A 114376-nucleotide genomic window follows, 5' to 3' on the forward strand; every position below is an offset into this window, starting at 1 on the left:
TCGCCGGGAAATTGTAATGTCGCCAAATTGTGTTTCACCACGTTTCGCATTTAAAACTCGTTTAATTCTTTGCAATACGTCATTGCATTAATATTTTGGCATCTGGTAACTTATAGTACCAATGCATAATATGGGAGTTTACATAATGTTATGAAATACGATCACGTAAATATGACGTCTTGCACAAAACAAAATTATATTGATGTGTGATTGATGTGTTTTACGATATTAAATGAATGGAAAAGGTATCAGCATTTTTTATTGATAACCATCAATCCAATGTAAACAAAAAATACATTTATGATGCGTTAATAATAATTGTGACGAAGATTGTTGGGTTTTAATTTTGGAAGTAAAACCATTACTTGTTTATTTTATATCATCCCTAAATTATAATATAATGAATTAAAATTTGTTTTAGAAAAATCGTACTTATTTTAGATAGGTGTATCATGTTTTAATGAATTGTTGCGATTTTTTACCTATATATTGTGTTTATGAACTGTGGCTAGTCTTGAATATAGGAACCTGCAAGCTAAGGTAATAATTTCTAATATAAGTTATCAGTGGCGAAGTGAAAGAGGGCGTTGTAGGTGTGTAATACCATCCTTCAATCGACCATGATTATTTATTACACGCAGGTATATATTAATAAAATTGAGAAAAACGTAGCGTCTCACAATATAGCCGTTATTTAATATAAATTAATTTTCAAAGTATAAATATAAGTAAGTATTGACAACTATAGGTAGAATATAAAATAGTTATTTTGTACATTGAGATTGATATTTTCATGAAATTCCCCTAGGCCCTTGCTACAGACTTGCAATAATCGTCTCTCTAATAGACATACAATGTTTTTTTTTTCAATAGTACTATATGAAACGTGAAAAACGAATCAAAGTGAGGTATAAAACAATTTTAAACATATAATGATATATTTAACACAAGTAGTACATATTTATTTGTATGGGGTTAAGCTATATCTAATACAATCCAATTTACAAATAAAATACATTTTTCAAAAAATTAAAATATTAGAATAAAAGTATTTTTGATATGATATTTTTTTATGTATTTATTGATAATTTGTTTGTTTTAAAAAAACACATGTATGAGTGATAAAAATAGGAACACGACGATTCTGTTGGGATTACACTCGCTGGAAGATCCTGTCACTAAAAAAAAAAAAAATAATATTGAATGTCAGATAATAATATAGTATGTACAATGTATACAGTGATGTTAAAAATAACTTGTAAGATGTTATGACATTTAAGTGGTATTGGATATTTTGTAAATTTAAACAGAAATTTATTAATTTACATAGTTAATAATTATTCAATGTGGAAGTCATGTCTTTTGTTTTTGACGACCATGTAGCATTACTGTATAGGAATATTTTTAAAGTAGAAGCTAAAATGTAATCCAGTGAGAGTAAGTACAAGAAAAAAACCTCATTTTTCAATATCAGCAATAGGTCATTTTGACACTTTAAAATTATTCCAAACCGATTTTCAAATGTAATAACAACTGTTAGTATACGTATTTTTTTTTCATATTCGATATCAATGTATAAATAAGGGTAGACAATTTATTACCGAGCAGGAGTGCTTCTCTTTTATCTTGTCTGGGTAGCACTTTCTCGTTGTCACCAGTCCACAATACAGGTGAAAGTACAGCCACACACCTGACCCTCACTGCCCCGTTCAATACGGTCTCCGCATCCAAAGGTAAATGCAACCCCAAAGTTGTCGTCATGAGCCCTCGAGGGTGTTTTTGCGCTGGGTACCTCTTCAAAGATTCTTCTCTCGCCTGTGAAACACACGAACGCACATATTATAGAAACTTACTGTTTTTAAAAAGTAAAAAAAAAAATATATATATATATATTTATAACACGACACATCCACAATACTCCACGTGAGTATACGTGCAAAAATCATTATTTTCAACTCCAAGTAAAATACATTTTATAAAAAGCTTTGTTTATCACATGAAAAAATATTTACCCCTAGAAAATATTGTATATTTTAATATTTGTTCTTCAAAATATCAAAAAAACTAATAGATTTTTATGTGAAGAAATATAGGCGATAATAATTAATGATTTGTATTTTTATTTTGAAATCATATACATGCTATACGCGTTTAATTTTATTGTGTCGTTGATAAAAAATTATAATTATAATTCTAATAATGTTAAATAATATTATCATTTTGTATGATCTAAATTTAATATTTATAGCTCACATCACGAAAAGTCGGTCGACAAAGTAAAATATCTAAATATAATTGTGAGTGGTATCTATAATTAATATGTTTATATGCACCAATATAATATAAATCAAAATTGAATATCAAAATGAAAAATGTAGAGTATACCAATTGTGCATGTACCTATCTTTATGTTGATATTAATAAACCTCTTAGGCCAATTGAAATTATATAATAACCCGCTTAATGTTATATTGGGGGTGTCGACGAAATGAAGACAGAGTTCAGACTTTTTAATTAAAGCTCATCGCATTTCGTTTTACATAATATATTTTAGGTACCAACATCAAAATCAAATACTTTTCCTATTAAACTATACATTATGAATAAAATTAATTTAAACCAAACTATTGTATAATTTAAACAACCATTTAACTACATTAGAGTTGGACACTTCAAAATAAATTGTACTCATTATCAATTTCACCCTTCATCGAGACTCATATAATACTCGTGTGCGATTCCCCCCCTCCTCCCTCCCCTTGGAGATAACAATATTTTTTTAACGTTTTCGTTAATATTTTAGATCTGAATAACTTTTGGGAGTAAAATTGTTTTGAACGTCATTATTTTTATTGAAAAAAAAAACCATTAGGAATCATATGCTTTAGAATAGTCTCGTCACAATTAGTGAGAAATAAAAATCGGAATAAAAACAAAAATTAAGGTTCAAATTCTTATGATAATGTCCCATGCTTCAAAAGTGAATATTTCACAGGCCACGATAACCATCATGCAAGAATAACGTGTTATACGTCAAAATTAAATTTTCTTCCACAATCATAATTTTGTCAGAAAGACAGATTCAAAATAGAAATTCAAAAAGTGAAGTTTGAAAAAAGTATTTTTCATTTTTTATTTAATGGTGTTTACTGGGTGTTATGAATAAATAATTTTAACCAACATTGATTGCTCATCAAATATTGACTCTTTGAAAATATGCTTCAAGCTATATATGGTGATATCAAGACATTTTTCAAGAACTTGGCTAAATCTGTACTATACCTACCGAAATTACCACGGCCATCTAAACAAAACTATAATTGATAAAATATTAGTTTTAACTGTACAGTAGATTTTCCAAATACCAAACCAGATCATTATAATATAGTCGTTTATTTTTTAATAACAACTCATTGTTCTTAGTTACGTTTATATCAGAGAATAAACTGCTTGGTGTTTCAAATTATATTTAAAAGATAAATCATTGATGACAAGTGATTTTTATTATAATATATAGGGTTCATGACTATGTATTTTATGGTAATATTTTTATTGATATTCTGATAAATGATAATATATGTAAAATGGATATATTATAATGAACGTCTTAAAAATCTTATTCAAACATCTGGGTCGTGGACTTGAAATAAATAAACAAATGCATTAAATAAAGAAACTGAATAATTTAACAGATTGTTGTTTGGAATTCAAAGTTTATAAATTGTTTGGTTCATTTCTAGTATTCTCCAATTATAGGAACAAAAAATAAACAGATTTTTAATAATGTTTGTATATAGGTATTTAATATTATTAATATAAACGATAAATAATTTATGAACAGTAATGTAATAATAACCCAAAAACATAACGCGAAAATGATAAGATATTTTAGTCTAATCGGAATATGAGCGGCGCCACGAACTCATAGTTTTCTAGAACCATGGTAAATCATCGTTAGGTTTTTAGCATAGATCCGATTTAGCGGGTAAACCTTCTAGTGGAAATCATAAGTTATTCTTAAAATATTATATTATATCAAAGTGATGAAAATTCAAATTCACTTCAACCCTTGCTCGACTGTATAATTACGGTTCGTACACCGGATTTTGGCACGGGGTACCCCCTTATATGACACAAAAACCACACCGTGACCGAAATGCGTGCATGAAACTTGCGTGTAATAATCCTTTTCACCGGCACATCATATTTTAAACGCCATTATGCAAAAGACAACCTCGTTAAGAATTTCTCGTGTTATTTATTTGTTTACATTTTTTACCGGTGGCTTAAAGCCGTTTTATGCAGTAATTTAGTAGGTGTAAAAAATATATAATGCTCTACTAAACGACAGAAATCAATGGTAAATAAATCGTTATACATGCGTCATAATAATAATTTTGATACGCACTTATTACGCAATATCGTTTTATTTTAATTGATTTTTGACGAACTTAAGTAGGTAGGTTGCATTCTTTACTCTGATTTATAATGTAAAATCATTGATGTATTTGCGGTTGTTTTTGATATTTTTTTCTGAATTTATCGGTTATTAGTTTATTACTTATTTCGTACTTGAATGAATTTTTTTTTGACCATTGATTCTTATTCATGATTGTCTTATATTGAGTATATACAAGGTCCAAACTACGATAAAACGATTTAATTATTTCACATTTCACATTTAATCGTGTAATATACAATCGTTTTACTATAATATATTTCATATTTATAGTTGACCCATGTTGGGTGTATGTGTGATTATACAGAATACCAAATAATAATATATGCATAAAAGGTGCAATGACATGTGTGTCTAGGTATTTTATTGTAAATTATAAAGAAAAAAAAATGTCAACAATACCTAGGTATCGTAACGAGAGGTTGTGGCATTATTTCGTTTCTTTATATCTATATACCTTGTATATGTACATTGTACAATTATATTTATGCATAATAATATATCGTTAAAATGTTGGGAAATCATCTATGCGTGACGGATACATTTTCAAACATGGTTGATTAATTATTATATTTGAATTTATGTTTTAATTACAAATGATACAATTTATTTATTTCTATATGAGCATATTATGAGGATTCTGTAACTGTACAAATAATGAATCCACATCAAAAAAGTTTTAAATAAAACGCCCTTTTGGATAATTAAGAATAACGAATATTTATTATATTGTCGATTGAATATAATAAGTAATATTATTTAAAAGTTTATAAAGCTTGATAACTTTAAAAAAAATACCTAACTCCATGCTTAATTTTTTACAGTTTTTTGATTGCATTTAAATCAATAGTCAATAACTTTTTCTAAGAAACGTTAACAAAATATCTACTCCATCAAAGAATTATTTTTATGCTTTTTGAGGGAGAAACTTCAGAAACTTATCATGAATTCTACGAAAAGTAAAGCTAAAATAGTTTAGCAAGAGAAAATACGTAAATTTAGCCTTAGTTTAGATTAACAACCAAGAAATCCAATTGGACAGTAAGGATACTGCTTCACCAATGATAATACAAATTGCAAATTCTACAAAACAAATTCCTAAGAATAGCACTCATGGCTTTAAGGTCCATCCGAAATAAATTACTACACAATGACATGGGATAGCTCTAGCTATCATCGTATATAGTTATAAAAACTAACTGTATCTTAATGAAAATCGAAGGATGTAGAGGTAATACATCATAAAATCGGTGAAAAACTTCATAACTTAATCTCACGACTTCATCCTAGAACACCCAACCGGAGTAACCGGACAACTAACTATGAAGATATATAAAATGTACAAAAATATCTAACCGTTTTTGTAAATTATATATGTATGTATATAATTAATTGTATAGCTAAATATATATATATATATATATATATATATATATATATTCACAAAAAATAATCTTACGTTTACTGAGATAGTATTACTACTCGTGGTATAGTGTCCTTCTAGAAAATCTAATGCATTTCAAGTTCTCTGTCAATATGAATGTGTGAGCTTTTGAAATATTTGTCAAGTCCAACAGACCGGAACTCATCCGTTTCCCATGTGTCTTAGACCCGAAAGGATTACACGAGTGGTATAAGGTGGTGAAATGGATTTTCATTCGACTCAAAAAGCTAATGCTTTGTCGCTTTATGAATGATAGAACTAAGGAACACACATTTAAACGCTATAGATATAGCATAGCATTATATCCCGTACCTAAATATTATGGTATATACTTCATATACATATACTTACTTAGGTTTCGAAAAATAAAACACATCTTTATTTTTTCTACTATTAGACCACGTTTATTGTTGTTCATAAAATTATGTTTAATTAAATATTACAGAATTGCGTTGCCAAATTTATTCCAGTCGGCTCTTCCGGAATACTTCGACACTGAACGTGGGTTATATTATAATTAAATTTAAAATCGCCTCCGTTATCTCGGTATAGAAATAGAGTTGATAGATATTCAAATTAATTTTCAACAATCAGTTACATATAATGTGTTTTAAGTTACCGACCGTCGTCGTAGGGTTATTTACGCGTTCGCTAAAACTGTTTGGCGTCAGCTCGAAAACGATCTATTTCAACTAAAAAACAATAGTTTTTAATTGTGTTTGCGTTCCACAAGTCACCATATATATTATACGAATCGAAATTTGTGGAAATTCGCGAGCTATGGTACATATTGCACTTGTGTGTTAATGTAGTCACTATTTGGACAGCAATTAATTATTAAACACCTGCAGCAAGTGTATATTATTAGTGGAATATCGGTAATGGAATTAAACACATCGAAGCGATAAGCTCTGGCGGAGAAAATACAGAGAAAGATAAACGATTCTGAATCGGCTAAATCGGCAGCACCACCTTTGTCGTTTTGTTGTGCGCGAATTTATCATTGGCGTAAATTCGATATACAGCCGAGGTTGTAAGTTTCATTAGCGTGTACGTTCGTCTTGCGTCTCTGACGGCAGTAAAACTACCTCGATGATAATATAAAGTCAGTACAAGAGAAAAGAAATATAAAGATTTTATTATTTTTCACGGCCGTAAATATATTAACTCGTACACTTTTTGAACGCTCGAGTTCAACCTGGCAGCTTCGTGTCGTAAAAAAATGTGTTTTTTCTCTTAAACGCTATAGACATATAACATAATATTTTAAAACGCATGAACGAATGACGTCGAATTAGATTTAAATAGCTAAGCCGCGTCCCGTTTCAATGCAGTTTGCTGTTTCAACTGAAATACACTCTTTACAGGTGCCTAAAATAGGATAAGCGAAATGCAGCAGCAGAAACAGCAGCTATTACACTTTATAATTATATATACAGCTGTTTTAGTTATTAATTTGAATGTTTCACCGTTGTTTGTAAGTTTCTCCGACTGTTTGGCAATAGTTTCAAAATTAAACGTAGACATAAGTGGAGTGTGCATTTACTACACATTTGTAAATACGATTTGTTAATATTAAACAAAGCTCTAGGCGATTGACTTAAAAAAAACTCATATATCAAATAGTATATGATGAAAAGCGTTTAATATTAGATACCTAGCCAAAACATACAGTAATTACTTAGATAATTCATTAATTTCATAAATAAAATATTATAAATGCAATTACAAGGCGCTTAATATTTTCAAGCTTGAAAAAATTATCTTCATAACATTGTACAAACTAAATTAAATATTTATTTACTGAGAACAACTTTTCAAATTTTATATTTATTAAGTCACAAAACTAAATGAAAGTTTTTACATTATACGAATAGTTATTATTATTATATAGGTACACATTTTTTAGGACCATAATCAAAGATTATGAATTAAACAAGAAAAAAAAACTTAAACAAGTTCAACATTTTGTTGTTTTTATGTGATATTTTAATGGTTAATTGAAATATAATTATCCGTTTCTTATAGTTATTATTATTATTTTTTACTCACGTCAAACATGGAATTTGTATCCACTACCTATAAATAGTGTACACATTTTAGTGGTTATTCGACCTATGTTTAATTTATCTAATTTACTGTCTAAAATATAGACTACGTTTGTGTGTAAAATGTAATTCGTTTGTTTTTCAATTTATACGATTTGAATTCGTTACGTATAGAATCTAATTGCAAGTAATCCATCACGTTTATATTCAAATTTTAGTAATTCATATTATTTCAATTATAATAGCGATAAAAAATAAAATACTACATGAATCATTTTTTTTTTTTTAAATTTAGTATTTTATTAATGTTTTATCTATAAAGCTTGGCTGTGTTTTGCAAATCCTCGTCGTCGTATATAAAAGGTTGAAAAGATAAAATAAATATTAATATATTTTATTAGATATCGAAAAACTAAGTTAAAATAAATCTATCATCTTATCTACATACAATGAAGCTTACATATATCTGATATTTATATAATACTCATATCCATGCAACTTGGGTTTTTGAAGTAATACAAATATGTCTTTTATCTATTCGTATATTATGTTGTACTGAATAAATATAAAATATAGAACACGTCATAAGGAAAACAATATGTGTTTATGTTTTTGCAAAATATGTTACGAAGCAACACATTTATATCAAATATATAATATTTATGTTGCATAAAAACCTAAACAAAAAATAAATCGACGTAAATTTAACTGACGACACGTCTAACTTATGTTTTTTTTAACGTATTGTAAATGTATAATATGTTTTAACACATTTGTATTCCATTTGCCATTATTATGTGGTCTATCATCGGTGTCAAAGAACCCTATAAAAGATAAGAATCATTTGATTTAAATTGTGCTCAGGTTCAGAATTATGCCGTGTGGCAGTATTGTGCTAAACAGTTCCCAACTGTTCCTATTTTTTTTCTGGTAAAAAAAAAAAATAAGACGCAGAGTTATATATTGTATAAAGTAGTCATAAAATTATTCATCGCAAAATAAAATCGTTTCATATTGGCAGCGTAATTATGAAGCTTGATAAGAATATAATTTAAATTGTATATTCATCTAAACTGTTGATCGGAAAATAGTATACCTGAACGGTGAAATGTTTAATGAAAATAGAATTGTTTTTACGGGAGTTTATAACTGTCGGTGAGATATGTAATTCCGTTACGGTGTACTTTGCTGGCAGACACACGCACACACACGCGTGCATAATGTATATTACATAATATTATAAATATAGATGGTATCTGTATACAATCGTGTACTTGCACTGTCTGGAACACGAGGAGGGACGGTAGACGTATAGTTTATGACTATATAACATAATACTATTATAACCAGTCTTTGGACAGACCATTTCATATCGGGAATATTATGACCGCATAAAGGGTCATACGGTGTCCAGAGACCTTTATAGAAACACGCATCTATTACGCTGCAGTTATCGAAACCGACAAAACTTGCCGGAAACCATTTATTTACGTTTTATTTTCTGTATTGTTATCATTATTTGAACACAAGTCACGATTCGAATGATTTAACTTTTTTGTTTAATTTTCATTTAAAATAATTGAAATACTCTTAAATTTTGATTCAAGATTCAGACTTAAGTTGTATTCTAGTTTGAATAAATCAAACATTTTACGTAGTGGATAACGTACTTTATCCAATATAATAGCAATATGTCATCGAACTATTGAAAAGTTTTTTATTTTTATGACTGTCTTTTGTCTTGAGTAAAAAAAAATCAATACGTGATCGAATTTTTTATCGTAATTTACTTACCGAAATGTTGTTTATGTACCAATGAAGACTGGATGCTGGGTAAGACTTGGCTGATGTACAGTTCAAATTTATTGTGTCACCAAACTGATAAATTGACTTATCTCCAGTGATGTATGGTCCGTCTTTAGGCAAGTCTGAAAAATGAAAATGAAATTTGGTTTTAGTTATAAGTTAAAATATATTAATCATTTAACGAGTTGTTTTAAATTATATGTTATCTAATTGCATTTTTCCATTTCTTATAAAAATTAATAAACTTAACTCATTCCTTGTTATACTATCAGTTGAGTTCAACTAACCGTTATATAACATCAAAAATTATTTCGTGACATAATATTCACAATTTAAGACTATCCGTAATGGAATTTTGACAGTGTTCTAAACTAATAAATCATTTTTATTCATTTATCTAATTTTACATTTTTATTTTCTATGTATAATGAGCTGGTTGCCTCTTAGCCATTCATTAAATTGATTTAACACATTGATTTTAAAACAATTCCAAACTATGAAATGAAAACTAAAACTAAAATTAAAAATCATTTTGAATTAATACCTAATTGGAACGTTTATAAAAATATTACTCTACAGTGCAGAATCTACACAGTTAAACACCTATATTGCCTATGCGGAACGCCGTCCAACAGTTAACATATTATTATAAATATTTTTTTTTCTTCTTTTAACTGCCTATTACATCTTTATTAAAACGACCACAAATTTTAATAAATACAATACCTTCCTAGTAATATTATCATATCATTTTATTAAGATAAAATATTTTGTCAAAATCTTGTTGTATAGTATTGCTTCGTTCACCTATAATACATAATTTATTGGCGTGTTTGAGTTTTACATTTCAATTAAATGGTAAATAGAGATTTAATTTTTAGAGGAGCCATTGAACCATTAAATGCCCATAAAAATTTAAAATCAGAAGAAATTATGAAACAATATACCGATTATTATCAGAAATAACATCTAATTTATACTTATATGATTGATGCTTGATATTTTAATTTTTAATATATCGTTATAATTTATATGTATATGAGAATTTAATTTTTAAATTATTTAAAAAAAAAAATACCACCAATTTAACCATACTGACTAGTAGACGTATTTTAAATTGTAAAATACCCCTATTGACTATTTATCGTAAACATTTTAAATAATATAGGTATTAATTATTAATTGCTCTCTTAATGTTTTATTACATGAAACACAAATGACTGAACAATATTGTTCATAGCTTTAGACATAATATGATTAAACGTGGAATGCTATACATATAATGGTATCTGAATATCCACCTACACAGCTTTATATTTTATTAAATTTTCAGGGTGAAACTGTATGTTATTAATACAATTGCATTTAATTTGTTCATATGAAAGCACATTTCAATATTATTGACTAAAGCGTAAAATAAATATAAATATTTTAGTATTTCATTTCGTGGCTTGTATTGTAATTATTATCATATGGAAATTATATTATATAACTTATTAATTATGAAATGTTTGTATTGTTAAGAGTAGTTTTAATGAAAAACTAACCATTTTTTTTTTTATTCATATTTTATTTTCAGTATATATTTGATATCATTACATTATTATAAACAAATACAATATAGAATATATATTATATACATAGTGATTACAATTAATTTAAAAAACATGCTTATAAAACCAAACTTAAATAAATAAATGGTTTTTTTTCGTACAAAGCATTTTATTGGTTTTTAACTATAACCATACAATTATATCAAATACATTTTGTTTAATAATATAATATACTGTGTTTAATTTAAATTTTATTTCAGATAAAATTATTTTGAGTTAAATACAAATATTATTTATAGAATTTACGTTAATAAACTCCCATTATTTCTACTTGTTTAATTATAATCAATAATAAAACATTTTTTTTTTTTTTTTTTAATTCTTACTTTCTATTTAAACTCATGACTTAAACATTAAAATTTAAAATTTATTATAACTTATTTTATATATATATAAAAAAGTAGTTATTTTAAATTTACTATCGCATATACATAAGATAAGTAGGTTCCAAGCCTTTTTAATTCAACAGTAAAAATATTAAACAAAGATTTTCTATGAAACAGAGAAAAATATGAAAAAATCTACATAACTTTTTGTAGGTATTTATAAAGAGATCATATTTATAAAAAAAATCAACATATTACAGTTTATGTCAATACTTAAACGGTAAAATAAAACGATTTCAGTTTTTATTATTATTCCTAATGCATTAATTACAGGCCACCAGTACATTATACACTATACAGTATACACACTCCCGCCAAACTTTTCCTTTCACTTCTATGTCCTTCAGTTTCCATTTCCATCGAGCGGTCGATATCTGATATATCATTCCTATCATTTCACGACTAGTTAGGAATTCCACTAGGTTGTTATTTTTTTTTTTTAGTTTGCAAATATAGAATATTTTGTATTGGACTTCCATCAGGCTATCGACAGTGGTCTAAGCATCCATTTTACCTTAAGGGGCGCATTATAATATATTTTGAACTTTTGCACAATATTTTTTGATGTTTCTAGACAAGTTCTACGTTTGTGTCTAAACACATTCCCAAAAAATAATTCAATGCCTTCTAGTACTACTATCTTATAACAGTTATAACCTATGAGCTATTTATATTTTGTAAACTTCAAAATATCAAGATAAATTGTATTATTTAGTCGTGTACCTACCTTGGCAATAAGTTATGATTTTTTTTTTAATAATGTTGTTTAACCCGTGTAACCAGTATTTTCGGTTTCTGAATAATTTAATTTATAAATCCATTTCACATGATACAATGGATCACTTTGGTGATAAGCAAATTTCATTCAAATTTAATATGACAAAAACGATCCAAATACTTATAGTACCTAGTTGATATAATAATAATATTTGATCGTGATTTTATTTTATTTGATAATGACCAATATGCGAAAATTATTTTTCATTACTGGATAATTCACATATATCATATATAATGTGTAATACTACGTCAAATGCTTTACAAAAGACACTTTTTACATTTTAATTAAAAATTAAACACCGATCAATTATTATTAGTAAAGTAACATATTTTATTAACTATATATTTTCAAAACATTGTTCTGGTATAACGACAAGAAAAACTAATCTACAAAACATACAGAACGTCCATTTTTTTGCTACTAAAACCTCATATGTTTAAACTGTCTATATACAAGTACCATGTACGAAACAATATATTTGATTAAAAAAAAAAATGTATTCCATAGATGCACAAAAGACAAAATACGTACACTTTAAATTTTATATGTGACACCGTATCGAGACGTGTGACTTTTCACTTAATATTCTAATTCATAATTTTTTCTCAAAATTATTAAACCTAAGACTTTTTTGAAAATATAGTTGTTTCAATATAAACAAAAATTTGAATTAGTTTTTTTTTTATTTTCAAGTTATTCAACTTTGTGTTCTTATAATAATTTTAGTCAACGAATCTGTAATAATAGGTTTGGAATAGGTGATGAATTCAGTAGTATATCTATATTTCATACTTCTGTAAAAATATTTTTTAAGGAGTATTGTGTTCAGTATATTCATTTTAATAGGCAACTCAGAAACTAGTCACTGGTAATTTTACATAGATAGGTCATAAAAATTTTCTAAAAACTTTGCTGCTTCGTAATTTACAGTAAAAAAAATACTGATTAGGTATCATTTGAAAAAAAAAATTTTGGACAGGACACACATTTTAATTTTATTGGTGTGAAACTTCTAAGTATTTGATAACACTTTGGTTTAGTTTTTATTAGAGCTCGAACATATTGGAAATTTAAATTTAAAAAAAACTATGTATTTAGTAAGTAAAAAATGTTTTACCACCATGCTCGGTGGTTCACCCTGCATGTATCATTATATTGTCAGCTGTGATACTTATATCGTACACGGCGGCGGATATACCGTTACTAAAACTACAGCTGTTGAACCGTTGTGTATGGTGTAAAAACAAATAACGAATCGTTTTCAATTTACTTTATTAGGTAAAACTCTATTGTTTTATTTACACGTTGTTTGTCTAAGAGGTTTCCCCGGTGAGAGAATTTTTATCTATTCCGTGTCTCGTGTGCCGAGGTATCACAAGAAGTGTTCACATAATCCTGTCGCAAACCCGTGACCTTCGTGGCAAAGCTCGGATGGGTAGCCAACACTGTGCCTAAACTCGGTCGTGGCTCTCAAAAGCCCCACATGGGTCCACTCAGACTTAGTATATATCCAATAATGGGTGACGAATGCGCAATGAGGTCGTATATTAATGTGAGACGGCTTGTTAAAAAAAAAACAGTTCCATAAACCAGTTCATAATATAATTATGGCAATCATTATAGTTAGATTCGGTTTTAACCACTGCTTTAGATTTTCATAAATATTTCTTGATTTTACATGTAACTAATACTTATTTCGAATTAACTGAATTAAAAACAAAATAATCACAATAAAAATAATTTTCTAGACAACTTATTAAGCTAATTTGAGAATTAATACTAATGTCATCTTATGTGTGAAATCTTAAAAAAAAATTAATTTATAACTAAAAAATGCCCACCTTTGCGTATAGATTCACTAATATTGTACAGATATTATTATAACGCAGATATTTATAACTTTATATTATGTTTTCTGGTCTTCGCCATTTTTAAAATTCTACAAAACTTCAAGAACCACTTATTAGTATTTGTGTGTATCTTATATTTATAATTGGTAAATTATTTGAGAGGATATTAATTAAAATTACGTCAAATTCATCCCATATACATATATATAGTTACAATAAAAAAATTAATTTTTCTTATCTTTTGTCCTCCTCCCCCCCCCCCCTTCACAGATAAATTACAATTCCAAGTTACGCCACCGAACGTAAGATGCTTCATGATTCCAATTAATTTGTAACTTAGTTGGACTTGTGCAATACTGCATTCAATTTTATTATCATTTTCTTGTTTGCGATATGAATTTAAAATCGAATTATCCGTTTCACGGTTACTGAGTTCGACGTCTAATTTTACTCATTTTTTTTCATGCAGTAAAAATAGAGTATCCAGTATTATAATGTTTGGTTGTTCGATAAAAAAAATAATGATTTAAAAATATGGTTATAGATATTTATTTGGCACGTCTGCAGTAGCAGTGTGGTGTAAAATAAATGCGTAATTTTCTATTGCTCTCGTTACAAGAAACAGATGTAACCGATTGTATATGTAGTACCTAAGTTTCATAAAAACATACAACCGACAAATTTCAATTGGTTTGATATAGTAATAATAATGATTTATCTTGAAAAAAATAATACGCTGCAAGTGGGTAGATTTTTTCATACGTTTTCCTGTGAAAAAAAAAAATAAGTAAGTTTCAAAATATTATTTAAACTCAAGTTATTTTATGAATAAAAACATATAATATTTTACAACAACTGCATTTGTTCGTCAAAATAATTTGTATAACTTTATTTTTATTCTATTTTTAATTTGAACTAAGCAAAAATAAAAAATGTAATGGTTTGTTCCTCTACATGTTTAAAATATTCATAAATAAATTTGATTTATTTTCTATACTTATACTTTTAGAAAAGTGTTCTGTTTGAATAAAACAAAATGATACACTACTAATTAAAACGCAAATAAAAAAAAATTAACGTTAGAAAAAAGGTATTCCTGTAATTATCTAGTTTGTTTACATTATATTATGCAAACATGTTTTTATTTAAAAACACCTGACTGTGTAAATTATATTTAAGCCGATTAATATATGGATGTTTTTCTGTAATTTTATGTGTACCTAAGTATAAAGTTAATATTTCAAAAATATGCTTGTTAGAAGAAAAATCAAAATTTATTACAAAACATTAGTACTTGTTAACCGACATTAAGACGAAACTTGTTCACATTATGTCTATATATCAAATATAATCACCATTAAAAGTTTCGTACTAAACACAAGTATTAATTAATATCGCGTTGAACTTTATCATCATTATTTCTATATATCTTTCACGAATGAATCTCATCAAAATGCTATTAAGCACGGAATGGAATATTTTACAGCTAATATATAATAATTATTAAGTTGGTGAAATTGCTTTAATATGGCAATAAAAATCTTGATATTACCCCATACCCCTCCTAAACGTTAATCGATTGATAAGGATTTAAATCTGCAATACTAATTGATTATGAGCTTTATCTAAATATTATCATTATTATATCGGACACATTGCAATTGCATTCGACCTGGCTCATAATAGGGAAAAACAAATAGACAGAAAAAATGCGTTCGCAAATGCATTAAGTCAAACGATATTGAAAAATATACTGATATACATGTGTGTGTATTTTGTCGGTATGAGTATGGGTTTGACTACAAAGGATAAAAGTGATAACACTAACTTTGAAAACCAGCTTCTATGAGCAGAATAATTTATTTATAGTATTAGGTTCTTCAGAAGAAATGACTGAATGCATGTATAGGTAGTATAGGTACCTACCGTAAAATGATACCGCTGTTGTTTTATATATACACAATATATATAATATGTAATATATATAAACACCAAAGTCAAAGCGAATACTATAAGCGGCATCAGCTATACAAACAGTCTTTATACGTAGGTACCAATAATCTATATACAATATACATTCTATTGTTTACAGACTGTTTAATTTTCAAAGCACATAACATTATTTAAGTTATTGGAACATTATTATAAGGCGTGGACACACTTTACTATATCATTTTATGTAATTATTATACACACGGGTATGCATTTTTTAATATTGGTATTACCGCACATATGGAATAATATTTAATAGGTTGATATCTACGACGATCTTAGTTGTGTAAAATAATTTGGTAGAAATGTTATTGCATTTGATGTTTTTTTTTTTTTTTTTAATTTTAATTTTTAAACATTTAGAGTTTGCTCACCGCTAAATAAAAGTTCTTCAAAATGGTTCTATCAAAGATTATATAATATATTTTATATATATTTCCATATAATCTGTGGTTTTATGGGAATATCAAACATTTTTCCATAGTTTATTGCCAAGTGTTAACTTTTTTCATTGAAGTTTTTCTCTTTTATATTTAATTACAAACAATTCGTCAGTTTTTGTCATACTACGATCGAATCGCAATTTAAACTATTTCCTATTTTCGTCACATTTAATAACTTTTCATCTAGTCGGTAATAATATCGTGGTAATGTGGTTTAATGTAAGTACAGACAAAATGTATGTAAAATGGAACGTACGAAAATTTATGTTTTAAAAGTTGTTGCCTGCAGACCTAACCTTTACCTGTTAAGTATAATAATAATATGCGTGTATAACTACGATCGTTGTGGGTCCGCGTTTAGCATATTTTTAAACAGAAACAGTATATTATTATTATGAACGCAGAGAGCTCAACGTGTCGTAATGTAACTAAGTCGTTAAGATAATTACAATACGTTACGATAACACTACTCGAATAAATACACGAAAAATAATCGTCATGTCCCGTCGTTGGTTACGGTTGTACGCGGCGGCGTGGCTGAATCGTTACGATAATAGTATTATATTATTATCATTCCGGCAGCGTTTGTTTTTTCGTGGGCAAAAATTACGCGGGCAACTCGAACAAATTGCAAAATTGAAATCCTCCCCGCCGTGATACCTTACAAAACGTACACTTTACTCCACACACTTACTACTCGCAACCATGGCATACATATACATGTACACATATGTATGTGCGCACTGTTGCTCATTTATTATCTACTGTTGGATATTACGTATCTATAGTAAGTAAATACAGTACGGTGCAATCGGCCGGGTACGATTATTTTGAATTATTAACGTTCTGATCACCGTTGCACGTGTTGTATATGGCATATCCTTTACGTGTGATTCCTAATCCGGTATAAAAGATGGCAACGCGCGCGAGAATAGTGAATAGAAAATGAAGGGAGAGCGAACGGGGATATTTATGTGAGTGAAAATAAAAAATATATTGACGGAATAAAGGCATATCTCTCCAAGGAAAGCGGTGCTTTTGAACGGGGTCATTTGTGTATCAAAAAAGAATCGTGACTTATTGATTTTCCAATAATAATATATAGGTAGGATCGGATAGGTACCTGTACGCGTATCCTTTTGACACCGGCAAACAATATTTCATCCGAAGCACACCAAAAATCTCTTGGCGATTATTATTATCATTTATTATCATTACCGTTGTTGTTATCATTATTAAAATATAATATACATGTTTATTTTATATGTATACCTGTATATTTGCTCAGACATCAAAAGATCCCTTCGACAGCTATATAATAAAATTATTATACAGTACAATGTACAATATCGTCATGCATGGCCTGGGCGACAATAATTATTGTGATATTGTGTTGTACAGTTAATCGCGTACAATATTTATTATTTCGTAGTAACGAACAATTAAAAGGAAACATTAAATGAAATATAAATCATACCATATATTTTAATGGCATTACCGATTGCTCATACCATGTAGGCAGGTACTTACCTACTGAGCTTAATCGGAAAAGCGCAAGACTCCATAAACTTGCGAGTTGTATAATATTATTTAGATCGTCAAAGAAGAATTAATAATATTCTACGACAGAAAAACAAAATCTTGTTATACTGTTTAAACGCTGATACCTACTTAAAATATAACGATGCTTTCTACGAAACTGCAGCGGACACACTTCATCCGAAATAATAATACCAATATATCATTCATATGGAAATAATAGGGTATTTAAATTGTATAATATAATAGTATAATATTGTATTATAACTGCAGAAATATAACACGTGTTTGTTTGATTGCGCGTCTCGCCTGATACATGCACGTTTATCTATTTGCTATTTCTGAATATTATTGTCACTCGACAACAGGTTTTCGGGGAACTATTATTCACGGGGATGAAATACGCTAGCATTTCTAAGAATATATTATATCGGACACAATCTTGAGTATTTACACGAACACACCCTTCTGTCAGGCATGTAGGACATATTGTTGATTTTAGTATAGGTACTCGCCCTCAACACGCGCCTATCCTATATTATATTAGTACCGACTTAAAAAGCACATAAAAACTTTAACAATACGTCTATTTTATAACTTGGCAGAAGTTCGTTATTTAACTTTTAAAATATGTACATATAATTCATCAAGTTTAAAAAAAAAAAAACTAAGAAACAATAGTTTATGATGACAAATTTTATTTTAAGTTTAATATTGCGGATCTCTATTATAAAGACACAATTATAGTGTCAAAAAACGTAATTAGTAAACAATTATCAACTGATAAGATAAAATTCCTGGTATTTAATATGGTAAAGTGCTTTCCAATAAGCAATAATAACATAGGTACTATATACATAACACAGCGTATGTGTTCCGATAAGCACAACGATTATTAAAGATTTAAAAGGGTTGGATAATACAGCTTGTATTTTATATTCTATTTTGGAATAGAAAATTTTTAATTTTTAATGGAAATCTTCTCGTTCTGTAAAAAGCATCTTATATTATGTACCTAATTCGTAATACGCATTATATATTTTATGGCAGAAAATAATGTTGCTAGAGCATATTGTCACTAAATCGTATTAATCCCAAAAACTGTTAAAATACGGTTTTTTATCGTTCACTAGCCCAAAAAAATTAAAATTCACGAAAACGTTAAAACTGTACCTTCTAAACTTTGATGGAATGTAATATTACCTGCATCACACGAACTTTTACTCACATTTTCTAGAAAATACTTTTTTTTCTTAATGCTAACTGTAATCAAGATGCATTATCACAATAATATTGTATTTTCAATATTTCTACCAATTTTATGAAATATTTGATATTCCTAATCCGATTATATTGGAAACACATTGTTCTATTTTTCTAAGATTATCTTAGAAAATTTTTATTCTACGTTTGGCTGTAAAGGTTCTTCTCTTATACTTCTAATCATAAGATTTACTTTTATATACCTCTATCTCATAATTAATAACCTAAATTAAATAAATATCCAATTTTTAATGGATTATGGCTTATAACACAGTGAGTTATTGTTTTGGACTATTTTCAACTGATAAAAAAAAAAAAAAAAAATTATGAAACGAAAAACTATTTTGAACCGATAAATTTAAAATCTGTAGCACTAAGCACCCTACAAGAGCTGTTGTTGACAATTCTCCTCTCGAGACTTGGACGAGGTGAAAATATTTTGCACATTACTTTTTTTCCCCCGTTGATGTGCTACCTATATGCACTTTACTATTTACAGATGGAAAAAAATAGTATTCACAGTAAATGTTTCGCGTTTTGATATGAATATTTGAGTTTCTACGTATTTACGCGGCCCCTAGAGTGGCTGTGACCCACCCATCAATTACACCATAAAACGGCCACTGGCACCATGGTATTATAACCTAATAATAGATTATTATAGTTTCACCAATGACAATTGTATACGTAGTCGTATACTCGTATAAAATAAAATTTCTGACGAGTGGTTAGAAACAAAACGAGTCGTCCTACATAATATTAAGGTATACTTATGTCCAACCACATTCATTTCGCAATCTATTTTAATATTATTATATTAACTAATCGTGTGCTATCCGACGTTAGATAAACGCGTTCAGTGTACTAGTGACACGGTTTTTGTTTTTTGGTGGGCGAAACAAAAAACCTTCCAACTAAATACATTTTCTTTGATTTTCAACGCGTGGTTTAAATCGACTAGTAAGTATGTTATGTAAATACATAGTGATTAAACTCTAACTCCGTTTCTTATAATATTTTTATAAGTATATATAAAACAATATTATACTATCTTGTAGGTATTATTTTTTAAGAGATAAATCGCAACGTCAGCAGTCAAATGAACATCGTTATGAAACGTGAACATTTGTGTGCATGGTAGTCATCGTTATATTCTTTCTGATGGCAGGCGAATTCATATATAACGCCACATTTTTCACTTGAAACAATACTAAACCAAACTGCTATACAATTCAGAACTATACATCATATCAGAGATAATTTAAATGAAAATTTTACTAGAAATAATATTAATGATAATAATAATAATACAATTTAAAATGTCCTCCTTTCTTACGAAACATTTAAGTTATCTGCCGAATGATTTAATTTAAAATACAATACCAAAATTCGTTAATTGAGTAAAATATTATGTAGCGTTGTTTGGATTTAAAAATACCTGTAGAATGTATCACTATTTTATTTAAGTGTCCTTTCATTAACATTAATTCATCGTAGCTAAGTGTATCTATTTTTCGTACATGTACCTCATAGAATAAGTACACACGCGTCTAAATAAATTCGCTTATTTGTTCATTAAGCGTGAACTAATTTTTTATTCAGATAAAACGGTCGACAACATAAAATACGTTAAATTATTTTATTCGGCAAACCTTTGCAGCTAAGTGTTTATTTATTTATTTTGAAACTCTACGGGGCGGGTGATGTATAATAATTTATTGTTACTGTGTAATTTCTACTAGCCATTAGGTAATACGTTCATAATACTCTATGTAACAAATTTAATGAAATCAGTAAGTATAAACCACGTGTAACGGTGCGTTGTCTTCGCTATAGTATAATGTCTAAAGGAACAGTATATCATAAACCTAGGTACCTATACCTTTCATTATGAGTTATGTCACGCTGTGGTCTGTTTTATATTACATGGTAACAATATACATTGAATTGACTGTTCGACCATTATTTGTCAAGATTATAATATCAAAAATAGCACACTATCCTGTAAGAGTATAAAATATGTAATATTATATATTATTATTTATTTAACGGTAATACTTAATAAAAACAAAACTGTATTGTGGTATCAGTTTTAGTTTGAAAAAAAAACAGTAGCAAAACATTTTTTTTACATATTTTAATCATTCAAAACTGCGTAGGTAATAAAGATTTTTATACTTCAACAATAATCCGTTTGTTATCCAAACTATTTAAAATATTTTGTGATTTACAACTAGTGGTCACAGCATTATACATGCAATTAATATTTTGTATACTATAGCTGACGCCCACATCACACACGAAACGTCAATCTTCATATTATTTAAAAACGATTAAAATGCAAATTTTTGAGCTACATCTAATTTCAAATAAAAGTCACCGTAATTAAATATTTAAAAATATGTTTTATTTTTTTTATTTTTAATAAAGTTGGACATTAACCATAAACTTATAAAGTTATAACCATGCAGTTTTATATTTTTGTGTACCAAAATAAGAGTGTTTGAAAACAGCCCTTAAGAATTTTTCATCTATTTTGAATTTATATTCAGACTTTCAAATGTAATGTAACGATAGGAAAGAAAATGTTCAAGAAATAGTAAACCAGTAGTTGTTAATTTATTTCGATCCTGTTTTTTTGTTTTTCATTTCAAATGCTTGTGAAATAAGCAGTGTCTAATACAAAAAAAAAGTATTAAACGCGACTAAATAAAAATAAAAACCTAAAACGACGGTCGAAACATAACATAACAAAACAACAGTATAGTCTTGGTTTCCAGTGTAAACTTTTTGCATAAAATATGTTGTAAAATTTAAAAACTGAGAAAAATATAGTTGTTGTATCTTGTATGTATATGTATACAAGTGAAAGTTGCCGTTTAAGTATTGAAACTTCAGTCCGTTTAATAGGTGCATTTTTAAGTGTTTCCTTCAAGAACAAAAATACTGAGCATATAATATTTTTCTCTTGTCTTTCATTCGTATATATTATTATTTTTTTATTCACTCTTTTGCCCTAATGATCCGACATCAGTCTTTGTCAAACATATTAAGTGCCTACTATTCATAACTGAGACATTTTTATTTGAATCCTCCCTCCCACTCACCTAACGAAAAAAGGTCTTCTTCTGCTCATTTTCTTATTATTATACCACGATGATTATTCATAATCTTATTATTATTTACTGCAAAGGTGAAAGCAATTAATATCTGTCAGCGGCTGATGTCTTCAAGCGCAAACGTCTTTAAATACGTAGGTAATATTATATACATTCATTTCGTGAGCATTTGAGAGAAAAAAATCCAACCCGCACTGTATATAAAACAATCAAATTTATCAACAAAAAACACCTATACACATACAGGTGGTAGTGTCTGATGTTATTGTTGATAATGCTGATGTTATTATTATTATTATTATCATCATCATCATCCATCTGCATAATCTAACGTATAAAATATTTTTTTTATTTAATTTCCGTTCTACTTAAAAGAAGAGTAACTATTGTATTTATACGCATCTCGAGCCACCCGGATTTTATGCGCATGTGCAACACTGTGCAATAAATATATATATATATGGTAAATTATAAAGCATAGGTAAAGGTATAAAACACCATCGCTGTGACAAACATTTCAAAAACGTGGGTTTGTATATAGTGGGTACCTCTGGATATGTCTACGAAGAAAACTCGCGAACCTGTCGTACACAAAACGTAAGCGTAACACTCTGTCAGGACACGACCGACAGGATGTGTCAATCACACGCACAGTTATTTATGATTTTATGAACAACTTTGTATTATAATATACAATAATAATAATAATAATAATAACAAAAATAATATTATAAAATATGATATGCCCGGTCGCGGTGGTTATGCGCGCTGTGCATTATTTAGTTATTCGCATTACTGGTGTCAAGAACACGCCCCAGCAGGTTTAGGTAACTACAAATATTATTATTATTATCATCAATAAATCGAAGTACAAAAAATTGGACGTCTTGACCCGTCATTAAATATCATAGCCCGCGAATTACGTACGCGCCACCCTGATGAATGGGCGGTGAAGCGATATGGTCGGACGGGTGCAATGGTTGGAGGAGTGCTGGGTGCCACAAAGTGGTTGTGACATATTTTTTCCATTTTTCGTCAACCATCATAAATTATTTCGACGGAATGTCGTTATTCCTTTTATTCGTATTAATTCGTAATGATTGAAATATGGTTTTATATTTATCTATACCTACTTTGTAGGTATTATAACGGAAGGCTTGCACGTATAAATTATTATTATATTGATATAATGTTATTATAGGCACATCCTAATAATTATGTGTAAACGACATCATAATGTTGTGCAAGTACCTATACTATTCGTAACATACAATCGTAATATTATAATATTTTACAAGAGGTACCACGATCTGTAAGTTAAAGTACAATATGTATAGATACTCGAAACGTATATATCATAAAATTTGGAATGGTTTTTTTTTTTTTTTGTGTTTACCAAATAACGTTATTTGATGTTTTTTAAACGCACTTATTGTCGATTGATAAATTGTTTTGTTTATTGTAATTGTATGTCTATATGAAAATTCACCAAACATAAACACCACCAATGTTTCATTTAATAACGAACTCAATTCTGATTTGAAATTTTTTAAACATTTAGATTTTTCTTATTATAAATTTATAAATACAATAAATTACATCCATATTTTATATTTTGTAAACAGTTTTTAAGGACTGTTTTACAAAGCATCTATTTATGTATTGATAACTCAAAAATTACTCGTACAAATTTTGACTTAAATATTTTTAAAATAATCTACTTCACAACTACATAAATAAAAAAGGTCAGTATTTATTCGTTAAAAAGAACTTATAACTAAGCAGTCTTTAAACGTTATAAAAAATCTAGATATTGGCAAATGTGGTACTTAGAAATTCCTAACATCTTGATTTGGATAATTTAATTTCTAAAAAAAAAAGTGTGTATTTTTGGTAATAATCACTGTATACAATATAATAAATTGTAGAACCGTAGAAGGTGGATAAATAATAAAACGTTACTATATAATATAAGGTATAAATAATATTATATGATATTCGTTAATGTTTACTTTGCGTGTGTCAGAAATCATATAATGTTATGTTTATATGCGTAGTGATAAAGTAAATATACCTATATATATTTAAACATAATAGTCGAAAATAACATTTTAGAACCCTTCATGTAAGTGAAATACTTCATAATTAATAGATATTTATCTGCTAAACCGATTGAATTATGTAAGTATATAAAATATTTTCAATGAAAAATACTAAAAACAATGCTCTAACGAACGGAATTACTGTTTTTAAATTTAATAACAAGATTTAGAATAAAAATTGTTGGTATATTAAAATTGGAAGATTTATATATTAATTATATTTTTTTATAATATGTATTTTTTTTTTTTTTTTGTAAAACCTAACTTAACATGCATATTCAAACATTGCATTTAATTGTATAGAGTATTCTACAACCACCTCCAACAAAAGAAAAAAATCACGAATGTAAGATGTCTCGGACCCTATTTAATATTGATGATTATGTCGATTTGATTAAACTAATTAATTTATAGTTAAAAGTCTATATATTCACTATATACGGGCGTGAGAGATGTAAAACGGTCATAACATCGTAAGTAACGTTAACTCAGAGGTAATCAGGCTAATTTACTTCCATAACATGGTCAATTTATAAAGCATGTGCATTTGCGAATTTTTGAATTTTTTCTCACACCAATACGTTATTTTTTCATACTAGTCTACTAGACGTAAAACATAATATAGGTACTTGGGATAGATATGGGTCAGTTCCGGCCAGTTCCCGAATGATGAAGACCAAACAGACGATTGGTGCCGACGATTATCCCTGGATTCAGCAGGCAATGAAAGCCCTATAATATCTAAAATGATTGGGTATGTACTATGGGTAATCTACAACAAGAGGGAGCTCTGTCGTTCTTGGAGACGTGACCTAAGCAAGCGCGTAGGGTGGTAGCTCTAAAAAGAGTTATTCTCACGGCCTCCCGTCACCTAGATTTATGTTGAGTTCCGGGGTCTCTGATATCCTTGTTCATGGATTCGAATTATCGATCGTCCGATTGTTGGACAGTAACGACCATGAGCAAACACAAAGCACACTTTCTCGACTCGATCGACAAGTTATATCATATATAGCGACAATATCATAAATTATGATATTACGATGCGTAATAGTATTTACACAACGCCTATAAAATAGCTTGCACAAATATATTTTATATTTTACATTCATTTGGTAACCAGAAAACTTTAACACACATTTGTTACTTTATGATAATGGAGAAATTAAAATATTAACGAGACGTGTACAAAGAGTTAGTAAGTAATAATACAATAAATTGCAGGGTCGGATTGACCCACCGAGTTACCGAGTAAAATTCGGTGGGCTGTGAACATTTTGGGCCTTTTAAGTGGTGAGGATGCTGACTGAAAATGTATTAAGAGTTTAATTTTGACAAAATGGAGTCTATAAGTATCGAACTTGCACAGACCATATAGTGTAATGGTTGTAGGTTGTTAATGTTAAGTTTGTAAGTGAGCCTTTAATGTACAATAAACTTGATGGGCCAAATTTGTCCAATCCGGCCCTGCTGCTTGTGCGTTTTATTTTTTATTTTTTTTTTAAATAAAATAAAAATGATCATTTTTATCTTTATTACTTATACGTTAATGTTTTTTTTCACTGCGTAAAATTACGCCGCAATCGACAAGAAGAAAATAAATATTGTTTTATTATTATTTCGTAGTATAAATTTAGCTAGTACCTACGTTTTTTTATTTATTTTTATTTCTTGGACCACACAAAAGTTCACATTAATTTTTAAGTTATAAGTAGCAGGAGACCTCTGCGAGCGGACTACAGCACGGATACGGAATAATAACTACTACACGCATTGTAAATAACTTACGGCAGTGACCCACCCTATACATTATTATTATATACTTAAGAGGTACTTCGCATTAAAATAAAAAAATGACAATAAAAACGTAATAATAGTACAAGCCCAAAACGCTTATATGTGCAGCCCACCTGCCTTAAAATATATGGTCAGACTGTTCGTATGATAAGTATATAAATTACTATGATAGACATAAATAAAAAATAAAAATTATTGAAAATCACCATGTTAAAAATAGGTAGGTTGCAAAAGTCGAATAATGTTGATTTGTTTAATACGTATTACGTAGTTATGCCAAAAAGTTTTTCAAAAATACAAAAATTGAATTACGGAATTAATGTAACCGTTGTAAATTGATCGCCTCGGCGTATACCTGTAACCACTCGGTCAGCCTTTATTAAATAGTTAAATTAAATAAACTGCGTAATTTGTCTCGTCCTACAAGAGAAAAACCATTAAAATACGCGAGTGAGTTTAATACGGCTCTTAATATTAATACGACTGTCGCAGTGGCAATAGCGCATACTATGTTGCCCGCACGCTCCGATAAAAATTACGAGTTTTAATGTACAGAGAAAAATGCTTTCTAGTTTTTCGATATCTTCCGTGTTATTTGTTTAAGTATATACACACGCATTGTATACTTACACATCGTTTTATACGTATACGTATAAATTCTTGTACCTACGTCTAACATAATGCACATCCAATCGATATTATACCAGTGAATATAGTGTACAATATAAAAAAAAACATGTCGTCCGCGAGATGGTGTATGAGAAACGAGAAAAAAAAAATAATAATTTTAATAAACAAAATGCAATATAATCCAACGATATTACCTACGAATGTTCGATACTTTTCTCGTCGATATTGTGAAAATGAAAAACTGACGATTCGACTGCCAGTTTGGAACGATTCCAGCTAGAGTGCAATCGGGAATACTATAGCGGCGGAGGCGTTCTCTCAGAACGATTTTACGCATAAATTTAAAACGCAAGTTAAATAAAAAATAAAAAAAGAATGCATACCTATCTATAAACTCGAGGTGGGGGGGGGGGGGGAAATCGTGGTTCACGATTAGGATCTACGTAGACAGTATGCTGTTGGTATATAAAGTGTTGGTTTTGGAATATTCTTGGATTGATATCAAAGGATAAGTTATACCTGTTGTAGTACTCTATAGCGTTTAACATGTATCTAAACTAGTGTGGTGGCTTAATCATGGTTCTGCACGACTGATAGAGAGATTGAAAACTGCCAAACACTATGCTGAATATTAACAGGTATGCATTAGGTATGCATTTATGATAATATAGTGTTGAATTTTGTAATTTATTAAAAAGATAAGAAACGATAATAATTACTTTACGCACATTATCTAGCATGTACTTTGGTAATTTATGTTTAGATTTTTCGCCTAGTATTTCGGTATAATATTTATTTGTAGGAATGAAGATATTTTATGATAATATTTTGACTAGATACTTATAACGTATTGAACGAACGGTTGTCGGTTACAATAATATCACTAGGTACTAAAATTCATTGTATAAGTTCCTATTACGGTTTTCCTAATTTTCGTCTGAAGGGGAATGCGATTCAGTTTAAATTTTGTAGAAATAAACAAGACGTGGGTTCATCAATTATTACTGTTAAATTACTCTACAAAGTTTATATAAACGTCAGTCAGACAATCTGACTGAATCTTTAGGTAATAAATAAAACAATTCCCGTACCTTAACTTTGATAACTATTTATTGTGACAATATTATTGTGTTTATGTTTGTATTTAAGTGTACGGTAAGTATATGGTAATGATATGACATTAAAAAAAGGTATTATTAAACAAAAGTATAGGTTGAAACTTGAGTGATACGAAGAGATACAACTGTCATCAACATTATGAATATTCAGCAATAAATTAAATAAACTCGAAAAAGAATCATATTCGCACTGCAGTGAAAGAGTTATCGGAGAGAATATGAATTAAAATCAAATATTTTATTTGAATTTATGGACTACCGAAATATATGCATACAAGTACGTTTATTAAATTACAAAATATGGACACTGGACACGCCTTGCATGGAAATAAATGAATATGATGAACGAATAGACACCGATGTTACACTTTTCATATATCATATGATGCGTGTCCAAGTAGCCAAGAAGATACTTAGGACAAACCTTTTAAGTTTTTAATATTTCATTGCTGTAAAATAACATGAATCGCGGATCCATAATACGATATTATCAACATAACGATATTATTATTATAGCTATATTTTTTGTATAAACAACAATCGTAATAATATAAAATCACGAGCAATACAACAACATGTTGCATAGTGGCGCAGTTTCCGTATAATAATTTCAAGGGAATAACGGACGTAATCGCCGAGGCATTCTTTGCCCGAAAACTTTTGCTCGGAAGTTTAATGGACCGGAACATCAAAAGTTATCGGTTGAATTCTATTTTCTGACCGACCGATATTATTACCACTGATGCAAGTTCTATAAGCCCGTCGTCTGAAACGTACCGTCAACATTTCCTATGCACGCCGCAATTTTTTTTTCTGCTCGACGAAATAGGCACCTAAGTTAAAACAGCGGACGAACTGAGTTCTTGCATCCAACCAGGTCGGGTGAACGACAATGCCCAAGATCGGTGGAGTCCCGCGAAGAAACCATGTCGTGGTCTCCTGAGTAACGAGGTATAAAATAATAATAATATTACGGTATTGTGGACAAAATGATTTATCAAACGGTTCTATTCTGCTATTTATTAAAATATATTATCGAAAAACAAAAATGTGAAACAATCGTCATAATATCATAGAATATGGACCGAATGATGGCGTCCAGTTTACTGGAGCCTGCGATGGTAAGATTTATTTTTTATTAATTGGTTAGACGTTTTTTTTTAATTTAAAACCGCAAAATATGTTAATTATTCAGTTTGATAAAATTATTATAATCAATTAAGTACCTATCAGAGTATATACATTTTACTCGTGTTGAAAGATCTCAAAAACACGTACCTATTTAAAATATCGATAAATGTTTAATTTATAAATTAAAATAAAAACTTCTCGCCCGTTGATTCAAAATAGCAGTGTTTGATATTATTACAGTTATACTATACCAATAATCAATATTAACGATAAGAAAAAAAGTTCATAAAGTGCGATCACAATTATTAAATATTAAATACTATTATTCTGGAAAAATATTAAATTGTACAATTTAGTTTAAGTACCTATGTAAAACAAGTCAATGATAATGCCGATAATGGTCCCGAAATCGAAGATTTTTTTTCTTAATAAAAAAATAAAAAAATACTAAATCAAGACTTATTTCAATGTATGTCCCGACAGGATCGTTTCGGCGGATCAACGCACTATGATGATGAAGAGCCTCGATAATGGCTGTAAAAAAATAAAATTTTCTCATCACACTTAATTAGGTACTCAAGGTTAACTAAAATTTGTGAATTCCCTGCTACATTGTGAGTTACTCTCACGCCGAGTTCATTAGAACGCGTAGGACGGCATTTCGTTTTATGGAAATTATTGACGATTGGCAATATTATACATTCACCCCTATCGACATTATTTGTCAAATTGTGGCGAGATCGCGATCAGTCGAGTATTGATTGCAATCTCGTTATCGTATAAATAAGTTATGCGAAGGTCGTAGTTATAAAGCACGGAAGTCACGTGACTTAATTCAATTCGGGGATTTACAGTGAACGGTGTGGGGACAGAAACATTATAGGTATTATTATTATTATTATTACCTATACAATAATATTATATGTATAAGTATATGTAGTATTATAATATTATTTACCATGTTGGATTGTATGTTCCTGCAATAACGTACAGTTTTTCCCAAATAAATATATATGTATATAATATGTTCGTACGCATGTCGTTAACACAAAATAAATATCAATAACTCTGAACGTCTTACGTACAATAATTTATACTGTACGATATTTCGGTGTACAAAACGTTGCAAAACTACAAATTACTTATATGATATAGATAATAACAACGATAAGCAATAACTGATACTGACAGTATAATGTATAAAATATATAGTGTATTATTATTATTATATACAAGAGTTATTGGTCAAATTGATTTCAAATAAAAAAAACTGTTGGTGGTTCAATACGCAGGTATTGAGTGTGGTTTTTTTTCTTTCTTTTTATAAAATTTTCCTGGCAGAGTCATCTAAACTTAGGTTTAATGTGCAACATTTTTAGTTATTTATAAGTATGGTAATATAATACCTTATATAGAATATTATTACTTGACAACTGTCGACGAAATCCGTTTGTTACGACTGTTCAGCTTTTCGGATTTTGAAGTTGCTAATGGTAATATTACGATAATAAAGAGATAACACACTTTTGATTCGTATTATTATAATCATCATGTACTATTTATTAATTTGGTACTGAAATTAGTATAATGTTAGCAATATATTATGTAAGTAATGTATTACATTAAAGCCGCGAGAATTAATTTTTGAAAGATTGTTTTGTTTTGATTTAATTAAAAATTATTTAATAATTTAATATTATAAAATACATTTTAGTGAAAAATTCTTTAAATTGCAGTGATTTTTATTTCATGTATAATATTATATTAGATTTGTTTAATATTTCGTCACCTTGGATCCACAATCAAGATCAATCTAAAAAAAAAATATATAATCTGTGATTTATATATCAATTGATATGTGCTTACAAAACGCGTATGACCGTCCAATTAATTTTCAAATTAGAAATAGACACATTCGCTGTGGAAAATCGAAATTTCATCATGATGATGTGTTTAAAATTATTTATCGTGATGGCGTCCAATTTCAGATACCGTGGCATATAAACAGTGAAAATATTAAACTATCAAGACCATTCTAATTTTTGGTAGAAATAACTTTTTAGAATGACGCAGCTAATTTATATTTTAGAGATGATAATTGTGGTACAAAAAAATAAGGACACAAACTTTCAAAACTCATGGTAACAAAACAGTTTTTGTCTTCTCCAAAGTTCGTGAAAACTGAAAATTTCTATGATCGTTCTTAGACAACAATTTCTGAAAGTTATAACTGGATGATAGCATTAAGCCCGGAACCGAAACCAAAGCATTCAATCAATTTTTATTATAACATAAATAAGATCTAATATTCATTATTAATTAGTCTATAATCTTAATGTTTAAGAATTCAAAATGATTATATTGAAGTTTACAACTGTAGAAATTTAGAGTACCTAGGTCAGGTCACTGTACGAGTGGACCCTTTAAGCAGACATTTTTTTGAAATATTAGTTTTTTTGATGAGACAATGTGAATTAAACATTTTTTACTTATTAACCTCCGCCCTTAAACATACTATTTTTTTCTATTCGCGTGCAATACCGAGTTCATAAATATTGAATTTAATTGTGTAGTACATTTAACGAAAAGTTTTCTATACCTATATAATTGCAATAATATAGGTAAACTAAGTAGTCATGATAATGAACGATAACGAAAATTACAAAAATCGTGTTTAAAACTTTTTAATAAAAGTGTCTATCTTATATTTTATAAATCATGCGATAAATATTATTTATATTTATGCCCATGTTTTTTTTTATACATTTATACATTATATATTATTTATGTGTGCATATATTTTTTATGTTGTCAAGAACACAAGTTTATGTCATGTAAATATGTAATACCTATGTAAACATTTATAGAAATATTATATACTTTTTAACACTGATTGTAAAATACTATCGAACAATAATAATTTATTTCCAAGTTATGGCAAAATTCGAGATCGAGCAAACTCAGGGGCGCCAAGTACATTGGCCCGGGGGTGCAGCCCCCCCATGAGCTCGACAAGGTGGAGCTCAGCCCCCATGGTTCTCAAATTGTAAAATGCCCTCAAAATACTAATTTTATTAATTGAGAAAAATAAAAGTTTTTTCGATTTCGATAACAGATAAAATGTGTAGATTTTGGTTATTACTGGGCTTCAAAAAATAATAAATTATATATAGCCACGTGCATTGTATGTTCATTGTTCAGCACACACATTGAACTTAGTTGTGCAAGGTGCCATGAAGACAGGAGAAAAATTTCGTGATTTTTTAGTTTTAATAAAGTCTGTTATAATATTTGTTAGAAATTCACCTAAAAGACAATCAATTTTTAATGATCTCCAGATTGAAAACAATTTACCCGTCAAAATTGCTTAGACGATTTTGCCCAACTCGATGGTGTATGAGAATAGTTTCGCCAAAATTGTTCTATGGTTGCGCCAAAATGGTTATCATTATGATATCAAAATTTGTTAAAGTGCAGTGCGGTATAACATTGTGGTATAACACTATAACGGAAAAGAATACCATTTTTAGACTTCTCTTTTTCGGGGTCAATAACCGCGACAGTTTGACTTTGAATGTGATAGGTTACACCACCTCTATATTACTCTATGGGATCCGCATACGTGTTTTAATAATATATTACATAATATATGATAGGTAATCGTAATATACGTAACAATGGTATCATTATGTCGTTATGGGTTTTTTACAGCGTCATTGACGAATAACGATGACAAGTGATAGTTATTAAAATATATTTTCAAAACAGTTTCACATACTATTTCGAACGCTCCTAACCGATGGATGTTTGTCGCAGTGGCGTATTTAAGGTTTTTCCGCCTATAGGAACTTTCAAATTCGCCACCTCTCCCCCTCCATCTTTCCTAAAATTATTTATAAAACATATTTAAATATACAATTTATCATATTAATAAAGATACATTATTTATGAATATTAAATTTCAAACATTAGAAAAATAACGATAAGCGGGTATTTCCCTCCAATGTTGCCGCTCTAGACCCGGGCTATAGGACCTGTGCCTAAATACGCCTCTGTGTTTGTGGACCATATTTTATAACAATTACCAATCGCTGACGGGTGTACGAGTAGTATGTTCGTAATGTTTTCGGTTTTGGACATTTCAATTAATAAATGTTATAATCCGATTAAACTATTCAGGGACACAGTTTAACACAATATAAAATATTAACAATATAATGATAATAATACTATGTATCTCTATAATTTCCAAAGTAATCCGTGCCATTATTCGTGGGCGCGTATTGTGCGCAGTTATGAAATGTATGACGGTTTTCAGAAACGACCACGTGACTAAAATCGTTCAGTTTAGCATATCGTCCGAATAACTATAATAATAATAATAAATGCAACCACTGTCAACCCTGGTCGTAACGATGCGCACAACGGCACAACTAAAATGATTTTAGTGAACGTAAATCGTTGGCGAGATGTATCGTTTATATTATTTTTACGGCTCAAGATGTACCATTTAGTACAAATAACAATTCACAATTATTAGAATTGTCAAAAAATAATTTAAAAATAAAACATTTATACAAAATGTATATTTAAGGTACCAAATATCTTTATTTATTCGCATCTCAGATATAGTATTAACTAATAATTATTGTATACATGCGCCAGTTGCGGTACACTCCTATCAATCAAACACGTTGTATCCAAATACCTTTTCTATAAAACAGTCAAACAAGGAAGTTGGGGTCATTGATATGGGGCAGTGGCGTAGCCAGGATTTTTCAATGGGGGGGGGGGTTTACGGTTTAGGTATATATAAAACAAATTATTTCAAATTGTATTGTACTTCAAATTTCAATTAAAGCATTTATTTATTAATGTCAAACAAAATTTTAATCACATTACAATATTTACATCAACCGTATTCTTCTTGTTTTAGTCGCTAATTTATTTAGGACATCATCAGGGTCTATTATTATATCATTATGTATATTCATCATTGCTAAACCATTCAACCTATTTTCACATGTGGTGTTTCGTAAATATGTTTTCAATCTTTTTAATGTGGAAAAAGATAATAACCATAAATAATATCTTTAATCGTGGTCATAACCACAGTGTTTTTGAAAACTCGTGCAGATAATATTGAAAATATAATATTATTATTATTATCAAATATCAATCAGGTTTCTGTCGTTTCTGGACGAGTTCTCTGAATATTCAGAAACGTTTTATGTCATATATTTTCATAGATAGTAGGTACTAGAATTAATGAAATATATAATAATTTATTAGATGTTGAAAGTCAATGGGGGGGGTTTAAACACCCAAAACCCCCCCCTGGCTACGCCACTGATATGGGGTATCAAATATCATGTCGGAAGCTCTCCATCCAGATACCATAAATCACATGACGACCTTTTTAATTAAAACCAATCTTATAAATAGTTTATAATCTGTTCTTGTTTATATAATATGCAAATACTGTATCCTTAAAAATTGTTAACATTAAACTCCTTGTATACCAATGGACATAGACGCCATGGCTTATTTATTCAAATTAAAAAAAAAAATTACAAGTGTAATTTACATTTTTTTTTTTTATTACATTAGGCGTAATAACACAATGCTTATGTTTTCAAATATTTTTACTATATAATTATTTTAAAAATAAATATTTTGTTGAGTCTTCCGTGAGGTGTCGTTTTACTTCTAATTTAGAATAATAATAATAATAATGCAGTGAACATTTTTATAAATGTTTACAAAAATGTATAATGTTTATGTATAATTAAAAATATATATAATCTTTTTCGTGTAAATTTTTTCTGCTCTTTGCAATGATACGTACCATGTATTGTGTCCATTTATGAGAGGTAATTCTTAATTTTGATACCAGTTTTTAGTTTCCACGTTCACTATTATTAGGAGTGTCCACTATTAGAATGTTATAACTCTTATTATGTACATATATTTTTGCCGAAGAACTTAAAAGTGTCCACAATTGGGAAGGGTTCACTATTGAAAGGTGTCCATCTACAGAGGTTTCTATGTTGATAATTATTATTTTTGAACATGAACATTGAGAAAACTATTGAAATACACTCGTTTAAAATAATGTATTTTTACTTGACGGTTTAATGCGCGTGATTTTATGGTACTTTTTATTTTTATTTTTATTTTTATATTTACCCATATCAATTTTTTAAGCCCAGCTGATGTTTTATCTCACATTATATTGGTTTTATTTTTTTATTTTTCCTTTTCAGAACTCATACGTTTCTTATTGTGACAGGCGAATAACTCCAACCATAGCACCGTATAGTTGTATAGAAGGAGTCCAACGAATTGTATATACGTTTTAAGCCAGCAATTATTAATTCAACGATTTCGGGGTTTCGGAATTCCATACGATATAATATGTTATACATAATATATTATTTTATACGTCAACACGCGCGACTCTTGCCTCGTAATGGGTTTCCTTCAAATATTGCGTTTAGAAGTCCTATACTGCAACTCGAAACTTTATATAAAATATAGTATCGTATACGGTTTTGTTGATAAGTGCAGTTGTAGGTATATTATGTTTATTATTTTTGTTATTTTTACTATTATTAATATATATATATATATATATATATATTATCGAATTAAGTCAAAGACGTTTGCTCTTGAAAACTTTAAACAAATATTTATTAAAATATACAAACTTTGTGGCAGGTATAGGTCTGTACAGGAAGTACGTGGTGAATGCTTTATTGTTGTGTGTCGCTAAAAACTTTTCTAATAGATTTTCTAATATTATTATATACGTTTGGTACTGTATCTACACGACGATAATAATAATAATGTAATAATAATGGTATCCTGTGTTTTGTTTGTCGTCAGTGTAGCACGAAGGACCCACGATTAACAGACCTATATATATGTGTAATATGTATGTACCTACATAATATAACGATTTAATGACTAAGTCAATATAGTACGTATACTACACGGTCAGAGTACCTCTGCTTATTTTAGCAATACATAAATATTTGATAACTATACAGACTTACTGTATTATGTTACAATATAACATTTTTACAGAGCTTTGCGTATTAGGTAGGGCTTTTACTTTGTTTCATTGATATGCTACTTTTTTCAGCTTATTAAATATTGATTGCTTTATTCTATAAGTTTAATGGTATACCTTTAAAGGAATGAAAAATAAAAACATTTATCGTATGTTTGGTACCAGTTAATATTAAACACTTTTTTAAAGGAATGTTCAGTTAGTAAATACGTTGATTTAAGATTTTAATCTCTCGGTAGTGTCGTGAATTTACGACCTGAAACAATACTTGTACAGTATATAATATACTTCAAATCTGGTACTTAATTAAAAAATACTACGTGTTTGTTGTAAATTGATTGTATACCTTATTTAGCACGTACCTATATAGGTACCCATGAGAAGTGTAAAAGATCATTGTTACGTTGATGTTTTTTAGGTAATTGCTGAAAAAATGAAAATATTATGAAAAATACCTATAGGTACCCAAAAATACAATGTGCTAAATACCTAAACCACAATCAGACAATCAGTTCAAATTTTATCATTTTTTTTTTTTTTTTGTTTCTCAAGCGTATATTCTTGGTATTTGCTTTCATAATAGGATTATAATTTAAACTCTACGATTTTAGAGTTTTAACCTATAGACTTTTTAAAGTTGTCTAATCCTATTGTGGCTATATTAGCAATAAGGACTGGGTTTACGATATATTACATAATATTTTCTGTTTTCTAGTATAGTTGCAGACTTTATTGTGATATTCGTTTTGTTTGGCTTTCATGATGATGAGCAACGCCGTCTGAATAGGTTCGAGTTGATGTCGATCGATATAAACGGAGAATCGTAAAGTGGCGCGTAGTCGGCCAATCAAATGTATTATATTTTTGTGTGTTGCACTTGAAATATTGTCCGAGTCGGAGAACCTAATTTATCACACCCGTCACGGAATTCTTTAGCTTTTCCCGAAACGTCGAACGGAAAATTCATCTACGGCCGCAAATGCCCTCCTTTTCCCATCTCGCCCAGGACGATACGCATACAATGTATATCATATATATAATATGTATATTGTATGTGCGTGTGCGTGCTTTGTGTACACACCACCGATAGAAATGCGTTTCAGAGGTTACTTTTCCGCGGCGATCATGACAATTAATCATAAAAAATAAAAATGAGGAAAAATGTCTGCTTCATAAGGTTGAGAGGGGTTTTTCGTACGAAAAAATACGTTGGGCAGCGCTGAAGAAGGTATAATATAATAATGTTGTTTAATCACACATCAAAGACTCATTTAGCCGATGACCAATTCATATGAGGTATACAAAACAAACTATAATATAGGTACAGGTAATAATTTATCCAAAATAGTATAAAAATATGATATTTCATCGGCATATTATGAATAAAATACAAAATAATAAAATTGGCAAGATAAATGTATAAAATAATATGTTTTTATTTAATGTACTTTTTCAAGTGCATTTTTTCCTTTTAAAATATAAAACGTATTTCACGGTATTCAGTATTGTTTTTCAACAGTCGAAAGATATTTAAAATACAATTTATTCGGTTAAAAATATTTTTAGATTATTTATTAAAATAATTACCACTATATTATTACAATGGTTCTTTTACGAGGTTCTGAGCTCGCTAAAATCAAAAAATATTTAACACAAATGAGAAACTTTAAAAATAATGTACCTTTAGAATAAAAATATGTATCTTGATAAATATTTTTCCTTTAAAATAAATACACTCAATACAAACAGGAGTTACATAATGTTCCATGAAATATCATTTGAAGATAAAAGACATTTTTATCAGTAACTAAAATAAAAGGAATAATTATAAAATTAGAGGATTCTATTATGTAAAATGGCCTTTATTATTGAAATGCATTAGTATAAAATGTTTTAATATTTATGTATTAAAATATTCTTTTAATATTTTGAACTGAACATAAATAACAAGCCATATTTAGTACTTAAAGAGTAAAAACTTGATAGGTTGTTAATTGTATGTGATTTCCATAAATTAGTTGGTTGATGATAAAATCGCAAAAAAATTATCTTAAGGAAATTAAACCAAATAATATCTATACGTATATTTATCAGGGGAGTATTTTATAAGAACTTCACAAACCACTTAAATTAATTTATTTAATTTTTGGTAAAAAAATTATTAAATTACATTCACCATTATCATTGGATTAATAATAAGAGGTAAGAGAGCTTTCCGAAATACATTATCTGAAATCATAATAAAAACGTTATAATTGTATATTGACTCTAATTAATATTTTAAATTAAATGATACATTTTAAGTTTAATTATTTAATACTTATGAAATTCGGTGCATTTTAATTTCACCGCAGTAACGAGTTGTTATAAGTTTTAAATACAAAAGAAGGCAGGGACTGCAGACCACAGAGTGTTAGTCATTCGTCTCGCTCTACTCACTTCTACTCGTTGTATTGTTTTTTTTTTAATCCGAATGTTATGCAATTGTTGTGTTGTAAAAACGACTCTGAATTGAATGTGGTTTAGGTTTATGTAATTTATAGGAAGTTTTTAAAATGGTAAGTACTCATAAAAAGAAATTTATTAAATATAATAAAGAATAATAAATGAGTTCTCTAGTATTAAAATGTCAAGTATCAGTATTTCCCATCTACTATGATATTTACAAATTTTCAATGTTTTAAAAATTGTGTGTAGTGTGTACGAGGCCCAAAATACGGTCTGCAACATCGGTCACATTTTTTAAAAATTGTATCACGTCTATAATAAATAAAATAAGTAAAACCGAAATCGATAAACATCTTAACTCTATGCAGAATTATTAAAAAGTTATAAAATAATACAAAAAGTTTTAGTCGAACCTTTGGGGGGGTCTCTGTGTATACAAATCTGTTAAGGTGGTGGAGTTTTTTTCATCAGTTTTTCAAATTTCGCAGTAAAACTATTGGAAAATTACAATAATTATCTCTCATCTATAAAATGTAAGACCGTTATACAATCTGTACTGATTCCTCTACTCCAGCTCCCCCAACCCAAAAAAAAAAAAATTTAAACGTGTATAGATACATCGAGTATATTATTATGAAAATGTTGGACCATTCATTTTATGATCCCTCCACCTCAACAAAACAGTATTTAAGCGTATTACTAATGGTATGTAGAAAAAAAAAACTTTAAATAATTAAACCATAAAATGGCATAGAATTAGATATAGAATTATAATAACTTTGACATACTTTCATTTAAATACTATATTATTAAATATATTATTCTGTAATTTTTTTTATTTTTTTGCAAAAAATATATCAATAACCCTCAAAAGTTCAAATATTATTTTCTGTTTTGAATAAATTAATAATATTATATTATATTATAATATAATAATTAATAATAAATGTAAAATAATCAATTTTCTTTTTAAACTAAAATGTACAATAACACTATATAAACGAAAAAATTGAATCCAGCTCTAATAAATTAGTGATTTGTAATTTGTTTTAAATTTGTGATTATCTACAATTTATTGGAAGATGTATAAGTTTTATTTAATTACATCTTCACTAAGAATCACATACCTAATCAAAAAATCGTTTATATATTTTAAGGCTCTCGAATCCTGTTTAATATCAACATATTATTATGATGTGTATGAACCAAATATTAAGCAACTGCTCATCATTGGCTAAACATTAATAATCCTTGGGCTCGATAATTTCCTCTGTTGGATAGATAAATTTACAAGAATATTAAATTACCGTTAGAAATATAGGTGTTATATTTTAAGTTCAATGTAATTGTGTATTATTTATTGTAAAATAATTCACTGTTCCAGTGTAAATGAATGTTTTGCCTATGTAACACTATAAACGGCATAACATTTAATACATAAAACGAAATGTGCTTCTGTAGTTCTGCTGTTAGATCTTAAATCTGCATCTTCAGTAAACATATAGAAAGTCAACAGAATACAAATTTGTTTGCCAACTGAATTTTAATTTCAAAGTACACGGCGCCCAATATTGTCTCAAATCAGGTCCAGTGTCATGTGGAGAACAATCAACAATAAAAAAAGTGTGATAAACTTCACACTCAGATTTGAAAATTCAGGGAGTATATAAAAGTCTAGTGCAAATATTTTGAGTTTTCTACTTATAAGATATATTTAGCTATTAACATATATTTAATAATAAACACGAACTAAAAAAAAAAGGAACCAACGTTAATGTGTGGATTAAACATTGTGAGTCTCTAAGGTTGTTAAAAAGTTGTAAAATAATGAAAAAAGTTTTGTTTGAATCTGAGTAATCGTTGACGTGTTAATGTTAAGGTGACAACACGTTTTAGTAGTTTTTATAATTTACATAATGGAAAGATGCTGAAAAACTCCAAAAATCGTTTCTACAAATTGTCAATAGAGTATAATTTCCAATAGACATAAAAGCTAATTATAAATATGAATTTTTATATAATTGTTGAGCTATAATAGTAAAACTAAAAGCTAATAAAAAAAAAAATAAAAAAAAATGAATATGGTTTTCAAGTATCTATATTACTATCCGAATAATGCAAGTACCTATTATGTCAGATACCGTCCACGTTATTTATGTAAGTTCTGATTAAGAAACTAGTATATTAAGAACAAATATCTGCAGAATACAAAATAATAAACCTTTACTAGGTACCGATATAATACAATAATATAGTCATATAAAATTGCCAATTATAGCAGGTAACCAATCGTCTTCGGTTCAGTGGTTATGGAAAATGATCAATAACGATAACTGCAGAATATGTCAGAACTTTTGTCTTTTGATAAACTCAAAATGTACAATCGAGAAAAGTCACAGAACGTTTGAAAAGTATTTTAAATAGATGTTGGATGAATATAAAACAAAATCCACGAGTTTATATTTGAAACTGTGGTACACCAAATATTCTTTATGTGATTGCTGTATTTGACGTACGGGTATATTATGTTTTGAGTAATTTTTCGAAAACTGTTTTGAAATACATGAAAATCTACACATGCCTATCATTTTTAAAATGTATTTATTGATTGCATATGCATATGCATATAATCTCCATTTCTTTTTAAATATTTCAATGTATTTTATAATTATTGTATTTATAATTTTACTATATACAATTCTTGTTGTGTTATTAAAATATATATTTAATGATGTAAGTATTATAGGTAGTTTATGAAGTATCTTTTGAAGTCAAAGTTAAACAAATATTGTAAAGTGTTATAGTCACGTATATTATATTATGTATAACTGTGTTGTGAATATATATAGCCATATAGGTACAAAGAACGAAACTCTTTCATAATATGTAATATGTATATGCACTTAGAGCGGACTATATTATTATGAAATTGTGTCAGTTAAATGTGATTACCATTCAGTTTTAAATATTCACAGTTAATCAAGTATTGTTTTGAATTTAAACGTCACATAAATAATTATTCATAGTAATAGAATTCGCATTTTATTGACTTTACCCCTACATGCATTATTATAGGGTTAAACTTGATTGAGGGTTGAAAATATTTTTCCTAGGTAAGGGAAAATATGGTGAAAAAAAAATGAACGGACAACAAACAAAAAAGGATGACCCAAATTCGTATACTAACTCTGTTGTGATATTGAAATCTCAGCGGTGTCACTAACGTCAAGGGGTTTCGTCCGAGAGAGGTACTTTCGCATTTTGAATAAAAAGACCAGAAAAATAAAGATAAACATCGCTAGACCATCGTGTATTCTCATCAATAGTTCATACACACACACGATCGCGTGCGTGCACACATGCACCCAACGAATAATAGAATACGACGTTTTTCTCTTATACTTTGTGATGATACATACGCGATGTGCTATAATGTGACAGCTAAAGTTCAATAGCTTTTACTTATACCAGCGTGCACGCGTAAAAACAAATCCTTGTTTTTATATTTTAAAATTTCAATTTTATCGATTCTGTGTATGACACTATAAAGGTATATTTTTCCTTTTAAGCTACGTAAAAAAAAAATATTTCCCTTCAACTAAACATTATAACGTGATTTTAATTCCTTAATTCATGTTATTGATCATTTTAGAGACGGTGTTGTATATTTAATTGATATACCTATTTTATATTGTATTTTATTTTGAACCCGCATTAGGATGTACTTTAGGTTTGCATGATTAATGTTTATTAGATACTGTAACTATAATAAATAATGCTATCGTAAAAAGAAAATTATTTTGGTATTTGTTCTAGTGGATATGACTTATTTTTTGAATTTGTATTATTTTTCCAAATACATTTGCCACATTGACGCATTAGTCACATAAGTAATAAGAAATTTGATTCATTTGAAATTAATCATAAAAACGTTTCGCAATATTTGTAATCATTTGTACAGAAAAAAAAATTTTTCAATGTTTTTCAAGCAACGGTATTCATCAAATTTTTGATATACATTAAGTCTGTTATTTGTATGAAGGTTTTCAGAATTTGTACAAAATTCAAATTTATGCCAAATTATATGTCCTGATGAGGGACTAGGGACACACGATATGTATCTAGTCCTCATATTTATATAGTTATACTGTTTAATGTGTTATTTAATTTTATGTATTTAACTTCATTGCTTAAAATTGTATACGATCGTTTATAAAATGTATCCTTTGAGCTTTCCACAATTTAAAATAGTTTTTTTATGTATATATATATTTTATCATAACTTAAATATTTTCTATCTGTTTACAAAATAAAAACAATAAGTAATAAGAATAACAAGATAAGTGTATATAAAAATATGAATCACATGAAGAGGAGAATATTCATCAACAGAATATCAAAAAACTTATATATTTTTTCTCATTATTTTAGAAAGTATCTAGATCAATTTATTTTTATTCAACGAGAATTTCACGGTAATTTATGGGAGGGAAAATGTTTTTAATAAATTTTTATATTCAATTATTAATTAAAATGAACAATTAAATTAATATATTTTAATCTAAGAATTATATTTTTATTTTATTTAAATTCAAAAATATTTTGTTCCATGTAGAAATTAAAAATAATATGTACCTGTCCATTGCTCAATGAATTATGTAATAAGCAATATTTATTATATTCATATTTTTATTATGCAATCGTAAGAGTATATAATTTGTCTTCTTTCAATAGATTGATGTTTCTGCAAGAGTTTAAGTTTTAAATTCTATGCTACTATTTTATATTTTACTTTGTTAAATTCTTCTAGTTTCAATGAATATTTTTTTGTATACAGCTACAATATATGAACCAAAATCTTCTTTTTAGGAAGTTTGGAGATGCCTGTGAAAGTCTAAAAAACCATCGTAATTTAAATCGATAAAAATGACGAATTAAATATTTACATAAAATATATTATTAATCACAAATATTGTCACGGGCAGGTAGTGATGGCAAAGTCGGAAGATGTCAAAAGCCTATTAAGTTATGATAATAGTATGGTTAAGCTATGATTATAGTTTCGTGATTACACTATGATAGGAAATATATATATTTATATTTATATATAATACAAAATGAAGAGGGAGAATACTAATAGAATAGACTTGAACAAAACAAGACGTTTTTATTATAAAAAAAAGTCCTACTTTCTACAACTTGTCCACTATGTCCCTTAATCATGCCTGACTACTCGCAGAAGAAAATTGATAAAAATGTATTGCAAGAATTAATTTAAATTTAATTTTGTAGTTTCATATCATTGATATTTACTATGGATAGGTCCGCTCACAATCAAAAATAATATCATATTATTTAATTCCATAAAATGGTGGATAAACTTTTTTTAACTCATCTGCAAATTTGTTTCCAGCCACCAATCATAAAAACGTCGTTGCCTTTTGTTCGATGTTTACTTCGTTATTAGATCATTCATTTAAATTCGTTTATTAAACCATATATAATATAATAATATAGTGACTGCGGTAATGACGTTACTGCGGATGATGTCACTCGATTAGATTAAATTTCATAAATCACTATATACTTACATATAACTTCCATTCGGCCACCATCTTGTGCGGAAGCAAACGACGGTGCTTCTGCAGAAACTTCGCACCGGTAATTAGCTGTGGTTTTCAACGTTATGTCTCTCAACGTTAACTGTCGACTGTTGGAATGCATGTGCTGCACAAACAAACACGATAAATATGTTATAAAAACATCGGTTTAATGATCGCACGACTGCGTCGAAAGGGATGAGTTTGTTGGGGGCTGTGGTGGTGGTGGTGGTTGCGATGGTGAAGATGAGGAGGAGTGGAGAAATAGTTACAGAACATACTTACGTCGACTTTAATCCCGTCCACCACGTACGACGTCTTCTGAGGGTCTGACTTGGGCACGTACCGGTAGAACTCTTCGTTTTCGCGGTACCACTTGACGGCGTACAGCAGGGCTCCTTCCAGCTCGAAGTCGCATCGGAGCACGGCCGTCTCGCCACGGACCTTGTACCGAGGTACCACCGCTTTCACCGTGAGTCCATCACCTGTTTGGAAAAGAGTTCGACAGCATTATGATATTATACTCAGTCGAGAGAGAGAGATAAATCAGTCGGTCGTCGGGTCAATGCTACGCATCTCCCATCGCCAACTTCCCGGGTTTGGTGTGATCATAACATGGTTCTCAATGCGCCAATTGCAGCATTCAAGGCGAGAAAAAATTAATATCGTTCACTTTTGAAACAGAATGTAAGTGAGATTCGACTTGTGAGTTCGTCCTAACGTCTAGTTAATTTTATATTCCGCACGTAGCTGATGACAATAATATTGACATTAAAACACGCGGGTTTTTTCGTTGTTGATATGTTTTATTCTGTAGGTAGTCTTAAAGCAGCCCAAAAATTTACCACATAGATTTTACACTCTTTTTTACACGATAACAACGAAATACCAAAATTAATATATATATATATATACAAAGACTCTATAGAAAATAAATGATAGTGTCAAGTATGCCCATGAAAAATATTCGAACAATAATATTATTAGATGTTTGTGTACCAACGACAAGCACGATAACCGTCTCTTTAGGATTACCATTTTCGTTGTTCTAATATTTCTCTGATAATACATTTTTCATGTGCATAAATAATTAAAAACGTTATCATGGCAACAAATAAATGCCCAAATTACTGATCCCGTTCGAGTTTTATTTATAATTTTATTACGCCAAGGAATATAATAGCTGCAAGGCCATAACTATGGGGGGGGGAGGGGGTCCGGTTTAGTAAAAGTGTTTAATATCTACATTTAAAAAAATTAGGACCCCCTCCCAAAATTTTTTTCTTGTTACGGTCTTGAATACCTGCTGCTGTTATGCCTTTTTCTGAATTAATAACAGGACACATAATGTCGTTATATGCTGAAAACAGTTTTTGTTAATTTGTTACATGAGCTACGTACTCTTTTTCAGGCGACCAAACATGCCTACCTATAATATATGCTGAATTTATAAATATAATAATAAGGTTAGGTTCAGTCCACATCCACACCTTGATTTGAGTAATCAAGTTCAATCTCCTTTCTTCTCCCCCCCCCACCATGAAAACATTTATAGACATGATCCTTATAATAATAGTAATAATGTTGATTATTATGTATTTTGAATAATATTTTAATTAGCTATTATCACACGCTCATAATAGTTATACGACTTTTAAACAACTGCACAATTGTATTTATTACAAAACAATCGGTTTTCGTTTTGAGCCCGAAAACTTGTCATTCCTCGGAATCACGAATTTTAGTTTATATTTCTACGTCATAAAAAAAAAACTAGAACAAGATAATACAATTTATTGCAAAGCTCATTATCCTTCGAATACTTATTGATGTAGCATAGGTGTACATTGATAGACAAACAACTCGTATTTCAACAACGACTAATGGGTTATGGATAAATATTTTTTTTTTAAACCACTCTTATTGTTTACACGAAAATTAATTTAATTTTCTTTTTTTTTTTTTTATAAACGATTTTTACAAATAAATTCACATTAAGATTATTTTGTGTTGAGTAACTAAGTATGTGGTACTCAGACATGAATGAGTTGTTTAATGTGCGCCAACAATAATTAGTGGCACTTAACTTGATTTGTTTTTTTGCAAGTATTCAATTGTATCAGAGGTAGAATTTAACACTTAAAAACACACGAAATATACTTAAGATGATAAATAATCATCATGACGTATTATTTGATGTTATATAAAAATTGAATTCGATACATTTTTCATTTAAGATTTTATAAAAATGTCAAATCTTATTCAGAATAAACAATGCACTTTTTTGAATAACTATGAATTATGATATTTAATTATAGTCATGAAAAACTAAACTAAAGTAATAATTGTGTTTTATTTTTAAATCTTAAGGGCAATGTTCTTTTCTAGCTGCTATTTTTCGATAGAATTATTTCCGTCGTATTATAACCCCGTAAATTAATTTTAAAAAATAAAAAATATTTCAAAAGTTATCGAAATTCAAACTTCATTAAATTTAATTTTAAAAGCAATTATAAACTTGTCGACAAGTTTCAGTGACTTATCGCATTTCCCTCTTTGCCATATTAATATATTATGGTTCATATAGCATAGAGAGTAGAGTAGAGACTATAGAGGTATTGCATTGCACTTTAACTGAAACTTTACGTAAAGAACTGTGAGAAATTATCAGGTACGTCAGCGCTCGAAGACTTCTTACTCTGAAGAACTTACGTCGTGGTATTTATAGTAATATTAAATTTTAGCTATGATAACTAATAAATTATTCTAACTTTTCCAATGTCTTTTAAGTGCCACCTAAAACCATTCTAAAACCTTGACAGTGTAATTAATTAGTTACAAATATTTGCGAACGATCGTAAACGTTAAAAGTTTTTATAATTATAAACTATAACAGTTCTCTTGAATCGCGGGATTTTGTATATTTTTAACTATACGAACTTACTTAACAACTGAATGATTTAGATAAAATATTTTGAAGGCTGCTTGAGCGATTTAAATGTCTCATGTGCACGGAACATTAAAAAGCGATTTCATTAATATATTTTTTGAACGTTTATCACCCGAGTCGCCGTTAGTAAGATGGTGTACGTGATTTGCATGACATGCATTTTCTTACAATATATTGAGCCAACACGAGAAATTGATTATTTAAAAATCACATAATTGCGTCTCGGAATTTTATTACATAAAACTGTATATAATTGTGCGACAGGAGTCGTGTTCCAGCAAATTACTGATTTTCGAACAATGTCTTTAGGTAATATTAATATGATCTTGGGGCATGGCAGAAACCTACGGGTGCCACAATAGAAATTCTGCCAAATAGGCGTCCGAACTAGGCTTTCGTGCCTACTCCCGGACATAGCGCCATACGAAAACAAAAATTATGATCTTTATACCTAACGGATGAGTATAAAACAGGGTTAATATTTCTGTGCTCGGGATTATCTGTTAGTGAACACATCAAACATCTACCCACACCTACTATATGTTCGTTCGGACGCATATAACATAATAATAATAATATTATAACGGTAGGTACCAATAATAGTAACGATACGGCGTGAATATTTACAGATATCTATAGCTGTCCTCCGCTGGCAACAGTCTGGTTGTTTCGGTATTTCTGCGTGGCCATTTCAATGAAATATAAAACAATAAAATCGGTACCTTATATTATTATATGCGCATTATAATATTATATAATACCATGCAATGCATCGTCCGTGGTCCAAGGGGTTAATAATGGACATTTTGTGTATTTTGTCACAGTAATATTATAATATTATGACCTAACCCAACGAAACGCTATTCTCGCATTACATTTGTGTATAAATACATAATAATATTATATTAGTGCGTGGGTGTGCGTGAAAGGGAATTCATCGGGTTTTGGGATAATCGACTGTTAATATGGTGCGGTCGTCGCCGACCAATATTAATAATATCGCAGCCAAACACATCATGCTATAATAATATAAGCTTCTACATTTGCCTATACTGCCGGCGCGTATTATTAGACACATAATAGTATATAAATAATATCATTATCATCATCATCATACTTATACAAACAACGCGAGAAAATAATATAATATAATTATTATCGTGGTATGTCGTGTATGAGCCATATGTTATAATATGTTGTAAGGGCATATTATAATATATTTCTATTAAATGGTAAATAGAATACTATAAGCGCGTGCATTAGAATAAAAATCATGATAATATTTTCACGATGATAATCCGAGTGTTAAACTGCACTTACCGCGGCGGTCACGAAATATATTAGAGCATAATACGTCTGATGACGGTGACCTATGCATAATTATAAAAATAATATATTATGCGTATCGTCGTTAAGCCTCCTCCGTCGACGGCTATAGTGTTAAATATTATAATAATTATAATAATAATAGCTATACGACCCTAAAATGGTACACATTTTTACAAACTCTGAGTGTATAATATTAAACTCTATTGCCGCTGCTGCGTTATTATTACGACAGTATAAAATAACTTTGTACAATAATTATTATTGTCGAGTTTAATAACCTCATTTCATAAAGCATCACTTATGAACTACGCGTAGCACGTCATACCACAGAACCGTTTTATGGACTAGGTATCTTAAGAGTGGCTAATCTAATGATTATTATAACTTAATGGACAGGATATTTTTATGTTAAAAAACTTTTAAGTCACCATCGCCTGACGTTAGAATCGAAGTACAAACTGTTGATGATTTTCGTGGATTAATAAACAATAATATAACATTTATTGTATTATTGTAGCGTGATGATGCTATCGACGTTTTACCACTGCTGCACTTATTACCGTCTCGTCTTACCATTAGTCGACATTTAAACATTAAACAACATTTAAAAATAAATATTGAGAGCTGACACGAAATCAATAAGGTTCTCTGCAGAAACGTTGAGTATTTTATAGTATTAATATTCAAGATCTCACGTCAAGTTTTGTAGCCACCTAATGTGTTTACGAACCTGCAGACAGACAGTAAATTTAAATTGGATTTCTCGGACCAAAGTGGGTGTGAAACGTGCATGGGCATTCATAAATAAATTAAATCGATTACAATATAAATAAATCCTCGTCGACATCACGAAAGACCTAAAAGTTTTTATTCATATACCATTGACAAAAAAAAAAACAGAGTTTGTAATACAATTTTTTTTTTAAATCATCTAAATGTTATTAATCCATATCCGTTCTAAGTTACAGTAAACGAATCTAAAACTATACGTGTCGTTTTAATTTTTCAAAAAACGTTTATTCACGTTGAACTTATTAACACGATTCCTTTGCAAGATTATGGAATAATTATTGACTTTTATTTTGGTAATATTGCTATTTTTTTGCATACACTTTTTCCATATTTTATTTCACTAAAATATATTATCATATTCTTAAAATCCATTTTGATTATAATTTATGTATCCTTAATGTAATAAGTAATGACAATATAATTATTTATGTAAATTATGGGCTCTTATTTCTACATATACATAACATAATTCATACCAAAAATTATTAAAAATATTCTAACTACTTCTGATATTTTGCTTTTATTCATTCCTATAATATAATAGTGCTATGCCCTAAAATGTTATGCTGTAATTTAATGATATTTTTAATCGGTATTCCATATATAATTGTAATGTATGTGTGAAAAAAATCATAGCACAATATAAGTATATAAGTGCATCTTTTTTTTTATCTGAATCGGAAATATTTGTTTTTGTTGCATTACAGTTACTAGCCACATTATTTACTGTCATTATTATTATTTATTTAAATTTAATTTCAAAACATATAATAACAACATATATAGGGCATAGGTATATAATATAATTATTTTGCAGTAAAAAAAAAAATATAATGTATTTTTATTAGAATCATTTTTCATCACCAAGCCGAAAATATAGAAAATCGGATTACAGACTATGTGTGACGTCGTTTATTTACTTATACCAATATGTCGTTTCGAATGAGGAATATAGGCACCATACGCGTTTTAAAATCAGATGAAATTTTACAGTCTTGACTTTTAACTTACATAAATATAAGTTGAAAAATTCAATATTTTTTATCGCTGTCACAATTATTACATATATACAGAGTGTCCCGCGAGGATTTACCCATTGCGATATCTTACGAAATAATAGAGATATCAAAATTCTGGTTTTATAATAAGATTTAGAGGGTTAAAAACTACAATAATTTCATTTTTTAATTTATTTTAATGTTTTTGTAAAAAAAATTAAAAAATATAATTTTTTATTTAATTATTTCCAAAAAAATTAAAGTAGCCATTTTGTAGAGTTTATTTTTCTAAAAATATTATCGTTTCAAAATTTTATTTTCATTAACTTCCTGATTTTTAATATTTTTTCTAGTTTTGAAGAAATAAAATATGATTATAAATTTATAACTATTAGGAACACGGGAAGTATTTGGCTGGGAATGCGCGTGGCGCGGCGGGTCACATGTTTGATAACATTACGGTATTAAATAATTCTCAATTTTTCTCGAAACTAAAAAAAATATTAAAAATCAGGAAATTATTGAAGATAAAATTTCGAAACGTCAATATTTTCAGAAAATAAACTTTACAAAATGGCTATCTTTAGTTTTTTTTTAAAATAATTATATAAAAAAATAAATTTTTTAACTTTTTTACCAAAACATTAAAGTAAATTAAAATATCAAATAACTGTACCTAGTTCTTATCGCTGTGAGTCTTATTAAAAAACCAGAATTTCGATATCAACATTATTTCGAGAGATATCGCAATGGGTAAATCCTCACGGGACACCCTGTATATATATAATATATATTACACACTGAATCACATTATTTTCCGAAAAAACTCAATAATTGACGTTTTTAAAGCTTTAATATTTGAAATGTTTTGAACCGTGTTCCTTTTTCTCATAAAAGTAAAAATTAATATTTTGTCTGTTCATATCATCATTAACGAATAAGGTTTTTATTATTATTATTATTGTTATTAGCACCTTTCAAAATATTAAACTGCCAATGTAGCATAAAGATTTTAATAATACAACGAGGTTGCTATTAAGCCAGTGGCATTTCTAGCGTATGAGCAAGGTGGACAGCTGTCCATACCAACATTTCTGGCGCCTCTTATTCATTTAAAAATGTAATTTTTTATACAAAAATAATATTTTTTTATAATCTGCTACATTCTAATGATAATTTACAATTATATTACCATTTTTAAATTGGTGACGAATATGTAGTTACTAATTAATAATTATCTAAGTCGTGGTAATTTCGCTTCTAGACCTTATAATACCTATTTTAGTACCTGTGATTCTAGAGTTGTTGTTCCAGAATTAACACCACAATTAAAGATATTATTCTGAATTACTTTTTTTTTTTAATTTATCAAACTAAATAAACAAATAAAATTATGCTTAAATAGTTTAAAACTAAAGATTACAGTATTTTTTAGATTAAAAACCTTTATAATAGGTACATACTATAATTAATATTATAAACATTTTAAGTTATACCTATCATAAATTATAATCTACCTTCTGTTTATATTATAAAATATTTTTTGAAGCTGTATGCATAAATATTTTAATAATAAAGTTTTGTAATTTTATATATTTATAATCACTGCTATACAATGCAATTAATGATAAGATTAATTTAATTTAAGACGTTGGAGTGTAATAATATTATTTTATTACAAGTTTAAAGTGCCATTGAAAAGAATAAAAAAAATTCTTATTCGTTTCATAATTTAAAATAAAAAACTAAAATGATACGGAGACTAAGAGTTGAAACTCATCTCACATTTCCCCCTTCACTACAGTTTAGTGGTGTGTAGTACTTGTAATATTACTTTTCGTCGTATTCGAAAATCGATTCTGAACAATAAAGCTCGATAATCGCAATGCTCGCTGATGTCTTTCAGAAAAATTTCGACAATAGTCGTCTATATTTTTGACTCATACTTAATAGAAAAACCACCAGGAAAATATCGAAACCTCCTTATAGTATCAACTCATAAGCTCGATTTCCTCTCAAAACTTTTGAAGCTTATTGACAGTGCAGCATCTACAATAAACCTTCTATGAAAATAATATCATATTGTTATTGTCAAATCAATACGATTCCCTGCGAGCTTCGCTGATGACAAAAACTGGTTTAATATACTGACATTTGCCGTTTGACAGAAAATTTTGTTTTAAAAACTAAAAAGTAATCAAATGTTTTCCATATAATATTATACTATGCGCGTTGTTTGTTATTATTTGTCTTATAATAATAATTATTATTACTATATAGTACCTACACAAGTAAAGTTTTACGGGCACGCAAAAGAATTATTATGTTATTGGCAATAATATATATTGTATAATATTATTATGCGAGTGGATTATAATAATATAACATAAAGTAGCTAAAACTCAGAAATGTGTGATAATTTGTAGAATTTAAAGGATACCAAACGAAAGAAGGTATTGTGTTTAATACAAAATATTATACAGTTGATGGCAATAAACACGCACACACACTCCACACTCCGCGGCCGAGGCCGATTAGATGCCACTTTGTGTGTACAATTTCCAGGACTAAGCCAAATCCTACGCTATTTTATGTTTGGTTAAACCCACATGTGTTGTTCACACTTTAATTTATCGCCGTTGTAAAAATGGCATATAATGATATTAAAAACATCGTAAGAACAGAAAAAAAGAAGCATAACAATTGAAGAACGGGGATTCTCTGTGCACTTAATATGAAAAATGGCATTATAATTCATAATATTTGACATTTTTTGCCCTAGAAAATATGCCAATTTGTATGAAGATTTAATGCATTACAAGGATGTGACTTTTTATTGGTCAATTTGAAAACATGATATACAGTTAAACTACGATTTAATTTCGTGACGTTATTGCGGGCTGCTGTAAATTGTTTTTTGTTGACGAAGAACTAGTATAACATTTTAACGCAAATTAAAATTTCGTTTATTTATATATTTTTAATTTTTCCTTCATTAATTTTTTGTGATACAATAAGGTTTAATTATAAATCAATGATTATCATTGATTAATATATGGTAGATTTAAAATTTAAAAAAAAAAAAACAGAATATATCTCATAAATGTAAATATTTTTGGTTTTTACTTTTTGCGTTTGAATGTCTAAACGCACAACAGTCAAATCTTAAGTTATTTTGTTCTCGATAGCCTCATAAATTAATTTCATTTTTAGAAAACATAATTGTCATTGTAATAAGATATGCATATTAGTGCAAACTCTAAAATAGTAAATCCAAAATTGACAGTATGGTGAAATATACGGAATTCGGCGATAATAAAATATTAAATTTAATTGATTTAATAAATTATGGATACTGCGTAGTACCTATTACATGACAATAAACTAAACACCTAATAGGTACCTAATATCTTGTTATGATGAGTATATAAGAAATAAAAGATTCAAAATGCATCCTTCAATTTATGCCCTACGGCTATAATATGATGATATAGAACATTTTATTAGCTTCTTACATGTTCCGTCTAGAAAAGGTCGGTGTGATTGAAATTTTTTTGGAAATTCCATGCATTCACTGTGTCATGCCCACATTTATCTGCACGTGCATAAACACAATTTCTATTGTCGCGGTCGAATTTCACCGTTATTTTGACGGCGCACCTGCGTGAGGATAAACAAGTCTCGAGTACACGTAGGGACATGTATATAGGTAAAGGTATATGCGTATTGTCCAGTCTCTCCCATATCATACTCTGGCTGCCCACGAACAATAGCAAAATCGATTCGATCATAAATCACCATCGGTGATGTTACCAGGAAAGGGTAGTGCGGTGAAAGGTAGGTGCCCAAGTATTGGTCGAGCGGCGTTTCGAAAAAAAAATTTTGGTTTTTCTTTCGTCTGAGGTGAGGTTTGAGAACATAATTTACTTTGAATATTTGTATATAATAACTTAATTATAATTATTATTTCATTATATTCTGAAATGTATATTTCCGAAAATAATACGTTTCTACCCATATACAACAGAGAAATCCAATATCTGCACTGATATGAGTTCATATCAACTCCTCTCAGTTTATGCAAAACAACAAATTATTTCTGATCATATTTATATTTGGTAAACATACTTCAACGAACGATTCTATAAAACAAAGAGTACCTAACCTAATATTAATATATATATATATATAAAAAAAAATGTAATTTTATGTGATCAAAGTAATGTATACAAAAAAATTGCATTTATAAATTAGATATCAAAAAACCATACACAAACAAAATAACCATTCAAAACAAAATTAATTAACACGTCAACTACAATGACAAAATATATAAAACTATAACTTTTACCTATTTGCAAAGACTATCGCAAATTAAAATTTTTTCATTTTCATTTTTTTTATATAAATAAATTTATTTACAATCTATAATATAATAAAATAATAAGTAAATTCGAGATTTTTTTTACAAGGTTTGAAGGCTTGAGTGAAGGGTGCGTCCATTGACACTACTTCAAACTGTTTTTTATTTTTTTATTTGGTGAAGTAAATCACGAGGCCAATTTCGTTTTAGTCGACGGGGAGGGTTATGAAATTTTTTATAGTGTGTTGAAGCGATGGTGTGAAGAGTTGGAATGTTCAGGTCTTTATGGATTGTATAATTACTAACATACCAAGGTGCATTTGTCAGAAGACAGAGACTAATCGACTGAAAGGATTGGAGAAGATTTGGGTTTGAGTTTTTGGTTGAGCCCCAGATTTCTATTCCGTATGTCAATGCAGGACGAATTAATTGTTTGTACTCGTACAAGAGTTTTGTTACTAAGTAATATTTTAGAACGGAGAAGCTGGCGAAGTTTATATAGTTTTAGTTTCATTGATATTCTTTTGGTTTTGATATGAGTGGCCCATATTAATCTTTGGTCTAGATGAATACCTAGATATTTTACTGAACTTTCTCTAGGGATAGTTTCGTTATTGAGAGTAACCGAGGGGCTATTATTTGGTCGAAGCGTAAATGTGATATGTGATGATTTGTTTTCATTTATTTTTAATCTCCATAGATTAAACCTAACCTAACCAATTTTGTAAGTCATTTAGATGGGATTGAAGGTTCCCCGTTTCCGTATTTATATCAACAAATTATAATTAACATTGCTAAGGTTAGACAAATAAAGATTCATAGATATTAATGAATAAGTAATAAAAAATGAAAACATTTTTGAGAGTCAACGATAACATCTCATCGTTGCCTCGGGGCAAATATGTGCTTCGTTATAAAAGTAAAATCTAAAAGAACTAGGTGTGAAGGAAACAAAAGTAAACATTTTTTTTTCATTTTTACCGAACCAAATAACTCTTCAAGTTTTGGCCGCGCCAAACCAAGCAGAGATGCGGAAGAACGAACATTAGTTTTTTTTTTTAAATATTAAGTAAATTCAAAAACTGTACGGAAATTCGTTATGTGTGTCATTATTGTATAGGTACCTATAGACCCTAAAAGATTCGTTTGTTCCGATGCATTCGTATATTGAGAAAGATTGAAACAAGTGGCACGAAACACTGAATATTATTTTATTTAATGAGATATATTATTACTAACATGAGCCCATCGAACACTGCGCGCGCACGTACAACACAATGTTTTCTAAAGAACGTCAGTGTTTATATTTATATACTCGATAAAACTCATAAATTTTCAATAAGTTTTTAATGAAAAAAAGGTCAAATATACGCTCTTACAGCAGTCTTACAGTACCTAAATACGACACTATCGTGCGCGCCCTATCATGGATAATTTGATCGCAGAGTTCTAGCATTTGCATACCAAAAAAACAAATACAAATTGTTTAAAGAATTTCAAACATTTTTGTTAATAAATTCGAACTTCGGGATCTAGCGTAGAACAGTTAATATTATTACTGACATTTATACACTTTCAATTGTCGGGTAGGTATAATTACTTTATACACCGATTACCAGAAAATTGTACAATAGTAATTTAAAAATCACACTGTTTTATCAATCATTATGATGCATGTCATTGTTAGTAACATTAACTATAATATTATGGTGAGTAAAAACATTTTTCAATTTTTATTTTTCATGAAAACTAAATGTACGTACATGGAATGCAGCGCGTATAATCAACTTAGTTGAACGAAAAAGAAGAAAACAGTAAACTACGTTTTATATTATACACCATATTATTTTTATTTTAAACATCATAACGTACGTATCTCATCGTAATTTCCAATTGATTTAAATTAATTTTTTACCTCGATCGCTTTGTGCGGACCGGCTACGTACAATAATAGCTCGTGATGACCGGTGACCAAAATACTTCGCTTGCGATACACCGCTACCCACCGATCGACCAGTGTGTTAGATGTGTAATGTGTATATATGTGTTTTAATACTCAGCAGGAATTGGACAGGTTCGCCGAGCAAAACCTGTGAGTACTAGTGTGAAAGTAGTGTGTGTGTGTATATGTTTAAAACTAATTACAGATATATGTAACTTAAAAATAGTAACAAGAAATTTGGTAATTAAGTTGCTGTGTTGTATACGAATTGAATAATACACAATATAAATATATAAAAAATCACAGTAACACACAATTTGAGCACTATAAATAATAGCTAAATGGCCCTCCTGGCCCAACAGATTAGTATAATAATTAATAATAATATGATATAGATAATATAAAGCAGCTGTTGCAGCTGTATACATATAATAATGAATATTGTGTTTAAACTCACAAGTGCACGGCTGGCCAGCTGCTACCTGGACACATACATATGCTATGATAACAAAGTCCGCAATAAACTACACACTTACAAGATAATATATTGATAATAGTTCATAATACGTTACAAAATAGGCAATGATTAAAATGTTTTACAAAATACTAGTAAAAAATGGACGATTAGAACCCTTTACGTTTAATAATACATTGTGTGATTAGTACACACGGCATAAAATATAATAATATGATTTTTACAACGATTTTCTAAGTGTCGATTAGCACACTAGAAAATATTTATAAATATACATATATATATATATGTTTAGAAGAAAAACAATTACTAACGATAAACGGCGATTGATCCGAAGAAAATATATAAAAAAAAAAATAGCTATTGGCGCTTTGCGCCCGTGAACGTAGTAAAATAATATTATATTACGCGTCGACAGTGACAGCGAACTTAGCGAACTGCTCTCATAATCTGCATGTTATAAAATAATTCACAATCACACAATCAATACAAAAATATACAATAAAGAAATAACGAAGATTTTGCGTGCCTACTTGTGTGTGTGTATGTGTCGGTCGGCGGTGATGTATACTGTATACAACGCATAGTAGCTATACTATATTTATTTTTAATAAATTATAATGTCACACGCCTTGTGCATACAAAACCACGTAGACGAAGATCAGTAAATAGACACGTTGTTTAGCATGGCAATATTTACCACACCCATGTAATTTCCTTGCCGAACGTTAAACCTTATTGTAAAAATTAATTTTAATATTGGCACGTTCGAAAGTACATTTTAAAATTCAATTTCTCCGACGACCTAAAATATAGAGTTTCGAGTGTTATTTTTAAAATTAAGACCAGATAACCGAAGGTCCCGAAATGTTGTTTAGTCCATTCATGACCTATAAATAATTATAATAAGCTGAACATCGGGGGTGGTTTCCGACCGCCTTTAATTTGGAGAGATCTGCGTTATTATTAATACTTTACCTCCTCGAAATGTATTCGAAATATTATTACGTATAAGGTTTGAATAATAATAATAATAATAATAATAGTATAAATTAATTTTTAAAATAAATGTGGAAAAAGATTTATGTAGTATATAACTCGTATACATGTGCACGAACATAAAATCGTTTACTTATTATTATTATTATGGCTGGTATATAAATTAATATGATATTCATTGAAAAATATATGCGTCTTGCGATTCTAATATAATAATAACAAATTGTATTATTCGCGTTAAAATAACTTTGGTACTATAGGCCTTTATCGAACCGTCGTAATATCAAAAACGCATATCGATAATGCGTACAGAATATAATGTTGTGGTAGGTAGGTATACCGTCGCGGAGTAAATAGTCGACTTATAATAACAGAGATCTAGCCGAGCGTTGTTCTACAGCACGTACAGTGATATTCATATTATCGTTATGTATATATATTATTATTATTATAACCTCGTTTATTGATTGCCGTTTGATTAATATTTAACGAAAAATCATAATAGCAATAAAATATATGTAAGGCACCCACCCATTATGTTTTATACGTATACCACGTTATACCATCGGAGCTGCAACCTGGTCGGGGCATTACTTTACGGCGTGATAACACGCTCGTCGTAGTTTTAAACATCTACTGAATAACAAAATAAATAAATAAATACCTCCCACGCCTCTATAGCGTACCTCAGTAGCACACACACACACAAATTGTATACATTTATTTATAGCCATGCATATTATTATATAACATTATAATAATATAATACATAATATTATTTTAATATACATAGTAGAATCGCGTATGGGTAACGTGCTGTAGTATTTGTGTAGCTATATTATGTATATATATATATACCTTTAGCAGCTGGTATAAGTGTTCTGTACATTTCGCGTCTAATAGGTAGGGTATAGGTAGGTATATGTCGTGTCTATACATGTATATATGTGTGCCAGCCGACAGTAATCGTTTCAAGTCACATCACGTCTTGTGCAATAATAAAATATATAATAATATACAATATATTATTATTGTTATTATATATTATGCAGTTTTCAATTTGCCATCCTCGTGTGTTTATCGCGAAAGGTTTCCGACCCGCGTGGGTGTATATCGAGGAGGCGCCAACGGTGTGTCCTTAGGTACCTACTACACAATAATATACGTGTACAACATTGTACAATACGTTATATACATAATACAATATAATACAAATGCATACACGCCGCCGGCCTGACGCATTCAATGCACTTTAACTGCAGCAGCAGCATCCGCAGCACTAGATGATTATATAATGATGCGGCTTCGATCGAAAAGCGTACGACCCACTTTTAAGGCTCACGTTTTTTAAGAGCCCCTCGCCACACCCCCTTTGAATCGTCGTCGATCCATTTTACCGTATGGTTGGTGGAATATTTGACCACCTAACGTGCGGTTAATGTATTCACGGTATATCCACCAGTTATCACCGATGTCAAACCTGAGGACTCATATACTATATTTTAAGGTTGTGTGGTCGTCAAATATAACGATGGCGTGTGAAACGCGTCAAAAACGCGTAAATTTCGTGTGATATTGCAGTGAATCAATTATAAATGAAAATGCTGTCTTACAACTGTATATTTTTCTAAGTAACACAATTTGGGACCAATAGAGATTCTTTGAAACGTTGCATGAGATTTTTCGATTGGAAATCTAATTTAAATCATACGTAGGTGTATCGCGTTCGTGTATGTATATTGTACTCGGATATACTTTGTTATTCAACAAGCATCAAGAATTTATTTATAATCCCATTTTTAGAATTTTTAGATTTAAATGTAATGAATAGTTACCATATTTTCAAATTATAATTCAATCGAATTTTACACGTGCCTATAAAACCCATTTATTATAATCCTTATTAATACATCATAAAGCTAAGAAATTACTCGTTCCAGTTTTAATTTCTGTTTAATCTACTAAATAATTTACAATAAAAAAAGGTCAAAATTATCATTTGATAAACAGAATTAGTTTGAACCTACACAGATCACTATTTGAATATTATGATAAATCTCAATAAATCGAAAATACTATATTTTTAAATATTTAAAAATTCCATAAATCCTTTTTTCGGAAAACTTGCGTTATTTAAGTAGGAATTTGGGATAAGCATTTTCATTGAATCGTTTTGTATATTGAAGATTCCATTGTTTGACATTTATTTATGATGGTACGCTATATACGATACTGTGATTGAAAATAACATTGTTCAGATCGAAATATATCTTGTATTAGAAAAATATTCTCCACCCCCCTGGCCATTACACAATCCTTAAAGGTCCACTTTGTCAGATGACCAATACTGTTCATCAGAGAGATGGGGGGTTTTTTTTTTAACAACCCAACAGCTTTCATAAATATTTGTCGGGCCGGTGCAGATCTGCAGAATGTCATGTACCAAAAACTTTGGGGATCATGTGTCACGCAAGAAACGAATACATCTAGAAATCTCAGCCGGTTATCTATAACACGAAATTCCGATCGGCCCGTTTACATATTATGATATTTATGACATTGCATAACTTCCGTATTACTTTACAGTGACATCGCATTACAATATCGATATAATAATATGATATACACATTGTCTGCGACGGGATGACGAAACCGTTTCGCGTGTATATGTGCAGTTACATCGAAAATCATGTTATTATTATGCATGTACGAAACGGATCAAAGTCGTATCGCGACGCTTCGATTTATTGCCAATATACCATATATGTTATATAATAATAATATATAAATTTATATTTGTATATTGTACGTGCACTCGTCAATCACAAACGTTTCGATTGCGTTAGACACAGTGTGTGATACTATTATTATTATTATTATTAATAATAATAATAATAATACCAATAATAATACCAATAATAAGAAAAGTAGAAATAATAATAATAACAATACAATCAAACACATTCTAACTGAATGCAAAAAGCACGAATTACAGCGATTAGAGTAAAATTTATCTCAACATAGAGTTGAAAATCCAAACACCGCGGAACTATTAATTTTCTCAAATTCCCCATGGATACAGAACTTTATAGTAAAATTTAGAAATTTATCCATATATATGTATCATAAATGTATATAGTGTATTCACGATTCACCTATAAAGTATTTCTATTAATTTTATATGTATTATTTTTATACCTCTATAGTCAAGTGTTTCATATAAGTGCAACAATTTATTTTATTATGTAATAATTATGTTAAATTTCTTGTAGCCAACGGCTCTAGTCGCCGAGGCAGTTATTATCAATAAAATAATAATAATGATAATAGTAATTGTCAGGCACACGTACATCAGCAGTATATAATATAAATTATAATAACAGATAAATGCGAGAATCATAATTGAGAATATTTTATTATAGTGAATAATGATATTTGTGTAGTCATAGGTACCCGCAACAGTCGAAACACATAATAAAGCACGAACACGCGTAGATATGGTTATAATAGTATGCTTGTAGCTGTAGTTGGTCCAAATGCGGGATCTCTATATATATATATATATATTATTTATTATTATTAATTTTTTAATAACGTTTTAATGAAACTGTATTATGTAATAATAATAATAATATGACCGGACCAAGCGAGTAGTGACGGTCAAATGATCGTTTTGTTGTAAATATATAATTTAGTTTTACATTTACATACCTATGCATATCAAAGTGACGTGACTGAATCACATATTACGCACGACCATTATGAGTTATATGTCCATTACGTAATAATTTGCACGTAGGTAACTTAAATAAATTAATATCTAACTTGAGACAATTTGAAACATATCGTTTCATAATAACTAATCCGTTACTGACCGCATTAAAACTCTCATATAAACATCTAACGAATAGCGAAGAAAATAAATCATTTACGGTTTGTTAGAATGTTGAAAACTTAAAACGAAAATTATAAAAGCTTTCGATATGATATTATGATCTGTAAAGAGCAGAAAAATTAAAATACAACTTTATACCATAGCATTTGAGCATACTTTCAATTGTTGTATGCTTATTACTCGTACGTGAATGTGAGTCTTAAATGAGTTAGGTCGTTGAGTTTTTTGTTTACCAACAAAATATTTTCATTTCAGCATTACTAAATAATACCTACTTACCAGCTACTTAAAAAAAAAAATATACGTAGTTGTTTGTTTGTTTGTAACTTTGACGCACATAAAATGATAGTCACTTCAAATAATTGAACCTTCAATGGCAATTATTGTAACCGTATAATACCTATACCCGAAATCGCATTCGACTTGTATAATCGCCCAGATATTATTATAAACCGTGAAATTATGTTCTCGTACAATCATATTGTATTACTATTTACTTGCAAACAGTTCGCAATAATATTTCTCAGCAGTGAAAACGACGAATTCCACGCACGTGCATAATACACGTAAAGTCTAATATTGTAATATTACGTTTTTCGAAACTCCGTGTAAAGCACATTATTTTATTGTTATTATTTCACGAAGAGAAAAGTAAAACAAAAGTGAAAAGTAATATCGATATGGCGATGTCGCTTATATACCTCTACCTATATTATATGCGCACATATAATACGACCTATCGGAGAATCGATACAAGTACGACGTGAAATTTATTTAAAATGTGATATCTGGATTTTATTATTTCATTTGTTTTTTTTTCATTGTGTACCCATCGGAAAGTCTTAGTTTTTTTTTTAAGGAACGTTTGAAAATATACTTATAGAAATCTACCTAATCGATATAATATCACGTAATTACATGATCGGAGTTAAGTACTAGCACACATTCATGTGTATGATAACAATAAGTATAACATTATGCATAATATTATTGTATCGTGCCTAAATTATATCGTTATTATTTAAGTGATGTTTTAATTATTTGTAAATTATAATGCTTTTTCGTTCTACACGATATTTTAACAGCACAGGTGCACTTAATATGGACTGTAAAAATATTTGATCATATAGTATTAATAATACAAAAATCAACGCATTAACATAATTGGAACCCTAAGTGCAATGTACACAATTAAATGCACGCTATTAAACTTATTACATTTTTAATTATTGCAGACGCTTAACGCGTGATGATTTAATATTTTTAATAAAAAATACTACTTGAAAACCATCCGAAATAAAAATAACATAGAATTATGAAGTGATTCGTTAAACACTTGTACACACATTGTATAGGTAAATTAATTCTTATTTTTTTTAAGATTTATGTAACTCAATAAGTATTAGGTGACTGAATTGTTTTTTAAAAAGTAAAACAATGATTGTAGTCAAAAGTTTTGGAATTTCATCCTAAAATATTCCAAAAAAAAAAAAAAAAATTTGATTGCATTAAATACTTTTCGAAATATAGTAAAATAAACCCAATGAACCATAAAACAATTTTGCACGAAATTCATAAGTTCCGTGAGTATAGTATATAGATTTACCTATAAAAAAAACATTCTCTGATAAAATATAAAACATCAACTTTCAACTTTGCTGTTCAGTGTGATGTATATTGTAATAGGTGGGGAATTTCAGCTCAACAAACCCATTTTCCCGCAAAAGTCCTTTATTTTTCCTGTCGAGAATCAAACAACCCTGAGTTTTTTGTCAATAATATCGTCATTGATAAAAAAAAAAAAAAAAAAAAACATACTGAAAATAATATGTCCGACGTGCTTTCATTATTCAATTGTAACTATATTAATTTCTTTGTGAAATATGGATTATATCATTATATGTATATAATATATTATTATCATATTATTTAAACTGACAATTTAATTGTACACAAATCACATGTTACAATACAACTGCTGCCTCAATGAAAAATTCAATTATTAGATAATAAATGAATAAATAATACAGTTAATTTCGACACGAGTATTGCGTTGGTATATATTATAGTATATACGCTTATAGAGTTATAAACTGTTTCGAACGAACTTCAAATAATTTGTCACACGATGTAGACGCAACACCTTGCATATCAAATTAAAGTCACCCGAAAATTATATCGATAGTAATAATGATATTATAATCTTTCAGAGTATCGAGATCGTTATGGGGCGCAAATAAGTAGGTCGAATGTAAGTTCCTGCACGAGACCTAGCAGCAGGTAAACAAAATACATATGTTAGTTCCTACACGATAGAATAAGGTATATATTATGTAAGTTCCCACACTATGTATATTATAAGTCATTGATCTAATATCAGTTATACCATATTATAATACTTTCATACATTTTAACTCTTTATTCTACATAATATATAATTCTTTATAATATTTAATAATTTACCTAATAAATATTATCAATTTAATAATTTTAAAAACAATAATTGTAATATAATAATAATTTACAATTGTAAAAAAAAATATAAGTAATGCATTCTTTATAATATTTAATAATTTTAATAGAATAATAATTTCGGTATTTCAAAGTCTAAAATAATTTTTTTAGGTATTACTCCAGATATTTTTATTTTTTTCAATAATGTGAAATATGTTTCCTTCCTTATCTGGTAATGAACAAAACGTTAATGGAATATATATTCCATTTTTAATTCCATGAATTGTGTATAATTGCGTGTAATATTTATCACAATAGTTAAAAGTACCATCCATATATACAAAACCTAATTGTTTTTAAAAATGCCATGTTTGTGTTACATGAAAAAATAATTATTTCATTTAGGGCATCATTGTCGCTAAGAAAAAACTCACCTCTATTCGTTTTTATGTCTAGTAAACTTAATGATTCGTGAACTTCTTTTCTGCAGGATGTTGGTAGTTTGGGCTAACAATGCATTCTTGCGTTATGAATATTTCTTGCTATTAATTTTAAATTTGGGAAAAATCAAATCTTCATCGTTAGTGTATTTAGATATTTCTTTTCTTATTATTTTTTATGGTCTTTCAATTATGGAATCTAAACCTTTTCTTTTGCAAGTTTAAAAAGTCATACACACCAGACTCCTCGATTATTTGAATATCACAGACGCTATTCCAAAATTCCAGTTTGGTTTCAAATCCAACCACTCTACCGTTCAACAACTTCTAAGGATCACGGAACACATCAACTCTGCGTTTGAAATGCACTGTTACACTGGCGCAATATTTATTGACATTTCAAAGGCGTTTGACAAAGTGTGGCATGAAGGCCTCCTTTATAAACTACGTAACATTAATACTCCAACATATCTTTTTAATATAATTCGCTCATTCCTCTCAAATAGACAATATTCAGTCAGAATTAACGACAGTGCCTCTAACCTTAAGTCTATCTCTGCTGGTGTACCCCAAGGTTCCAAACTTGGTCCTATTTTATTCAACCTTTACGTTTCCGACATCCCTCAATCACCACGTACACAAATTGCTCTCTTCGCTGATGATACAACCATCTTCACGGAATCACGCAACATCGAAACAATATCCATAAATCTGCAAGATCACTTAATTACCCTCTCACACTGGTGTCAAAACTGGAGGATCAAAATCAACGCCTCGAAGAGCATAGGAGTTATTTTTAGTCTACGTCGCTATATTACTCCCCCACAACTAAAATTTGACAGTGAAAATATACCCTGGCAACCGACGGTTAAATATCTCGGTGTAACTCTTGACAAACGACTAACGTGGCGGCCCCATATTTCATCCAAAGTCCAGCAAGCTTACCAGCGCATCTCAATGCTTTATCCCATCTTGAACAAAAATTCAACTATAAAAAAAAATGCTCTCTCCTAATTTATAAACAAATTATACGCCCAATTCTTACCTACGCTTGCCCGGTATGAGGTAATTGTGCATCCTCGCACATCAAAAAAATGCAAATTGTCCAAAACAAAGTCCTCAGAATAATTGCAAATGCTCCATGGTTTGTCAGAAATGCAAATCTCCACAAAGAATTTCAAATCCAAGATATCCAAACTCATATTAATACATTAGCAAAAAATGTCCACTACTCTCTTCCAAACTCATCAGGTGCAATTCACTATAACCTTCTCACTCACCCAACTCATCGTCGATTAAAACGAGGTCGTCCTCACGACCTCCTACACTAAGCCACCTCTCAACATCCAAATCTTCACCCCACACATGTGTTTCTTCCAGATCACTCTTCGACTTCAGTTACTTAAAGTTACACTATTGTAAATATATAAATTTCAGAATATTATTGTAATCTTAAAATTACCAATTGTTAATTATCCTTAGTACTTTAAAAATATTTTATTATTTTAATTATCATGTTATAATGTTAAAACTATTATGTAAACTGTAAAATATCCATAGATTTAGATAGCCTTTAGAAATATTCAATTACAAAATCTGCTAACAATTTACAAGAAAAGAAGGTACTGTTAATTTGGAAAAAGAAGTGCGTATCACCCACACCTTTTAAATGGCATATTAAGTTAACAATCTTAATATTTAGAAATCCGTGCTTCAAGTAAGTATACTTAAAAATTTTGAAAATCAAAATTTAAATTGATGTATTACAGTATGGATTCCAAACGATTAAAATAAGATGAGCGTTTTCGATATACACCAGGTTTTTAAATTTCGTATGAGACAAACGTGACGGAGATAAATTCGGTTCTAACCTGCGAAATTTCTACCATGTTTTCGGCACAGATGACATTTTGGGAGACCCTGTGTACACCGTACGCATATACCGGGAGCCCCACACCAGAGGCGTATATCATATATAGGTAGTAATTGTATATAAAATCTCGTCGCAGCAGGCCTCTCTTTCAATTTTCTCGCAAGTCGGCGGATACACAAAGTCAACATCCATTTCTCAACACATTATGCCGCGACGGTGAAAAACCGCACCAGTTATACTATATACAGTGATAATAATATGGCGGCTGCGAGTGTATATTATTATTATTAAATCTAAATAGTAACTTTTAATGGGATTCTCACGGGTTGCGGGCTTTCAACCCGAGGACGACGACGACGACACCGTCCAAATCGAGTTACTACTCTCCACCCCACCGCCATCGCGGTCGGTGGCGCAACAAAGTCGCGTAAGCACATCATATATATATTTTATTTATACATTTATAGTATATATGTAGGTACGTTTATGCATCGCGAATATAACAAACAATAGACCGAATCGACTGGTAATACGCCACGTGGGCACCTGTACCTATATTATTATTATTATTATTATCAACATCATCATCATCCACCATCATCAATAGGTAGACACTAGACGCTTAAAAAAATCCAAAATCCACGTTATGATGATGGATGGCACTTGAAGATTACACCGCGCACAGGAAGCGAAAAAACGTCATTTCTTACTGTTTTATCTTTCACTCGTCGATTTATGTGTCATGGAAAATGTAACCGACCAAGAGTGATATTATGAGCGATAGAGAGGAATATTTTTTTATTCCCGCACAACCTTTTAATGGCTTCGATTTCAGAAATAAGACATCGCTCGTTTTACGGAGTAAAAAAATACAAAAAAGACACATAATAACCCACTCCGGATTGCCCGTGGGCACAGTGCACGGTGGTCAAACACACAAAACATTAATACAGCGTAGAGTCAGGTCGAAGGTTAAAATCGTCCGAAAAAAATGTATATATAAAAATAAAAACTTTTTGACGGAGGTGCTGCATCAAAGGCGTAAAGTTTTAATGGAGTTTTGTCTTGGGATGTTATTCGCGGACGGAGGGAAAAAAATGACTATCGGGAAAAAAATCGGGACACCGGAAGATCTGGTGTACTGCCGGATATCCGTTTTCGTCGTGTATATATAGGCGTGATCGCCTGAACGGCTTTCATTTGGACTTCCATAATAAACTGTGAACCGACAGAAAGGTTGCGCTTTTGTTCATTTGCGACAACAATACAACCTCCGAAACCGTTGTAGAACATCTGTTTGGTTCCAAAAGTGTTTATCTTTAATTTAAGATAATGAAATATATATGCGTTTTGTCACCGGCCATTGGTATTTATTATGATATTATAATTATTACAAAAAACCGTATTACGACGTATACTCCGGTATATTCTTTTAAAAATGAAACAGATAACGTGGTTAAACAAACACAATTCTTTTTGCTTCCGATAAAAGATGCGCGTACATGTTTTGCTTGCTAAACTTTGATTTTCTTAAATTACTTATTTAATTCCCGATGTACGTGAAGTGAAAATCAAATCGAGTTTTCCATTGATTTTCACTAATTGTATACCGGGCAACATGACATCGTTTCAATATCGAATCATCATGGCGGCGCGTCGAATCACAAGGAATTCGTGTCGTTTCCATTATGTTGATTGCGTAAATAAATACACAATGACGGATTCGTGTGTATTTGCTCCGTCCCAAATTCGTGAACTTTTGATGTTGATATTTAATTATTCATGCAACTATTGTATAATTCGTGTTCGATAACAGCAATTTTTTTATATCTTTGTTGGCTGCATTTTATTATTTTCGAATCCTCGAATCGAAATAAAAATAAAAATAAAAAACTATGTATTAAGTACATACCATCTATATATTATTTATGTACCTACATCGATAACTCTGACTAAAATACAACATTATGACGCATAAGCCGTGTATATTTTTATTTTTAGTATACCTAGTATGTATTACATATCATTAGAACACACAGTCAGACAATATATATAATTTTTTTTTTTTTTATGAACCAGCATAATGTATAGGTAGGTACAGGTTTTATTTTACAATAACAAAATCAAATTGAAAAATATTTTGATAAAACACAATAATCTACCGTTACGAAACGTATACCTATAGTAATCTAATAAAACGTGTGATACCGTATATAATATAATGTATTCTTTATACGCAATTTATTACCATAGGTATATAATATGTCTTATTCGCAAAAACAGTGAACGCACCGCTTTGCCGAGTGCAGTTCGTATATTTCGTTTCCACTGACGGAAATCGTATGCGTAAAACACACATATAATATCTCATGGTATAATAGTAATAGTAATAATAATAATAATATATTTGTCATAATGTACTGCACACATACCATTATATTATTTTTTACGACACGGGCGTATCGTATTGTATATTATATACGACATTGGTTCTTCTTCGGTATTGCATCGTATTATATAGGCGATTGCGATAAAATAAAATAAACAAAATAAAAAAAAAACCGGGTGAGATCAGATAGATATTTCCGGACGCGCCACCGTTGCAACAGTGCGTCCGTGCGTTATTGCACCGGCGGACAATTTTTTTTTTTTTATATCATCGCCGAACCGTCTCCATACCGGGCCAGCACTATACGATATAATAATACACATATAGTCGTCTGTACCTATACGTTGACTATAATATCATATTATTACATTATTGTCGAGTCGAAAAAAATAAAATCCTCTAGCCGTCTCACGTACATGAAGTTGGCCCCCCCACTTTCTGCAATTTTTTTCAAACAAATTGTAAACAATTGTAAATTAATTGTAAATAATTGTAAATTCAATCCCCGAATTTGTAAATCGTCTGGGGCCTCGGGAAATAAAAAAACAAGTTGGGGGGGCCAAGTTCACGCAGCCCCCCCAGGTGGTCCGATTGACTCCGAACAAATTGTAAACAATTGTAAATTAATTGTAAATAATTGTAAATTCAATCCCCGAATTTGTAAATCGTCTGGGGCCTCGGGAAATAAAAAACAAGTTGGGGGGGTCAAGTTCACGCAGCCCCCCCAGGTGGTCCGATCGACTCCGAACAAATTGTAAACAATTGTAAATTAATTGTAAATAATTGTAAATTCAATCCCCGAATTTGTAAATCGTCTGGGGCCTCGGGAAATAAAAAACAAGTTGGGGGGGCCAAGTTCACGCAGCCCCCCCAGGTGGTCCGATCGACTCCGAACAAATTGTAAACAATTGTAAATTAATTGTAAATAATTGTAAATTCAATCCCCGAATTTGTAAATCGTCTGGGGCCTCGGGAAATAAAAAACAAGTTGGGGGGGCCAAGTTCACGCAGCCCCCCCAGGTGGTCCGATCGACTCCGAACAAATTGTAAACAATTGTAAATTAATTGTAAATAATTGTAAATTCAATCCCCGAATTTGTAAATCGTCTGGGGCCTCGGGAAATAAAAAACAAGTTGGGAAGGGGCCAAAATCACAAAGCCCCCCCGGGTGGTCCGATCGACTCCGAAAAAATTTTAAAAATTATGATAATGCTGAGTTATCGAACCCTTATTGAATAATTTAAAAAAATAACTTTTTTTTTAATCCCCCAACTAATACAATTTTGATGCATCGGTATGCTGATCATTTAAATAATTTATCTTTTAGTTGTTTATTTTAAAATTATTTAATTGTGCCACACTCTTCCATTGACTATAAGCGATAAGTTATTTTTTACTATTACATATGTAATATGTACGTATTATTATGTGATATTTATTAGGACTTGGACGGTTGGACGGTCTTCATACTTTTTAATTGGGTTACTCGTGAGTAGTCACTTTCCTACTTATAGTTGTGAATTGTGATTTTTCTTTTTTATATAATAGGTAGATACTTAGATACTCTGAAAATAATAATAATTTCCTAATTAATTATACACATTTATTGTTAATAGTTTTTACTAGATTTCCACAAGCTACTGCTTTGTAAGAATTATTGTTTCCGTGTAAAAGTATTGTATTCAAAATACATAAGACTATAATACCTACCATACATGTCATATTCTCCAAGCTAATAAATTACCTCAATATACACACATTTGTAAAAAACAAAATCACATATCCTAACCACCCCACTTGGTTTTGGCAAATCAAAATCAATACCGAACTTCTACAACATAGCAAACATGCCACAAATCCTAACATCACCTCAAAATTGTATGAAATTATACAAGACCAGTACCCTCACTTCACCAAAGTTTATACTTATGCATCAAAATCCACCCATGGTGTTGGCTTTGCAATCTCAGAAAAAAATATCACACTCCTTCACAAACTTCCACCTGAAACCAGTATATTCTGAGCTGAAACTCAAGCCATTTATGAAGCAACCATGAAGTTGGCCCCCCACATTGAGCTATCGACTCCGGATAAATTGTAAACAATTGTAAATCCATTGTAAATAATTGTAAATTCATTCCCCGAATTAGTAAATCAACAGAAAACATGGAAATCGAATAACAAAACAAGGGCTAAAAAAACAAAACAAATAAAACAAGGTAGTAAAATAAATATTATTTTTTTTTACAGGTAAAATGCTTAAAACCTGACGATCGAAAAAATTAAATAAAAAGTAAATTTTTGGTAAAACTAAAAAATTAAAACAAATTAAAACAAATTACAATATGGAAAAGATTTATGCTTTTGTATAAACAATCAAATGTGGTGTTACATTTTTTTTACTGGGAACCTTGAAAGTTTGAACTTTTTCTGCCATATCATTATGTGTTTCCCAATGAGAATCATCACGCCGTATGTGACATATGTAGTGACCGTTACCGTATGCTACAACTCCATGAAATATGAATCTATAAAAATGAATTAAAACTATCATAAGCAAATGTTATCTAATAATTTTAATACAGTTGTATATTTAAAAGTTTACCGGTCATCGTTAATTTTTAATGTTGTCGGAAAATCAGCCATCGTGAAATTACATAGATCGTCTACTTGGTCAGCCTCTATGAATAAATGATCTTGCAAATTCCTTTTTTTTGTAGCTTGTCCATTACATGAAGGTTTTCTACATGGATAGTTTTTTATTTCGATGTAACGTTCAATTGATTTTTTTAAATTCCTTATATCAATGAGATCTTGTTGTTGTAATATTATTGTACGAAGTTTTTGGTTTTTAATAGATTTACAGTCTTCATTAGTACATGTAAAATTTTCATAAACTGAAGGAAAATCTTTTAATAGTTCTGATACTATAAATGTAACGTTGCACTCGGTGTTAATTAATTTAATACCAGATACACCACAATTCGCTTCAAATATAGTCTGAAGAATTTTTAAACGATCTTTATATAGTAATTTTGAAGGTCCATAAATAGCCAAGGTCTTACAAAAATTTAAAAATTGATGCTTATTATCTTCAATGAATGTTTTATATTTAGGATTGTCTAAATATGCTTTGGAAATTATAACAGCAACAGAGTCAAAAGCACAAGTATTATTAACGAGGTACCTTTGTTTCTTATCAATTATAACTGATGAGTTATTACCATTTTTTAATACACAATTCAAGTTTGATCTTGTACATCGTTTGTTCAATAATTTTTCTATTTCCTTATTTGCCTGCATGTATTTTGTTGGTCTTGCTCTTTTTGATTTGTTAGTACTGTCAATAAAAATAGACGCTTTACCTAATCCTCTCCAGTTTTCAGTAGCATTAAGTGAACCTAAAGATGTGTTTAGTTCGTTATCGTCATTGGATACATCTAAAATCTCAGGTATTGATGTTAAGGATAAATTATGTTTTGAATTTAAGGAGAAATTTAGTTCACTATCGTCGTTGGACACATTTAAAATATCTGGTGTTGATGATGAGGGCAAGTGATGATATGAATTTAAAGAGACATTTAGTTCATTAACTTCGTCAGATACATGTAAAATATCTGGTATTGATGATGAGCGAAGAATGGGTGATAACAATGATTTTCCGGATACTTCATCATCTGGCTTATTAATATTATCATTTAAGATGATCCTAGAAGTTTCAGGTGATTGACATTTAGATACATCACTGATATCATCAAATATATTAAACTCTGATCTCGTCAAATCTGAATCTTTTTTGTTAATGGCATAATTTCTCAACTGTGAACTACGAAAAATCTTAGTATTGCTATCAATGCTATTTAAGTGATGAACAACAAATCTATCCGCAGTCATGGGTTTTCGTTCATGACGAAGAATTGTGCATTTCAATTCCTTGAAATCTCCTTCAACTGATGCAGAAGTAGCAGTATCGTAAGGTGATTGAAAATGTGATTTCATAATTGATGTCCACAACGGGAAATCTTTGCATAGTCGCATTATATCCTTTGTAAGTTCTGGAAGATAGTATGCGGATATTCGATTTCCTGTTTGTTTTGAACTTACTTTAGCTTCACTCAAAATATCTTCCAGAAAACTTTCAATCATATTTATATCTTGTTCTTCTTCTAATTCTTCATTTTTTTCATTTGAGTCTTCAGTTTCATCTGGCCAACTTAACTGTTGGCTTATACTTTCCATTAAACCTTTCATACGACCAATGAGAAATTCTCTTCCTATTTCTGAAGAGGTTTTAATTGAATTGTTATTATCTACCCATCCATCGGTTTCACTTAATACTACTGTTAACAAATGAGTTAAAATTGTTCGAAATTCATCAAGACTTACAGATTCCATAAGTATTCTGAAGCATCTGACATAAAATTCTTTTAAATGTTTTCTACTTTGCCCAGATAAACATTTAATTCTACAAAAATTTTAATAATATGTGCGACATCGATTCTTATAAAACAAGGTGGTAGATCTGTGGTATGATTGTATAAAAATATAAAGCATTTTTCTACATATCCCCGCAGACTTGATCCATCACAAAATGCACGGGTTAATGCTCCAAGTAATGCTCTTGAAAAATCACAAATAATTTCATTAGGGCATTTAACTGCCGATTTCATCCACTGACTAAGCCAACGAAATATGCTGAGAGTATCGTGACTTTCTGATATCATTTGCGTTATGGGAATTTGTCCATATGAAGTGGTGATAACAGCTTCGTATAAAAAAATATTATTAGATATAATATTAAGACTAGACTTCTTTAACTTTTTAACCAAACCTCCAGTTGCGTCAATAGATAAACGACAATAATTTTTGCATACATCTTTATAAATGATCAATTGATGATTTGACCAATAGTATACAAAAAAAGGATCAATACCTATATTATGTATGGATCCCGCATGATTGGAGTTGTATTTTAATTCCATCAACGATTGTATTGGACACTTTTTAGTAACTCCCAATGTTGCATCTTTAAACTGTTGTTTGGTTTTACTCAACACGTTAAGACTGTATAGATTTGGTGGTGAAATACGTCCAAATTCCAAATCGGCCACGTTTTTTCTTCTCCAATTCGATCCTACATTAGTCGAAAGCTCTTCACCCACCATTTTTCGTTTGTAACCTTTCAATTGCCTTTTGGTAATATGGCTTGTTTCACTACCTCTTGTATCTTCAGTTAAAATACTAATGATAAGAGATTCTCCATCTTCTGGTTTTGAATCCGCCCATCCATCAAGTTGTGAGCCACAATCTTTGCAAAGTGCCTCAAAAACAATATATTTTTCACTTTTAGAACTATCCCGAGAAACTTTTACACGTTTATATACAAAATTGCATGGAAGCTTATGTGTTTTTAAAAATAAATCATTAATAAAATCTGTCCACTTATGAGGCTTAAGTACATCGTAGTATCTATACCCTCGATTTTTATCTTTGTACGATTGTGTTATAGGGCTTATCGATGAATAAACATCAAAAGGGATAGTAATTTTAAATAACTTTTTGAATTCATTTTATGTCTATCCTCATAAAACATGATGTACAACGAATTTGATGGAAGTTTGAAATTTAAATCTTCGGATATTGCTTTCCACACATTACTGGTAATTGGGCTAATTAAACCACGTTCATTAATAATTTCATGTTTTCTTTTTTCTAAAACCTCAAAAATCTGGTTCTCATCTACACGAGGTTTTCGTCCCCTTTTAACTCTACCCTAAAATATTTTTAAAAAATGAGTAGTTTTGACTTAATTGAAACCTAAGCAATTAAATTAGTTTCAGTTATTACATTGTGTAAGTGGATTAAGACCCGAGTGCTAGAATATACATAACATAATTTCGTAAAGATTTAGACTTTAAATTGTTTGTTTATAACCATTTTTTCTATTTAATAATGGTTTTAAACGTATTACATCTAAAATTGTTTGCGTGATTACATTTTTAATCAATTTTTAGTCATTTTTATTTATATTACTTTTTTTAGATTTTGAGCGGAACAATGAATGTATTGGTTTTACTATGATGTATGTTTTTTTTTTATTTTTATTTTTTTTTTTTGTGTTTGTCATCACGTTTTAGGACAGTAAAAATGCTTGGATTTTCTTAAATAGTACTTACCTTTTCTGATAGAAAAGTGAATCTATATGGTACTTTGGGGGTCAAAAGTATAAAAATAAAAAATCTTATAGTTCAGGTATAGTAACACTAATTTTAAATCGTTTAGGTGATTTATTTATTATTATAACTATGATTTGAATATTAAATTTTAGTTGTTGAAATATTATTTTAATCAATTATTATAGAAATTTAAATTATTTATTTTTTATTAGTTTAATAATTATGTTTGCTTCTTTAACTAAAAGAGCTCAGATTCCTTTTTCTTCTTGATTGCCTTTAGCAATAGCAGCTCCTACACCTGTTTCTTCTTTAGTTCATTCTTTAACTTTAGTAACTGCTGGTATTTATTTAATAATTCGTTTCAATGAAATTTTTTTTAAATTTTCTTTTTTTAATTATTTATCAATAATTTCTTGTTTAACTATATTTATAGCTGGATTAAATGCAATTTTTGAATTTGATTTTAAAAAAAAAATATTGCTTTTTCTACTTTAAGTCAGATAGGATTTATATTTATAATTTTATGTTTAGGTAAGATTGATATATGTTTTTTTTTTTTATTAATACATGCTTTACTTAGGCCTATAATATTTTTGAGAGCTGGAATTTTAATTTTAAATATAAATAATAATCAAGATATTCGTAAAATGGGTTGATTAATTGATTATTTACCTATTTGTGGTTTAATTTTTATATTTACTATTATATCTTTATGTGGTTTTCCATTTTTTGTAGTTTTTATTCTAAAGATTTGGTTTTTGAATAATAGATTTAATTTTTTTTTTTAACTGTTTTTATTCTATTCGTGTTATTTATTATTTGATAATAATACATTTTTCTATATTTAATTTGTTAATAATTATTAAATTTGACAGAAATATTTTAATTTTAATTTTTTAGTATATTGTTAGTTAGTTTTATTATATTATTTTTGGTTCTTTTTTTATGTGATTAATATTCTATAAATTTGATTTAATTTTATTAGAGTTTAAATTTAAGATTTTGAGAATATTAATTTTATTATTATTGAATATAATTTAAATAATAGTTTAATTTTTTTTTTAAATAAATAATTTGTTTTTAGTCAAAATATTTTTTTTAATAGTTATAAGGGTAAAATTTATTTTTTTTTAAATTATTTTTTTATTTGTTTGTTTTTTAGTTAATTTTTTTTTGAAAATAAATTTCTAAAAATAAATTTTTATTATAAGTTTTTTTAATAAAGTTTTTAACTTAGATTAGAGTTCTACTCTAATTGTTTGATTCTGAACGGAGTGAAGAATGTATTGATTTTATAATGATGTGTGTTTTTTTCTTTTTTTTTTTTTACTTTTGTGTCTGTGTACAGCATAACTAGTCGAAATAATGCTTCGATTTCAAACTTCGGGGGTGGTTTCCGATGGCAAAGTGAATATCCTTGGTGCATTATACAGGTCAAAAGTAAACATTTTCCAACAGTTTTCATACAAATCGAGAAAAACAAAAAAAAAGTGACGGAAAAACGGGAGTTTTTACGCAAAACCAGTTTTCGACCAAATCGATTTTTTTATATGGTTGTAACTCAAAAACTAATCACTGTATATACTTAAAATTTTCACCAAATGTTTATATTAGTGTTATATATATACAGTTAAATTTTCAAAATATTTTGACTTTGTTTGAGCTATTTATAGACCACTGAAATTTTCGACTTTTCTGAAAATTTTTTTTTGAAATGTCGATAAAAAAATTTTGGATAGCCAAAAATACTTGAAAATTTAATACAAGGTTCCTTATGAGCTGTTTGAGTTGTTCTTATTGTAGTTAAAAAAAATCCAAAATCGTTAGTCACAATTTTTTTTTATACACGTTAGTAGTTAAAATTTTTACGAAATATGTCAAAATCGCCATAATTTGCAAGTAATTTTGAAGTTGAAAAATCATAAAATTTTTTGTGTTTATATCTAAGGATAAAAAATTCAACACTAAGTTTTCCACAAGTTTTCCTTTAAGTAGCTATACAGAAAACTCGAAGCGTCATTATAGGAAAAATGTTATGAGTGTTTGAATTCTAAATTTTCACGAAATAGCGTAACGATAACGATTTGTCTTTTAATAAGTCAAATGAATTTAAATATTTGTTTTAATTCAAAAAGTATAATTTGTAGATACTTGAAAATTTCACCAGTTATTTAGATTGGCATTTTCTTTACATGATTTAATTTTCAAAATATTTCACTTATTTTAATGCTATTTATAGGCATTTGAAATATTCGTTTATGCTTATTAAATGTAATATAATTGTATGTCGTAGTACCTAGGCTGACAAATCATCTCCGTTCAGAATCGTATTTCGTATACAATGAAACCTATCATTGCATTCAAATTTAACACTTCTATAATAAATAATAGTGATCCATACGGCACCTAATGAACAGCAGATCGGTACCCACTTACCCGCTTTTTGTTTTTTTGTTTTTTAAATATCTTAAGGTTTAAATTAAATTGATGAAGATATTATGATATCATTTAAAAGGTATTAACTTGTTCTATTAAATAGAAATAGTTTTATCTGAAAATTACAAATAGTTTTTTTTAAATTTATAGTTAAATGAAAAATGTTACTTTTGTCTCCGGTCTCCCCTACTTGTATAATGTTATTATTGGGTACTTGAAATTTCTTAACTTTTGAGTATATTATTATATACAAATATAATGATATGCAAATTATATTAATTCAACCAACCGGCTGACGTATTAATAAAAATATTATCAATAAAGAATAAAATATCCTTGACTGACAAATATTCTATCTATTCGCTCAGAATCGTTTTTCTTATACAATGATGTTATATTATTGAATTCAAATGTAATTCCATCCATTAAAGTCTCCACTTGTAGCCTACTATACAGCAGAGCGACATCCACTTACCTGCTTTTTTTTTTAGTTGTTTATAATAATATTATAGTAGTTTTATATTGTAAGAGATTTTTTCAGATGTAATAATTAACACTGTATATTATGATATAACGTGTTACATTGAATAATGGGTTCACTCTGTGCATAATTTTAAACGATTTTTATTTTTTATATTGATTTATAATAACTTGTTATGAATAAAGAGCATTTATAATAAATGTCTAAAATATCTAAATACAAACGTGTGTTATTGTATGACGACTTTTTTTTAATCGAAAACAGACCGCGTTTCTAGCTCGAATTGTAAATAACTTAATTGACATAAAAGAAATCTATAAAATTATATTTTTAGATGAACCAATGTACTTAAAATTTAAAAAAAATCGAAGAAATATGTGCATTAATATATCATACACCGATTTTAGAAAATACGTAAATAACCATCGTCCACGTGTACAAAAACGGAGGGAAACCGAACGTCTGTAATATCATAAGAAAAATGACTCGTGTGACGAGTCACTCGTCTCCTACGTTGTTGCAGCCATATAACATTATTGAATATTCAATTATAATAGTACGAACTTGTGGTAAGAGTCTTTCGTCTCTATTGATTTTTTAAAATTTATTTCCCGTTTGGCTATGGTCCTCAATTGCCTCATTATATAAAAATATCAAGGGCCGGGTAGCTGGCTGTGTCAAACCGACATTGATTCATATCATTGTATACGAAAAACGATTCTGAGCGGAGTCTATATCGAGTATATTAATTCATAAAATGTTTTTACTTTTTTAATATTGCTATTAAAATAATTTACTTTACTAATAGTATTACGGTATCTAGATTGTTATAATTTCTGCTGAGAACATGCATTTATAATGATATTTGATTGAATGATATATTGTTATTAGTATTTGACTATTCGTCATATCACCTTACCATAAAACAGTGTGAATCTGTTCATAGTATACGTAATTAAATAATTAAGATACATAATAGTATGAACTAGTTTATCATAAGTATATTTGATTATAAGTAACTACTGATATAATGAAAAAAATATAATTATTTTAAATTCATTTAAAATAACTTACCTTGTCAGCCATACTTATATAATATAGTTAGTATAAGTACTTCACAGGATACAAATATACAATTAATACAAACGTATGCACAAATGCTTGGTCTAACCAGTATACCTATATGTACACACAGTTCGGTTACTGCAAGATAAATGAAGTGATTATTTTAAAAACGAAACTTACAGTTGTCAGTTGAACAATCAATACAAAATATTATATTGTGTCCAAATATACAATATTTGTTTTTGATAAACACTGACATTCACACAGTGTCAATCCAGATTTAAAATTAAAATACGTATAGAGTTTACTCCAATATAAACTACGTATTTCCCTGTGAAACCCATATACTCCGCGGACCATAGAAACATGACCAGTCGCGCGACCAAAATAACTTTTTCTTCCGCACCGCTCGCAAAGAAACCAATTCGACTTTTGTATACAAGTCACTACAACTGTAAACAGTCTAACCCACGATAGCGCACGTACTTCTCAAACAATCCAACTAATTTACTAATTTCATCTCGCTGTATAACAATACCTAAACCGTTTTACATTGGATATTTGAATCTTTATTACTATTACCAATTTATCATTAATACTAAATACTAGTATTTATAATCAATGATTTAATTTACTTTAATTTGTATTTTCATTGATTTTTAACTGGAAAAAAATCATTTTTTTTTAAAAAAAATTACTCTGTTTCGCAAAATTGTAAGAGCACAAAAAACGTACGATGTAATTTAATAATATCAGTGAAGAGGTAAACATTAAAAACATGTAAATTCAGCAAACGTGTATTTTTTATTGTTTTCATTGAAATAACATATGTTATTATAATCTTATGTATTTTGAATACAATACTTTTACACGAAAACAATAATTCTTACAAAGCAGTAGCTTGTGGAAATCTAGTAAAAACTATTAACAATAAATGTGTATAATTAATTAGGAAATTATTATTATTTTCAGAGTATCTAAGTATCTACCTATTATATAAAAAAGAAAAATCACAATTCACAACTATAAGTAGGAAAGTGACTACTCACGAGTAACCCAATTAAAAAGTATGAAGACCGTCCAACCGTCCAAGTCCTAATAAATATCACATAATAATACGTACATATTACATATATAATAGTAAAAAATAACTTATCGCTTATAGTCAATGGAAGAGTGTGGCACAATTAAATAATTTTAAAATAAACAACTAAAAGATAAATTATTTAAATGATCAGCATACCGATGCATCAAAATTGTATTAGTTGGGGGATTAAAAAAAAAGTTATTTTTTTAAATTATTCAATAAGGGTTCGATAACTCAGCATTATCATAATTTTTAAAATTTTTTCGGAGTCGATCGGACCACCCGGGGGGGCTTTGTGATTTTGGCCCCTTCCCAACTTGTTTTTTATTTCCCGAGGCCCCAGACGATTTACAAATTCGGGGATTGAATTTACAATTATTTACAATTAATTTACAATTGTTTACAATTTGTTCGGAGTCGATCGGACCACCTGGGGGGGCTGCGTGAACTTGGCCCCCCCAACTTGTTTTTTATTTCCCGAGGCCCCAGACGATTTACAAATTCGGGGATTGAATTTACAATTATTTACAATTAATTTACAATTGTTTACAATTTGTTCGGAGTCGATCGGACCACCTGGGGGGGCTGCGTGAACTTGGCCCCCCCAACTTGTTTTTTATTTCCCGAGGCCCCAGACGATTTACAAATTCGGGGATTGAATTTACAATTATTTACAATTAATTTACAATTGTTTACAATTTGTTCGGAGTCGATCGGACCACCTGGGGGGGCTGCGTGAACTTGACCCCCCCCCCCCCAACTTGTTTTTTATTTCCCGAGGCCCCAGACGATTTACAAATTCGGGGATTGAATTTACAATTATTTACAATTAATTTACAATTGTTTACAATTTGTTCGGAGTCAATCGGACCACCTGGGGGGGCTGCGTGAACTTGGCCCCCCCAACTTGTTTTTTTATTTCCCGAGGCCCCAGACGATTTACAAATTCGGGGATTGAATTTACAATTATTTACAATTAATTTACAATTGTTTACAATTTGTTTGAAAAAAATTGCAGAAAGTGGGGGGGCCAACTTCATGTACGTAGCCGTCTCTATTTAGGTATCTGTGTAATATAAGATATAGGATATAGGTATATCATATTATATTATATATAGCCGGAAACGCACTAAATTGTATCGAAGAACAAGCTGGTGATTCGACGACTTCCTGTCCCGTTTTCACCTATTCGTTTACGCCCATGACTTTATATATATATATATATATATGTATAAGTATAATAATAATATGATATTGTATGATGGGTATACTTATATAGGAGAAATCATTTATTGCCAGTTCCCGTCGGTCGTCCTGCAATCGCCGCTCCGATAGCTACATATATACGACGGACACGTTATGTCTCATGTCATAAAAATATATACCATGCACATAATAAGACGAGCTATTTATATGTTGTGTATATATAATTGTATTTGGAGCTTACACTTTGTTATTGTTTCGAGAACAATAATATAATATTATTATATGTTCTATTGATCTGTCCACCTTGTGCCATGGCCAATTCCGTCTTATTGCTCCGGTGATCAATTTTGTCTCGTTTTTACCACAGCAGTTGCAACTTGAAATACATAATCTATATATATATGTGCGTGTGTGATCCATAAAATCCCCACAACTATGAACTTAAAACAACGCGTTACGATACCGTTAAAATAGTGTACCACGAAAGTAACTTATTATGGGTATCAACTATAAATCGACTTAACCGAGAAACTGTATTTAACAAAAGATTGTTCATTTGCGACGTTATTGTGGTAAGAACTTTTTCGCCATGTTTATTTATACAGTTTGAACGTTGATAAAAGCAGTGTCAAAAGAATAATCAAATTTTATTACGTCATAAATTCAATGAATGCAATGGTTGGGAGGTCCTAAGCTTTTGCAAATTAAGCAAATCTAATTCAAAAGATCGCTTTCAAGGACCGCGAAAAAGGGGTAATAGTATAATGTGATAAATATGCATAGGTACGCGTTGATTCAGATAAAAATATTTCATCTTGAAAAAAAAACCAAGTTATATTCTGCATATCCCATTGGCCATTAGTTCTTGTGTCATTTGATTCAAGTGAAACGCACAGAAATTCTGGTTCACACAGTGATATTATGTTGAATAATTCAGTAGCAACATTTTGAAATTATTACTACCCAAAATTTGTCACAAATTCACATGTATATAGCGCGAGAAAAGAATAAATTGCTTTCGATTGTCAGTGTTGTCAAGTTTTCAGTGTGAAAATGATATATTAATATAATGCAATACACACACTACCGAGAATATTTTTTAGAATATTTATTGCGGGAGTAATCATGATCACTATATAATATTGTTGTGAACTTGATAAATCAAACTAAAATTACCAAATTGTTAATGATTTTACGAACAAAACCAACATTTTTTAATGAATCGATATTTTTTTTATCTAAAAATGAAACATTATTGATCGGATATTTTATAATAATATAGAAAATTGTATGGAAATTATTTTCATTCAAAGAAGTAAACATGAAAAAGCATCTTCAGCAGTTTTGCTTTATAGCAAAGTTTTAACAATATTGGAATGATACTATAGAGCTGAGAGTGTATTGTCTTTTGAATGCACATTCAAGACGAATGCAACGTTTTTAAACACAAAAGTATCTTGAAAATACACTTTTTATACACCCACAACAAAAATATTGTATAAAAAACTATTTTATTAGGCAGAAATTTATTAAGAACCGTTGATGCGTTTATCACTTTATTAATATTTGTTTATATTCCTATTTCCTTTAAATTTCTCATGATCTTTATATTTTCTCTCGAATAGAAAATATTTTTAATGGAATTTTGTTCAAAAAAATAAAATCTACGCAATTTGTAGAGCTCGTGTTTGATAAATTATTATTTTAGCGCATAACATAATATCGTCTATTATGTAAAAAATGTAACTAATATGAACATTTGTCACATTTTCCAATAACAATATATATCTAGTTAAATATCTCCAAGAAGATTTTTGTTGAAATAATTGAAATATAATAACATTAGACGTAACAAGTATAAATATACGAGGTCCAATTTATTTCAAAATTTTTACTTTCGTACATTTGGAAAGACAATGATGTTGTCGATGAAACCGTTTTCATCAATTCGATATGTGATTTAGTGTGATGTAGCTGCTAGACCTTTCGTGTCGGAAGTCACATAAAATATGAATATAAGTTCAACGAAGGAAGTCCCTGCAACGACTATTGTTAGGCTTTTGCAAATAAGTGAGTTATATCTATTTAAATAATATATATTTATAATGTTTTATAAATTTACTTTCAACATTTTTCATCGTATTTTAAAACTATATTTCCTGTATCATTTCAAAATATTATTCTAGTCGGGACGTATAACTACCTAACTGTAATTACTATGATAAACATACATTATCATTTTTTTAAATAAATAATTGTTTTTTATAGGTATACAGCATAATATAATATATATAAAAATAAAGAACCTAAAATAATACGAATTAGTATATTATATTTTAAGGCGTAAAAAATGTATACTGTAGTTTCAGTGTTCACTAAAACATTTTGAAAGATTTATCTTAGTTTGCAGAGAAGTATTTTTTTTCAGTCGTACTAATAACCTTTTACATGGGGGTCCCTTATCCTTATAGTGATTGATGCTGTCGAAACAATTTTCTGTCGTTTTTAAACTCTACTCATCTTTAAAACCACAAATCAATCGTCGGGTGAGCAATCCCTATTTCCTTAGACCTAATATAATAGGTCGATTCCTTTTTTATTCTTAAGACTACCTGCCCTAAACTTATAGAAATATATTTTTTATTATTATTATTATTGTTGTTGTTAATTAACATTTTACAATTTACATATTATTCTGCAATAATATCAAAAAACACATCTACTTTACATGAATACATTTTCTCGAAAAAAAGTATACAAATTATCACATTTTTTTTCAACTAAAACTACCAAATTTATTTCATTAATCATTATTTTTCATGTAATGTATTTTCTTGTATATTTGTAATATTTAAAAAACTTGAAAACAAACTTACAGTTGTTTTCACCTCTGAGTTCACTTAACTTCTACCTTCCATTTTCAACTTAAGTTAAAAAATGTAGTATTTATTAACTATAAAAAATAATGTAGAAGTATATTATATTATGACGCTAAAATGAAAAGAAAAGTTTTCTTATTAATTATTATTTAGAAACGAAATTCTCTATAGTCTGTAATAATATGTAAAATAAGACTGGTATAGTTTACAAAATGTCTAATGCAACTTCTGAATAATTCGTATGAATATTAAATTAAAAACTTGGATAATAACAATAATAATAATAATCCGTAGTTATTTCAATTATTATTATACTCTATGATTCTTACCATTTGTTTTGTATCAAATATCAAAACATTGTTTAAAACAAAAAATATTGTCATAAAGAGAAATTTAACACAATACTACATCGAATATTCTTAAGCGTATTTTTGTTGAATAAATATAATATTTCATTCAACTGTTTTAAATAGTATTATTGAATATAAATACAAACACTTACATGTCCAAATATAAAACGATGAAATGATTAACAGGAAAAACCACATATTTTTATTCCAGGTAATATGGTCCTTCACAATTGATTATCCTTTGAACAATTTGTGAATATCCTAAAAAATAATAAGACAATATTATTAAGTAATACTTATTCACTTTTCAATAGTTATTGGCAATCTTCAAAAATATGATAAGTCGAGTAAATTCGCTATTTAATTAGATTATTACTCGAATTTTTCACCAAATATTTATATCGATATTTTTTATGCATAGTGTTATTTTATATTATGTCAGTTTCATTTTATCCCTCCCCAGAAAATTACCATATGGATAGTAAGTGTATTGTTTATTCATATAAAAAATAAAATTAGAAAAAAATACATATTATGCTTTCTCATATTTTCATCTTAGTGATCACGGATAGTAAAAAAGCGAACTATAATTTTACTGATTGTATGAGACTATTATTTAGTAGGTAGCTATAGAAGTATAGAACTAATCATAAAAGAAATAAATTACCTAGGAATAAATGAGAATAATTTCTGTGAGCCATAACGAAAAATTCAGTATGAATAAAAATTGTGCAAACGATGATAACATATAATGATGCACATTATTTTCTCGGTAGTTTAGTGCACGGTAATTATACTTAAGGCGATTTTTTTTTTTTTTAATTTTAATTGCCCGAGTATTTTATTTTATCGTATTTCATATCACACGAATATGTTCTCGCAATTTTTAAGATATATTATTTTTTTTTTTGAATATTTAATAACAAATAGATAATAAAATATATTTCAAATGTTATTCCTAAAAAGTGTATAGGTACCTAAATCTAACAGTGTGACCTTATAATCGTTATACACACGTGTGCAATTAACCATGAGCCTATAATAATATACTACAATACTCGTGTACAGTATTACAGACCCGTGCCTGACGATCACTGGGAACTGACGAAAAACGAAAAACAATATTGTGATATCGACAAACACGGTTCGATGAAATAATTTAAAACGAATATTGTGATACGTTCCTACCAACATTTTGTTGATTTAAAAAAAGTTTATTCGAATCGACAAATAAAAGGCTGTAGGTGGTAGGTGCATATAGGTTTTACTGACATAATATTACTTATTTTACGCCGGACGAAACAGTAAGAGCAAATAAAAAGTTAATTTTTGTAATGAGTCCGCTCGGAAAAGTTTTAATACCAGCGATCCTCTATCGCCCGGCTCCTCGTCAAATCGTAATGTGTAATAATAATGTAAGTAGGTATGAGAAATAAGTTTTCGAAACACCAATTTGATCATGTATAATACTGCCGTGGTTTTGCACCAATGTGAGACAATACCTAATAAAAGTATTTCTGGATTTTGTTTTTATCACAATAATCATAATATTGTCTAAAGATTTCAAAATATATATCTATAGATATTGCCGTCTGTAGAATTTGAGTACCATGTCGTTATTATTGTACAGAAGCGTTAAAGGTACATTGTTTTAACTAATGACCATTTCGGGCATTTCGACACTCATTAGGACAATATTAGCATGTTATCGGATCGTCGAGGTCATGTTCGTGACATAAACTTTAACAAACCGTTGGGGTGCCTCAACTTTTTGATATATCCTGCAGTGGTTATTTAATTTACTATAATGTTTTTCTTCAGCATACACTAATTATGTAATGACATGATGAGTGTTTGTTATTCGTCAAACACTCAAACTTCATTCGTATTATTAAAATATTAAATTAGGTAAAATAAATATATCTGGTAGGTAGATCACCATCACGAACATTAGGCGTATAATGTATATATATTAAGTATCAATTAGCTGTAACAAGACATAACTTTTATTACCTATTTTATTTAGAAATTCCTATAAAAAAATTAATGGTAGATAAAATATAAGCTACAGAAATAAAAAAACAAATACCTATAACGTAACTAACTGATAATTTTAGGTAAAAGCTGTAATATTTTAAGACAAGAAATGTCATAGTTAATAACTAAAAATATTTGACTTAAAAGCTTTTAACCTAAAACCTATATGGTATTAAAGCCGTTTCACTCTAATCATTCTCCATTACGTAGTGTTAGGGATGGGCAATTCCCGGGAATGTTATTCAATGGGAATTGACGGGAACCATAAATAAATTGCTGTAACGAATTATATTAAACTCACCATATGATGTATTTTTTTTTATTAAGAGGAACCCGTGGCTGCATAGGCCATTGGGTGTGGGGTGGTACGGTACTACGGTAGGGGTTATTTTTGTATATTTGTTTGTAGGTTTTAAGTGGGTAGGGTTGTAACACGTGTTAGTGTATGTGTGGCAAAGATATGTTGCTAAAAATTCCGGGTGGTCACCCATCCGGGAGCTAGCAATTTGCAGCCGGTACGTACGCTCACTCAGTGCGTTTCCGCAGATTGAGCGTACGACCGCGCCTCATCAAGCCACAATATGATGTATTACATTTACATTTTCATGATGTTTGCTTATTTATAATTTAAATAAGCACTTAACCACACCATATAACAAATAACAATTTATTAAAATGTATAATTCATTAGAACAGCACTTTTGCATATTATTATAATTTATAATACTTGAAATATTTGTTCCTGGAAACAGTTTTCAGGAATTTTTGGGAGCGCCAACTCAACGGTAGGTTACGATTTTATAGATTTCAAAAAACCTACTTACGAAAAAAAAAATTATTTTATTTTATTTTATTCGAAAATTTTGGACATCAGTAGATTTCGATACTATCATTACGAATTTATTTTAATAACACATTGTTTTATAACGATAATCTATAAAGGTATCTCAAAGTGTAATAAACTAATAATAATTATAACTTTGGATTCCGTATTGCGTGGGGAACTGATGAGTTATTATTGATCTTACTCTTATAGTCTTATATTCTTACTGAAATAACTATTATAGTCTATAGAAGCCCGACTGTTTAACTTACCGTATTAAACATTTACAAAGATTAAATTTCCAATTATTTTCGTTTTTAAATTATATGTTTGTAGTTGAGGTACGACGTACATGACCGTAACGCACCGACAGTACTTATCTTAATATACAAAATAGAGACAGAACCCATGTATCATAAATGAAAATTCAATATAATAATGTTTGCACAATAAATTTAACTATAAAGGAGTGTTTGCTTAATAACATGAATATTATTTGAACGGTTTTAAAACTTAGTATACGGGTGAGTAGTAGCAAGTACGTAGAAACAATCCAAGATAATATAATAATCCACAGCACGTGGATAAAATATCAAGCGCATACAAACACAGTCATGAGTCCTGGACACGACGAGCACATAATAATATGATGAGTCAGGTAATGCAAAATAAATTATTATATAATCTATAATCAAGACCAATTTATATCATCGATTTTTTTATAATCAGTCTTTAGGGTCGAATTAACTTGATTTTGTTTTACTTCCAAATCTACGCGTTTTTGCGAGTATATCTCGAACGGTTATTATCTAGTTAGGAATATTAGTCGGCAGCTGATGATCCAATGTTACAAAAAATATTAATGGTCCACAAGCAATTCTCTATTTAATCATCTTATTACATGCGCTTATTATAACACTGAAAGAATTCCTGATCAATTAGCGTACTCTTTTTTTGGGATTCACATTATTTTTATGTTATTGTTATTATTTTTTTTGTCGTAGTCTCCTTTTTCCTTTGTCTCGTTCTGTTCTGTGTTGTTATACAATATAGTAACATTCATATTGACTAAAATTACACACATGACCTTTATTACGTCGGTGTTATTATTTTTATTTTTTTTTTTGTGAAATTGCAACAAGAGTGTATAAAAAATACAATAGAATTCGGGATCAACGCACATTATAAACAAATCCTGTTGGAACATAATTGTGCTTATTAATTCTCATAGGTTGTATACGTCGTACTATACGAATGTAAAATTATAAAAAACAACTTACAAACAACTTACACTATTTTTAAAATATTACAGTTTGTACACTTACGACAATTATTAAGGTTTGTAAGAACTAATAATTACTTAAATGTATTACTTTTAATCATGCAAAAGCTTAATGATAAAATTATACATACGTATTAAGTTTTTATCTTATGTTTAAGTTGGAAAAGTAGATTTATACTAAAAAATGAGAAAACAATAACCACTATTCGTAGCTTCGCTTAATGATGTTAGTTAGATTCATACCAAATGTCAAATACAGAGTTTAAAATTGAAATTGTTAACGTTGAAGTCATTTAATAAGTAGTTAATACTTTTATTTTAAACAACTATTACAAAAAATAAAAAGATTTAAGATAGCATTCAATAAAAACATTTTCATTCTGTTAAGCAACAAAAACGCTTGCAGTAACATGGATTATGTATTTTAATATACTAACCGTTCTCTATTATTTATAAACATATTTTTTTCTGTTCCAAAGTATTGTAATTCATTTTTTACTATTTGTACTCAAATTATTTTTAAACGCCGTAGATATATATGTCTGATTAAGAAAATATTATACTCACAACAATTATTATAACAGCTTGATTTTATTGGACTCACTACCACCGTAATAATAGTTATAGTTTTAATTAATAACATAGGTATACCCATACGGTTTTTTTTTTTAAATAGAACAAAAATTTAATTTGGTTTAACGGCAAATTGATGTAATTTTATCTCCAATATTAGTATAGTAAAATTAGTGTTGGAGAATTAATAAACCTAAAGTGCAAAGTAAATAGTTTGAAAGTAAAATATACATAACCAATTACTCGTATTTAATATGTATCATAATAAACTATATTAAATACTGTTGGGACGTTATTTAATTGATCGTAAGATATTTTATTGTAAAACCAACATTTAATTGACTAATATAATTAATTATGTATTATTATAGTATATTTAAAAATGTATTATGTACGCAACAAATATCTCATAAAAAGTCTGCAATAAAAACATTTTAGATAACTATTATTTGTCAACTAAAATGTAAGTAGGTATTAGGTACCATAAAATCAAGAACATCGATAATTTAAGGAATTTCATTATTTTTTTTTTGATATTCTATAAGATACAAAATGTATTCTTTATTCAACTTACACTTACATAACTCATACGTTTTTTTTCATATAAGTATAACATACCATATCAATGTTTATTGATATTAAACTCGATACATAAGATTCATTGTTTAATATTTGTACAACAGAAATAAAGGATGTAAGGGTACGCAACATGTATTTTAAATTTATGGTCCACATCCTATGTGTTTTAAAAACAGGTCACTTAAATACGAGCATTTATTATGCATTAAAAAACAAAAATGTATTATTTTATATGACCCATATACATACTACAATATAAACTACTATATAAATGGCTCATTAGCTCTATGAATATTATGATACTTAAACTTGAATTATTATTTTTTTACTAATTGTAGTACAGAAGGGTTTTCACTAAATGCATTTAATTTTAAATAACGATTAAACAAAGCATTACGTTTTTAAAAAATTATTGCAATAACAGTAATGACAATGCTCGTAATAATAATGAGAGCAATCGGATTTCATATTTTCAAACCAAATACAAGGTTTCGGGTTCAAATCACGTACATCACATTTATATAGGCATGATTTTCTCCCTCGATACAATGATAAATGATACTAGACCCCCTCTGAGTAATAATAATTATAACAATACATCCAACTACGTGTTTTGAGTATTATCATTCTCTGCCACAGATTATATACTATATTTTTTCCCAGTATAGACAACGCATCCCGTTTTAGCCATGATTGCTTTTTTAATTTACGTTACTCGATTGAAACGTAAATAATAATCATATAATATTATATAAAGCAAACGCTTTAAAATTCTATTATGTAATAAAACGTCCTCTATGCTCAAGAACGCACGATTACGTGAACAAATATCTTGGATTTAACATGTTTTTGTAAGGTATTTACTATTTAGTATTGAATTAATGCATTGAACGATTCATCTCTTGAATCTCTATAACTATATGAAGAATGTTTATATTTTCTAAATAGCTGCTAACCATCGAAATATAATAATTGACATAGATTATAATATATCACTTATACAATATAAATATAAGGGTATTTCGTATCTCACAAAATATTGGTTAGCGATAAATTTCGAATTCTATGCAAAAACAGTATCCATCATAACATCTCAAACGGTGAGATGTAAGATGAAATCTCTCAATTCACAAACAATTGTCACAAAAGAAAAAAAAAAGCGTCCGTAAGTCTTCTCGTTATCTACCTCGCACTAAGGCCACGAGGGTTCTCTATAACTTTTTTAGTTAACGCCTCCCAGAAAAAAGAAAATTTCCCGAGATCACTCTACAAAAAAATGCACGTAATAATAATAAAAAAAATAAAAAGCATTATTTAATTTTTGACTTAATTCGACTATTGTTTTGTTTATATTTTGTATAAAGCTTATGACAAACGATGATAAGTTATTTGATTAGTTAATAAGTTGTAATAATAAAAAAAAAAACTGCAATATTATGAGTTGGTGTGAACGCGTTATGTGAGTATAGTTATTGGTTTTCACGTACTCGCAAGTTTCAAAATCAGAAAGCCGAAGCGTACATTTTTTCCAAACGCGCGTTTTATTAAATCAATCAAGGAAGCGCGATTTTTTTATAAGTAAAACAAATCTTTCTCGTGCAGTCTGCTGCTACAGTATCGGTACGTGAATTTTAGCGGTTCAACGCTATCATAACGATACACAGCAGTATAATATAGCCCGACAGTACCTATATAATAATATTATAGAGTGTTTATCATCAAACAAAAGTTCAAACCTCGTTGAATGATTTCTCCATCGGACACGCGCGTTTTCTGCGACGACAGGTGAACGCGGACGACGGAGTGGACACAATAAAAAAAATAAATAAATAAAACAACAATAAAACAATAATAAAAACAACCAGGAGGAGCGACAGTAACGACGACAGTAATATTATATTTACATTGATCGCGATGAAAACGACGACGATGACAGACACTCTGGTCAGGGTGGACCACACTCGCGCGCGACCGATGGATACGTTACGACTGACTGCGGCGAGCTGCTGTCGAAAACTCGATGAATCGCGAGCACATGGTCTCGGGGTTGTACGCCGCACGCTTAGGCATGCGCCCGACGAGACCCTGCAGCTGTAGGGCTGGCACAAATATCCGACCATAAACGCGAACAGTAAATGCGATGGTAATAATATTATAAAGTGTAGCGGGTCGTGCACGTGTGAATATATTTACTCGGCCTTAAGCCCGCGAATTGATACCATCATAATATGTCCTGTATCGATATTGTGTTGTCATAATAATATAATACATGGCAATAAACACCGGTGGCGTATCTACCTTTAGCCGGATAGAAATGATGGGAGGCATAGAAGATGATTTTTTTTTTTTTGTTCCAGTGTTTCCGACCTATTATACGATCCATTCCAGGCTCGGATATTTTATAAGATATACACGTATATTATATGGCTGGGGTGAATGATCAGCGGTACGAAAAATCTGCGGCGTAATTGAAAAATTTAAATGCGAAATCCTGGGTTCCTGAGTAGGACGACGAAATATTGTATTATACACTTCCCAAGCTGCTTATGCATATTACAATAATATGTTTATATACGTATAGACAGGTCATTGTGGTTGCCATCTCTTTTATATTAATTTTATTATAATAACCGACGTCCCTTCCAGGTGATAAATGTTAGTTTAAAATTACAACAATTTGTATATAATATGTAAAGCTCTTTTGTTGGCAGATTTGGATGAAGTCCCATTGGAACGAGAGGCATATCAAAACAAAAAAAAGGAACAGAGAAAAATAGGGATAGAAGGTTAATCTTAAATGCAATTTATTGGATCATATACTTTTATTTTAATAAACTATTATTAAATTTGAATATCTTAGATTGTTTACTAGAAGTTGTATGCTTAACACTGTTCGCCACACTGTTATTATTAATAATATAAACAAAGTTTTATTCGACAATATAAAAATAGTAGTTTTGTAATTCTGTATAACAACTAAGAACTACAACTTAAAATATTTTCATCGTGTTCATAAACATATGCACTTAACAAGTTGTAAAATATTCATATACCATATGGTCTGATTATTACTTATTAATAAACCTTTTTCGGATTTTAATAAACATTTTAAGTTGATTATAACACCATATGAATTTATTATGATAAAACTAAAAGACAAAACTTTACATGAATCATCATAAATCTATTTGAATAATATGTATATAATTTTTAACCTACGGAAAGATACTTTTTTCACATTTAGTTATGTTTGGTATTTTTTCCCCATCAATCACAAATACTGAAATTACTATAAACCCACTTATAAGTTAAAATATTGTTGAATTTCCACTTCCAAACACTTATACAAAAAAATATATCCAATTTCGAGCAATCTAATAGTGTTATGTTCTTTCTCGTAAATATATAATATATTTATTTGATCACTAAATAATTTCAAAAACTGTTACTATTTAATCGCTTCAATAAGAGTTTTAGCAACAAGAAAATTTGACAGTTTTTTTGATTTTATGTTGACTAAAGAAGAATATTTCATAAATAAATAGTGGCCAAAGTCATCATAAGACATAAAGGATGTCACCATTTCATAACTGTTCACTTAAAATCGTTGTATACGTTTATGCCCATATAAATAAAAAGGTGGGATGAACGATACTCATCAATAGTAGCACAACAAATATAATAATCTAAGGATTTTTTCCACGTACAATAATAAATACATAAATATTATTTATTTTTTTTTTTTTATCAAGACTCGCATGATTTTAGGTAACGAAACAGCATACAAAGCGTCTAAGCAAATAGCTCAAACAAATCAGGAAAAATACAAATATAAACATCCACAGATATCAAAAACAAATAAAAAATTTATAAATCCTTAGAGTGTGGGTACCTGCTTAAAGCAAAGTAAAACGCCTTCGTCTTATAATGGTTGAACTAAAAATCTCGAAACAGTGGTTGAATATTTAAATCTTTTGTGGCTTAAGTCTAAGCTTTGGATAAAATGTCACAGAAAAAATTGGATGAATAAATGTTGAATGAAGAATTCACAGATATGTAGTGGATTAACTTTGATCGAAAATTTTGTGTTGATTTAAGGAAGTTGCGTGCTAGTGGTTATCATGATATATTTGTATGTTAGTAATCGAATCCTCCATAATAATGGCCTCAACATATTAATTGATGATCATCTCTTATCAAGTATCTAAAAAATTCTTCAAACGGTATCGCAAAAATATACGTAATCATTCAAATATTCTCGCATCAACTTTATCCTCTTTAGATCTAACCGTCCAGTAACCGATAAAACCAGTCAACTGAAAAGCAAATGGTAAATAAACCTTTTAACCTAACTATTGTCCATACTCAATCGTATTACAAAAAAAAAAACCTATTAAAACTGGAATTCAGATATCTATAGATTATTTATTTATTGTAATATTATTATTACTTTTACTTGATATATGATATTGGTATACATCAATATTCAACATATATACATATATATATATATATATATATATATATATATATATATCAATGGATATGTTCTTAGATCATGTGAAATTTGTGAGAATTTTTTTTCTTCTCTGATAAATTTTACTTATTAACTATATAATACGAGTAAACAGGGCGTAACGGGAAAACCTGACAGACGAAATAACTTTTTTTTTTTATTTTTTTTTTTTTTTATGTATAGTTTATACTTTAAAGTCACTTAAATTACACGTATATTGTTAAAAAAAAAAGATTTTTATTTTCTAACACTGGAAATACAAAATTTAAAATTTGATTTAAATTTTTTGGAAAAATAAAAATATCAACATTTTTTGTGTAAATTAATATAAGGCGTCATATATTTTTCAAAATATTATTTTTGGGATTTTCCTGACATTTGTATATTTCATAAGGTATTATTTATTAACTATATAATTTTCAAATTGTTTGCCATACCTACGTGTAAGTAGCATCATATTTTTCAGTTTTCGTGTTATGCATAGGTAGTATAGTAAACAAAATTTATTTATGATAAAAAATATTTATACTTTTAAGTTTTCTTTTTTAAATTATAATCTTTTTATATAGTCAGTTAAAACCATATTAAGCATACCTACCACCGACAGATAGCCTCGTGGCTCTACCACCTCAATAGCCAAGGTTATTGCAATATATTTTATCATAAACATATTAATTTTATCGATTATAATGAATCTACCTACTTACCGTGCTGAATGCTCCCCTAATCTCTTAATATGAGAGTCTATATAGCTTAAATTTAAATATTTTATGTTTAAAACTACTCAAAATTTATTTTTTAATGAAAAATACAACATACTATATTGTATTGTAACTCGTTTTAAAATTTAAATATATATAAAGTATACAATTTCATAGCGAGAAAGAGATAATATTCTCTTCTATAAATTAAAAAATAATATGTAAATGTACAGTAATGTTTGCTATAATAAAACTGTATTTCTCTATTTATATGCTATATCTATATGTATATTAATTACGTTTGTTATGTGTTACCCAACGCATAAGAAAAGAACACAAAATATGCAAATGTAGTGGCGTCCTCTTAAATTTATGTTTGTAAATAGTATTTAGTATTTTTTTTTTCCATTTGGTTTGTGATATTTACTCAGATTACTATTTTTTTTTATATATATCTCATCATACATTACATTTAATAATTAATATGTTTTGAAAGAATTACTAATTTAATCGCCAATCGTCATCACCACTATAATAGTATTACTACTTGGGTGCATATTGCAAAGAAAAATGATTGGATATTTCTGTTCTTCTTGTAATTTTTTTTCTCCTCATAATACAATTTACGGCATAATCATCACCGCCAATAAATTGACAGATATATGAATATAAAATAGTTAAAGCTGTATTTTTACCAGCGTCTAAATGTTTTCATAGTTAATCTACTATTTCTTAAGTTACTTAACTGATCGAAAATAAAATAAACGTACAAACCATTAATATTATTATTATCAGGACATCTATTGGTGAATAAATCACAAGCTATATTAATGTAATGCGTATATTAAAATAAATATATTATATTATTATGTGCGTATAATAAAATATACTTATCTATATCGATTTCACTATAAACATATTATCTAAATTGCATTATTCTAAATAATGCTACCATAAATAATTGTAAGTTATTGTACTTTTACTTATTTGAAAAAGTTCAGATTAATTTGTTTTATTGCAGTCTTGCCGGATCGGTCACCGAAAAAATGTTTTGCATTAACAATTCCATCGAATCATTTCATGTTTAGACAATACTTTATACCTACACTTTAGATACCAACAAAAATAACGCATATATATATATATATATATATATATGGGTAGGTACCATAATAATAAATTGATGTCTTGGAAAACAAAAGCCGAATACGTATAATAATTTATCCGCTCGTGCACGATAAATTTCGTTGCTAAAACACATTATAATATACCGCCCGTTTTGTTCCGAAAACAGTCATATTTAACATAATATAATATTATTTACAATATATATATTTCCATAGAAAGGTTAGATATACGCATTGTACATTCTTACCTATAATGTATACTATGTTAAACACATAACTGCAGTTTATACAGTTGTATGCGCGTAGATTATGTTTGTATAAATCGACGTTGGCATTATATTATAATTCTGTGACCGGCGGATTAAGTCTCAACCGCACCCTCCCCGAGGAAATTTCTTGACATTTTACATTTTTATTGTTTGTTTCGAGGTTTCGACACCATGTCTTGCAGCTAAGTATGCGGTATTAGTTTACACCGCCGCCCACTAATCCAATATTATATTTATTGTTAAATGATAAAGTGGCCTGAACTCGTGATAACGTATTAAAAATATAACAATATGATTATCGTAGAACAGGCAAACGGCACTAGAAAAGCATTCACGTCGAGTAATGGGGTATATTCATAAAGACCTGGACTACATTATTTTAAACCTTAATATAAATTAAAAATTACATTTCAGTTGATGTTACTGGCATATCTTGAGAACTGAGAGAAATTAAAAAAAAGTACAAATTTAAACTTAAATTAGACGTTTAGTAAACTTCCAAATCAGCTCCAATCTCAAGTCCAAACTTTTATAATTTCTTTTAGTGTATGTTATATTCCATCAAAATACTAAGAAACATCTTGCGTTAACTTGTACGATTTATTGATTCTTTTAGACTATTTTGTTTCATATTATGTACTTAAATTTTTAGCAATGTAAGAGTAATAAAGTAATGAACTTACAATTTAAATTTAAAAAAACTGTAGAATATTTTAAATAATTAAATATTGTATTGTTTTATATTGTATACCTTCTGAAAATCACTTTATTTTTTACAAAACTTTGAACATAATATAGTTGTACTATTCCATAACTGCATCACTGGTATCAGTATAATGATAATCTGTGGTGACAAAAATGATAACATGAGTAGAAATCCATATAAAATAATATTCATTGATTTTAGACTCAATGACTTAAACACTATATATTTAGGGGTCATATCAAATGCATTGAAAAATCTTTTAACTAGGAATAACCAATTGTTTATAGATAAATTTATTTTAAAAAAAAATACCTAATACAAAATAATAGCTATTATAGTCTTGTAAAATTAAACCATAATTTTCTTGTCATACATTTTTTTTCTACCTATCTATTTATATAATCGTACTAATAGTAATATCGAGAAAATAAAATATTTTATTTATCTATATCAAATATTATTATATCCAGTGGAATCTATCGTCAGCGAAATCGATATATTATACAAATATCCGACAAAATCAATATGAAAACAGCGGAAATATTATAAGACCTCTCTTTACATATCATTCTGTCATTTTAAATTCATTTTCCGTATTTCAATCATGGCCAGGTTTTCACGAAAACATCCCATTGGACCGACTGATATTGCAACTTCGCGGAAAAGACATAATATAATATACAAAGCACTTATTATACGATGTGCATAACGCATCGTTAAAGCATAAATTTGGCCGATATTTTCTCAACAATAATTGCGAAGATCATATAAATATATATAATGTAATATATACTGAGCAATCTGTGCCATTAAAATTATGCTAAATTATTCATTGTCACGCCGTGCGTTGCATTTCTTATCGGTCGCTGGTTTACCAAGTTTGCAGGATAAACTGTTGTAAATAGAATGAATACTGCCGGGACACATCGTGAATGTTTTCATTATTAATACGCAACGGACTAAAATAAAGTACGATATTATAAAGTAACATCAAGTCCACTCCGTTGTCTTACAACAATAGAATCAAATGCTCACCATGAGACTCTGTCAGATTCTAGATTTTTAATTTATATATTATATGCGCACGCGCAACAATAGAACCTATATCGTCCCTATTTAACTATTATTTGAACGCACTTAACGTGCAAGTACTTCCGCTTCTATTCCTATTATCATCTGAACATATCGTTTGTACAAAACTTTATTGTTATATGCGTACGTTTTTAATTTTAATTGGCTAGACGTACGCTCTAATAACAGACGCAATCGAAATTTCGTGACGTTCCTGACGAAGTTACGACGAGATATATGACGTGATGACGTGTCAATTTTGTGTTGGATTTTGGGTAAATTTAGTTGTATCGACGAAAAAATCATACATGTTGTGGTGTCTTGACAAAAAAAAAATCCGTCAACAATTTCGTTTAGGAGAATTTCTCACTGTTTTCTATAGGAGAAAATTAAAGGGCATATCGTACATAATATACAAAATTGTATTTGCAAAGCTTTCTGCGCAATAACCAGTGTTAGGAACAGATAACAAAAAAATCATCTGGATAAAGATAAAGATAACAACACTAAATTTTATCTAAGATACAGATAAAAGATAAACAAATTTAATTCATCTAACAAAAAGATAAAAGATAAAAATATTTTATCCAGATAAATAACAGATAATTATAGAAATTAAAATTAAAACAACTAATTTAAAAAAAACATATATAATGTCATGTAAGTACATGCCTATATAATATGTTTATTTTCGGCTTAACTTATTATATCATGATGTGTATCACCAAACATTAACTTCAACACATATAATTATATAAGGAACCAATAAGATCCAAGGGACTCTAGGGAGTAACAAAGTATAAATAAAAATTTGGGAAGTCACCCTGCTGAAGAAGTTGTCGAGTGGACCAAAAACAAAATTCACATAGTTAATAATATTTTTGGTACAGATCTATCTAATTTTCACTAAAAAATTTATCTTTTAAATTTATCTAGATAAGTCAAATATTTATCTAAAATAAATGCTTAGATAACTTATATTTATTTAACTAGATAAGATAAAAGATAAAAAATAAAATTATTATTATCTGGATAATTTATCTAGATAAATTTATCTAGATAAGTCCTAACACTGGCAATAACTGTTGACTATACTAAAAATTCGCAATTGTAACGCACCCGGAAACGAATACCGTTTGACGCCGCTCTCTTTGCTCCGCTTAAAAAATCATCTCTCACACTCGACCGACCGAAACGCGGAAAACAAGATTAATATCCGACATTGGAATGTGTAAATTAGGCCAATCAAACACAATTATATATAATATATATATATATGAAAGTTTCCCGTTCTCATAACTCTTTCATCTTGTACAATGCACATAAAAAAGTAGTAATTTTCTCTCTATTTTATACCACACACCGTATACCTAAATACTTTAAATTTCCCAAAACGCCTTTGAAAAAAGTAAATAAATAAAACGTTTAACGCTTTAGCAGTGCACTCATTAATTCTATCGTAATTTATTGTACGATTGCACCTATCATTGTACGTTGTGGATACGAAATTTTTACTTCAAACTCTCTCGCGTAACAGTCTTTTCAACGAGACCTATACTCGTCATTAGATATTATCAGGGCCCAGATTCAAATGCTAATTGCATTTTTTTTTCTAAATCTTGTAAATAATGCTTTCAAAGTACAATATTTGTTTCATAGATCAAAGAACATCAAAATTAAACTTTCATTTGGCACTTTTAGAACATTTTTGACATTTTATATATTTTTGACTTGTAAATGTTATATTTTTCACTCAAAAACCAAAGTACTACCTATATTTTAAATATATGTTATTGTATATCAAATTATAAATACATACTTATCTTATATCGTAAAACTGATGGAAATTTTATTTATTTATTTTTTTTTTTTTTTTGATATTGTGAAATTTTGTTAGGTCATTAAATCGTAGTTTTTAGGACATTTAAGTTAATATAATAGTTATTCTTATTGCTACTACAATAATTGCTGCAATAATCGGGCACTCGTGATACATTTTTATACTTTTTTCGTAGTGCCCATAAATTCCATAATTTTACGGGGTTATTTACACGGTATTATTTATACCAACCACCAGATAGTGGTGGTGTTTTATTGACAGAGCTTACGAATTAGTGAGTACACTGCCGCTCAGTACCGACGAATGAGTTTCAAATTATTTCCTCCGGTCAAGTAATTTTATACCCCCATTAGGTATCATTTTTTTTTCAGGGGAGGTGTTTTTAGGGGACAGTGCGTGGCATAACCGATTAAAAACATATACATCCCAAGGTATATAAAAACCATCGTGGTATATATACATTATATACATTATGGGGAGAGCGCCGCCGCCGCCGCCGTTGTAATTCGTTTTGCATTTTACTACGTGTGATGTGGAATAATGACTGCCCCGTCTTTTTCCCGTCTGGGATGATAACAATAAATTTAAATAATGGTTGTGGGTTTTATGATATTTTTTTCTCTCGTTACCAGCTGCGTAGAAAATGATTTTTTTTTATATATAATATATATATATGTGTGTGTGTGTGTGTGTGTATTTAACATTTGCATGAAATTACACTCTGCTCTCTCTACACTTATATTATCATCTCTCTTGTGCGCCTATATTGCACAATATTGCGTATAACATACGAAAGGGTTGAATTGAAAATGAAAATTAACTATAAGCCAATTAAATCATATAATATTTAAATATCGGACGACTTCGGTTTATAAATCAATTAAAAAACACTCCATATAGCTAAAGTAGTAATAATAACATATATTATTATTATGATTTTATGTGCCACAAGTTTGGTCAAAACGGGTTTTTTTTTATAATAAAACTTACCAATTACTGTATCTGCTCTGTTGTTTATTCGCTTACAACCAAAATAAAAACCTATTAGTAAGTCATAGTTTTGATTTCTAATGTTAGATTAGAAATTCTAACTAAACTTTAGCAGCAGGTATGTTTATACTATATGCTTCTGATTTGCCTTCTATAATTTCCCTAAGTACTGACAAGTGATAGCCAGTTCCAACTTTTCCGAAGTTACCAAAGTATGGGAACAGCCATGGAGAACAGGTTAGGTTCCACGTCGTTAAGATAGGTTGTTATTTTTTTTAAATGAAACCACATTTTTAATTTTATAACAAGTAAAGGAACATTTATTTTTTACACTACACAGAGCATTATTGTTCAGGTAGGTACACATTAAGAAATGAAATTTTACTTTTGAGAAGTGCTTTTTATATTAAATGAATTAATTTTACTCTAGGCTTGATGTCATGAGCCACACGACACTCATTCGGGAGCCGCATGTGGTTTGTTGAGCCTCGTTGTAACCACACTTGTATTATACAATAGCTGCTGGAGGTTTATCATTGAACGACGACTTGGTATTGTTTTAATCGTACTGCAATCACACACATATTATATACCTATAACGTGGCGTCTTCTAGAGATTTGTTGACAATTCAGAATCTCTACGCATTTGTATTTAAATATTGTACGATACACGTTTAGGTGTACAACATGTACGCATAATACATAACATATATATATATATCAAATGCACAGCAAAACAGATTTCCTAACAAATTAACTGTAAATCCCTGAGTAACAATGTTTGTTCTTCGTTTATAGCGATGTATTCACATAAGTAAATATAATATACTGTTCCAAATATATATATTATATATATATTTACGTTTTATGCCTCGTTTCGTAGGGAAAAAAATTAAACAAAAATCGTTTTTCAGCACATTACACGCGTCATATCCGTAAGAAGAGGCCCGCCCTCGAGCTGTTGACGTTTGGCTTTGACTGAGCTCTAAAATATTTATACCGAGGTTGTGGTTTTTAACTTTTTATATTATGGTATTACCTACTACTATTATTATTATTATTATTACACTCGTATAATATTCTGTCGAGAGTCTCTAGAGCGTCCTGTCCGATTTACAGTGTTGGTAGTAACGTAACTAAAGTAACGCGTTACTGTAACAGCGTTACTTTGCTTGTAACGCGTTACGTAATTTCATTAGAATTATTTCCAAGTAACGAAAATGTAATGGAAATTACTTTTGATAAGTAATTTCTATTGAATAACGCGTTGCAGTTTCGAATTATTAAGTACCTACCTTTTGCGTATTGAAAAAGATAAAAAATATGTCTATAATGCGGACATCATTATGTTTACCAATCTAGTATAGTAATATACTATGTATATTTATTAAAGCTCCTTATACAACTGATCTCACAATTTTGAATTCAATGGCATTAGTAAAGAATATTTTTATTAAATACAACACCGCTTTACCATCCAGTGCTTCTGTAGAGCGATTATTTAGTGTTTCAGGGGACATTTGTTCTAAAAAAGGTCGCGTATGATTGACAAAAATTTTGAAGATACACTATTGTGTAAAGTTGATTTCAAACATAAATACATAAATATAAAATAATAATATGGAATTTTATTGATTATAGTATATTGATTTCTTTTTCAAATTATATCTATTTACTATAGGTAATGTATTTCTAGTAACATTATTGCCAGGCACAATGATAATATTGTTAAAATATATTTAAAAATATTTTTTATTTTTTTTGTAACGAGAAAGTAATGAGTTACTTTTCAATTTGAAAACTAAATTAATTTCATTACAATTTTATTAAAGTAACGAATAAAGTAACTTTATTACATTTCTCTCTAAGTAACGAATAAAGTTACTTTATTACTTTTTAAAAGTAATTTACCCAACACTGCCGATTTACTAATAGATTTCGGCTGCTCCGTATTCAGTATATCAGCTATTAATCACATTTCATATTAATTAATTGAATGATTTATGAAGAAAATTCTATGACAATATATTGTATTGTATAATACCAAGTACACAATTTATATTTCAAAATAATGTACTTTAAAAAAAATGTACGATTTAGTTAAGCTTACTTAATTTTAAATTATTAAGCTCAGTAATTTCACCCTATGGGATTTTGATAAATAAATATGGTTTAAATTAACTCTGTTATCTACCACTTTCAGTGTTCCGTGTTATTATTATATTATGTATACCTAATGTCAATTGTTCAGCATTTTAGATGGTATACCTACATCGTAATAGCTATATAATATCGTCTTTAAAGTACCCTATACGTAATTTAAATAATTTTTACAACGTGGTTATGACACATTACAACCAATTTATTATGTCATCATAATATCATTCACATCGTACATGTTTATTTTGAAAAATGTGCATTAGAAAATAATATATCGCGTGCGTGTCGAGCACACGTGAACGGATGCACCGTTCTCGTACACAATTTATGCGTAGATAGTTTTATACAAAACGTCTTAATATTAGCGTTTTTAAAGTACCTAGGTACATTATTTACGTTATAACACCATCCAAAATCGAAGTATTTGAACGGTTTAAAATACAGAACGAAATTAATGTTCGAAAATCGTATGGGTATAGGTAGTATATACATTTATACAGTTTAATTGGAATAATGTGGTTTTGATCGTACGAATAACAAAACCGTTTATACTAATTTGATATCAGTTTATAAAATGAGGTCCATGCATCTTCGTATTTGACTCTTTTGATGCAAGTGGTTTGATTACTGCTCTAGACTCCACTTTGTGGAAGCCAGAAACCATCGACGTTGCTTTCATTTGGTTTCGTATTTTTACGAGTGAAATAATAATTACTGTCGAAAAATAGTCCAAAATAGTCTTAATCAAATTAACAGTTTATTGTTTGAAAAAATGTATGCACGTTAACAAATATATGTACAATAGTATACATATTTGAATGATCAAGCACAAATATTAAAATAACAGCATTTATCTATATACAGTTGTAATTGTTTTTATTGTAATTTGTTGAAAATGTGGGTAGGAAATGTGTGGGAATGGTTAAATTTAAAATCTTACCGGAAATAATAATTATTAAAAAAATAAGAAACTAAGGGAAGTCGATTAAAAATTCGATTCCCATAATTTTCATCGATGAAATTGCGTAGTATATATTATTATTGTAGTAAACATGACCTGATCTGATATGAAAAATATACTGGAAAACACGATAAAAATACAAAAACGGTGAAATGTAAATTAATAAATTCTCACGCAAAATAAATATGTCTTTTATATTTTTAAAAAATGAATTATTTTATAATAACATAAATATTATTTTTATAGAAATTAAACCCATCTAACTATAATAATTTTCAATGGGTAATACAAACGCCCCTCCAACACCGTGGTGTCCTAATTTAGTTTATTTTAAATGGTTTTTGTATATTAAAAACAATGAAAAAAATTAGATCCATTTCGCGACTTGCAGACTGCAGTATACTTAAGCCTCTTCTAACCATCTAGTTTTTGCAACCTACAAAACGGCGTATTTATAGCAACATAAAATATTAAAATGTATTAACAACCGCCACATTTCATCTGTTGTGCACTTGTGCCTATTGTAATCGTAAAGTTGTGCCAATTCTATAGGTTTGATGATACCGTCATAGTTGGTTCGAATCATAAACGAAACTAACATTACATACGGGGTAATAATAGTATATATTACTATCTGCTTATATTTTATCTAGAAGTGGTAAAATTATTTATCAGCACTAAAATATTTAACAGCACGTGTGGCATACTTATTATATATATATATATATATTAATATTATATACCAACAACGTTCTGTGATCTCGGTGTTTGTATAATATTATTACTTACAGGTAGATGGTATGTACCAGCTATATAACAATAGCAAATCGCAATCTCAAACGTTTGAAATTTCCATTTAATATGTGCTATAATATTATGTAAAACGTATTTATAACAAATTGAGTATTATATTCAATTTGACGTCCCTAACATAAACATTATATTATTAAATTATTATTATATTATAATTACGTGACGCAGAATTGTTTGTGTCAATCCCAGACATTACGGAGCGTAAGCATATTAATATTATATTTTCTCCCGATTATTCGATTTATTTACCGTCAAGATAACGCTTACGTATTTTGGTTTCTTATGATAGGTAAAAATCGTAATTCTAACGATGTTACACGATACTACACTTATTTATTATACTAAGAATGGGGTGATTATTTTAAGCATTCAAGTGAATATTTGTACTTTCAAAAACAAAAATAAATTTTAACGATTGTATATTTTATAACGGTAATATGAATTCGTGCAAAAATATAATATTCAAACATCAACATCAAAATGTTGCAATACTATATTTTAGATTTTTAATTTAAAATCCCAAGACCGAATAATTATTCTGTAAACGCTTCATTGTATATCACAAAGATCAAATACATACTGTGCCTCGGTAGGTTAGATAGTATTTTATTATTTAAAAGTTAAAATTTAAAAAGGCCTGATACCTCACTCTTTACAATCGTATCTAAACTTTGAACTCCTATAATAATAACATCAACTATAAGATACATAATAATACATTTAATTTTAGATACTGAGCAGAGTGGTGTATTGATTTCACTAAGAGTTTTTTTTTTTCGCCGTTTTTACTTTTAAATGTATATTATATTGTTTTAATGGCTGAGCTACAATAATTCAGATATATTAAAAGCTAATAAAAAAAATATATATATTCTTTTGATCTATCACATGTAATTTCCAAAGGAAAAAATTAAAACGGTAGCCCATCGCTAATTAAAATTGTAAACTACTAAAGTTAATACATACCTACATATGGTTTTATGTTCGATGACTACATGTCATTGAACGTGTTAGAAATAATAATATTATAATATGACTATAGTTGGGAAAATAAACTTTAATGCAATAAACTATTAAACTTAATAATTTATTGCACTAAAAACTGTTAAAAACAATGAATGATTTTAACCATCGAAATTTTGAAAAGCGACTACTCAATAATAATAAAGACGTTCTGGACATAATAATATGCTCGTTTATAAAACATTAAAAAGCAGTTTAAAGACTCAATCATATAACCGGTAAACATTTCAAAATCTATAGTAAATTTTTATGATCTTAGAGTACATGTATTTTAATTATAATTTAATATTAGCTTATTTGATTGAGTGAAATAGAATAAGTTTCTTCTGATGTATTATAATGGACAATATTATTATAAACTTTTGTACAAACTATCATATTATCGTAGCATTTTTTTTCAGCGATAAGTACGATTTTATCATTATTTGAAAATATGTTACATTAATACATACGTGCACGTGTATATTATTATATCGTTATATTAGACGTCGTACGTACAGTAACTCATGTACCATAATATCATAGTATATAATATAATATTAATTCATATCAAATGTTTCATAATAACCACGTTACAGCTGGTAACGGGAATCGACGCCTTACTCTAAAATACTCTGCACAAAGACGCAATAATATTATAAAATTAATTACGTATCACATTTTGAGCCTAAGCTGGTACCTTTATTTTACAAACGTTCGCAACGTAATATAATATTACATATAATATATTATTTAAACTGTTAAAGTCGTATTTTCGAATTATTATTGTATACCTACTTGATTATGATATTATTTTGTACACAAATTGTAGACAAACTTTGTGTGAAGTTTTAGATTTATTCATTAAGTTTCGCGGGGTTAAGCGATTTTATAGTTTTGCTTTATGGTATTACAAAGAAATTTTACATCACAACATTTACTTTGTAAGCGCATTTGTCTATCCAAAATGATGTCGTTTAACCCACTATTAAAATAGGAACAGTAATTTGAGTCACGTAAAAGTTATAAATTATGCGCTAGATTCGTATTTATAATTATATTAAATTTGAAAACAAACGGAGACGTAGTTACATAATTGCATTCGAATTATCTTAACGTTAGAATACTAAATAAGTTTCTTAGCAGTTGAGATTTGTGTGAAACATACGATATTATATGATAATAATAATAACAAATATTTGCTAAAACAATATATATCTATAACATTAATAATATTATCGTCAGAAAATTATAAAGATTTTTTTTATAAACAGATACTTTAAAATAGATACTTGAAGTATGCTACTCCGCTACACCTAAATACCTATAATGTTAACTATTGAACATGATCAAAAAAAAAGTTAGATTAAATTCAAATTATCTTTTTGATATTGTACGACAATGATAAAAAATATAATATCTAAGTTTCCATAACCTTCTCAAGAAACTATAATGTATGATAAAAATAATATGTTGCACTATAGTTAAATTTACAAACATTTTTTTATCTTAATATTGGATTTTTACAGTCGCAGTAATATTTACAGTGGCACTGTAATAATACGAAATACATTATTATTATTATAAATTACTTATTGATAGGTTCACCTTATATAATATAATAGGGCATAAGTAATAACAACGGATATCAAAGTAGTAGGTTGTATAAAAAATGTTTATGATATTTTTTAGGTGCAGCATAGTATTAAATCAGAAGATATTTATTTGTACGATAATAAATATTATTTATAGTGACGTTATAAAACATCGTGCAAGACATTAAAACTTGTTGGTAATAAAACTACCCTTAACACTAATTATACAATATATATATATATATTTTTTAGCATTTTCTTTGCAATTAAATAACGTTATAGTCGTTAATAACGTATGTCATACTGTGGAAACTTATTTTACCTAGTTTACAAAACTACCTATAACAAACATACACTGAGACCAAAATAATGGCTAAACCCTATTATACACAAGATATGATTTATAATAATTTTAATTTGTGACAAAAGTTTAATTTTATTTACCATTTAAGCTATAACTAGTTATAGTATTTTTCAAACAGAAGATTTAATTTTTTTATTTAATTCCATGGTTTTAGTTTATATAATTATATTTAATTATGACAATTGGATTCATGTCAATGTGCATTTTAAATGCGTAAGTAGTGAGATTTACACATTTTACCGTGTTAAAAAAAAAGAATTTCAATGCTATTTGCTTAAATAACATTATTATTATTGCATTATTAACTAACTGACGAAAATAATTTACTGATTTTTATATATTTAAAGTTTTATTTAGTTATTTGCAAATTGAATAGAAATAAAACACCATAAATTTAAATCTGGACATTTCGTCAATTTTATAACATCCCGAGTAACGCTAATAATGCAAATTGTTCCATTTGGATTGAGGAAAACATCGTCAAGCGTCATGTCATAATATAATAATGACATTAAATGATTCTATGCGATTGTAACGTAACTAATAATAACAACGGACCCGACGAAAAAATGAATGCTTAATAAATTCATTCAACGTTGAAAACAAAATAGTATAAAATATATCAAACTTTTCACGACTACGCGCATCGTGTTTCGACTGTTGAACTTCTATTTTCCGGAAATATTAATGTTAACGCACCTTTTGCAGAGTGAGAAATTTTCGACACCGTGCAGCGACCGACGTTTAACGAAATCATATGTCGTGCACGATTTATACGACATATTTTATGACCGCTACATTTATCCGAGTCGTGTAATATTTATTTTTCGACACGGGGTGGTTTACAAAGCGTGCTCCACCATATTTTTGTCAAAATGTTTCAAAAACAGAATATTTCAGTAAGCCAGTCGCATTGTTCGAGCAAAACATATATTATACGGGAACGAACATACTCGGTGAATCACTCTGTACCTACAAACTCCCAGAAAGTTGCAATTTTTACTTCCGATAAGCTCGCGAATGCACAGCTGGCCACGATTGTACACGTACGCCTGTACAGACCTTATATGATATTAAACTCATTCAGTCGTATCTATTCAATAATACAATATATCACGATCTATGTGCAGGCATTATTAGCCTCTGACGACGATGGTGTTCGCATAAGACGGCGGTGTTTGTGAATGTGTATTATAGGCGATGTGAATTGGCGGATCGTAGTGGGTTATAGTAATACAGCTGTATCGCAATATCAACGCCATGGCGATAATAATACGACTTAACCCCACGAATAATAATATTCGAGCGGATACGCGACCGAGTGTGTGTTGCGTTCGTCGAACTGTGCAGAATATCGCAAAAATATAATTATATATTATATATTATACATCTTCGTATTCGTTTCCCGGCACTATATAAATAGTACACGTCAATAAAATCGTAATAAGCCAACGCTTTTCCCCCAACATCGCCCACTCCCCTCCTACCTCATGTCCCGTGACATATTTTTCTAGATTAACACACATTTCTTCCATTCCAGGAAATAATATTTTATGTATTCCACGAGTAGGTAGGTACTAAGTACACAACATCGAACGTTGTACAAAAATGAAAAATGTTTACCTATACTGTTACACAATATACCTATTACCTAAAATAATATAAAATGTATTCTTATAATGCGTTTAATAATAATGTATTAAATGTTTATAATCTGTGTTAATCTTGCAGGGAATAAAGTTATTGGTCGGCAAACATCACCAGAAGCTTAAATTATATTGAATTACGTACCTACACCTATAGCCACTTAGATAAATGTCGTTTATAAAAATAGTTTTTTAACTAACATTTCCACTGTTGGCTGTTCAATGACGTCAGTTTTCGTGATTGGCGGTCTAAGATGGCCACAGTATACTTATTACCTATATGCGATATTATCTGTAAATTAGTTACGACATTATCGAAATTATGACATGTATGTCGGAGTGCATAGCCAAACACTAAACATTAAATGAACAAGTATAGTGAGCTAATGGACCCTAAAACATAGTTAAGCTGCCCGTGATTGCTCCATTCAAATCTAGTGAACCATTAAATTAATCGATTGTGTATGCATTCTGGCATAACCACTCCATAACATTCACAATATTTTCATCGTCGAAAACCATTTTGCAGTTGCATATCTGTTACAATAATCTATCTGGACCCTGGTGACCAGCTACTCTTTATCCTGTGGCTTCGCGAACAGTTTATATTTTCTCTCAGTAGGATATTTCCATAGCTTTATCTCATTCTATGAATTTATTTTTACAAACGGCAATCTGGAAATCAAACAATTATGTTTCAGCTTATTGTTAATAATTAAATAAATATCAAATTCAAATTGCCTTCCATACTTAATACACCAATACACGTCATATTCTTACGATAAAATAATTGCGATCAAATAACATAGAGAACCTCGAGTCGCAACAGAATCAGACATTGTGAGTTTGGGACTCTAACAACCTACTTTAACTTTCGAGCTCTGAGAATTTTTCGTTCTTCAACTTTATCAGTTTTCTAAAATAACGAGATGGATATAGAGTGTAAATGTTTTTAGGTACCATCGTTTGATCTTTAATGATACGAATGTATTGAATTCCAATGACTAATAATTTATCTGTTTGTCGGCGTCAATAACTTAGCAAGGTATACAATTTCAATATTTTCCAATTTTTAGCAAACCAAATTCGCCGGCCAATGACGCGATCTTCAACATTGACGTCTTTCACCATCATATTTACATGTATATAGCTGGTTAGGTGAGGTACCATGTTACAAAATCTAAGATGACACTAGACCATCCACCATTCATCATTCGTAAAGCAATCGTCAGAGATCTTTAAAATGAAAAACAAAAAAAGTTTATGAAATCAAAACAAGTCAACATAATTTGTATCTAGGTATTTTTCTATTCATTTATTCGATTTAAAATAACGATGCATATATCTATTATTATATTGACATTTTTACTGTTCTTGAAACTATGGCATTTCCCCCCAGCACAAGCTTTGCTTTTAGGGGGAGTTGCAATATGTAACTCATGGTATTTATGCATATATTTCTTTGTATTATTTATGTGTTGTTGCAATAAAGTTCATTATTATTATTATTATTTCTTGATATGTCATCCAGATCATCATCGTTGTTATTATTTGATTATTTATCTACTTACTGCATAAATATTGTCCTACATATTTTATATAATAATATACAGTAATATATAACTGATTTAGCCGTGCACGCCTTTTAGCTGGAAGTTCTACGAATACAAATATGCACATAGGTATACCTACCAATATCACTCATAATAAATGTTTTAATTTAAAATGTACCGTTTGGCATTTTGGCTAAAAGAAGTTTCTAAAAGTTAGGGACGTATAATACTTCACTCTTCGGTGGCGTATATAATGTATAGGATGTGTATACATTTCGTCCTCGTCCGCCGAGTGAAAAATATAAAAACAAACATCAACGCGGACAGGTCGAGGAGGCTACCGATAGGTACCTATACAGCCCATGCACATATATGCGAGTTTATATATAATATATCTATATAATATATATATATAATATATATATATATAATGTATATATATAATATATATATATATTACGCATATATTTTATGGAAGGAAACCCGCGATTTAAACTTTTTCCGCGTCCGTTTAGCGCAATCCAGTTCCCCGGGGATCATCGATACACGAACAAGGTCTACGCCGGATATTATATCACCGCAATGCGTATACCTGCACAGTACACAGTTCGCAACACTATGTTAATAAGTTATAGAGTTACAATGTATGTGTGTGTAAGTGGGTTACTTCTCGACCACTGTGTTTTGTATATAATAGAATAAAATGCATTCGAATAACTAACTAAATTCAATAATTATAATATGATGGGGTGGGGGGAGGTGATTTTGAAAATTATTATTTGACCAAAACGTTGTGGGCTAGTTACACAAAGTTATTGCGAATACAATATAACTCTGAACACACGACGTGACGACGTGTTTAAAAGGCCCCGTAGTATTTAAATGTATCGATGTGACGATGTTCCACGGTAATAATCAGTTTTGAGAGATATAACTACGTTACCGAGTCAACAAGTATCACTTCCGATTTCAGATTATAAGTATCTATTGGTTTTTTGTGATTATTAAAACTTTGTTATCGACAATAGTTTATTATTTTCAATGGAATCCACGGATATATAAGTCGTAAATCGAAGTACGATAAAAAAAGCCCTTATGACTTTTTCAACAATAAACGCATAATTAAAAGCAAACTATATAATATTTAAATAGTTATGCGTATGTTATACCTACGGAGAAATTTTTGAATTTTTGATATTTTAATAAAACCAGAAATGAAACGATTGTATTAATATATCATACAATAAATATATACATTTTATGATATAAAATTGTTGTATTTCAATTGAAAACATTTTTTTGATATTTATTATATCGAAAATTGTTTAACTATTTTAGTATTATAATAGTTCAATTATTTAAATTATGTCCCATCTATCCTGACATAAGATTCAAAAGAAACGGGGTATCTTTAAACTAGTCGGTAAGTTTGGTATATTGGAGGGATTTAGCACTCTCAATTATTCATCCTAATCGTGATATTGAATATTATAGATGTAAGTAACCAGCTAATATATCAACCGACAACATCAAACCCATTTATTAATACGAGTAGATATAATAACATAATTTTATAATTGTATGATAAACGCGTGGAGCAATTTCTTGGTGCCGTCGTTAAAAGATATAGAGGTTTCACTGAATAATCACACATAAAAATTAAAACTAAAAGGGCACATAAGTACATAACATCTGTCGACTACATGTTGACGGCGGTCCAAAGACTGTGTCAGAGTTGTCAACTACTTGCTATTGGACGTGGTATTAAATATATATATTATATATAGATGCCTCGACATATTATACTCTTATATACAGATATTATATTATATTTTAAAATTGAAATTGGTTTGACTGAGCTAAAATTTTAAACGTAAGATCCACGTGTCCTCGTAAAATGTTACAAAAACTTAGAAGAGCCTGATATAGCTATCCCCCAGGGGTCTTATCAATTCTACCGACTTTCAATATCATATAGACTATGTAGAGAAAAAACTATAAAATATTAAATAATACATACGACAACTTAAATACTGATGATTATAATATGTTTAACAAAATTAAATTAAATTTTCATTTTTCGAAAATAATTATTTAACATTTTAATGTAACGAGATCAATCAATATCTTCTTAATCTTATTAATTTATTATTTTATACATAACCTTAAGATTTAACTTTTTGTACACAATTCAGGAAATTTATTCGTGAATATTATTTAATACGTGTTACTTTATGTCTTTATATTGACCTATAATATTATATTATAATAAGTAAATATTAAATAATCAAAAAATTTTACCTTTATTGCAACAGAGTTTTGGATAAACGATTGACAGCTAACTACTACTTTACAATATTATATTGATATTTTACACTGCAGATAATAATTGTATACGCTAATCGTATCAGAAAACCAAATTCAGAATCTAATCATACTAGAGATATTGGTTTTTTTTTAAGAAGACGACGACAAAGAAGGGTGGAAACTGAAAGGTATACAACGTCCACGCTCCAACACGCACTACATTCACCTGAACATAATA

The 114376-nt window shown here is 29.0% G+C and overlaps 1 protein-coding gene across 1 annotated transcript; it reads right to left on the reverse strand.

The window, feature by feature from the left end:
- Positions 1-674: 674 nt before the first annotated feature.
- Positions 675-92520, reverse strand: LOC107170956 (uncharacterized). Its single transcript, XM_089229688.1, has 7 exons — positions 92254-92520; positions 85376-85484; positions 44930-45129; positions 44636-44771; positions 9746-9879; positions 1602-1815; positions 675-1178 (listed from the first exon to the last, which is right to left on the reverse strand). Exons 2-7 carry the CDS (start codon positions 85419-85421, stop codon positions 1099-1101), a joined length of 810 nt encoding a protein of 269 aa, XP_089085814.1. The 5' UTR covers positions 85422-85484; positions 92254-92520; the 3' UTR covers positions 675-1098.
- Between the last annotated feature and the right edge of the window lie 21856 nt (positions 92521-114376).

This window comes from Diuraphis noxia, unplaced genomic scaffold (assembly GCF_037042655.1).
Source record: "Diuraphis noxia isolate RWA-SAM2 unplaced genomic scaffold, SU_Dnox_SAM2 contig0005, whole genome shotgun sequence".
Lineage (NCBI taxonomy): Eukaryota > Metazoa > Arthropoda > Insecta > Hemiptera > Aphididae > Diuraphis > Diuraphis noxia.

Excerpts from the sequence above, each read along its gene's own strand:
- LOC107170956 (XM_089229688.1), bottom strand. The coding sequence starts at position 85,421 with ATGTGGTTTTTCCTGTTAATCATTTCATCGTTTTATATTTGGACAT. Across the intron at positions 9,880-44,635 it reads TGGCCGAATGGAAGTTATAT|ACTTGCCTAAAGACGGACCA; the intron begins GTAAGTATATAG and ends TTCATTTTTCAG. Across the intron at positions 1,816-9,745 it reads GGTACATAAACAACATTTCG|GCGAGAGAAGAATCTTTGAA; the intron begins GTAAGTAAATTA and ends TGTGTTTCACAG.